Source organism: Echeneis naucrates, chromosome 9, assembly GCF_900963305.1.
Source record: "Echeneis naucrates chromosome 9, fEcheNa1.1, whole genome shotgun sequence".
NCBI lineage: Eukaryota > Metazoa > Chordata > Actinopteri > Carangiformes > Echeneidae > Echeneis > Echeneis naucrates.
The window spans coordinates 3,025,236-3,165,633 of NC_042519.1; the positions used below are offsets into that span (position 1 = coordinate 3,025,236).

The 140,398-nt window shown below is 39.5% G+C and overlaps 11 protein-coding genes across 24 annotated transcripts; 6 read left to right on the top strand and 5 right to left on the bottom strand.

The window, feature by feature from the left end:
* Positions 1–813: 813 nt before the first annotated feature.
* Positions 814–16,629, top strand: top3b (DNA topoisomerase III beta). 2 transcript variants are annotated; one of them, XM_029510648.1, is made up of 18 exons: positions 814–1,012; positions 4,821–4,952; positions 5,165–5,271; positions 5,387–5,461; positions 6,844–7,040; positions 7,508–7,664; positions 7,746–7,859; positions 8,560–8,650; positions 9,338–9,492; positions 9,615–9,724; positions 9,989–10,131; positions 10,428–10,601; positions 11,390–11,518; positions 11,692–11,841; positions 12,904–13,004; positions 14,506–14,707; positions 15,667–15,854; positions 16,274–16,629. In XM_029510648.1, exons 1-18 carry the CDS (start codon positions 943–945, stop codon positions 16,559–16,561), a joined length of 2,583 nt encoding a protein of 860 aa, XP_029366508.1. In that variant the 5' UTR covers positions 814–942; the 3' UTR covers positions 16,562–16,629. The 2 variants fall into 2 exon arrangements, with proteins under 2 accessions (XP_029366508.1, XP_029366507.1); XM_029510647.1 differs by having other exon boundaries at positions 9,615–9,720; positions 9,985–10,131; positions 16,274–16,628.
* A 1,249-nt stretch (positions 16,630–17,878) lies between these two features.
* Positions 17,879–26,712, top strand: ppm1f (protein phosphatase, Mg2+/Mn2+ dependent, 1F). Of its 5 annotated transcripts, none has more exons than XM_029510528.1 (10): positions 17,932–18,114; positions 18,198–18,354; positions 18,601–18,798; positions 19,893–20,124; positions 22,350–22,480; positions 22,960–23,162; positions 23,308–23,496; positions 23,690–23,833; positions 24,096–24,189; positions 24,977–26,712. In XM_029510528.1, exons 4-10 carry the CDS (start codon positions 19,961–19,963, stop codon positions 25,363–25,365), a joined length of 1,314 nt encoding a protein of 437 aa, XP_029366388.1. In that variant the 5' UTR covers positions 17,932–18,114; positions 18,198–18,354; positions 18,601–18,798; positions 19,893–19,960; the 3' UTR covers positions 25,366–26,712. The 5 variants fall into 5 exon arrangements, with proteins under 5 accessions (XP_029366387.1, XP_029366388.1, XP_029366390.1 ...); XM_029510530.1 differs by having other exon boundaries at positions 18,601–18,730; XM_029510531.1 differs by lacking the exon at positions 18,601–18,798.
* Positions 26,713–28,342: 1,630 nt separating this feature from the next.
* On the top strand, positions 28,343–34,009 carry LOC115048272 (phosphatidylinositol 4-phosphate 5-kinase-like protein 1). The gene is made up of 10 exons (XM_029509596.1): positions 28,343–28,621; positions 29,084–29,272; positions 29,356–29,406; positions 29,516–29,670; positions 30,257–30,381; positions 31,814–31,848; positions 31,923–31,978; positions 32,067–32,176; positions 32,317–32,479; positions 33,292–34,009. Exons 2-10 carry the CDS (start codon positions 29,084–29,086, stop codon positions 33,731–33,733), a joined length of 1,326 nt encoding a protein of 441 aa, XP_029365456.1. The 5' UTR covers positions 28,343–28,621; the 3' UTR covers positions 33,734–34,009.
* Positions 33,759–52,733, bottom strand: pnpla7b (patatin-like phospholipase domain containing 7b). 2 transcript variants are annotated; one of them, XM_029509595.1, is made up of 35 exons: positions 52,337–52,733; positions 51,539–51,581; positions 51,114–51,188; positions 50,778–50,865; positions 50,263–50,342; positions 49,997–50,091; positions 49,555–49,695; positions 47,789–47,948; positions 47,588–47,668; positions 46,976–47,104; positions 46,549–46,629; positions 46,058–46,178; positions 45,862–45,939; positions 44,884–44,966; positions 44,432–44,575; positions 44,160–44,237; positions 43,807–44,012; positions 43,600–43,731; positions 43,095–43,218; positions 42,741–42,930; positions 42,336–42,485; positions 41,845–41,908; positions 41,442–41,610; positions 40,633–40,815; positions 40,415–40,533; positions 38,851–39,007; positions 38,600–38,716; positions 38,311–38,380; positions 37,944–38,060; positions 37,255–37,403; positions 36,980–37,132; positions 36,776–36,892; positions 35,775–35,859; positions 35,388–35,516; positions 33,759–35,267 (listed from the first exon to the last, which is right to left on the bottom strand). In XM_029509595.1, exons 2-35 carry the CDS (start codon positions 51,578–51,580, stop codon positions 35,263–35,265), a joined length of 3,912 nt encoding a protein of 1,303 aa, XP_029365455.1. In that variant the 5' UTR covers position 51,581; positions 52,337–52,733; the 3' UTR covers positions 33,759–35,262. The 2 variants fall into 2 exon arrangements, with proteins under 2 accessions (XP_029365455.1, XP_029365454.1); XM_029509594.1 differs by having other exon boundaries at positions 35,392–35,516; positions 52,337–52,731.
* mrpl41 (mitochondrial ribosomal protein L41) lies at positions 52,717–54,671 on the top strand. Its single transcript, XM_029509601.1, has 2 exons — positions 52,717–52,769; positions 53,440–54,671. The coding sequence occupies exon 2, from the start codon at positions 53,460–53,462 to the stop codon at positions 53,865–53,867; it is 408 nt and encodes a 135-aa protein (XP_029365461.1). The 5' UTR covers positions 52,717–52,769; positions 53,440–53,459; the 3' UTR covers positions 53,868–54,671.
* Positions 54,063–61,216, bottom strand: dph7 (diphthamide biosynthesis 7). Of its 3 annotated transcripts, none has more exons than XM_029509598.1 (10): positions 61,155–61,216; positions 60,719–60,874; positions 59,831–59,964; positions 59,672–59,759; positions 59,127–59,221; positions 58,403–58,560; positions 57,721–57,793; positions 57,580–57,645; positions 56,004–56,176; positions 54,063–55,277 (listed from the first exon to the last, which is right to left on the bottom strand). In XM_029509598.1, exons 2-10 carry the CDS (start codon positions 60,848–60,850, stop codon positions 54,871–54,873), a joined length of 1,326 nt encoding a protein of 441 aa, XP_029365458.1. In that variant the 5' UTR covers positions 60,851–60,874; positions 61,155–61,216; the 3' UTR covers positions 54,063–54,870. The 3 variants fall into 3 exon arrangements, with proteins under 3 accessions (XP_029365458.1, XP_029365459.1, XP_029365457.1); XM_029509599.1 differs by having other exon boundaries at positions 61,038–61,182; XM_029509597.1 differs by having other exon boundaries at positions 60,719–61,182.
* A 2,407-nt stretch (positions 61,217–63,623) lies between these two features.
* Positions 63,624–68,075, top strand: LOC115048774 (leukocyte surface antigen CD53-like). Of its 2 annotated transcripts, XM_029510520.1 has the most exons (9): positions 63,734–63,775; positions 64,386–64,533; positions 64,809–64,893; positions 65,187–65,369; positions 66,080–66,154; positions 66,247–66,354; positions 66,446–66,535; positions 66,626–66,709; positions 67,040–68,075. In XM_029510520.1, the coding sequence occupies exons 3-9, from the start codon at positions 64,831–64,833 to the stop codon at positions 67,109–67,111; spliced, it is 675 nt and encodes a 224-aa protein (XP_029366380.1). In that variant the 5' UTR covers positions 63,734–63,775; positions 64,386–64,533; positions 64,809–64,830; the 3' UTR covers positions 67,112–68,075. The 2 variants fall into 2 exon arrangements, with proteins under 2 accessions (XP_029366379.1, XP_029366380.1); XM_029510519.1 differs by lacking the exon at positions 64,386–64,533 and having other exon boundaries at positions 63,624–63,775.
* A 489-nt stretch (positions 68,076–68,564) lies between these two features.
* On the bottom strand, positions 68,565–86,469 carry araf (A-Raf proto-oncogene, serine/threonine kinase). 3 transcript variants are annotated; one of them, XR_003841082.1, is made up of 17 exons: positions 86,446–86,469; positions 84,656–84,878; positions 84,259–84,362; positions 83,093–83,195; positions 82,751–82,905; positions 81,847–81,945; positions 81,585–81,729; positions 80,983–81,007; positions 80,744–80,901; positions 80,442–80,644; positions 80,134–80,310; positions 79,690–79,736; positions 79,272–79,390; positions 78,463–78,594; positions 77,696–77,830; positions 74,101–74,559; positions 68,565–68,995 (listed from the first exon to the last, which is right to left on the bottom strand). XR_003841082.1 is itself a non-coding variant. In XM_029510116.1 (16 exons), exons 2-16 carry the CDS (start codon positions 84,764–84,766, stop codon positions 74,419–74,421), a joined length of 1,827 nt encoding a protein of 608 aa, XP_029365976.1. In that variant the 5' UTR covers positions 84,767–84,878; positions 86,446–86,469; the 3' UTR covers positions 70,015–74,418. The 3 variants fall into 3 exon arrangements, 2 of the variants coding, with proteins under 2 accessions (XP_029365976.1, XP_029365975.1); XM_029510116.1 differs by lacking the exon at positions 68,565–68,995 and having other exon boundaries at positions 70,015–74,559; positions 80,744–80,874; XM_029510115.1 differs by lacking the exon at positions 68,565–68,995 and having other exon boundaries at positions 70,015–74,559.
* A 424-nt stretch (positions 86,470–86,893) lies between these two features.
* Positions 86,894–90,892, bottom strand: imp4 (IMP U3 small nucleolar ribonucleoprotein 4). Its single transcript, XM_029510959.1, has 9 exons — positions 90,833–90,892; positions 89,793–89,901; positions 89,627–89,710; positions 89,418–89,527; positions 88,677–88,809; positions 88,237–88,391; positions 88,051–88,145; positions 87,897–87,970; positions 86,894–87,159 (listed from the first exon to the last, which is right to left on the bottom strand). The coding sequence occupies exons 1-9, from the start codon at positions 90,833–90,835 to the stop codon at positions 87,047–87,049; spliced, it is 876 nt and encodes a 291-aa protein (XP_029366819.1). The 5' UTR covers positions 90,836–90,892; the 3' UTR covers positions 86,894–87,046.
* A 3,274-nt stretch (positions 90,893–94,166) lies between these two features.
* On the bottom strand, positions 94,167–109,563 carry rabl6b (RAB, member RAS oncogene family-like 6b). Of its 3 annotated transcripts, XM_029510593.1 has the most exons (18): positions 109,298–109,563; positions 108,910–109,048; positions 107,909–108,290; positions 107,631–107,765; positions 107,240–107,287; positions 107,057–107,086; positions 106,615–106,667; positions 106,246–106,334; positions 105,344–105,484; positions 103,700–103,805; positions 103,374–103,477; positions 101,705–102,081; positions 100,150–100,303; positions 99,766–99,969; positions 98,317–98,572; positions 97,884–98,070; positions 96,327–96,385; positions 94,167–96,221 (listed from the first exon to the last, which is right to left on the bottom strand). In XM_029510593.1, the coding sequence occupies exons 3-18, from the start codon at positions 108,036–108,038 to the stop codon at positions 96,030–96,032; spliced, it is 2,265 nt and encodes a 754-aa protein (XP_029366453.1). In that variant the 5' UTR covers positions 108,039–108,290; positions 108,910–109,048; positions 109,298–109,563; the 3' UTR covers positions 94,167–96,029. The 3 variants fall into 3 exon arrangements, with proteins under 3 accessions (XP_029366453.1, XP_029366452.1, XP_029366454.1); XM_029510592.1 differs by lacking the exon at positions 108,910–109,048; XM_029510594.1 differs by lacking the exons at positions 107,057–107,086; positions 108,910–109,048.
* A 691-nt stretch (positions 109,564–110,254) lies between these two features.
* On the top strand, positions 110,255–120,254 carry LOC115048983 (TNF receptor-associated factor 2-like). The gene is made up of 11 exons (XM_029510891.1): positions 110,255–110,442; positions 111,822–111,900; positions 112,349–112,447; positions 112,980–113,141; positions 114,389–114,463; positions 114,580–114,654; positions 117,037–117,123; positions 117,325–117,519; positions 117,799–117,976; positions 118,091–118,239; positions 119,359–120,254. The coding sequence occupies exons 1-11, from the start codon at positions 110,255–110,257 to the stop codon at positions 119,575–119,577; spliced, it is 1,506 nt and encodes a 501-aa protein (XP_029366751.1). The 3' UTR covers positions 119,578–120,254.
* The last annotated feature ends 20,144 nt before the right edge of the window (positions 120,255–140,398 follow it).

Below are 140,398 nucleotides of genomic sequence, written 5' to 3' on the forward strand. Positions count from 1 at the left end.
AGTGTTTACAAGCATGTTTATAGTTCAGGTAGTGTTTTGAATATTTGCAGCACATACTTTATCAAATTGATGAGATTGTTTGTATTTTTTTTATTTTCATGTGTTTTATTGTTTTCAGATGGCACCTCTGAGCTCTCAGGGCCACCATAACTCCTGCTCTATAGGCAAAAATAAAAATGCATTGAAAGACAATATTTATTTTTGCAAAGATGCCAACTTAATGTGTAGCCAAGACACAGTATACGTCACTGTTTCTGTTATTCATGCATCCTTATATATATTTGAAAAGCTGATTATTTTAAAGATAATCCACTTTCTGTTATGGCGATGCAGCTGTAACTGACAAATCCATATGTTGCCCTTTGTGTTGGTTTAAACCCTGATAAGAGACAAAAGTGGGGTTGCATTGGGCATTATTGTGAACAATTGTTAACTGGTCACTTTCTCCTATAGAGGGTTAGAGTTAGAGTTACATAGATGCGCTATAATCAAATAGTAAAAGGACATAGAGCAGCCTTTAAGCATGCCTCTGTCCTGCAATGTCAAAGGGAAAAGACCAGTGCCAAAGGCCACAGGATAGATAGAGGGCTGTTGTCAAGTAATTAAAGGGTATAAGCGTATTCTGGTGTTAGATTTAAACCTTAGCTCTAAGTGTAGGAGCTAATCATTTCAGATTTCTTTATTTCCCTTTTAGTGTCACGCAGAGGATGATAACTTGCCACACTACTTTCTTCGTACAGTAGGTGGCGGGGTGCGTGTTTCAAGCTAATTTAGCAACCCGATATTAATCAAAAGAAGAAGAAGAAAGCGGAAACAACTGTCATGGCGGCTTGTGTGCTTCAAAACACAGTCTCTTAGCAAGCAAGTGTTTATTGTTGATAGTGCAAGTTTTCGGCAGCAGGTCAGACACAGGAAATAAAGCTTCACCGACACACTTTGACAATGAGAACCGTTTTGATGGTCGCAGAGAAGCCGTCCCTGGCTCAGTCCATCGCCAAGATCCTGTCTAAAGGTGAGTCCTGCTGGGTGCAGTGTGGCGGAAAGGGACGGACACGTTCACTTCACACACACAAACAACCACAGCTGAAAAGTACAGGCCGGAATAACCCCCCAACCCCAATCTTAAACCTGATCACTTTTCAAAGTTCAGAGGGATCATTACTGGGGATAATCGCATTTCTTCCTTTTACGAATCTCCGTCCAATTACGGTAAAATAACATAATTTTCTAATTATTTATCTGTTTCTATGCACTTAAAATACACAAAAAATTTTATGGCAGTTCTTCTTTTAGACGTTACAGACATGAACTGTGTTTTTATCAGAAGTATTTCACATTTATCTCTTGGCAGGATAAAGGTTATAGAAATACTAATTTCCTCTATAGTGACACAATGTTAATGTAAAATGTCATAAATGTCATGTTCCATGTATTAAATGCTGGGAGCTTTGCTGTCCACTGAGAAGATTTCAGTTAGATAAATGGCTTAATTCTCAGAAACTGCAGTTCATGCTTTGCCTTAACAAATTATAATGCTGGTCGTGATCCCAAAGTTGACCTTAGAGCAGGTGGTCCCATCAGCTGTGCCTGGAGATGGCACATATACAAGCTATGGTGATGAGCTCAAACTCCAGAGAATAGGTGGATGTGGGGAAGCATCTGGGGTTTTTCTTGAGGAACGGCATCCTCAGAGACACAGGGATAGTCTCTAGACTAAAAGTGCTGTCCAGTCCCCTGCAGGAGTGGCTGGTGTGGCAGCTGGCCTCGTGGATGACCTGGGGGATTCGGTTTAGATCAATGTTCTCCCTGGTTAGAGATGACACAGGAAACACGAGAAGCATGCCTTCATTGTGCATTTCAAAGGCATTTTTAATATGTAATAATAAAATAGCCTATGCAACTGGTGACTCTAAATTGTCAGTAGGCCTGAGTGTGAGTGGTTGTTGGTCTCTGTCTGTCTCTGTGTGTTGGCCCTGTGATAGACTGGTGACCTGTCCAGGGTGACCCCGCCCTCACCCAGTGTGAGCTGGGATTGGCTCTAGCTACCCCCCCGCAACCTAGCAACCGATAAGGAGTAGAAGATCAATAAATGAATGGCTTATTAGGCAATTTAACAACATTCAGCCACTTTCTACTTTTTTCTGCTCTATTTCATGATCGGTCTCTTTGGCTGAGGATAAATTCTGCTGTGATACTCACACATATGTCCAAGTTGCAATGCTGCGCTCGTTGATGCGATTGGGCAGGTTGACCAACTGGCTGTAGTAGTCCTGCAGGCTGTACGGGCAAAAGGAATCATCGACGCACTGGCTACCCAGTGGGATGGCCGAATATTGTTGGAGGGCCAGCAGATACAGCAGAAAGACACGCAGAAGCTGAATACAAGATAGATACGATTAATGTGGAATGAAATGACTTCTTACAGAGCAAATTTAAGCCGGTTAAAATAAAGACAATGGGCAAGAGTACATTTTTACCCTTAGTTAAATGAATACTGCTGCACTGTATTCATCTTCTGACAAAACAAGTCCAAATGTCAGCCACATAAAACCCTGAAGATCAAGATGAAGTCCTATGGTTGAAGTCAGCATCATTGTACAGATATGTCTTACCTGGAGCTGTTCCATGCTTGAAGTTTGCGAGGGTGGTGGAGCTCTGGCTTTCTGTCTTGAGGATCTGGATGTACTGCTGTGGGTTTTTTTTTTTTTTTTTTTTTTGGTCTTTTCGTTTCGTGCCCGTTAACTTGCAGTTGATCACCCTTTACTGGATCTGTCTCAGTTTATATAGCCTGTGTGAAATGTGCACATTTCTGGATTGGTGGAGGTATTGATGATTAGGTTGTCCACGTCAAAGAATTTGAAGAGTGCTCGTGTGTGTGCATGTTTCTGGGTGGGTGGTGTTGAGGGGCCACTCAGGTTCCGTCACAGTAGTCTGTCTATGTTCCTTTCATTAGCATTCAGCCTTGAGAAAGCCATTTTATTTGGAACATTCAATCAGTCAAATCCAGGGAGGCTCCTGAGTTCCCGGAAAGGAGGTCTGATGTCAGCACTCTGACCTCTTTTCAAGCTCCACGTCTAATTCATTGCCATTTTGTATGAATTTTTGAGTATATTCAACAAAGTTCAGCAACCACTTACCATTTGTCCTCTCTCTGGGCACACACAGAAGTCTTTACTTTAATTGTGCAAAAAAGAAGATTTAAGTACAAAGCTGTCGGTCCTGTTTAAGTCCTGGAGGTTAAATACTTACCCACTCAGCTTGTCATCTTGTCTTTCTGTGAAACTAGACAACAGGAAGGAGACATAGGACAGAAGAATAAATGGCCCAAGCGTGGCTTTATTAAAAAAAAAAAACAACAACAAAAAAACAAGTGACAACACTGATGTTTGTAATGTTTTAAAAAATGTTAAGCTCTTGTGGAAACACCAAAAACACTGATGCATCTTTCAGTACAATATGGTTTTATATTTCAGGAATGGCATGTGTTTGAGTGCTAATAAATTGTAATAACAGGCAGGAAGACTAGACAACCTGGATTATCATTTGCCATTCATAGGCTAAACTGTGTCTCACTTGGACAGCTCTTTTCATTATTTTCAAACTTACTCATTTTGGCCACAGACTGAGTTGCTTGAGCTGCAATAACTGAACAAGGACAAGAGGCTGCCAATTATTTACAGGCACATCTCGCAAATGTTTTGTTTGGTTAAATGAAAATTCATACTGTATAAATATAATGTATCTCAGTCATAATCTTGGGGAAGACATCTGACATTACTGCTGTCCAAGAGATGTTCATGGACACCCTCTACATGGAGGGATGGCCACTGAACATTGTGGCTGAAAGGTCTGGCTCTTTGCAGGGAGACGTATTTTTTATCATGTTCATGGGGAGTTGGCTGGAAGGGATAAGAGTAGTTGGAAAAGTGCAACAAGAGTACCTGTAGCATAGACAAGGAGTGGACTGAAGTTGCAGCCACAGTATCAAGAGCCACCACACAGACGTCTTCAGGAAATGGACGATAACTGTCATAATGCTGGTACCAAGACACTGCTGAACCAGCCGTTGAAAAAGAGTCTGCCCTGCTCCAAGAAGAAAAACACCTGGGCTGTTGCACGGTGGTCCAAAGTCTCTCCTAAGATAACAGGACATTTTGCATTTGTCTAAATGATGAAGAAGAAGCTCAGAATCCAAGCTGCTTGATGTCCAGAGAGACGTTTCCTCAGTGCGTGATGATTTGGGGTGATATGATCTGCTGGTGTTGGGTCACTGAACTTTATCAAATTCAAAGTCGACGCAGCATTCACAGTACCTGAGATTTTAGAGACTTCAGGCTTCAGCTGCTGACCAGCTTCATGGAGATTCAAATTTCCTGTTCCAGCAGGAACGTACACAGATCTAAACTATTACTAACTGGTTTAACCATGATGTAACTGGTCTCAGCTGAACAGCAGGTCTGACCTGGACCTGAGAAGAGAATCTATTAATCACAACCATTAACAAATGTACTTTTTCAGAATGTGAACATGTCTGTGTTTTAAATGCTTTTTTGATTGATCTTAATATAGATACTGGATTTTTTTGGAGAGCTATAATAATTGTGATTAAAACAAATATATTTTAAGTGTGTGTTTGTTAGGTACATATGTATATTTTTTCTAAGTCTCAGTAATTTCATGAAAGAATACATTAGCTCTTTTCATGAAATCTTTAGCTCAATAAAATGTCTCTATTGGTCTTTTATATTTAAGCCAACATGCTTTATTTAAGCGTGTTACTCACGCACATAAGCTTCATCATCTCTTATCTCTACCCTTAGGAAGTTGTACAAGCCGTAAGGGGCTTAATGGAGCATGCTCAGTGCATGAGTACACTGGCAGTTTCCAGGGCCAAACTGTACGCTTTAAGATGACTTCTGTTTGTGGACACGTGATGAGTCTGGATTTCATTGGTGAGTATCATCCACAAAAAAATCCTATGAACCTAAATTAATTCATATTTTTATCCGAGAATTATTCCCATTGTAATGTTATGCAAGTCGGTGAAATAACACAATGTGTTGATTAAATCCACTCTTTGATAGGAACTAATTTAAGTTCTAACGATTAATTTGGTTGGTTCAGGAAGTATAATTTAATTGGACCTTTTTTTTTCCCCCCCAAGGGAAGTACAACAATTGGGACAAGGTGGACCCTGCAGAACTCTTTAGCAAAGCTCCCACAGAAAAGAAGGAGGCAAACCCCAAACTCAACATGGTCAAGTTCCTCCAGGTTGGTTGTTGAGATTGACGTGGTAGTTCACGTTTGGAATTTTGTATGGCCATCTTAGAGCAGTGCATATGTCTGTGTTCCTACTCCTCATCCCAAGTTATCTGTTTCATGTCAGGTTGAAGGACGTGGCTCTGATTACGTGGTTTTATGGTTGGACTGTGATAAAGAAGGCGAGAACATCTGTTTTGAGGTAATTAAGGCCCCACCGACATCTTGCGCGTGTGCTATCACTTGATATTCATTCATTTATTCATCTATTCATCTGCCACTTATTGGTTTCTGGGTCCTGGTCAATCCCAGCTCACACTGGGTGAGGGTGGGATCACCATGGACAGTTCACCAGTCCACCACAGGGCCAACACACACACACAGACACAGACAGAGACCAACAACCGCTCAAGCTCACACTCAGATCTACGGACACTTTAGAGTCAACAAATAACCCAAACATACATGTCTTTGGACGGGGAGAGGAAACCCGCACAGGGAGAACATGCAAACTCTGCACAGTTGTGTTCTGCATGCATTTTTCACACATATTAACATGTGTGATTCTTAAAATATGCAGGCATATGGGGTACCAGATTTGTTTTGAAACCTGCTGTTGAGAGTTGCCTTTTAATACTTGGGCTTAGCCTTTGTTTTTTGTTTTTTTTTATATATTAATTGGCTCAGCAGGCATAATTTCATATTGTTTTGGTTGCATTTATATTAACCAAGAAAATGGTTGGTAAGTAGGATTGATCTTGTATTTTAGTCCTTGAGTCAAAAAAAAAAATGTATGTTTTGAGAATATCTGGGTTATTCTGACCGTCCATAGGTGTCATAGTAATGGGGAAAACAGAAGAGGTGGAACGGAGAAAAATTTATTTTAATATGACAAGGTTTTTATCTTGCAAAAAATCTGAAACACAGGGGAACAGGAGAAGCAAAAAGGATAGAACTGAAGAAGAGAGGAAGTGACTGAGAGAACAGGGAAGACAGAGACTTAAATACACAAGGAGTCAAAGAAGGGCAGTGTCAGCAAAGAGGGAAACAAGACAGCAATAAAAAAAAAAAAAAAAGATAAAGAACAACAATGGACACAAAAAAATTATAAAATAAACCATGAAATCAAGGAGCAAATATCAAAGTTGCAAATTAAACAGGCCAGTTTTCTCTTTCTAGAATTAAATCTGATGACTAAGCTCTTATCATATGACACATCTTTATTTATAGAGCACTGCTCAAACGCTCTGTTCCAAATGCTTAACAAAAAATTTAAAATTATTTTAAGTGTGTGTGTTTTTTTTTTTTTTTTTGAAGGGACTTAAACAGCATTGCCATTTCTGATCCAGAGCCTGGATCATCTATTCTTCATTCATCTACATCTATTCTCAAATAAACTGGGAGCCAAGGCAACAAGGCTGAAGCATAAGTGTTCTAGTTTGGACTACAAGCCTGGTTCTGTACAATCTGGAGGCCATGGATAGAATTTTAAAATTCTCTTTTCTAAAAGTGGAAGAGGCTGTACTTTTGAAGTGTTTTTAAGATGATTAAAAACACAATTATAGAGGTTTCGTGATTTCCTAGGTATTGGATGCCATCCAGCCAGTGATGAACAAGGGCAGTGTCAGGGAGCGGAGTGTTTATCGTGCCAAATTCAGCTCCATCACTGACACTGACATCTGGAATGCCATGAACAGCCTGGGAGAGCCCAACCGCAATGAAGCACTGTCGGTGGATGCGAGACAGGAGCTGGATCTGCGCATTGGTTGTGCTTTCACTCGGTACGCTGCTTTCTGCAGCCACACACTGGTTCGCACACAAGTAGAAATATGACAAAGAAAATTTGCCTCAAGGACATGACAGATGACAGCAATGGTTAGGTCTCAGGGTCAGTATCATCATGTACATCCAGTTTAGCGCTACTTAGTCCTCCATACATTTAAAGTATAGAACTGTAGAAATTGAAATCAGATGATGTGTTAGATTAGTACAGACATTGTGGTAATAATATCATCAAATTGTGTGCAAATTAATGGTTTGTTTGATAGAACCCATTCTTTAAAGCTGCAAGTTTGTGCAATAAGAAGTTGTTAAATAAATAAAAATAAATAAATTGTTAAATAGAAATAATAATCTCCGGGGTTACATAGGGTTTATTCCCTGTTCAGTGACTTTGATTAGGAATCCTATAAGATAATCGTGGATATAAAAATAAAAGCCTGACATTAGTGGACCAAATGTTTTTCAGCTTCCAGACCAAGTATTTTCAGGGCAAATATGGAAATCTAGACTCCTCCTTAATCTCATTTGGACCATGCCAGACCCCCACACTAGGCTTCTGTGTGGAACGCCATGACAAGATCCAGTCCTTCAAACCAGAGACTTACTGGATCCTCCAGGCAAAGGTAGATTTCCAGCTCTGTCTGAACACCTTATGAACCATCCCTCCCTTCCATGCTGTTAACAGATATTTTCTGCTTTGTCAGGTATTCAAAGGGAAGGACAGCCCATTGACATTGGATTGGAACAGGGTGAGGGTGTTTGATAGAGAGGTTGGTCAGATGTTTGTCAACCTTGCCAAGACTTCAAGGGAGGCCAAGGTAAGATTTAAATGTACATATGGCGATAAAACTCAGCATTCAATTATTTTATTATTATCAGTTTTTTTTTCAGTGTAATTTAGAAAATGAAGACATTGAAGACTTTAGAGTTCCAGACCGAAAACTTATTAGGAAAACATTTACTGAGCTAATAAATCAAGGTAGAATAAGTCATTTTCACATGCACATACGACTTCTAACTTACAATTTTCAGTTTTCTGTCCATTGGACAGAATGCAGGTTTAGGGCTTCAATTTACAGACGTGGGGTCTGTAAAGGATTTAGAGACTTTTTCCCAGATGCGCTGAGCCTAAACTAGTACAGGGTAGCGTAGTGCTACTCTTCTGTCTCTTCTTAAATTCCATCAGATGTATTTATTTATTTAATTCATAGTCAAAACAGCTTACAGATCACAGATCAGTCTTTGTTTTTAACTTATGTGTTTTAGGATTTTGTCAGATGGTATCATGGTTATAAAATTAGGATTTCACCATAGGTTGTTGGATTTTTGTCTTGTCTTGTTTCGTTGTGCTTGTGTTTGACTCCTGTATATCACATCACCACAGATTAAGTAAACAAAATACGAGTGCTGCATATTTCATATTCCACCACCTTGTGGATTCATCCAAGTGACAAACAGAGGTGGAGATGACCTCAAGTAACCTCTTCCATAAACTATATAATACCTTCCTTGTTATAGGTGGAGTCGGTGAGTAAGAAGGAGAAGACCAAGCAGAGACCCCAGGCCTTGAACACAGTGGAGATGCTGAGAGTGGCCAGTTCTGCTTTAGGTAAAGTTATACCAACAAGCAGCACTTCATCATTTGGGAATATTCGGTTATTTAAAAATATATTTAATTGCATGTAATAGTGTGTTAATATGTGGTAAAGGTAATCTGATGCTTTTGTTTATTAATCAGTTAATTTTTTGGTTGATGGAAAGATGAAAGTTTTTCAGGCCAATGGCAATTCATAATCTAGAAATATTCAGTTTATATATAAATATAAATATATATATAATGTATATAAATAATCGGTTTTAAAATGATTTATGGCTGTTTTTAGTGTCAGGTTGTATACCATTTCCTATCATTTTCTTAAATTCCATGGCACAGACAATAATTTTCATGGAATTGTCTACAAGAATCTAGAATTTCAACGGCTTCACTCTTATAAAGAAAAGTGCAGACTTTTAATGTTTGAAAATATACAAGATGCATGTTCAGTACTTTTTCAGTGCAAGACCATGGACGAAGTAGCCAAAAGGTCAGACTAACCCTAACCCTCGTCCTGAGGTTAGAGGAAACCCATTTATGGATCCTAAGAAATCCAGTTCTCTAAGATTAAACTAGTCCAACAATCTAGTTCTGACCAGCCACCACCCTGATTCATTCTGAAACCCAGGAAAATTAAGAGTGAGATTTGCAGCTCCTAGGTTTGTATGAATAAAAAAAGTCAGATATATTTTTGTGTTTTAGGCATGGGTCCCCAGCACACGATGCAGATTGCAGAGCGCCTATACACACAGGGCTACATCAGCTACCCACGTACTGAGACAACCCACTACCCAGAGAACTTTGATCTGAAGGGAACACTGAAGCAGCAGACCAACAACATCATATGGGCGGAGGAGGTGAGGGTCATAAAAGGATTCATGCCCTGATACAAGGCCAGTTATATATGGACACAGGAAAAGACTCATTTTGCTTATGCTAATAGACAATCTGTATTTAATGCCTGAATGTGGATATTCAGGTGAAGGCTCTGCTTTCAACTGGATTAAACCGTCCCAGGAAAGGAGCTGATGCTGGAGACCACCCCCCCATCACTCCCATGCGTGCTGCTACAGAAGCAGAACTGGGTGGGTTATAGAACTCTGTGATAATTAGTAAACAATATCACCCTTAAGAGCAAAAACTATTTCTTTTATTTATGAATATTTATCAGTGTGGATATTTTTAAGTTTTATCTGGCCAGGTTTTTGCGATTTTGGCTGATACACTAATGTCACTGAGATAACCGGAATTAATTTGTTGTGTCCATCCATCTATTTGTCTGTCTATACAGAAGGACCCCTTCATTTTAACCCTCTAACCTATGTTCCTCCTCTCCTGCTCTTCTACAGGCAGTGATGGCTGGCGGTTATATGAATATATCACACGACATTTCATTGCCACTGTCAGCCAGGATTGCAAGTACCTGCAGACCACCATAGAGTTCAGCATTGGCACAGAAGCTTTCTCTTGTAGTGGCAAAACCCTGATATCACCAGGTACAGTCTATTGCTCCCACACTGAGCACCAAGTTGCCAAGTTGGCACTTTTTTTTAAAAACAGCTTGCTCTTCAGTCCCTCTATAGATTACTTTACATTAGATAATTAGATCATTGCAATTTTTTTAACCTACTCTGCCCATATTAAGAGAGCTGAAGAAGGTTTTGTCTCAGAGCAATAAAATTTGACTGGTGACAGATTTCTTTTTTTTTTTTTTTTTTTTTAACTGAGAAAATAAAAATAATGATTAATAAACCCAGCCCCTTGCTACAGTAAGTGTCTGTTCTATTCCCAGGCTACACAGCGGTGATGCCTTGGCAGGGTATCCCTCTGGAGGAGGCCTTACCAGATTGTGAGCGTGGAGACACGTTCACAGTAGATGAAATCAAGCTAGTGGAAAAGCAGACCAGCCCTCCAGACTACCTTACCGAGGCTGAACTCATTACCCTCATGGAGAAACATGGCATTGGTATGCCTCAGCACTGCTTGTTTGATATGATTCCCTCTCATATCTTTTTTGAAAATATGAAAACTGAGTAGAGTTTGCCCCGAGGTGTCAAAGTTTTCTTAGGGCCTCATTTATAAATGTCATGTGTACACAAAACAGGGCGTATATCACTTTCTATGCAAAGGTTGTGATCTATAAAAGACAGACTTGATGGGAGAATGTGCGCACCCCTAAGCAACCTGACGAGCACAATGATCCTAAATGTAAATCCAAAGCAACCAAAGAAGCTTCACAAGTAGAAAAGTCGGAATGACTACATAAATTCATCATTGGTCTGACCCACGGCTTTTGAATGTATGTACACTTTTAAATGATCCTACGCACAGTTTTATAAATGAGGCCCCAAATCAGGGTAAACAGCATCATTATATGAGAAACACAGACACTAGAGATAGATTTTGAAATTAAAACAGTATCGACTGACTCATCTTTATTAGCTTAAAAGCAGGTTCTATCCTCATTGCGGACCAGAGTCAGGAAAAAAAAAACTATTTACATTAGACAATATATACACAATTACATTATTAAACCACAACTGTTCAGAACCTTGCAACAAAATCGTCAACAGTGTTTTATTAATTAGAGTCATCAAAATGTTCCAATGTGTTCTGTTTGGGTTCAAATTTAACAAAAAATTGAAACCAGTCACTTTTTTGCACTTTCTCCTTTGTGTATTTACATAGTAAAAAGTAATAGCTCACTATATTTTAAAGAGGGCACGCAGTCTCACAGTTGTTCACCCCCACCAGGTACTGATGCCAGCATCCCCGTCCACATCAATAACATCTGTCAGAGGAACTACGTCACCATAGAGAATGGACGCAGGTTGAAGCCAACAAACCTGGGCATCGTCCTGGTCCATGGCTACTACAAGATAGGTCATTAACCTTGCATCTTCATAAGTTCTCTTACACAATGTGACCCACATTATGAGCCTAACCCTAACCCTACTCTAACCCTAACCCTATCTTATATGATTGACTTTCTAATTTATGTGTGGCTTTTCCAGCATGGCTTTAAAATAACAATAATTGGCTGTTGTCTTTTGCAGATGCAGAGCTGGTTCTGCCCACGATACGCAGTGCTGTAGAGAAGCAGCTTAACCTTATTGCACTGGGTAAAGCCAACTACCAGCAGGTCTTGCAGCACGCGCTGGACATCTTCAAGAGGAAGTTTCATTACTTTGTGGATTCCATCACCGGTGAGTTCACTGCAGCCAAAAGGAGACAGGGGTACATGGATGTGGATGGATGTGACTGTGTTAAGGGGCTCCCTGCTCCCTGCTCCGTCCCATGTATGAGGTCACACCTTATCCTATCCTTAGCCTCTTCAAAAATTAACTCCAATATTAGAGGTGGGGGACAGTCCACCTGTGGAGATGATAAGAGCTGGATGATGCTTTTATTTCATGCATGCTTCTGAAGCTTGGGGACTTTGTGGTGACCAATGTTCCCTCTAATCTCAATCAACCGGGGTTGCGCTACCGCGTACTCAGCGCACAGAAAATCTATGCAGCGCATAATTTAAACCTGAACGGCATAAAAAACATAACACATAACAATTTATTCTGTACCTTTTTCAGTGCAACTTAGTTAGTGACTGGTGACATTAAGCGGTAACTACAGTAAAACAATGATGAATAATGTCCAGCTAATGATGTGATGGAGTTCACCCGTGTTTACTTACACCACTAAAAATGTCGTTAACTGCATGTTATGAACACTTACTGCTGTTTTGCAGCCTTATAGCTAACGGTGTGGCAGAGTTAACCCCTGAACAAGCAGTAGAGAATGAACAAACAAACATGAATCAAATTTGATTTCTGAAAGGTGTACATAATGTCTAAATTCTTCCAGTGTGCATGTTGGTGCTGCTGATGTTACTCAGGGGGCTTGTGTGTTTGCTCAGACACATGAAAAATTAGGGGAACATTAGTGGTGACTCCAGACAACATGTACATGAATTATTCTGAATAAATGAATTAACATGAAAACAGCAGCAGAATTTCCTATTTTGTAATGAGACAATGAACATTTTTGCAGATGTTACTTCATTTTACCCACATTTAAGATATGCAATAAAACGTGAATAACAGTGATGCATGACACTTCAACCGAGTCTGAAAAGGAAATACCAAGGAGATACAGGAAACGGTTAAAGTAAAAGTAAAGGATATATGCTATTGCTTGGCTCCATCCTATGCAACTCCTGTCTATAGTCTCAATCTGTTTTGTTTTTGTGTCCTTTTTTTTGTTTAATTTAGGCATGGATGAGTTGATGGAGGTCTCCTTTTCTCCCATTGCTGCCACTGGAAAGCCCCTGTCCCGCTGTGGCAAGTGCCACCGCTTCATGAAGTACATACAGGTCAGAAGAATGATCAAGACTGTCCTTATAATTTGAAAAGAGTAAAGCGCATATTTGATTATCAAGCGCTGAGAGTGTTTGGGCATTTTGAAAGCAGCAATGTCAAAAACTTTTATATGTGGTATCCTGCCTTGTGTTGATTTCAAACCAGGAAATATTTAATGGCCCTGACAGTTTATCACTAGTCGCCAACACTAGATGAGACAGCAGAATATCACAAGCAGTCTAAATCATCCAGAACCGTGCCTGGTAGTATATATCAATTACTTGCATTGGCAATTTTAACAACAGGGCACATGCCGCTTTTTTGGGTCATTGAATGTTTACATGAACATGACAATCCTGGCGACGAGGCTTATTTCTATTCTTTTTTCTGTTCTATATTTCTAGTATGATGTTTAAATGGAGCACACACCTTCGTTCATTGGCCTTCGCTCCAGCCTAAGATGCTGATTTTATTTTGGTTTTACTTGACGGTCATTTTCATCATCAAACCTACTAAGGTTTTTTTTTTTTTTACTTTCATTTCACTATCTTGTTTACTTTAAATTATTCTTAGCACTTCGATCACCAACTGCTGTTTTCAAGTTCATGTTCTTGAATGGAGTGTGAGATAGCAAGAAGAGAGGAAGGGTTGGAGGAGTCAAATCATTTGCTTTCAAGTCTCATGCTAGCACTAGATTGATTTCTAATATTTAAATATCGTAGCTTTAAGGTTTTGCTTTTAAATCAAGGCACCATTTAGGTTCCGTTCTGAACCACGTGACGTCTGACTCTTGAGCTCTGGCCTTCAAAGTTCAGTTGATAATGCCTTATTACCATTTCCACCAGAACAAGAAAGACACTTCAATTCATGAATGAATAATTAGATTGCAGATGATGTCACTGGCTATAAATCTATGTGTGTGTGTGTGTGTGTGTGTGTGTGTGTGTGTGTGACTTCTAAATTGAGTGTTCTGGTAGAAATCATAAGGTAACCCTTGATGTTTCTATGAACTTTGTCAGTAACAGTCATGACAAGAGAAATCTTTGTGGTTTTGGAGAGTTTGGGAATGGAGAGACTTTTTTATTTTTTTGCTGTCTCTGGGAAGCTGTAACGTTTTTGCTGCTCTAGGCTTTATACAACACAGGAATTATTGTATCTGAGCAGAGTTTTTAACGAGCAGTGAAATAAAATAGGAAGATGCCCCCACACCAAGGGTCTCAAACATTGACTGTAGAAAAAAAAATGGACGGAGACTCTGGGTCTGTAAAGTGAGGCAAAAGAGACTCAAACATGCATTCTATGTAATAACCTTTAAGTAGAACTGGTGGAAAAAGGTAGTCAGATTGTAATAAAATCTATGGGAATTTTCCCTTTCAAATCTACAATACAACATGATGTTAACCCTAACCCTTTCTAAATTATGGTCCCATTTAGAGGAAAATAGACCAGAAAGCAAGATATTGATATTGAAATAATTTGTGAATAATTCTTACATCAGGTCTAATGTATTTGCAGGCCAAGCCCAGCAGGCTCCACTGCTCCCACTGTGATGAGACCTACAGTCTGCCACAGAATGGAGCCATCAAGCTGTACAAAGAGTTGCGCTGTCCACTGGATGACTTTGAGCTTGTGCTTTGGACATCTGGGGCTCGGGGCAAGAGCTATCCCCTGTGCCCTTACTGCTTCAGCAATCCGCCTTTCAGGGACATGAAAAAAGGTAGGATCTAAACGCTAACCCAGTAATATTGGATAGAGGCCATTTGATAGAGCCTTGTTACCCTGCCAGCATTTATTCATTCATTCATTCATTCATTCATCTTCTACTGTTTATCTGTTCCCGAGTCGCGGACGGGTAATGGGGCCAATCCCAGCTCATATTGGGCAAGAGTTGGGTACACCCTCAAGAACATAAAGAATCTCAACATCATCTGTAATTTAGGGAAACACTAAATTTGACTGTTTTTTGTTTTTTGTTTTTTTAATCTGTTTTTATGAGGATGCATTTACCACATACGCACAGCCAGTATAATGCTGTAGTCTGTGCACTGCATGAAATGTCTTCAGTTTCTGGGAGCATTATGAAATTACTGTATGTAAATAAAAAAAAAAAAAAAAAAGACACAAACAACAGAATAACCTAATATTTCTAACTTGGTCTGTAGTTTGGCAGAAACAGAAAAACCTGACATCAATGAGAAAGGTTTAATTGAACAGATACTGTAGCACAGAGAGAAAGAACAAAAGCTGAAACCAGCTAACATGAAATGCAAACACAACACAATCTCACTTGTCTTCATTTTCTTTTTAAATATTTTCCTATCTTTAACTTCATTAATTTTAAGGAATTCCACCTTGGCTAAAACACAAACATGCTAAAAATAATGAAACAGTAGCGTGACCAGCAGTCAGAATGAAGTGTATTTGACTTTTGTAACAGTAACAGGCTTGAAAGAGTCACAGAATCATTCTTGAAATCTTTTGTTAGTGAATATAGTGCATACCAAATGACACTACTTGAATCTCAAGTTCAGTCTGACTAAACTTCTTTATCAACTACAGCTGGATCAGCAAACCAAGTGCTAATTGCACAAAGTAAATTGCTTCAGATTTATTTGTGTATTTGTTTTTCATCTTTTACATCCCTTTGATCCCTCCCTTTTTTGTCTGTTTTTCCAGGTATGGGATGCAATGAATGCACCCATCCCTCCTGTCAGCATTCTCTCAACTCCCTGGGAATTGGACAGTGTGTAGAATGTGATAGTGGTGTTTTAGTGCTGGATCCCACCTCTGGACCAAAATGGAAGATGGCCTGCAATAAATGCAACGTGGTAGTGCACTTCTTTGAACATGCACACAGAGTGCAGGTAAGAACACGGTCCTTCATCTTTTCAAGATAGTTACATTTATATGGCATAATGTCACAATGTCAAACAGGTCCAGAAAAATCAAACATACAAGTCTGCAAGAGTGTACTATTCTTATCCATCAATACCAATAAAAGACCCAAAGTAATAAAGTGGCCATCTCTTAATATTAAAAGCTCCTGTGGCTGTAATCCCTCGGTACAAAGATGTGCATCTTTAAATTGCTTCCCTAAGCAACTATTCACTGTTGTGTCCTAGATAGTGGGGTACTTTGATTCAGCATATCTAATTTCTGACACCTATCTAAATGTGGAGGTTGAGATGCTTTTGAAGTTCTAGTCTTTATTGCTTACCAGGGTACTCATGTCTTGTTCTCCACAGTTTCCACATGTTTCTAAGGTTCCTCTCTCATCATGTAGGTTGCTCAGGAGACCTGTGATGCCTGTGATGCCTCTTTGGTCGCAGTTGACTTCAACAAAACACGCACCCCTCTTCCTGCCGGTGAGACTCAACACACCGGTTGTGTTTTCTGTGATCCGGTTTTTCAGGATCTTGTGGAGCTTAAACATGCCACCATGAAACACTTCATGCACCGGGGTGGTGGTGCGAGACGAGGTGGACGGGGACGGGGACGAGGGAGGGGACGCCGAGGCAATCCCAAAAAACCGAAAGACAAAATGGCTGCCCTGGCAGCTTACTTCGTATAGCATGTATGTAAGATATTTTTAAATTGAAGTAAAATGTGTACTTGAAAATGTCTTCTGGAAGCCTATTTATTAACAGACAAACAGGTTCTAATGTATGTTCTAAATACAGAGAAAGTATGATGAAATCAGGTTTCTAATGCCGCAATTGTGATTTCAGTCATATGAGCATGAAGCCCAAATCCAAATGTTATTGTTCTGTGTACTGTTTTTAAATGAACAAGACCTGAGCCACACATACCAAAAACAATCTGACCCCCCAATATTCCCACCTGCTTGTTCACAACTCCATTTTATCACAGTGTCATCTTGTATCATTTGACCAGCCAGGTCATATACAAAGGTTTTTGATTCAAAGTAAAGTCCACATTAAGAAGAGAGAAAAGTCAAATCAAATCTTCATTTCATCAGATAGAACAAGAATAAACTAGATTAAATATGAGCAACATGGCAACACTTCATACTCTAACTCATGGACATTGTGTCAGGTCAAAATTGTCAAAATTTGTTAGTTTCAGATTTGAGATCAAGGTTTCTAACCCAGTAAGAAATTATGAGGTGTGTGTGTGCCAAGAGAGCAGTAAACACAATGATCAAATTACTTCCGTCAGGAAGTTGTACACTTGCTAGAACAGTCCCAAAACTGGACACCATATGACATTGTTTATGGGTGATAACCACAGCATCAGAAATTTCTATGGCTAATTCTGGCTGGTCCATGGACATTCTGCAATGAAATAATTTCACATTTTGTTTCCACTTTTGCAATGTGTTTATTAAGTTCTAGTTGTTGTGCTCCCAATCCTGTCATCTTTATTGCACTTTATTGGAGGAAATAATGGTGCCTTTCAGTGGTGTCGTCCAGGCAGTAAAAGAAAAGGTAGGTAGTTCTAGATAGTTCTACTATCTAGAGGGATTTGTTCAGAACTTAAGAAAACAAACATAAAGAGTCAAAATGCCAGTTAATCCAGAATCGGGTAAATTTAGATCTAAAAATAATGACATGCTCAGACGTGTCAAGGTGAGCTTGTATCACAGTATGGTAGAAAAATTGAATGAACTTCCACAAAAATCAATCGCCACATGGTAGTGTATTAATCATTTTTTAGCATTTCCGTGGGTAAATGCTTACTTCATCTGATATTTAGTCTATTTGGACTAGTCATTCATCAAAGTAATTTTCAGTTTATACCTACACTTCATAATTCTTCCTCTTGAAACGTTTCTGAATGATCGCTTTGTTTTGTTTTTTCTTTTTTATGTGTTAAATCTTTTTAAATGAGGCGTGACTTGGCCCTTTAAATCTGGAGTTGACGTAAAACGGAAGTAAAAAAAGACGCACAAGAAAGCTGTTCAATAGGGGGCCGTGCTGAGCGCAGAGCTGTGAACGTTGCTGGTGGTGTCCATGGAGGCGTTGTCACACTCGGCCGTGTCACTGTCAGGTTTGTGGTAGTTACTCAGCCTTTCCTGGCTCGTTGTGTTTCTCACACCTATCTGTCCGGGGTTAACGTAAATGCACCAAGCCAACGGACTGTCCGTAGCCGAGCCGCCCCCAGGTAAGACAGAGAAACGGACAGTTATATTAGCAACACACCCAAAAAGAAACTACTCTAATCTAACGCTGTTGTGTGTCTGTGAGTGTGATAGCGTGTTCACATTTGCACATTCAGCAGTTGCTGTGTAAACTACGGAAGCCTGGGCGTGCACGTTACGAGCCCCAACAGCGCTGTCAGTAATGTCTGAATTTCCTGGATATGTTTGGAAAAGAGAATACAAAACACGGCAAAACTGAGAATGTAAGTAGTTTAGAGATCAGGGTGCATTAGGTAGCATCATAAAAATAAAATAGCACATGGCAACATTTACGCTTCGAATGAACAAGCGAAGTCCTTTTTCTGCGAACCGTTAGCCCAGTTTGCCAAACCTTCTGCTTTCTTCCTGTTAGTGTCTCGCTCCTTGAATCCCATTTGATTATAACATTTTTATTTTTTGAAAATGTGCTGCCCAACAAAGAGACGTAAACGCGGTATGTTTTTCTGTAGAAGACGAGCCAACTCCCAGTTGGCGACATCCGGCCGGATGCAGGTTGCTGTGCGGCCGGTGAAGCGGCCAACTCCCCGAGGCCTGGCCGCCCGAGCCCGGCTGGAGCTCATGAACATGGCGATACTAGAAGTAACAAACCTGAAAAGGAGGAAATTGAAAGGAAATGGATCCTTTATAATAATCTAGTCTTTAAAATGGTTTGTGAACTGTCAAAAACAGTTAACTCAACACTGCAGCACAGTAACAATCTTTAATCAGCAGCTACACTCCCAGATTGTGCTCCATATGAGAGACACTGTAAAAGAAGCAACTTCACTGTCATGCCTCACATGTAATATTCAAATAATCATGCACTCTAGCTGATAATTAAGCCAACTACTCAATGAAGTATGATGATAAATTAAAGTGAAATAACATCCCTTAGTAAACAATATGAAATCATCTTACCTTGCATGTTTTGAAACTGTTAAACATGAGTGTAAGTTGGAAATGTGAGATACACATCAGACTTTTGACATTTCCTGTCAAAATGATGACCCCCTCAAAAAGTTTCATTTAGATGCACTCGTGATTTTGACTTGGAAATATTTGACATCATAAGTCAAAGTCACTTTGCCATGAGCTGGAGCCTTTCAGTTGTGTTTATAGTGTTATGGTATATTTTAACGATATAATTATAATGTGATAATGTAAAAAAAAAAAAAAACAAGCAACAACCAAATAATTTAATTCACAGACAATGATATGATCCAGAAAAAAAAGAGTAATAAAGTTTCCAGTCTGGTCACAGACTAAAGGCCAACATAAAAAAAGAACATGTTTAAACATGAGGGAATTGGGGTTAGAGTTAGAATTAAATTTGTTACCCAGGTCCAGCAGCATACATAATAAGTTATGATAAATGAATTAAACACAGTGTTAAGTTGAGAGACAGCGTCTTGAGAGAATAGTACATTAATATCTAAATGCATTCACAGCAGTAAAAAGTGCTAAGGACAGACTTAAGTCAGAGAGGAGTCTTCTGGTTTTGAGGCTACACCTTTTTTTTTTTTTTCCCCCCCTCCTGGGCGGCTGGGCTCCTCCATGATACATGATGCTCTGCTTCTGCACCTGCTGACATAAATGTCATGTAAGGAAGGGAGGCTGCTGCTGTTGTGTTTTTGTTTTGTTTTTTCCCCCTTTATCAAGGTGTTTTTCACATAGGTGTCACCAGCCAGGAATGTCTAACTGTAACAATTTTTGCATCACATGCTGTCTGAGTGAGAGTTGGAATCTTTTTTTCCTCTTTTAGTCTCCAATTGTGATCTTCAAGCCTTGACCTGGTTTAAGTGAGAGCTCACTTTAACCACAGCCAGCAGGATGGAGGAGGAGGCCAAGGGTTTCCTCAGAAGATTTGTGGAGGAGTTCCCAGTTACTCTAGACGAAGGCAGCCCCTTGCCTGTCAGCCCTCTGAGCCGCAAAGTCTCCCCAGAGGAGCTGCATGGGGAGAGCTTGGAGCTGGGCCTGAGGCTGCTCGCTGCCAGGTATGACTGGGAGGGAGAAGTACACAAAATATATTCTTCATTCCTCATTTTATCATCTGATCGTCATCAGCTTTTAATACACACACAGCACATGCAAATGCCTGTCATAGCAAATGCTCTTGGTCCATTTTGGGCTGCATGATATGCAAAACAGATCAGATTGTGATTATGTTGGCTGCTGCATGTGTTATGAATTCATTTGAAAAGGTCAGTTTTCCCTTTCTTACTGGACAAAAATATAAAAATAATTTAGATTATGCGAAGTGGCTATATTGCATAATCCAATATATTTGATTAATTGTGCAAGTCTAGTTACACCTAGTAAAAACTCTGCAGTGAAGAAGAGCTTAAGGCCCTTTTACACTGTTGAGGGGATCAGCCTATAGAAAAAAAGAGATCCAGACACAAAGCAGAGGAAACAAAAATTAAAAAAAATGAACTATTCAGCGGATTTCTTTTGCCTTTCTCAGCTTCACAGACTGTTATTATATGACACAAAAAGCTGCAAAGTCATTGGTGCTGTTTGCATTCTCTACCCATCTTGTTTTTGTGTGCGCTTGTGGCTATGTGGCTACATTCCGTGCATTCCTGACAACTCTGCTCTTGCCCTCTTCATTCAGTATGCATGGTTGTCAGGGTGGGCAGACTAACAGCTGCTGCCATACTGTGTTAAACTAGAACTGGAACTGGAATCAAAGAATACCTAAGAGGACCACTGAAGGAGACCTGAGCTCTAACAACAGTACTCAAATCCTCTTTTAAAAGTATTTCATCCTCTATCATCATCCTTCTTGTTATAGATGATGAGTAGAGCATCTAAGTCTAAACACAGGAAATACAATATTCTCAGTTTCAGTTACCTAACCTTATCCAGAGTGGGTTACCAAACATCTGAATTAGTTATATTGACGTAAGGCATTTGAGTGAAACACTTTGGAAGAATAAAATTGTGTTATACACCTATGCTGTTATTAGTTCTTACTCCACTTGGGTGGAGATTGGGCTTCTGAAACATAATACATGAGAAACAGTAATACAGTGATCAGGCAGCAGGCATGGGAGAGACAGAGTGATCAGTTCAGGAAAATGCATTTGCAACCACTATATTTTTATTAAATTGATGACCAGTTGAACCATTTTCATTACATTTCCTGGTGATTTGTTCTCAAAAGAAACTTCTAAACAAACTGACATAAACTGTGGTAAACAGCAGCTGGATATTCTGTTAACCATCTGTTTATTCAAGAAAGGTTGACACCCCATTATATGTAGTCCTTTCCTATAGATTGAAATTACAGTCACACACACTCCCCCCCCCCCCCCCCCCCCCCCCCCGCCCCGTTTCTACAAGTCACTTTAACACTGTAACATCATCAATTTCTGCACAAACACACTGTACTGTGAAGCTGTGTTCAATTTGTAATGAAGACTCTCCATTAATATGAATCTTTAAACTATATATATATATATATATATATATATATATATTATATATATATATATATATATATATATATATAATATATATATTTATATATATATATAATATATATTTATATATATATATATATATATATATATAATATATATATATATTATATATATATATTTATATATATATATATATATATTTATATATATATATATATATATATATTTATATATATATATATATATATTTATATATATATATATATATTATTTATATTATATATATATATATATATTTATATATTATATATATATATTATTATATATATATATATTATATATATATATATATATATATTTTTATTTATTATATTATTTATATATATATATATATATTTATTTATATATATTTATTTATATATATATATATATATATATATATATATATATTTATTTATATATATATATATATTTATTTATTTATTTTTTTTGTGCTTGGCTTCAGTGTCAGATTCATTAGCTCGTGTCCTCTTAGGAGAGTCTTCATCCTCTCTGTAGAATACCACTTTTCCTTTTTTTAGAAAGATCAATTTTCTCACTAAGAGAATAGTAATTTCAGTGGTCTCACAAGAGTTGGTCTCACATCTCATTCATTTGTTTTTGTATTGTCTTTTTCTTGTTGTGGATCTGCAGCCACGTGTCATTCAGATAAGAAGTCTGGTGACAATAATGAATTGTGTTAAGATCATGACGAAGTACAGCACATTTAACTTTGCTGGTGTTTGTTGTCGCAGGGGCGCTCCTGCAGTCCTCAGTGCTGTGCTGTGCCAGGAAGCCTTGTCCCAGCTACTGCAGGATGACCTTTCCCCTTTCCATTGCCCACAGGAGGCTGAGGCCAACCGGGAAGAAGAACAGGAAGTTGTCTGTATGTATTTTTTTCTAAGCTCATTTAGATGAGGTATGGATTGTTCTAAAGTATACTGTTTCACTGATGGGGTGGGCTCAATTGTGCTTACCAAACATGTGCTTGTCATTGTAACTGGGGTTCTGTTTTTATCAACTGAAAATAGTCCCACACAGTGGAATTCTGGTGGTGTCCATCTTCTCATGCCTGTACTTCTGAAAATGAGTTACTCTTTACTTGGCTGCTTTTTTTTTTTTTTTGGTATCGATAAATACTCATAGTTGATGAACCAAAGACGATACCAGACTGGCTGTCTAAAGTGTTTACAGTTTGTTTTTCCTCCAACCAACCAAGAATTGTCATTAACCTGTATTTGGTCTACTATTAGCGGGCAACTGTACCATTCCCTATCTGTATATTATGCTGTATTTAAGTATTAAGCATGAAAAAGCTTTGATTTGATGTCTCTCTTGTTTATTTTTGTTTTATCACACCATCAGTGCTTGTGTCAGAGGCAGTGCAGCGTCTCTTCCTCAATAAGCTGATAAATGTAGCGCTGGCATGGCATCAAAACTTCCCCAAACCTCCCTCCCCCCCTTCCCGGTTTGGCTGCTGCTTTGTCCATGCAATCAAAAACACAAGGAGGAAGATGGAGGACAAACATGTGGCCCTAGCTGAGTTCAACCAGCTCTTTGGGATCCAGGTACAGGACTTTCAGTATGACACTGGATATTCTTTTCCACCTATTGGTTTCAAAGTTGTTCAGAAAATAAGAAATAAACAGACCATTATGACTAATAATATATTCACACATATTTGAATGTATGTTCTTGTCTACAATGGTCCAGGATGGAGTTGAGCGGGCCTATTATGCTGTATTTGATGGACACGGAGGGGTGGATGCTGCCACCTATGCTGCCACGCACCTTCATGTTGTGCTAAGTAAACAGGAAACACTGCAGGGAGATGCAGCCACGGCCTTTAAAGCTGCCTTTAAATGCACAGATGACATGTTAAGAGGCAAAGCCAAGAGAGAGGTACTGGGACTGTGCTACAAACGATACACGTGATCTCTTTCATTTCACACTTCAGTTTTCTCTCCCTGTTGTCGTTTTGTGTCTTGATAGAAACTAAACTCCTTTTAATTTGAAGACACATAAGCAGTCTGCATATGTCTTCAAATGAATTGCCTGATAAATAATGTGTTTGTGTGTCTTTTGTTGTCATCAGCGTCTTCGGAGTGGCTCAACGGGTGTGGTGGTTCTCATCCAGGGTCAAGAGCTGACTGTGGCCTGGCTTGGGGACTCGCAGGCAATGTTGGTTAGAAAGGGACAGGCTGTAACTCTCATGGACCCCCACAAACCAGAGAGAGAGGTAAGGATATGACACACACACACACACACACACACACACACACACACACCACCCCAAGGGCAGTTGACTTCAATCTTAAAGTCTGCAGTTACATCTAAACTTTTGAATGTTTGCATGTGAAGATGTATTTATAATGAATCAATTGATCCATAATGAAAAGAGTTGTTAGTTGCAGTCTCATGGCTCATCCTCTGATATAAAATATTTTGGTGAAACAGTGATTCAGAGGTAAATTCTGTCTCTTTTGCCCTCCACTGTTTAGGATGAGAAAGAAAGAATTGAGGCTCTTGGTGGCTGCATCACCTTCATGGGTTGCTGGCGTGTTAATGGCACCTATGCTGTATCCAGAGCCATGGGTAAGTCAGACACTGCAACATAACCTGGGAATTATTGGTGACACATGCATTTTTCAGTTCAGGACTTTGTAAAGACCATTTCAGGTCCTGGACTTTGTCCGTCCCTAGCTGCGTCTTGACATGTTGCTTCATCATGATGCCATCTTATTTTTTTATACAGTGCCCCAGCTGCTCCCGTGCTTCAGGATTGAACTGTTCATTTTTTTCCCATCCAACCAAAGTAAATTTCTTCAGAAAAGTGTTTGTCTCTGTGTGTAAGGAATGAGGCTGAAATCAAAGGTGGACTGTCGTCATGACCACTGGGTCATGGGAATCTAGAAAGAAACAAGTAGAGGTTAAAGTTTAACTCAGACAGTGAAGCAAGGATAATGTTCTCAGAATGGCATTGACCTAATTTAACTAAAGAAAACATCAACTTCTTGTGTGTCAGGTGACCAGGTGAACTTGATCAGATAAAGTGGGACTGGTAATGGTAAAAAAAAAAAAACAATCAATGTTGAGGATGGGAAGTGACGCATGCAAATAAAGTAAGAGTAAAAGAGGTAGAACTTAACTTCATCATGTTCAGTTTTTTTCTGGACTGTAGCAATTGGCCTTGCCCTGACTGAATCTGAATGTAGTAATATAATCACGTGTTAGTTCCCATAATGTTGCAATCTAGATAATAAATTTTTGCATTTTTCACTGTTTATGTAATTATCATGGTGAACATTTAACCTGGCAACTCAGCTGTGGGTCTGACGTCTGATATGCAGCAGCTAACCACGGACTCATGCTGCTCCTTCAGGTGACTTTGACCAGAAGCCCTACGTGTCAGGAGATGCTGACTGCTCAACCATCAAGTTGCAGGGAGATGAGGACTACGTTTTGCTGGCATGTGACGGCTTCTTTGATGCAGTAAAACCTTCAATGGTCCCACAGTTGGTCTTGGATGCACTAAAGCAGATTGGTGAGCCCGAAGGAGGACAAGACACAGCCAAACACTCCGAGGACAAAATTGGTCTGAGAGTGGCTCAGCACTTGGTAAGTTATGCTAAGGAAGCTGGTTCGAGTGATAACATAACAGTAATGCTGGTGTTCCTGTGTCCGGCGGAGCAGCTGCTATCAAAAGATGCCACAACTGGAACTGCACAAGCTACTCAGGACTCCACTCTCCACGGTGCTCCACAGCAGTGAAAGAACGAGGTCTGCTGACTGGACACCAGTTTGCCAAGCTACTGCCTGACTCACTGTGCTTCAATCTAGCCTTTATTGTCCCCGGGTGCTCTTGCCAGGGAAATCCTGTTTGGACTAGCTCACTGAAAAGGTTTAATAGATGATGCAGGGCCCTGTTAACCCTTGAGCTCCTTGTTGCATGGCGGCTGCCCCCACAGTCTCCAACCCACAAAACATCAAGTCTACAGTTTAACAGTGTTAATGTACCAGCCCCCAGTTTGTTGTGTCAGTTTGATTGCTTGATTTAACTCAGATTGTGTGTGTGTGTGCGTGCGTGTGCCCCCCCCCCCCCCCCCCCCCCCCCCCCCGTTGGCCTGGTTCTAAATCACTATTGATTTTCTTTTCTGTAAACGGAGCACTGTGCCTTTGCAGGAGGTTTGCTCTCTGTGCCAATTAGTATCCATTCATATTTGTCTTAATGCTATTAATATTAGCATCTGAAACATTTTAGCTTTGTTATTTATATTTACATTTTTGTATTATTGCATTGGACTCAGATTTAGAAACGCAACCTCACTGGAACGGGACAGTGATGACAATATGAAAACCCAGGTGTTTTTAGCAAAGAAAAGTTGTGATGATTTGAATTTTGCAAACAACTTCATGCCAAATTGTGAATATAATCACTATTTAAGATTTGATCAAAACAGCTGACATGAATGTTGAAATGTTAATATATTTAATATTTTGCTCCATCTGGTTTAATTCAGCTCTCAATACAACTTCAGTCATGTTTATGAATGTAACTTGACTTGTAATTTCATGCTGTTTTATTACAGTGAAGAGTAATTAAACCTGTAAAAAGATGGGGCAGACATTAAGACATGACTAATTTCAGCCTGACTAACCTGCTTGGTTACATTTCGGATAGATAGTTTTCAGTACTGATTCCACAAATGTCTAGATTTGCTTGTAAGTTTTAAATCATCAGATCTTTTCTTTGCTGCAGAATCTTCCTATTTAACTTCAAGTCTGTTACCTTTTTACACTCTCTATACGTACTAAGCTCTCAAGCACAGGTTCTCTCCGCATGACAGTATTAAATACATAGTATGAGCCAATCATACTCTGTGTCTTGCAAGTCACACAAAGAATGCAAAAAATTAATACCTGAAGTTCTGCAATTTGATTGAAGTTACAGCGACATCACCACAGGTTGATTTATTCTGTGCGGTGCTATATAGTTTAATCTCTATTGCCAAGCAGTATAACAATCCCTCAGTATTCTACACCTCAAAGTAAACAAGTCGGTAAATTCTACAAATCCTGACGAACAGACTGTAATGGAAATATCTTTATGAGCTGTTCTGAATAATGTAGTTGAGCTGCATAAACATGGAGCAAAAAGAGGTGTCAATGAAATCAGGGTGTTTGTCTTTAAGGAGCAGGAGGATGTTCATGACTTTATAAGCTTTCCAGGCTCAGGTAGAAGAGCTTTCATAGGGAACATGTTGCCTGATTTACTGAATGACAAAGTGACAGTATTTCTTATATCTTTAAAGTATTTTATACTATGGTTTTTAATGGTGTCCTACTGAGAACATAAATAATAACAGTTGTAATGGTTTTCTACTGATGTATTCACAAAGATTCTGTTTTGCTCTTTTAAGTGATGCGTGTTCTTAACAGCTGAATAAAAAGCACTGTGGATTGAAAAAAAAAAAAACACTGAAGCTATGTGATACATATCTAAAACAACTTCACACATGTAAAAGGTGAAATTATGTGTTTGCACATGTAAAAGTTATTGTTCAACTTAGATTATGTAAAAATTAATTTTTAAGATTTTAGTAAGTTTGATTCTGAGCTCTTTTCTTAAATCTCCATAAATATCAGTGGGAATAAATTTGCTAATAAAAGGTGACTGGCTCCTTCCCACTGATGGCCCAGTTTGCTGGTAGCTGCAAATGTTAGCTGCTGTGCTAACTGATAGGTGGTGTCTCTACCCCATTTTGTTGCTTCTGCACGAGAGTATGAACCTTAGTGTGTGACGATCAAACGGGGAAGTGCAGAAATGCTGTCACCTATCAATGTAGAGCAAGTGAATCAAATCTTCATTTACCCCATTATGATGGCACGTTGGTCTTTAAAAATGATATTGTGGTTTAAAATTGAACTTCCTAAATTCTCTGTGCATTGTCCTTAAACTGGACCAAAAGAATAATTGATTAATCCAAACCAGAGACCTTAGTCCTGTTGATGCTTCCAACAAATGATGCGAGAGGAACGGTAGTGTCTCTTTTTTGTTGCTTTAGGCTAGTTGTGTTTGATAGGGCCAAAAGACCTAGTCAGCATATACTTGGGTTAGTAAATATGTATACAAGTTTTGTTTGGCATTGAGGCTGATAAAAACATCTGCCATTTTCTTCTTTGCAGAGTCGTGAACAACCTGCTGCTGTTTTATTGAATTGAGCTCATTCAAATTGTGTGAATCAGGCTGTGCTCTTTCAGTAGCAGTGTACATTTTCATTATCCATTCCAGTCAAGTGAAGGCTGACACCCCCAACAGTTGGTAGGATCTATAATGCATTCTCTCTGCTATCAAAACAGAGACAGAAATCTGACATGATGAAGACGCTTAAGAGTAACAGCTGAGCCATACAGTAACATTGAACATTACCAAACTCAAAATTGTTAGTATATAGTGTCTTTTCTCTTTTGTTGGTTTACACACCTGCTGTTTCCTGACCAGCTTGTGTGTTTGACCACAGCTGCCCCAAAGCTTCATATCCACAGATAAAATGTCACGTCATCATTCAAAAATGTCTCTGATTAACAAGGACAGTCAAAAGATTTGGTCTCAACCAGAGAGACATAACTGTAATAATCTGATACATTATGAAGGGAAGCGGAAAAACGGTGAGTGTGAATGTGGAAGTTAGAGTGCAGATTTTCAGTCACTGTGTTTGTCTGACTTTTTCTCTTTCATCTTATTTTCTCATGAGTTCAGTGACAGATGAATTGTGGATGTCTGGATTTCCTCTCCCCAGGGCTTCCCTCCTGGTAGCACCCACAGTTAAGAAATTCCAGCTGCACACCTTCCGTTTGGCACACCCTGATGATCTTGCCTAACCTGTTGGGAATGCGGTAGAATTGAATGGGAGGGAACATTACACACAAAGACAAGAGACATTTCAGGCGAGGGCACCTTGTAAGAAGACAAGTTGTATGAAACATTTGCTGAGTTTCTCGGTTTAGTCTATACGAGACAGTCCAGGTAAGAGTTTCCTGTGTGATTCAGCTTTCTAGGATCATTTTAAAAGAATGGAAATCTAACTTCTGAGATTTTACTCATGATGTATTTCACTGTATGTGAAGTGTGTTTGCATATTGTGTGTAAGTAATCTACACAGATGCTCAGAATTAGAATCAGCGTAATTGGTCCAGTATGTATATACATACAGGAAATTTGACTCCATTTATACGTGAAACAAGTGTCATGAAAACATTTGGTTAAAAAGGAGTGCGAAAAATGTACAGAAATACAAATGAAATAATATTAAAACAATAATGGTGAGTTGAAGTATACATCATGATCTCTCCTGCTCTCTATCTTTTTACTATACAAATTGTCCAAATAAATAGATAATTTAAATAATTGTCCCCTTGTGTCCAACGTCCAAACACATACTGTGGTTGAAGACAGAAGTATGTTTTTTTTGGCTGGTTTGTGGAACAGATGGCCCAGAGAAGACCTACAGGTGCCTCTACAACTGCCAGGCGGAGATACTGGTGGCAGCTGAGACGCCGATGGAGGATGCTCGGAGTGTTTGAGATCAATCCTGAGCATGAGTTCTTCCATCTGACATCCGTGATGAAAGAGGGAATGCAGGCTTTAATTCAGGCCACTATGGACACGCCAGAGCAGGTGAACTATTATTTAAGGCTGCAGTGTAAATATGATATGATACAGATATAATTTTATTCCTGTACATCTGAACTTTTTCACAGGACACGCTAACAGCTGAACATTTCAAAGCAGAGGAAACTCACACCCATGAGGCAAGCAGTTGTTCTCACATTTTCAAAGCCTTAAATAGAGACAGTTGGATAATGCCGTCATGTATGATCACCTATTTGATCTTTGACCTGTTCCATCCTCACCCTCCAGGGGTATCAGATGCAGACGTTTGCAGCACCAGTGTTTGCTAAACTGAGGCGTTCACTGGACATCACAGAGGAGGAGTATATGAACTCCCTCTGTCTTGGTGGCTACTACCTTCAGTTTGTAAGCAACTCCAAAAGCAAGGCAGACTTCTTTGTCACGTGAGCATAACCCTCTGTCACACAAACCCTTTTGACTTATCCTAACTGTCCAGCTCCAACAGGTAGAGACAATGCAGGAAACGGTTTTCATGAAATGAGGAGCAAAGTGTGGAAGTAACTCATGAGCTTTGCATGATATTTCACAAAGGTCAGAAGCCACTGACTTTTTTCTGATATGGCAACTGACCTGGTAGCTGTTCCTTCAAGGTACCAAAGAGCTGTTCCAAGAGATTCAGTGCATTTAGTGTAAGACTGGGCCAACTTCAAAAGTAGGAACTCTTCAAATCCCATTTTTAATCAAAACACAAATTCTGTAGGTCCCATTTTGCCATTTTTATGATGTTGTCTCAAACCATTATTTGTCAATTAACAAAGAACTAATATTTTGTTTATGAATTAATGTATTTGACACATCTGTGGGGTTTATATCATTTAGAACTGCTGGAGCAGCTTTGGCTCCAGTTGTTTACATATCTGACACTCTCGACACAGATAAAGCAACTTAACCATAGTTTACACAGCTTCCTCTAACAAGAAGACCAAGATTTATATTATTCTCAGGTGACAAGTTTGTGCTTGGTTTCAGGAATGACAAGAGGTTCTTTTTGAAAACCCAGAGCAGACGTGAGGTCAGGTTTCTCCTGTCCAATCTCCAGGCATATATGGACCACTTGGAAAAATTTCCCCATTCGTTGATGGTGAGATTTCTAGGTAAGAGTGATTATGTTACCATTGCACTGCTCCGCCATAATAAAAGGACATTGCAACAGTCTAAAAAGTGCTTGGCTAATCAACTTGAACTAAATTATATCCTAAATCTGTCTTTCCCAAACTTGATTCCCAAAATATGTTTTAATGTAACCAAGCCCCTCCCAAAATGCATCCACATTAACAATAAAACACATCCGAAATGTTTGCTGTGGTGTAACACAGAAAAATGTACCGTATTTTCCGCACTATAAGGCGCACCTTCAATGAATGACATATTTTAAAACTTTTTCCATATATAAGGCGCACCGCATTATAAGGCGCTACAGTAGAGGCTGGGGTTACGTTACGTTACGCGTTAATGTCCATATTCACAATATGACCAACCTTGTTCAACTGTAAACACACAAAAGAAACACGTAAAGCTCACTTTATCAGTTCATTCCTCATCTACCAATCCCTCGAATTCTTCTTCTTCAGTGTCCGAATTGAACAGCTGGGCGAATGCGGCATCCAACACGCCCGGCTCCGTCTCATCAAAGTCGTCATTAATCGAGTCAGTGTCGCTGTTGTTGTCTGGCAGTTCAGTGACAATTCCTGCCTTCCTGAAAGCTCGGACCACAGTTGAGACTGATATATCAGCCCAGGCATTTACGATCCACTGGCAGATATATATATGGATCAATATCAATATTGATCCATATATAAGGCGCACCGGATTATAAGGCGCATGGTCAGTTTTTGAAAAAATTGAAGGCTCTTAGGTGCGCCTTATAGTGCGGAAAATACGGTAATTAAAGATAAAAAAATATATAGTTTGATATAAATTATAGTATTCAAAGTATTCAAGGACTCTCCAGACATGTTTTAAAGCCTGAAACTACTTTTGTATGATAAATACTTAGTTTAACATGATTTTCCCACATAAAAGTATGAAAAAAACATCATAATGGCATCATCAACAACATCACAAAAAAACCTGGACCAGGTTTTACACCCCAACCACCACCAGGCTGACAGGACAAACAGGAATGAGGAGCCTCAACCACATGTTTGAACCCCAGTCAGAAAGTAGTGAGTAGTCTGAGAGCAGAATCCAAAACTCGCTGACATTTCAGAGTGGTTAAAGTAGATAGCATCGTTAATTTCTTTGTGCAGCTTGATAACTTGGAACTGGCAGCGGCTGACACAGTATCTGTGTCCCAGTTGGGCGTTACATCCTTCAGAGGAAATGGCCTGCTAAGGTGTTTGTAGGCTGCTAAGTAGAGATAAATTAAAGATTCAATTAGTGATATGTAATCAGAGAAGTAATACCACTGTGTGAGAAACATCCTAAAGTTATTCCCTCTTTAAAAATAATAAATCACTTTTTTTACGTCACTAATAGCTGATTAGTGACATGATTAAATAACATGCATCCTTCTCTTCTTTCCAGGCGTCCACAGGATTGTTATTCCGAACCAGATAAAGGTATTTCATCAGTTTAATAATGAGGCCATTATATCTACCTTTTACTATACAAGTGTTGTTTGTGATCTTTCCAGAAGTACTTCATTGTGATGCAGAGTGTGTTTTACCCTGATGAGAGGATCAATATTAGGTGCAGTATATACGTTGTCAGAATGTTTTGTTTTGTGGATTTATTGATATATTTTACGGTTGTTTGAAATAGCAATTTTGTTGTATAGATATGATATTAAAGGAGCTGAAGTGGGCAGGTGGGCCAACCCTGACACAGGGGGAAAACAAATAATAAAAGTGCTGAAGGACAATAACTTCAAAGGATCCATTGCATTAGGTAAGTGTCCTCACCCCTAAACTGACTACTCTATTTATTTCTGTAGTCACACAGTAAATGACGTGTCTGTTTCACCTTAGTCACAAATTGAGACACACACAATGGAAACGTTACTGTGGTTATTAATTTTGTTGCTGCAGGTCCAGAGAAATCCTGGTTCACCAGTCAAGTGAAAGCGGATGCTGCCTTTCTTAAGGAGCTCAATGTGCTGGACTACAGTCTCCTGCTGGCCCAACAACCTTTGCATCGGGATGAGCTGGAAGGAAAACACTCCCTGGCAAATGTTGTTATTCGTACCACAATGTGGGTTTTAACAAAGCTGTTTCCATGGAAGTCAAGGACACATTACACTGGGGTACAACATTAGCACTGACAGACTAGGTGATTCAGGGAGTTCAGACCTTAGGCTGTATAAGACACAGTGTCTTAGTAAGTCAGTGCACTACCTGCAGTAGATTCGATTCTTCATCAAGTCAGCCACCATCTCTTTTTTTTAAAAAGTGGCTAAAACACATTTGTCCACAACAGAACATCAATTATATTGATACTCTCACACCACCATGACACAGAAGCTGAATGATCTCTTTGAGACTGCTGTGTTGTCCTTGAGTCAGTGTATGTTCAGTGTGGTTAAGCTGTGAGAGCTTGGGCAACAACCAAACAAAAGAAAGAGAAGAAGTCAAACCAAATACTACAAACTAAAACTGCCATGCAGATTCTTAATGGTCAACTTTAGTAGAAGCTTACTTTACTCAGCTTTAGGCTAAAGAGACAGAAATTTGCTACTTATATTTAAGTGAATATTCTACACACAAGTAAGAGGTACTTAGTTTATTAATAGAAAATAATAGTAAACCCAGCTAAAAGTTTAATTTCGAGTTGGGTTAAATCCTGAATTAATTGCCTTTAAAGGTCTAGTCTTATTCATTACATGTGCTGCTCAGTAACTGTTAACATTAATTTTTGTCTTCAGGCTTCTATTTCTGTGATCACTATGATGTGTTTTGAATTCAGAATTGGTCTGGGTTTATTAGATTTATGAAAACCTGGTTAATCTTGGTTTTTTTGGACTCATGTAAGAGAAAACCTGTGTGTGACTCTTGTCTGTTGTGTAGGTCTGTGGACTTGGATGCCAGTCCCACAGAATCAGACCCTTCTACTGTTCCGCTCCTGGAGCCCATGGCTGAGGTGGCAGCAGATACTACAGACTGTGGGTCGACCCAAACTCAGGCAGCCGCTGAGGGTACAAGCGAAGTGATCCCCCTCCAGGAGATAACCAGCCCCACACAAGAAACTAGGACTGACTCCATACTGCAGGAATTCCACGAGCATCATCACAGACTACTGCCTAACTGCAAAAATGCCATTCATGTGATTGACGGGCCAGAGCAGCGCTACTTTGTGGGTATTATAGACATTTTTACTGTGTACAACTTGAAGAAAAGACTAGAGAACCTTTGGAAAAGCCTTCGCTACCCAGGCAGAGCTTTTTCCACAGTTAGACCTACCAAGTACTCAGGTCGGTTCAGCCAGTGGATACAAGACCGCACTCAGTGACTCAGAAAGCCATCACCGATAAACATCAGGTACACAGTTTTTATTGTACTGTGTGAAAAATACACATCATGGTTCTAAAAATGTTACAGCTTCTTGCCAGTGATGTATTTCACAAGTTTGTTTTTTTTTTTTGTATATAGTCATTTCTTTTAGTCAGATATGTTCTCTATGAGTGATTAGAATCAATTATCTATATTGTAATCACATGATGCCAGATAAAAATAATGCTCCAAATGCTCACTTGTTTGTACTGTTCCAATTAAAATGAGTTCTTTGACAAAATGCAGTAAATTTGCAGTTTCATCCATCCAGCCTTGCTCAAATCAACTCAAGTCAACTCTCTGTGAGGCCACTTGTTGCTTTGTGAGCTGGCGTCCCTTGGTCGCCTTCTTTTCTGAAACCAAAAGGAAGAGGTAGGGACATCTTCCCATAGATTTCGGAACAATCTGACTTGTATTTATAACCAGGGGATTGGCCCCCTGATGCAGATTAAACTGAATGAAGGTTTAAAGCTCTTTGACTTCCTCACAAAGTTACATCAAGGGATGTTCGCATTACAGTTAGTAAAAAATCTCTGGGGATAACTGCGACGATGCTCCATTTCAATCTGACACTTGAGACTACTACTGCAGATTGAAAGGGAATCAGGGAGGAGACAGTTTTTGCACCATTTCAGGTGAATGTAAAACACCACCACCCCCGTGCTCCCCTACATCTGCTTGCACTGCCACATACATGCCACGCTTTCTCAAAAATCAGGTTCATGTAAGAAACACATACATGAAACATGTTTGGCGTGTGAAAAGTTTAGTCACATTAGTCACATCTACAGCATCCTTTCATCATCCTCATGAAGGTAACACTACTTGAAATACACAGAAATAAATGTACCGCTTAAACTTATACGTAAACATTGTGAAGTGCAGTGTAGAGTTTAATGAATCTGAGCTTATCATGGAAAGAAGCAGCTTTGCAGAAAGTGGCACAGCATAAAATGAAATATGCTGACAGACTGAAGTGCATTTGTGCATGACCTGGTTGTCTAACGTTAAATGTGAGGCTACATTACTATTTATAAATTGTTGTTCAAAACAAGCAAAATATAGTATTACACTTTTTTCCAACAAGTTAGCAAACTACTTTTTCTCTACTGTCCCAGATTTCTCCCAAAGAGGTGATGGGGTTGTCTGATTTTCCTTCTTTAAAAACCCAGATCTCCCAGAGGGTTTGATGAATGAAGACCTGGGTTCTCCTGTTTAGATCATCGAAACTGAAAAACATCTAGGCTCCAAATCAAACTGATACTTTTTTACCTTGCAGTTCTGTGTCCATGTGCAGGTCACTGATCATGCTACCTGGCAGTTACCTGATATTACTATAACTGGCAGTGACATGTCTGCAATGCAAACTCAGTGCGTTTCTTGAATATCATGTTGTACATCGAGGCCAGGAGCCTGACAGGTCTTCGGAACTTTGATGGAAGTCATGAAGAGTTCTTTAGCTGGAGTCAATCTCGGATTTGTATGTCTTCATCCTGTGCAAAAGAGAAAAGTTTATTATTGCTTCTGTTATTTCTTAATAACGTAATTAATAATAATTATTGTAACTAATTATTCCTTTTGTTAACATCAAATGCAATTGCACGGACACATACGTACTGTTTCAGCAGTGTCTGCTGTCTCCTCTTCCTCCGTTTGTTCACTGCCCGGGGTGAACGCCTCAAAGTCAGAAACTGCGCTTTCAATCTCATCATAGTCTGTCTGGTATTCATCAGACAGCTCCTCTGAAAGCACAAAGCAGGAGATGGTGTTACCATCCACTGCACTTCAGGATAGTCACACGTACTACTACAGTAATACTTTGTACTTCTAAGTATTAGTTTTTAATGTTTTAGAGTTTCTGTGATTGAAATTCAACAATGATCTCTGCTCTGAACATCAAAAGCACACTTGTTTGTTTTTTTTTTTTTGAGATTTAAACTATTTTTCTACATATATGTAAAGGAAGACAGAGAGCCATATGTGACATCTTGGTAACTAACCGTCGATTAAGGCATTCTTGACGGGTTCTATTCTTGACACAATCTCTGCCAGGTCAGTGAAGGAGGCATTTGGACAGGTGACCACCTGAAAGATACACATCATCATCCTATTCATTTTTGATTAAATAACGAGAACGGAAATCCATAAAACAGCGCCAACACTTAAAACATTCATGTCCCTATATGTGTACTACCAACTTAATGCACTAATATTTGTGTGGACAAACTTCACTGAAGAGCTACACTTCTAACTCCAGGTGTTGTTCCGCTACACTGTAGAAAACTGTTCTGAGAGACAAAACTTATTCCACTGTTCACCTTCCAATCACACCTGGACCCCTTTCATCTGTTTAGAGTCCAAACTGCACCAGTGAAGGCACCATAACATCTTCACTCTTTACTCACCCCTGCACTCTTAGGAAAGAGCTTCTATTGACTGACTTCAGCTCAGCCTGCAACGCAATATTCCCACAACACTTAACTGAACATTAGCTAACTAGTCCTCTTCAACTGAATCTTGGACTTCTATGGTCAGTCCAGGTCATCAGTGACGCCTTCAACACAAGAATAACACTTCCTGAGGCGAAGGAGACCAGCGTGGTGGAAGACCAACAGCCTTTCCCTAAATCTTCCCTAAATGTGGAGGAGGTCTGACACTCGAGTGAAGGCGACCAGCTCTAGGAATTACTGCGAGCACAGATCACATTTTTAAGACATTTCCTGGACCTCACTCTAAGAAATTATGAGAGTCTCTCTTCTAATGAAGCTGGGCAACCTTGTGCTTGTCCTCACCACATTTTGACAAAGGCATCCTGACCAGCTGCAGACTTTAGACTTTCACCTCTAATCATCTTTGTGTTTACTAAAAAGAGATCATATGGATAACATTATCATTTCTATTTTTTTGTTCGTTTTGTGCTATTCACACTCAACTACTGCTGTAATTTGATGTTGCTGTTATTTAAATGACCAGGTCACTGGTGTATGGATGTTGCCCTGACATGGCCAGCTTTGGTTTTGTGGAACTCCTCCTGATGTCTGTCTTTGAGCATGTTGTCCACCACTCTGCTGCGCTGCCACACATCAAACAGGGTCTTCCCATGGTGGTATCCGACCTCCTGCAGCAACAGTGAAGGAGGCGTCAGGGTGAGAGTCAGGCCATAGGATGATTAGGAATGACATCGAAGAGGAGACATTGAACTCACAGCGATCTCGTCGAACTTTCCAAACTCGAGTGTGCCGTAGTGGTCGATGGGGGGTCGGATGTACTCACAGTATTCACTGTCTTTGACCTCTTCCAGCTGCCGCACACAGCACACGTAAGCCAGCCTTGTTTGAATCTCTGCCATGTTCAAGACCTGGAAGAAAGACAAATAGAGTTCAGCAATGCTGGAATGTTCAGTGCTTAGCGTGGACAAGCGGCACACAGATTTCATTAGCTGAATGGGAAAAGCAGACGAAGGTCACAGTAAGTGCGTACTTTGACTCTCTCAGCCAGCGGGTTGAATCGTTTCCACAGCAGCCACCAGCCGTTCAGGGAGTCACCATAGTTGGTCAGGTTTCTTTCATCACGGCTCCCAACATCAATTGCAATGACAACCTTGGCCCCCATGGAGCGAGCCACATCAGCTAGATAACACAAAGGGACTGATGCATTGAAAGTTTTTTTCACAGAGCAAATACCAAAGACTGGGTGTTTCTATTATTTTGTCAACATAAAGGTGTAACGGAACATGAAAGAAACACCTCACTGTATAATATTCACGGCTCCACACAACACACGCTCCAAAATAATCACAATATCAAATCAAGCCTTTTCTAATATATATATATATATATATATGGCAATCAGAAAACACTAAATATTGGGAAAAATAATTGGCCTGGCTGAAAAGGTTTTGATTTTTCTACTTTGATAATTTAGGTTATGTTGTCTGTTATTCCAGGTAAGTGCTGTGACATAATCCAGCATCAGTCCATTTAAACAGAGGTATGAATGCCACAGCAGAAATACTGGTCTTACACTTCAGGCTGCAGGAAACAAAGTAGCATTAAAATAATGCACTTTCAAATCAAGTTAGGATTGAAGAGGAAGCACATTATCCCGGTCATTATCAGAAGTTATCATAAATTCATAAATATATTTCCAAAACCCAGCCCACTCCTCACCAGGCAGGTTGTTGATGTATCCTCCATCCATGAGTAAATGCCCATCTTTAGGATCACAAAGGGGTGGCAGGTAACCAGATAGGGACATGCTGGCTCTGACATAACGCCACAATGACCCTGAAGAGAGAGGAAGTGAAGTATTAACAGGGTGACAGATGTCTGACTTTAGAAGATATTAAATAAATTCACTTCATGTCTATTTACTATCTTCAGCCGAGGTCATTTCATATATCAAAGACTCGTGTTCAATTTATTGAACTGTATCCAATCAGCATTTCATTTTTGGGCTGGCAACTGCCCAGTCTACCTAGATTCATTAAGGATCGCAATGAAGCTGTCATTTCATGTTTTTTAAAATGAAACCGACCGTCAGTGTGAACTCTCATGGAGGAAGCTGTGATGTCTGTCGTGATGTTGAAATATGGCAACCAAAGGTCCTAGCAGAGGAGAGCCAGAGAAAGTCAGAAAAAGTAACATCAGTGATCATGCGATTATGATTTGTAATAATCAGAAAAAGCATTTGAGAAATCAATCACTTTTGGTGCGTTTGTTAAGTTTATTGGAACAAAACTAGATGTAATTTTTTTCGTGTGGCATTTTAGTTATATTAATCAAAAATAATAGCATACAATAAAGGCTTGGTAAAAAGTACTTACCTCTATCTGTTTGTCCTTGAAGACAGAACTGACACTGGAATTAAAGGAAGCTCCGGAGAACATGGATGTAACTGGGTATGTCAAATCCAGTATCTTCTTAAAGTATGAGGTCATGTCCTAGGAAGGGCATTACAGACGGATGTAAACAAATCTGTTTATTCTTAGTAACAAAAAAATGTGATTTACAGCCATAATATTAGCAGTGAAGATTCAACTTAAAGTTTCAAATGTTTAATAGGATGAGAAATCACCATGGCCCATTCCCGAGCACGGACCCTCGACCGACTGTAACTCTTCTCTTCAGCATATAGCGCCCCCATAAAGGAGCCAATGGAGGTGCCTCCCACCAAGTCGATAGGGATCCCCGCTTCCTTCAGCGCCCGCAGGATGCCGACCTGAGAGCAACCCCTGAGAAGATATCCAGCAAATTACATTATGACTTCTAATGCACATTTTCTTCAAATATTTTTATAATTTTGCCAAGGTCATTGGTGGTAGTTATTTTATTATGTTAGAGATAGTTTTATGATTATGTGAAGACATGCTGCCTCAAATCATTCCAATAAGAATATATCAATTGAAGAAGTTTCAGCTGAACGAGTCAGCTATTAAAATGAGTCAAAGCAGTTTAGAGAGACACAGGAGCACAGATAAAGGGCACTGTCCACACAAACCCATTCAATGAGTGGATGCTATGACTAAAGAAATAGTCTAAACATATGTTCTATCCTTCATTCAGACGGTCATATGTAAAAGCATCCTCTGTGTAACTAGTATCTAGTGTACTCAGGTGACCACCCGTATTCTCGGATCACAGCTGAGAGGAGTACAGTCCCTACCTTGTCAGAGCTCCAGGACAAGCCAGAGCAGTGAGAAAAAGAAACACATTAATCATAATAATAACAAGAGGAACCCACCTGCTCATTGAAAGGTACAAGTAACCTACAACATGCTCACCATGTACTGTATGCGCTAATTTTCTTTTTCTTGTTTTCTGTTTGTACTGTTTTAAGCAGAGGGTTAATAAAATGTTAATGTTGTACTGACAGACTAACACAGGTACCAAGAAATATAACAAAATATATGATAACATTCAATGATAACTACATATGTAAGTTATTCTGAATCTAAAAATCTATAAAAAGGGGTGGAACCATAGGCAGTGAATGAAAATAAACCAGAACGCAGCGGAGGTATTAGGTGGGCTGGGCTACTGTGTGACTGAGAGACTGTACCACACAGTCAGGATAAAGGATGGATCATATCAAATCCAGCCCTCATGCCACCCCAGCTCCATAAACCGAAATGGTGACTTTTCAATTAAAGACAGAAGGCTTCAAAGCAGAAGTTAACAAAGCAGTGAGTGGCATCACTGAAAAATAAAACCAGCCAATGCAACATACATCACTAAGACAGAGTCAGAAATTCACTACAGCGTGAAATAGATTTTGTCCAAAGAGTTTCCAAATGAAAAAAATCTTCAGAAAGGTTTCAAACAAAAATTTTTTTGCACTCCATCACTTTATTTCATACTCTATAATGTATTACAAACCAGCCTGACTGGTAAACCAAAACTGTCGTGGTGTCATTAATGCATCAAGAATACAACATTGTTGTTTAACTCAACCAATGTGGGATCCTAAATGATATCCCCCTTATTTTAACACACATTTAAATACCCATCCTAAGCACGACAAAAACCTGGCAGACCAGTGGATTTGATTCAGACTGGGATTTTTCCTTTGGAACTTTGGATTGTGAAACCTTTGGATTTCACAATGCTACTGTGTTAAATGTGTTACCATATAGATCTACCTGGCACCTCCTCCACCAAGAACAAGGGCGATGCTGTTTCCTGTCAGGATCCTGGCCAGGCGTGAGAAATCAGAGTGGCGATCTGGAGATTTTTCAAACACCCGCTGGTACAGCTCTCTCTGAAAATCACGCACACAGAAAGAAAGAGAGAGAGAGAAATTAAGTATATTAAGTATTTGCAAACTGGACAGGAATTGTCCATTGTTGGAGGTTATTACCAGCTTAGGTAAACTCCTTCTGGAGAATACCCTGCGGGGGCAGGACAGGTGGTGGTGTCTGGAGATCCAGCTCCGCATGTTCAGCCACTCGGCTGTCCCTTTGGGTGGTGGACCGTCCTCCCTGTGCAGTAACACCAGCTGCTTCTGAGCCCGAACTGAGCTGCCCTCCAACATTCGCTCCAACTGTAGGTGGAGGAGAGGAAAAAGAGGCAAAGAGATTCCACTGGGCTCATCAGTGAGATCCACTGCAGAATGGCTGCTGATCCACTCATGAAGCAGTAGATGTCAGTTGTAGTGAATGTAAGAATGACTTGGCTAAAGCACAAGAACTTAACTTTACGTTCCTTTAGATTCCAGCAACAGAGCCTTGTCTATTTCTGGGCACAATCCAAATTTATTCTATAGCTAGACAAAGAAATCCAATATGTTTTCTCAGAAAAAATATCCCTTGCAAAATAGAAATCAATCATTCATTGACAAAAAGGTCTTACTATATAAGTGTGACTGTACTTCTTGTGTAATAGTGGCCCAGATGGCTGAAGTGCAAATTCCAAGTCAGTGTTTGCTCACATATAATTTAACAGGAGACACACAATAGTGAAAGCTGGAACTTTATATATATATATAGAAAGAGAGAGAGAGCAAGAGAAGAAGGAACTTTTTCAATAAACTTCAATATTACTAGTGCAGTCACAGCCTGATGGTCATCAGATAGAAAGCTTAGTTTATGGATCATCAGCATTGGCTTTGCTTTTCAGACCCAGAATCTGTGTCCACCATTTTACGTAATCCATAAGATTAACACTAACCTCCCCCACAGTTGGCTCCTGCTCACCCAGGCCCACGATGATGATGCAGTCAGCTTGGCGGATACAGCGTTGGGTCCAAGGCGTTAGACCAGAGTCTGACTGGTAGAGGACAATGCGATGGATGTCCTCCTGCTGCCCGAGCCAACTGGACAGACGGTACTCATGGACACTTCAGAGGAGAAGTACAAATCTTACTGTTTGTAGATGAATGCAACTAAAACAACTGTTTGTCAATAAGAATTTCATTATTAGATTGTAGTAAATGACTTCAAATCGTATCAATCTCAATTATCTCCCTTGTTTGTTGGAGAAACGACCAGTGTTCCTCATGGAACCTCAGCAAAATTGGAACTTAGTCTCATTTGCTAGGACTGCTCAATTTACAGTTTCATCAAATGTTTACCTGTCAAGAGCAGCAGAGCCTAGTCGCTGTTTGATGATATCACTCGTCAGGAGTTGAGTGGGACCTTCAGAATACAGAAATAGATCAAGTACTTTCAATGAAATGCTTTAAAATCTAAGTAAATCAAAGTGAAGATTTGGAGATCAAAGTGGAGAACCCATTTAAAACAGCATGGATCTGGTTAAAGGGACAAGTCCAGGTTTTACCACCAGAATGGCGGTAAAAGTTTATGTCAAGATGACCTGAACATGAAACATTTGGAAGGTAAAATATCAAGAACAGCCGTCATCCACGTTCTATGCAGTTGGTGTTAACATGGGTTTTACATGATGCCTTCATCATCATGATCATCATGCCAATCGACGGCTTCCTGTCTGCCAATATCCAACCTGTTCCTGCCAAAACGCAACACAATCCACGGAGGGAGTGGTTTCTGCTTGACTCTTCAGGCAGCTGTGTGCGTGCGTGTGTGTGTGTGTGTGTGTGTGTACCGATGCCACTGAGAGCATGCTGCAGCTCCAGAGTAAAGGATGTGAGGGGAACCTCCTCAGACACAGGCAGGATGGCCACTGTGGACAGGTTGGAGGCTGGATTCCCAGCATCCCATTTACTAGTGGGGGTGGTGAGAGCCAGACTCCGAGCTGCAGAGGACAGGAACTTTTTCTCATTGGATGTTTCACACAGTAAACATAAAAGCAATATAATGTTCCATATGCTCTTAATGTCTTTTTTAAAATCAAAGCTCCTGTTGATCTATCTGAACCTGATTTGGAACTTAAGTTACAACTTTTTTTCTTTCTTTTTTTTTTGCCATATTGGCTGATGGATCCTTTTCATGTGTCTGAATCAAAGTGGCCTTGACATGGTACCTATTGATGTAATGAGTGTGTGAGTACCAGCCAGAGGTCCGTTCATCTGCTGCATGTTGCCTAGTATCTTCTGTCCCAGCAAATGAATCAGCCTTGTGACAACCTGAGGATACCTCCTCTTGATGGAGTTCAGTGCTCCTTCTGGCAGCTTAGCCAGCTCAGAATCCCTGACAGCGTGGACCGTGGTGGCTCGGTTCATGTGCGTGACGGCCTCAACCTGATCGTGCCACACAAAAGGGGCACTGTAATTTGTATTTCCTAAAAGATTTCCACCGGAAGTGTGACCTATATTTGTCTTTTCGTTCAAAATAAATTGTTTTCTTCCATTTGTTAACCTTTCGTCTAGTTTTTGTAATAAAAAAAATCATGCCGCCCACTCACCACACCAATTAGGTCTCCGCGACCATACTCTCCAGCCAGCTCCTTCTTCCCATCATCCTTAGCAATAACAGAGCGCAGTCGTCCACTCAGGACGATGAATGTGCTGTCTGACTTGTCTCCTTGTCTAAACACAAATAGCGTTATCGAGAGCCGTCCATTGGAAAGACACCTTGGTGAGGACACATTCACTTCTACAGGCAATTTCCAATTGTCAGTTAACTTAATGTGCACGTTTATAGTCAGTGTGAGGAAGCCAGAGTTGGCAGAGGCAGAGGGAGAACATGGAGGCTTCCCACAAAAATGATAGCACCTTCTTCATGAAATACATAATCAAGAAAGAGCAAAATCAAATACAACTTCACACACGTCATGATTTTAAGAATTCGATATATTCTGATTAGATTAATTATCAGCAGTGAGTAAGCAAACCAGTTACCATGAAATCATTTAATCACTGTTTGCCTTTCTGACATATCCAGTTGTTTTGGGTCTATAGAGGAGATACCTGTAGACGGCACGGCCGGCCTCCACAGCCATCCAGTCCAGGGCAAAGTCAATCTGTCTGACAAATGGTGACACCCTCTTCACCACGGTGTGAGCCACATTCAGCACCACCCGTGGCTCCTCACGCATTATCCTGCAATGTTAAAGACATGGGTGTGTTTTCATGTGTGTACAACCCAAACAAACAAATGGAGGAGTTTGGTCATACTCATAGAAGTGAGCCTTGGAAATGGAGAGGAAGGTGCAATCTCTGTGAGCTCGGATGGTGTAGATGAGGGGCTCCCCTGTGAGCACAGCCAAGTGACCCACCATCTCCCCTGGGTGTGTGACAAACAGAAGGGTCTCTTCTTCACGATCGATCATACGCTGGTAAACGTGGAGCAAACCGGAGATGATAAACGCCACGCTCACATCCTGTATGTGATATGGAGAAGATAGAATATCTCTCACAAATCTCTTTTCTATAGAGTTCAATATATTGCGTGTGTAATTTTAGAAACAAGATTTCACCTTGACAAATAAATTGAAGGTTTCTCTGTGTGTGAATATTCAGCCACTAACCTGGTCTCCTTGATGGGCCACAACAGAGCCTGCTTTGACCTGGCGAAGAATCACCCTTCCCTCCAGTAGACTGTGGTCCTGGTGACATCAAATGAAGTTTAACATAACCATCAGAATTATAAGACATGACATAATCGTACGTACCTACTTAACTGTAATATTTCACTGTTTTTAAACTACACTTCACCAGAGCTCTGAGACTCTAACCTTAACCTCTGTGGGATCGGTACCTTTGTGATGAAGTGCAGTATAGGGCTTGCGTTGTAAGCTACCTGTATTTGGATGACCTGCAGCAGATCCTTTTTGGCAGCTTGGAAAATGGCATTGACTTTATTATGGTGGACACTTCCTTCATCACTATATTGATAAACAGCAGATGGAGTTTGCTGCATTGTCACACTCTTCTTCAGGATAGACTGAGGAAACAAAGAGACAGAAAACATAGTGAGAAAAACAAAAACACAAACTGGATGCTCAATTTCTAACCATACTATAATTCTTCATATACAATACACTAAGATAAGTTACCGAACATATCCACTAAGGCTTCAGAGGAGTGTTTCCCTTTCCATGAGACTGGGCTCTGGTTGAAATGGCAGCATAATTTGCTCTTAATCAGTGCTGATAGGAAAATTGACGTTTCTACCTATAATGAAGCCAACCTCTCTGGATTCTACCCAGAAAACCTCTGATGGTATGTGAAAGACATGTCTTAATCAGAGACCTTCACGGGGCTCTGAGGCACCGTCTCCTCTCTGGCTATTCCAGCCCGTTCATACACTCTGTTGAGGTCTGCTGACATTTCACCTGCATGACACAAAGCAATCAGATAATATATTAATCATTCAAGTCTGGTAACAGTGCACTGATGTGTGTCAAGGATGGAATATTTGCTAAATGTTAGAAACCTGCTGATTTTACTATTGGAGCAACACTCAACATTTTAAGTCATCTTGTGGAAGCCTTTGCCTCAAAGCTTGATTCCAAGTGTGCAAGTATTACTTGAATGGGTTTGAGCATAAAGCTTCCAAAGTGTGCCCTTGTATTAAAAAAGTATGACTCTCTACAGTGCAGATGCATAACAACTAACCCCAACTAAAAACAGTCACCTGATCTGAACAGTAAACACTGAAAGGTTTCACGTAAATCATACCTTCAAAGCAATTGTGGTGGGCTAAAGAGACAAGATTAAAAAAAATAAAGGTTTTACTTAGAGAGAGAGAGAGAGAGAACAGAGCACACAGCTCTACAGTAAAATCAGGTTTTCAATAGCGAAATGTGAAATATGTTCAGTCCATTATCAAACTGGAGCAGAACAGTTGGACAGTGGAAACAGAGGCGACACTTCGATGTGGGCCAGGATTAGTTTTCCCACCGCTGTCTGAGTGATCAGATTTCACTGTTAACACCCCGTCTGAACTGGCCACAGAGGTGGAAAAAGTTTTATATTAGTTATTATTAATGACCTACAAAAGACGCAACATGAAACTGGCAGAAATTTGCATTTCACTTTTTTGACATTAACCTCAGCTCCTAAGAATTAAGGTTTTTAAATGTTTCTTCAGTTGTCATACTGTGTAATCAACTTCTGAAAGCTAATACCATATAGACTTACTGCAAATGACCTACTGACACCCAGGTGCTGAAAATAAAATATAAAAATATGTAAAATATGCAAGTCTAACAGAGCTACTGTGTGTACCTGTAACAGCCTGTGGGGTTGACAGGGGATGAGATTTCTTGTATTTTGATGAGGATGTGTCAGAGGAGCTGGATTTTTCTGTTATTGCATGTATGAAAACAACAACAACAACAACAACAACAGATAAGTAAGATAACACACACATACATTACAGCAGTGACAGTGTGAATGCTGCACGGACGCTGTTGATTCTGACCTGCCTCAGTTTTTTCAGAGCCCTGCTCCTCAGAGTGGGAAGGCTGTCTGCGGACGCCTCTGTACAAATGAGTCTCACCCAGAACATGGGCCACTGACACCAAGGAAATGGCTTGGCTCTCCTGAAACAGACACTTCAATCAATATAAAAAACCCAAAAGACCTAAATGAAAAATAAAATAAAAATGATAATGTCTGTGGTGGAGATGAAAAATAATAATATTTATTTATATATATTCCAAGACTACAAAATCTTACACATGTTCAGATGCTTATTCTACAAGTATATAAATATTGAATTGTATGTCTCCTCCTTTCTTCAATGAACGTGAGCAGATATTAAACATTACTCCTGTTCTCACTTTGACGTAGTGTTGTATATGACTGAACACAATGTGGCAAAACTGCATGGAAATGTGACTGAACCGGTAACATACAAGATAATCATGATCTATCTATGCCAGAGCACACAGTCTGGAACAAGCACAGTACCGGGTTGAAAAGCTCAGTGGTCAAGCCAAGGTAGTTGTGTAATGCAAGGAAGGTGACCCTCTGAAGACGCACCATTATTATCTGTAGAGGAGAGAAAGAAAGACTGATACAGACAGACACACTCAGAGCTACGGACGATTTAGAGACACCAATTATTCCAACCATGATGTCTTTAGACGGAGGGAGGAAACCAGAGTACCAGAGGAAACACAGGCAAGCACAGGGAGAGTATGTGCACTCTGTACGGAATGGCCCCAGGCTGGGGAACCGAACCTATGACCTTCTTGTTGTGGGGCAACAGCACTAACCACTATGTTGCTGTACTGCCCACAAAGACTGGAGAGTCAATGTAAAAATGAAAAGATAAAAGGAAAACAGTAGTTAAGAGAAAGTCATGTGAAAATGTCTTTTGCGGAGATGAATTTACCTGAATAACTCGAACCAGAGTTTCTGGATATTTCTCAAACACTGACTGGAAAGCTGCAGCTGGAAGACGCAAGACAGTGGAAGGAACTGCAGCCCTCGCTGACACCGTCTTGTAAGGTGCTGGATAGCCCTGAAATGTAGCAGTGAAAACTTCCCCTAAATAGATAATTGAAGCAAAATGTGATCATGATGAAATACTGAAATTAAAGACTAAAGCTGTGGTTCCTCGAGGCAACTGATTGGCTGCTACGGAATTCTAAATGGGATGAAAAGTCCTTTGCAAAAAAGTACATTACCAAAAGGATAAATGAATTATAAATTAGAAACAAAAATTACAGAGAGAAGAGATAGATGAGATGATCTTTTCCCTGACTCAGAGATGCATTTCTCCATTTTTCCATCACATCCTACATCCCAAAACTGGACCTAACCACTAATCTAAAGTTTCAACCTGAGAGCAAGGAGGATACTGAAAACCAAAATGACCAAAATCAAAGCTGGTCTGCATGTTTTGAACGATTAGACCACTTTTTTTCTCAGATAAAAAAAACTACTGGATCTGCCTGCATGAAAATGAGAAACAGGAGAGAAAATGGGGGTGACAGACACATACAGTAATGATATCCAGAATACTGAGCAGACTGTGGACGCTGTCTCCTGGTAAAACTTCTTTCACCACCGGATCAGTACCATCCTGTAGGGAAGAAAAACCATGCGGATGTTCACTGCATGTTTGATGGTTTTCCAAACTGATCAACTGAATGAGTGCCGATTCTCTACTTAAAGTCAAACGCCTTCCTGACTCCACTCTTACACTCTCGTGGATGCAGAGCTCCAGGCGGCCATCTTGAACCACATAAATACTGTCGTCTGTGTCACCTGGTCGGAAGAGTCCCTCTCCCTGGTGCAGCTGAATCAGCACCATGTGACGACACAGCTCCAGGAAGAGAGGCTTCTCAAAGTGGCCGAGCACCCTGGTGACAACATGTGTTTGTGTGCTGTGGTTACAGCAGAACAAATGATTTGCACCAAATTTAACACTGCCATCAGTCCAGGGACAGTATTTCTAAGATTAAGATGCCCATGGTTGAATACATCCAGTTCTTGACACCACAATTAGTGAGCTGAAAAATAACATACAAAAATTTATCTGTTCTCATGTAGAAGACTAAAGACTAATGAAACTAACACAGTAATCCCAGACTAGGTGGGTTATGTGAACCCTCTGGGTGTACCAGAACCTACTGGACATGTCAGCAGGCATCCAGCAGGGATCCAGCAGGGATCCTTATTTTTTCTTTCATTCATTCATCTTAAACTGCTTATCCACTTATTCCACGTCGTGGGTGGTGTTGGAGCCAATTCCAGCTCACATTAGGCAATAGCACATCCTGGACAGGTCACCAGGTCATCACACAACACACACAGACAGACAAAGACCAACAACCACTCACTCTCACACTCAGACCTACGGACAATTTAGAGTCACCAACTACCCTATTAGTTTGTACGATAGAAGGAGTACCCCAAAGAAAACCACCCAAGCACAGGGAGAACATGCAAACAGCACAGAGAGGCCCAAGGCCTGGGAACCAAACCTGCAACCTCTTGTCTTGGGGCTTATTACCTTATCCTAAGCCAAAATTTCATCCAGGATTATTACATATCAATAAGCCTGATGAAGGGTTCTCTAGTCTAGCTCTAATAAATTAAGTTGAGAGTAAAGCATAATATTTAAAAGTAAAAATATTAATATTTTTACTTATTGTACTAGAGTTTACTCATGAGCTAATTTACAACTAGACCAACAATGAGTGAGTCTGTGTTTGTTTTTTACATTTACATTCATTCATGTGCCAGACTCTTTCATCCACAGCAGCCTGTAAATGGGAACATCAGTAAAGCTTCCGTGCAGTGGAAGGTCTCGGTGTAAATACTGATGTATTACTTCAGCGTACAAGAACAGATAAGAAACTGCAACAAAAGTGCTTGTCAGCCATGTTAACAGTCTGGACTGACGTTGGCTTGATGGCAGGGACGATGATGCCAAACCACATTTCTTGGAGGAAGGCAGTAGCTGAGAAGGAGCATAAAGATGAATGGCTCTGCTCAGGTTGATGGTGCAGACCCAGTGGTCCCTCTGAGGCAAACATACATACTGCATTTTGAAATACCTGTAAATGTTTCACTGAGCACTGCAGTAATCGAGGCGCGAGATAAGCAAGGCTTAGACCAAGAGCTGGGTGGTGTGGCGAGACAGGAAGGCCTGATTTTCTGTTGTTGCCCAGGTTTCTTGTTGTCTGATAATTTATGGCTATGAAAACTGATTAAGGGACTGTCATCATACATATATAACTCAAACTGATAGTGGGGTTGGAAACCAATCAAACAAAGCCATGTGTACACATAACTTTAAATTTATGACCAATAAAATGCGTGTGTATGTGTCTGGTTTTGAGCTTTAACTTATTTTTAGTCTTCTGGCCCCTGGTCTAGGAAATATTGGAAAACAGCTCATTACAGTTGGACTGTGGGGCTGCACAGAAACATTGTTGCTGCTCATCAGGAAGTCTGACTTACCTGACATTTTTCAACATGTAGAGCACCTCAGAGGGAAGATGGGAGTTCTGGACATCAAACTCAGTCAGATCAGCCTCCAGCAGGCAGGGAGGGGGCTCCTTGGGCTGAAGGGTGGGGGGATCCCTCCGAATACGCAGGATCCTGTCACAATACACACTTCTCTGAACTTCGCAAAGCAATATCACTATTTAGGTGCCAAATAAAAAGCAGTTCACCTTTATGCCACTAGTTATATTATAGACATACATATATTAGATTATATTATTACACTATGTGACACTCTATAAAAAAGCACATTATTTTTCATTCCTCATTTAGATACCACATTTAACAGTGGCTGCTTTGGTAATATACCAGTTCATCCGCTTTGGTAAATGATCTGACACTTGCAGCTGCTGGTTAAAGGTTGAAACAACAAATAAGACGTGGGAAAAGGACTCACTTTCGAGCTATAGACAGGACTTTTGTCCTTTTCCTCAGTCTCTGCCGAGACGCAGAGTTTGAGTTTGTGGGGGGCGGTGAGGACAATGTTTGAACCTGCAACAGCAAGAAAATGAAATATTTGACTTTTTGACATCTTTGCGCTTAAATGATGCTTTACATACCTTGATAATAATGGTTCATTTTATTTATGAGAATACCTCCGTGGTGCAGCAACAGGGAGCCGATAGGATATTGTGCAGTGTGTCTATAGCAGTGTGTACTGACCTTTCTCATGATCTTTCGTCCATAGAACATCACTTTGTCTCTCTTCCTGAAGCGATAATGAGGAACACCAGCCTCTTCCTCTGAAACACACCAAACCTGCTCTGTCAGTCCATCTGTCATCTACAGTATGAATCAGTCTGTGCCTCTCAAGGTCTGAGTCTGGTTTGAATATATCAACATTTTGTTTCAGGGGCTCTTAACTGAAATCATTCCCTCACTCATAGAATTAGTTTCCTGTTAAAACATATGTGGTATAACTGTGAAATTAGTGGTACTGGATACATTTCCAAAACCAATTACTGGTTTACCCCCAACTCATATGTACAGTATATATAAACTAATGTGTGAAACAGATGAATGGTAAAACCATTGGGGTATTGTCATCAGCAATATTGTAACATTACTGAGCCAGTGTATAAAACAGTATTTGGATGTGTTTTACATGACTTGAATGAAACTTTTCTGATACAAATACACTGAAACAGAAATGAGTGCAGAGTGTGAAAGACACTGACTTGAAAGCTTATATCTTCTGTAGAGCAGAAAAACAACAACTCCAACCAATGACGTCACTGCCACGGCTCCAATCAACACAGCCGTCCACTGAAATTGCAAAACCGTTATTTAATGTAATCAAACTATCTGATATCAGATACCTTTTGTTTACTCTGCCCAATTCTCGACACTTTTCTCTGTTACTGTTACCTCAAACACTATATTGCCATTTTTTGCAAAATGAAAAAAATTTTAATCTTAATTACAACATGTACAACACATTAATTACATTCCAAATATCTAAACAAGCACTGTTCGTTCTGTTGACTGTAGTCAGGGATCAGTTGTCAGGTTACCATATTGATTTCTGTCCTTTCTTCTACAAACTGCTGCATCCTGGCCTTAATCTCACTGCTGCATGAAACCAGGTTCTGAAAGATAGATCAGAGGAACAGCTGACACAAGCGGCTCTGCCAAAGATCATGACAGCAGCAGTCGGAGCGGATCAACCAACTGTTTTTCATTTTCCAATGTGTCTTCAGCATTTCAAAGACGAAAAAAAAAAATAAAAAATCTGTGTTGATAGAAGCTTTACAGAATATGTGCAACGCATTTGCCCTGTATTTATTGAGAATTATACATTCGAGTTATGAGAACTGATGTGTTGTCATGAACTTGTGCATAAATATGCTGCTAAGCACGAGGATGATAACATTTTTCAGACAAGAAAACAATATTTTCAGACAATGAAGTCCCATGAATGGTGTTGAGGAAGACATACTGGGTAGATACTGCAGCTCTCCTCTTCATTGTTGTCCTGCATGCTGCAGATTTGTTTGAAATGAAAGAGAGAACACATAATAAAATTAATACACAAAGTCTATAGGAAATGAAACTGCTGGCCAAGTAATAGTTATTTTTAAGCGACATTTCATAGGGAAGGTTTTATTTAAAATCCATTAAAATCATACTCACAACAACAACAACAACAACAATATTATTATTATTACTTTTTCCTTTATATTAATAATCATAATAAAAAGTGTCAAGGAACAGGTCACACAGCAAAAGACTTTGGACCACAAACGTCAGTCAAGAGAAAGAGGTCACAAGCTCAGTGTTTGTAACGTGACGCTCCCTCCTGCACTTTAACACAGCTCTGCTCCCAAACATCCACCAGTCAGCAGGCTCTGACTGAGGGGCTATAGGACACCATGACCAGATTTAACTGGCAGATGCAGATTTGTAAAGGCTTCAGTGACACTAGGGAGGATGGCGGAGGTGTATAATGATAGGAGTCAAAAGCAGTGTGTTGAAGATGAAGCCAAATAACTCTCTGCTATAGTTTGATATTTCCATGTAGACAACACTTAAAGAGTAAGAGCTAAAACTGAATGACTGATATAAAAGTGAATGAATCTGAGCTTTTCACTTTTTTCAGCTGCCTGCACAGACCCCGGTGCTGGGGTCGCAGTCCGCTACACAACAAAAGGGCAAATCAATGCATGCTGAAAAGTCTGAAACATACAAAATAACTTTTGACATATCCTTTTCAAATCAGTGTCAGTTTGGCACGTACCTTTCTCTTTGTGTTTGCTTCACTATAACAGAGTAAAGACCACAAGGCGAGGACAATCTGAATGTCCCGTCAAAGTAAAGCCCTCATCGGAGGACATGCACGCAGAGCCGGCTGTGATGAAGGCAGAGACCGAGCTGATAGGATGTAGGAGGAGAACCGATGGCTGCATCTCGACTATGTCAGCACACTGGACATTGACGCGGAGCTTGGAGGGCTTTCTGATGTACACACGATGCGTTCTGGTCATTTACTTTGAAGGAGCATTCTCCTGTTGTTGTTCTCTCTGCCGTCCGGACTCATTGGCCAATCATTGACAGATGAGCACAAGTATCTCGGATTGTAATTGGTGGAGCTTAGTCTTTTCGGCCAATCACTGAAGATTTCATTCGGTAGTCGGACGCATTGCTGTCATCGGACTGACGGTGTGCTCAAGGTGAGAGGAGCTGTACTTTTTTTCCTGCGAGTTATAAATATATGTTTGATGTAAAATGCTAACATTTTTAACGGTGTCTGCCGTTGCTGGGGAAATGTCTACTTATATTAGCAGCAGAAACGGACAAAGCTAACGATAGATAGCTAGTCAAAGACGGTTAGCATCACAACATCTTCATCACTTATTCACTCCTCACTAGCCAGCAACGTTTAAAAAGAGGAACGCAGAGCTTCTCGGTAAACGTGATCTTGTGTGACCTATAGCCTCCACCGTGTCCAGTAAATAAAGCGGAAAATCACCATGATGCATTGTGGGACATTGAGTCCAGTAAAACCTCTCACTATAAATTCGGAAGAAACAAATATGGGGCATCTCTTTAGCGCCACAATATTAACGGCGTAATGACACGTTTTAGCGAAATAGTAGCTCCTGTGATTTAGATAAAAACAGATGTTCGATTCCATTTCAATTATTTGTGCAGCCGTAATTCTTAATTTTCAATTGGTCTAGTGCTTACAAGCAGGCAGAGGCTCAATGTGTCTCGAAGTTATGTTTGTGATCGCTTTTTAGGACTCATTTGATCCCCTCGTCTTCACACTGATTTTATGGCCTTGTAGAAATGACCGATACTTCACATTGTCTCCATTTTCCTCTCCTCTCTCTGCCCTAGGGAGAAAACACCGCTTCACCATGGGTGTGTTATCGACTCTGATGAGGGGTCTGGTGAGGGGAGCAGACAGAATGGCTGAATTCACCAGCAAGCGTGGATCGAGGAGTCATAACAAAGGCAGGGGCTCAAGGCCCACAGGACTGAGGCTCTCCAGCAGAAAGTTTGTGTCCATAAGGGCCATGATTCCTGAATTTGTGGTGCCCAACTTGGAAGGATTCAAACTCAAACCCTATGTCTCGTACCGTTGTCCGAAAGGAACAGAACCTCCCCTGACAGAACAAACTCTGTTTGCTGAAGTGGTTGCACCGCAGATCCAGAAAGACTTTGAAGAGGGCACCTTCAACAAAGAGCAGCTGGAGAAATATGGGTTTGAGCCCACACAGGAAGGGAAGCTCTTCAAGCTGTATCCCAAGAACTATGTGCGTTAAAGATGACCCTGAAGGACAGACTGCTGATAGACTGGAGAATGACGCCTGCAGACCAACTGACATGAACATTTCAGGGAAAATCAGATAGCTTCAAGATGTTGACTTCTGCTATCTAGTGATCAGACAGAATAATGCTTCAGGAGACACGACCCTTGTGCAGAATTTAGTCGCCATTGTAAAAATCAGTTACATCACATCATTTACATGTCAAAGCCTAATAAAACAAGGGTTTTCCCATTTGTCTCACGGGAGAACTCAGTAAATGAAACTACGACAGATTCTTTTATTTGTGCCTAACTCTGCCACTGTCTATAAGCTATGAAATACAGTCAGATCAGAATTTGTCAATGTAACTTTATTGATCAGAAAGTGTAAAAAAGGAAGCCAGCAATAAAAGTGGCCCATCACATTTTTATGTAGTACTGTAAAGAAGTTCCCCCAGTCAACATCTGTAGATCAAAACTTCAGTTTTCCAGCAGCAGAGTCTGACTTAACTGTAAAAGGAGTTCTCTACAGAGGAACTTGAATATCAGCCTTCACTCAGCTGGTCTGGGCAAAAATGTCATTAACACTTAAATCCACAAACTCCCAAGAAGGGCAGAAATTAATGTGAAAATAGACTTTCACTTTGAGGCTCAGTAAAGTCATCAGAAATTATCACACTTCAAAGGTCTCCAGTTCATGTCTGGTGCTGGCTTTGAAATAAGACATTATGTGAAGAGCATTTATGACTGAAATCACAAAATACTTTGAAAAGCTATAATGTGAATGGTTGTATTCATATACAGCATAATTATGTTTAAATATACATTTACAAAAATCTGTAGTTTTAAAATATAGGGATTTATTTATTGTGATAGGATATTCCAAAGTGAAGGTGAGAAACATGGTATGGTGTGTCCGTCCCATATCATTGTTTGGCTGTATATTCTGCTTTGCTTTGGTTGGATTCATGATTGGATAGAAGATGCTTTTTAGATGCTTATGTGACCCAGCATGGTCATCATTGCTGTGAGCCTTGCTGAATCTCATCTGGAGTCCAATCCCAGCGCCACACATGGAGCATATGGTCATAGAAAGAGCAGCTTGCAAGCAGACAGGTCAATGAGGAGGCATCATGATCAGGGTTGATGACAGGGCCTGCAGCAGGCTTGCTAGAGTGAGCTGAAATGCTCTCTGGGATGTATTGTCCAGCATCATCCTCCAGGGAAGTATCAAAGCTGGCAGTGGGAGATTCATACTGAATTCTCAAGTGTCCTCTGCTTTCAGTGAGGCTTTCCTTTGGTTCTGTAGCATTAGGGGAGCAGGGAGCTGGCTTGTCCAGGGCGAGCCGGGACCAGTCTGCTCCATAAGCCAGTGAGTTGTGGAGGATGTAGGAGGCGACGACAGGACAAGCTCCTTCACTGCCCTCTGAACAAAATCAGGACGACAACAACATGGTTAGAGACTCAAACATGACTGATAAAGCAGAAACATACAGTCAGCACCACAGGCTCTGTGTAACACCACCTTCAATTATCAATTACTACATTGAATGCCTTAACTTTTAATTGGAGTATATTTACATTTGTAACAGTCAAAAAAGACTGTTTTATAATCTGCCTGAAACAACATAAAACCCCCCCAAAACAAATCAATTAATTTGAAATTGATTTTTTGAGGCTCACTATCTTTCATGTTCATTGCTTTACTCCTCATAGGACAGACAACTGCTTAACTCTTAGTTTCTTTGAGCCAGGTGCGAAAAATAGACTACACAAAAAATGGATGTGGGATGTTTCTTTACGATAGAGTACTCAACCCAGATAACCACCAAGTAATCACAGATTCAATGTTCATGAAATTTGAAGTTTGATAAAAACCTGTTGTTAGCAGAAATTAACAAGCTTTTTGAATGGATAAGAGGCAGTTCAGTCTTTAAGGAAAACTTTAACATGAACAGCATAACATGGGCAGGATACAATATCAAATTCCCCTGAAAGTTCATCTTGAATGGAGGACTAATGGATACAGTTTGAACAGGCCAACGTGTTTTCCAACAGTAAAAGACAAAGGTCACCATGCTTTCACTTCAACTTTAAAAGTTCATGTTTAGACCCCAGAGAAAGTGTTTCTTCATTCATGTTTCATACTAACCCAAAGCTTGCTGGCAGTGAAGGATATGGAAGTCATTGTGCATGCAGGCTGCAAGTAGCAGGTGCTGTTGGGTTGGATGCCATTTTAGCCTCCATACTCCACCACCCATGGCACTCTCACTGAGAGGCTGCCGCATGTTCCGGCCATCCCACAGTAAGACCTGCTCGTCATAGCTACAGGAAAAGAAAAAATAAAAGAGGCATTCAGAATGTCACTGATATAAACTGCAATGACCTGCAATTGAGTTGTCTCTCTGTGTGATAACACTGCAGTCTCTTCTTGTCTCAAACAGGCCTCTGTATAAGAGCAATAGTTACTGGCTAAACCAGGCTGGAATGAATATGATGAAGAGCTTAATGCTGTGGCTAGAAGGCCTTCAAAGCTTGGGCTGAGTCATGTGGACATAAAACATGGTCCCTTATGGGCAGGCAGATGCTAATTTTAAAGTTTCATTAAGAAGAACAAAAATACAATGAGGTCAGACTCATTTGTGATGAAAACAATACCCCTGATTTCTGGAAAGAAATCAAAAGCATTAATAATTGCAAAACATATTTGCAAAGGAATACAGATGGTCTAACTGGTTGAGAGGAAGATTACTATGAGCTATTAAATTGTAGTAGTGGGTAAAATGGATAACAATGAAGATATGACTGTCTTGCCACAAGAAGTCTATGATGTAGTCATGCTAAGAGATAACAAGGAATGTGGTATGGATAAGGTATCTGTTGAGCAGATAGCTCTGTCCTCTACTTGCCATTTGTTTCACTGGGTTTTTAGTTAGTTGGATTTTACCTGATTCTATTTTATCTGTTATGCCATTATCAAATAATCAGCAGGGATAATTACCAGCCTACTGCTTCGGCCAGCATTTAAATAAGGTCTTTGAGAGGACTACACTGAACAAGAAGGAACAGTTTGCTCTGACCTCTGATAACAGTGATGATTCATCACTTAAAAAGTTCAAAAGCACACAAAAATGTGTGTTTAAAAAATGTTGAATGTTTTTTTGACTTGAACATATAAATCATGAACAATTATTTTGCAAGTTACACAACAGATGACTTCTGAACTATCAAGTGACATTGCTGACTTTTTCATATACTTTTCAGTTAATGTATATAAAATGCCTGTCTAACTCCATGCAGTGGAACTAGACAGGGAAGCATTTTGTTTCCCCCTGTCTCTTCAAAGTGATATTGATAATTTATCAAAGCTGTTAAACGGCTGTATGACAGGTTGTATGGTTGCTAACACATACATAAAACACTTGATGTAAGCAGATGAACTACTGAATTTTTGCCCATATAGTGCTGGCTTTACTGTAACTGTACTACACTTGTTAGAGCATATTGTATCACTATGTATACTCTCCATTTGTTGCAGCACTGCAAACAGAGCAGTATGCAGAAACTTAGTGTAGCATATAAAAATGGAATGAGGCTGCTGGTTAAATTGCCAAGATGGAGCAATGCAGGCCTTGATAGTGTTGGGATGCCCACAAGTTCTGCTTAGAGTTGCCATCTCATTTGCACATGTGTGCAAGTTATCGTTCATTGTTCATTGGTGAATTTACCTGCCAGTAGCCAAGATATGTTCCCGGTGAGGGCTGCTTTGAATACTACACACACCCATGGAGTGCCTTCAAAAGGACAGAACACAAATGGTCAACATTTTTTCCTAGTCAAACAGTCCCAATGAATGAATCAGTACTCACCTTTTACTGGTGAAAGTGGGGCAGGAAGGCCCTGCTCTGAGATCCCAGCCTTTAAGTTTGCAGTCATCACCCCCTGGTGAAGAAAGATGGACAGAGTTAATATAACTGCAATTATGAAATGCAAACTTAAGCATGCAAACTAGTCACAAAAGATGAATAATCTGATGTTTTTTTTATTACAAGCAAGAAAATGCGAATATACAGAACAGTATTTGGGGTTAAATCAAAATAAAGTATGAAATTATGTTCTATGATGATGAGTTGATGGGGATTATAGGGATAGACAAGAAATTGTATTGTCCACATCAAAGGCACATGATCACATTTAGTTTTTAGCTTTATCTGATAAAGCTTTTTGAGGTGCTTGTAAAATAATCATGTGGGATTGTAATTAACCCTCTTAAAAGAAGTGAGTGAGTGAAAAACTGCTGTTCAGACTGCACTGCTGGATCACATATATTTTACAGATATATGGGGGTTTACCCCTTAGTGCTTAGGCACAAGCAATAATAAAATAATGTTGAAAATAATAAGAATAATTCTTGAAAAAAAATATTTTCTTCAAACATGAATGTAATCTGCTGATCCCTGAACTGATTTGATTCTACACCCAAACCACCAAAAGTTTCTTTTGGTTGATCCCACACTGAGGTGACAGACCATAATATTAATGGGGTGTTACCAGAGTATATGAGCTGTGTGTCCCAGTATGAGAAGGCTGAGATCCAGGCCTCAAAGTCATGGGCCTTCCACTGAGATAGAGTTGTCAGAGTTCCCTCAGCCACAGAGAGCACACTGACACAGCCAGCAGAGTCGCTGCACACCACACGCACATCACTGCTGCTGACACAGACGGAGCAAACGTGACATGATCTCAGCAATGCTTTTCCATTCAAAGTTCCATACAGTTATAATTATATTGCGGAAAAAACAACAGCAGTTAGAAATGGAACAATACAGTTTCTTTGCATATTGTCATACAATAGGCCAATGATCCAAAAAAAAAAATCAATAATGTTGAATTCTTATCATCATGATAATGATTAATCCTCACATGAGCAACATGGAAGTACTGTCAAGTTCACCAACCAAAGACTAGCAGTTTCCACACCTCATTCTCTCTGCCTGTACTGTTGAGACATCCAAAAGTTGACTCTTTGCCTCAAGACTAGCCAGATTTACATTTTGTTAAGAGACACAGGGGAAAAGATTTTTTCTATTTATGGTATTTCAGTGCAAAGTACATGCCTTAAAAAAGAGTTTCAATCTGTTTTAAAGTCATTTTAGGGGTTTAAGGCATTTTTTAATATTATTGCAAAAATATAATGAATAGCAATTATTTTTTGCTCAGTGTATGCCTGCCATGAAATTTTCATGCCATCCCTGGCTAATGCAGAGTGTCTCACCTGTCCATTCTTCCAGTAGACCAGTCTAAGGACAATGCCAGCCGCTCTGCTCCCACTTGCACACTACTCAGAGTCTGCAGGCTGCAGCTGCCTTCCTACTGGATACACACATTCATGAGTGCAGAACTCCAAGACAGAGTGAGTCTGTTACTTTAAGATCCACAGCTAAACCTGACAGACTAACCATTTATTTAACATTTATAACATATTGTACATTTTAAAAGACAAGACAATGAAAGTTCAGTGAATGGTACAAGTTCAATAACAGACAGACAGGATTTAAAAACTTCAACAATGGCATTTTGATAGCTCAATATTTTTACATTGAACCTCAACAGTCTCACATTAAGTGCTGTTTAACAAGGTTACATTTAAATTGGAGCACATTTGGACTTGGTGGAATGAAATGTTGCTTTCAACCAAAATATGTGAGGATGCATTAAACTACCAGGTGTCCCTTCAGAAAATTTACATTCTGCCTCTGTACAACAAACATAACCAAAATACCACTAAGTATGTGATTCTTCTAATATCACATTTCTCACCTGACTGTCTGACAGTGAGTAAAGCTGCAGCTCCCCTGTTGCAGCTGCTATTCCCAGCAGTGCCTTCCCTGATAGTGGCACGTGGCACCTGAGGATGTGTAAAAGATTTGATGTGAAATAAGCAAACAAAGACAACAAAAAGCCAACTTTGTGTCGTACCATTTCAAATCTAAAATGGCTGCAGTATCAAGGCACTGCAGCTCAGTGAGAGGAGGACACAAAGATCCTTCTTGACGAAATTCAAAGAGGTACAAACGACCAGTTCGGCTTGGGGCGACATCTTCAGTTCCTGCCTGCAGGAAAAATGTAGGATAATGAATGACTGTAACTGCATTTTACTTTATTAACTTATTGCTGTATAATGCAAGTCAAAAACCTGAGGTACATAATTAAAAACACGATGTAACATCTGGTTTGGAATGAACAAACAAGATTCCTTACAATTTAAATAATTAGCAATATTAAGCTATTCTTCAAACATTCAACTTAAAAAGCTATATAACCTGACTTGATGCTGCCTTGAGTAATTTGGTGTGCATTTCACAAGTAATTGTGCACTAACATATATTTTGACTACGAGTTGGCTTTGTGGCTCCAATGCAAAGCTATTTATTATTTGTGAAATATTTTGACATGGTGTGCAGGTAAGGTCCTTATTAAATCAGATGACATAGTGCTTTAATGGTGAACTATCACTGTAGGGAGTGAGGTCTAGTGAAAGAAAAAAGCTACAGCTTGCTGGATAAATTTAGTCCCTGGCTGAATGTTTGCAGTACACGGGGTTAAGGGTTACAAATGCGGTGTAGCTGATGCTTTCAGGCCTCTTTGGCAGCTGTCCTCAAATAATCTAGCATCTAATCCTTGATCCTAAAATTAAAGTGAGCGCTTTAGCGTCATGGATGGCCGTTAAGAAGCCTGAGGCCACATACTAGTGAGTCCTGATAACAAAGGCACGAAGCATTCTATAAAATTCTGGTATGTGGATCTGTCCACACGGCAGGTGACGGATGTAACGGAGCATTTGGGGCCGTTTGAACGGACTCTCACCCCTTTGTGGAGCTGATATGTCCCGCAGACCAGGACGTTGTGGTGCGGTGACACAGGACACCACTCCACCGTGTCAGCGCTCTGCTCCGTGTCAAACACCTGTAAACTGCGCGTCCTCGACTTCCAAGGCATGACCGGTTCATATGCATAACATTACTGTGACAAAAAAATAAATAAAATGAAAGTGAATTTAAGGTAATCTCAGTTAAGTCATAGGAGCAGCACGTTCGCCCCTAAGCGATACTGACTGGCTAACTTTCTTAAAGCTAACTGAGCTAACTAGAGCTGTTTCTCGGCTAGCATGCGAGCTATACTTAACCCGCTGCATCCTAGCGATGGTCACTGCAGACAGCTTCTAAAATTCAACGGCTGAGTGAAACCTACGCTAGTTTAATAGTGAACAAACACTCAACTAATCCTTATCTACTAAACTCACATGTATGCCAGCCCGCTAGGGTCCCTACGGTTTGGGACAGGTGACGTCAGATCACATGACCAACGCGCATCGTGCTCGTCCCAGTCAGAGACGCGTGTATGTCTGTGTGCTCGTGACTCGTGATGGCAAAGCCAGGCTTAATGGAGCTCAGCAGCCTGTTGTCTTTCTACGCTGGATAGTTTCTTTGGTATGGCGATTTTATTGTGTTTTTATTTTTTTTATTCAGGGATAATCATTGTTTCTACATTAGATGATCTGAAATGGTTTCCATTTTTTCCCCCAGTTTCTGAGAAGACTTTTTCCCAAGAAACAGAAGAAGCTGCTGTCAGCAGGAACTGTGTGGCCAACTGCTCCAAGTTGGGATACACAGTATTGTGCATCCCTCCTCACCTAAGTTAAATTGACTTTCATTTTAAATGAACTACAATATTATATTGATACAAAGCAGCAGATTTGCGATATGATACCAACACTGACAATACATAAAAACAGATGGAAGGACACAGCATTTCATTTCAACACCAATTAGACAATGTAAAGCATTAAACCAAATACCAAATTTAATTACCACTTTTTCAAAAATTTTCATAACAAAAACCAGTGCTGATTATGAATTCCGGATTAAAATTTCCCGAGGGGAGAGCTACTGCACAATATTTAAGTCCAATCAGCAAGGCATACCTGATGCTGATGGTAAACTGTGATATTCCTCTAACTGTTGATGAGGGACTTTAGTCTATAGGTATAACAAACATAACAAAGCACCAGGGACAGACAAACCGACTGCGAAATAGTATGATGTTTTCAGTTTCCACAAAACACTTTCATTCAGAATTTCACTAAGAAAGAGTCAGAACAGTAGTGCTGTCCATAACCCTTTAGTGGGCATGTTGTCCTCTGTTTTGACAGCTTGTTTTCTGTTGCTGATGTTGTTACAGCTATTATTTTTTGTTCGTTAATAAATTGATATGTTTTCGTTAATAGCCAGTTCCCTTTGTTTATTTGATTTTGTTCACCTTGTATCACTCCCCACTTCCCCTAAAGTACATGTCTTTGTTAAGTTCAAAAAATATGTCTTTCGTTTAGAGCTGAAACGATTCCTCGAATAATTCGAGTACCTCGATTACAAATCATGATCGAGGATTTTTTTTTTGTCTGCCTCGAGGAATCGTTTAATTTTTACAGAGCACACAAAGGAAGAAGAAGGAGGGGCAGACGCATTTGGTTTTAGCAGCGGGAAGCACGCGTCATACTCAAAAAGCCACGCCCACAGAGGGGAAAACACTCAGGCTGTCTGCGTTACTTTGTATTGTGTAACGGTTACTTTTGTAACCAGGTCGATGTGGTTTGATGTGTAATTTTACTGACTGTGTTTGCTGTGTTCCTGCCTGAACCTCCATCAAGCTTTATTTTACCGGTGACATCCCATATTTCTTCTAAAGTCACTGCTTCATATAAAGTTTTCCATCGACAAAATAGTGGGGCGCTTTTATTGCGAAACAGTTACAGGTACATGTTTTAAACAGCAAATTACGTTGGGCTGCTCGATTACCAGAGGACAACAATTATTCAACTATTTATTCATTTTGGATTTGTGACAGTGTAGAGACAGGAAGGGCAGGGGAGAGAGCAGGGACATGCATCAAAGGGTCTGAGGTCGGATTTGAACCCCAGCTACAGTAAATATTTTTTTGTTATTTTCTATTATGTAACAATTTTGCGTAAAATGTAACATAATTAAATTTCAGGGATTTCCCTCCACAATATTAAAATAAAAGTTGACAGCAGCATGTGTGTTGTTATGGTTTGGCAGTTTGATTGTGTTGACCCATGCTACACCATAATGTCTATTAAGATTAGCTGTGGGGTTTTAATTTGGACCCAGTGGCAGCAAAATGTTAAATGAATATTGGTGAATAAATGAAATAACTAGAATATGCTGGGTGTACCACAAGAATGCTCTATTCGGACGACAGACTGTTCAAAGTTTAGAGTACATACACAATCAAATGTATATGTGCTGTGTGCCATTATTATGTTCGACCAGTGATAATTGTGATTAACTGATGTAGTTGTATGAAGGCAAATGGGCGTGCAAAATTTTGTTATGCTTATGTATAATGACAATAAAGGCATTCAATTCAATTCATTTGTGTGGAACCTGCTGACAAACTTGAATTAAGTCAGACTGGGTAAGCTTAAATATCTCTTGTTGATCAGAAGTTATTTTTATCTAGTTGGGTCAGTTCACATTTGTTAATGTAGTACAAGTTCATAAAGTTAAATGACCTTAAAACTTTTGCTTTTAACTAACATAATACACTTTTTCGGAACCTGTTGACAAAATAATTTCAATTAAAGTCTATGTTTCAGTTTTTTGAGGGTGCATGTATTTCCTAGTATAAATAGCCTCTCACAGACATGTCTCAGTCTCTGTTGCATTTATTTTCGTTTGTTCCTCACTGCATTTTCTGTGTTGCTCATATTGAAAGCGGAATTGAAAAGAGCTGCTGAAAGCCCCGCAAATAGTTGCACAGCCCAGAACACGATGAGAAGGGGAAGTGTGAAAAGCAGCAAAGTTCACAAACGAAACATTTGAAACAAGTTGTTCTCTCAAGCAGGTAAGACTTAAACTCTATTTATGGCCCTTTATTTATCTCTTCTTGAATTTTGAATAAGAGCTTCTTGAACGTAGATCACGTTTTACCTCTAGAAGATTTTTTTTAACTGTACATAAATATGACTTACATGTTTTAGTTTTTCTTGCTGTCTAATGTTCTGTGAGGATACAATTACAACACGTGTTATGATTGCGTCGACCACTATATATACATTTATATATATATCTATATATATATATCTCTATATATAGAGATATATATGTCTTGATCGGAGCCCTGACTATATATATATATATATATATATATGGGAGTTTTCTTTTTATATTTTTTGAGAGCTTACAGTATTTGTACAGAGACCTCTATGACATTTTCATCCGAAAAGTCAGAACTGTATTTTTTTCATGTTTAATTTCACGTGTTGAGTTGTTTTCTGTTTTGTTTAGTGTTCCGTGTGCCCCCCTTTTTCTTTTTGCCAGTCTGTCTTTGTTATTCCCCACTTCCTGTCAAGTTTCCCTCCGTTGTGATTACCCTCATGTGTTTCACCTTTTTTTTGTTGTTTCCCTGCCCCTTCGTGTATGTAAGTTGTGCCATCTCTCCCTTCTGTTTTCAGTGAGCGTTCCAGCATTCTTTTCTGTGAGTTTCCCTCATGGTCTGATCCTTTGCTGTGTGTTTTGGATACCCTGAGCAAGTCTAGTGATTCTGTACTTCTGCCTGTGTTTCGGGGATTTGTGGTTTTGACCCTGGACTGTATGAAACAGGTTCGCCCTTAACTCTAGCCTGTCTCTGACTCTGCACTTAAAGTCCTCTGTTTCCTGGAAACACTTGTTACAAAATGGTGTTTGAAACGCTGCCCATCAAAACTGAGAGGAAAGACAGGAAGTTAGATGTGTCAGTAACACCTCCCTGTGGTGTCACCATGACATAGTCAACTTTATCGCTCTCTCTCACACACACAGACACAAAGATGAACAAATTCAATTTGACTGCTTCTATCAATATGAAATATGGTAATTTAATTGTTTGTTTGTTGCAGGTCTGATCAGAGGTGTGTCACGATGGCTCAAACCTGCCTCAAGTGTTTAAAGTACACCATGTGTTTGGCAAACTTCCTTTGCTTTGTACGTATGTCTCATCATCAGTCATCATGAGTGTTGTTTCAATTTGAATCAGTGTTAGTCTTGTAAGTAGAGAGAATGTGACACAAGCCGGGCATAGTCAAAATTATGATGCATGAAAACTACAGAAGTGCCAGTCTCATAATAATTTTCTCCATGATGCATTGTGTAAGAGGCGCTTCATGGTGTTCTAAGCATCTATATTGCCCAGTGCTGCTGCTCAGTGAGGAACCTGTTGAATGACTTTCAGATGATGATGTGTGCAGCTAACAGTGGCATTTGTTTCCTCCTGTCAGATCTGCGGTGTGACAACTCTGGGCCTTGGTGTGTACCTCACTGTGTATTTGAAGATGACCCTCGCTAATTTGGGCAGCATTAACGTGGCCAATATTTTCCTGGTCTGCGGTATTGTCATCACCTGCGTGGCCTTCCTGGGATTCCTGGGCGCTCTGAAAGAGAACCGCTGTCTTCTGCTGACGGTATGACACCCAGCACCCAGGGGTGCTCCGACTAGGGACTTAGACCATAAACTCATTAGGAAAACATTTACTGAGCTTATTCCCATAGACTTCAATATGAATGGAGCATCCTGATGGTCATTATATAGAAAGCCTTGTTAAGGCTCTTCAGCGCTGGCTTTCCTTAACTGTTTACTGTTTTGTAGCATTTGATTTTATCTCACTAATGCAATGCGATGAACTCATTATTTACATATTTTGACTGTTAGGGAGTCATTACTTACTGTGAGGCAGGTCATGTTGCTACAGCAGACTCCAGCAGGAAAACAGGAACAGAAACTGTGATCACCCATTTTGCAGACCAGTAGGCAGTTTAGTCAGAGGACCTCAAGCTTTTTCGTCAAGTGAACACCCAAACATCGCCTACATTTTGCTTTGTGATGAACACAATGTTTTGTCCAGATATTTTTAGTTCCCAGATGATGATCTTGACTTATTGGCCTTTTTTTTTTTTTTCACCACATCCCACTTGTTTGCTGCTGTCACAATGAGCTCACAGAGATAGTGTGTGACAGTAACATGATCATGTGGATTGGTTGAACTAAGATCTCAGTTCACTTAATGAACATTGTTGCAAGAAAGCTGAATTTTCCTTCAGTTTCTGTAAATATGTCGCTATCCTGGTTCCAATGCAACTGAGAGAATAAAAATGTACTGTGTCCTGCTGACAGTTTTTCCTGTTGCTGTTCTTACTGATGTTGGTGGAGCTGACAGGAGCATGCTTGCTGCTTGTATATGAGGATAAGGTACGGTGACACCCACCAGTTCTCACACTGCATGTTGTTCGTCAGACACATACACACTGTGTATAATCCACAAATGTCACCTTGCTTTTCAGATTACTGACAGGCTGAAAAAGAATCTCAATGACAGTTTGGCAATAACCAACAGGGTGGCAACAAATACCACCTCTGAGCCGAATGACTGGGATCCGGTTCGGGAGAATGTGAGTGTGTTTATTACTGGACGCTCTGTGGTCTCTGTTTGACGGTTTAAGATATTCATTTGTTTCTTTGCATAATTTGTTTCAATTTAAGTGCTGTGGATTCTATAATGACACATACTGGGGAGCTATTGTGCCTCAATCTTGCTGCACGGTCAAATGTGAACTTGGATACTGGAAAGAGGTAGACCTGATTTCAACACACCTGAGAGGACTCATATTACTCATATGACTCTTGGTTTCTTCATCTCAAACATGTGCTTTCTGTTTCCAGGATTGTTTTGAAAAATTAAATAACTTTTTTGAGGAAAATTTCCTGATGACTGGAATCGCTGTCATCATCATCTGCATCGTTGAGGTAAACTGATGGTGGTTTTAAAATATGTTTTAAATTCAACTTTCGAGTAAGAAGAATAGCAGTTTACTGCAGTGTTGTCAGTACTAGATTCACTGTAGTTTGTTACCACATGGAGGCTGCATATGCTATGAAATGTATTGTGTGCATTGTCTTTTTCCATCTGAGTCTTCAAATTACAAAGGAATTTCTTTAATTAATTTAAATTTCTTTAATTTATGTGGTCAGTGATTTGAACTTGTGATTTGAATTTGTAAATATGGTGAATCAATTATGTACCTCAGGCAACAAGTTCATTTATAATGTTTCATAGAGTTTTCTCCTTTGTGACAGGTTTTGGCAATGTGTTTCGCCATGACGCTCTTTTGCCACATCAGTAGATCTGGACTTGGCTACAAGTTATAGACAGAGGTACTGGTGGACTGATGTCACAGTATATACAGTGGCAAATCAATTGTCTGTGGGGCAAGAGGTCTTGATCTTACATGTCTGTTTGGTGTCAAATCTAATGTAATAATGATGTAAATAACAGTGTGGTGATTAAAATGAGGGCAGCACGTGGCATAGTAGTTAGCGCTGTCACCCCACAATAAGAAGGTCCCAGCCTGGGGCCTTTCTGTGCATGTTCTCCCTGTGGCTGCATGGGTTTCCTCCCACCATCCAAAGACATCATGTTTGGCTTAACTAGTGACTCTAAACTGTCCGTAGGTCTGAGTGGGAGTGGTTGTTGGTCTCTGTCTCTGTGTTGGCCCTGTGATCGACTGGTGACCCTTTCCAGGGGGTACCACGCCCACTCCTATGTGGGTGGGGTACATATGGGAGGTGCCACTTATCCAAGAAATGGATAAGTGGTAGGAGATGAATGAATTAATCAACCAATCAAATGTATAATATTTGTTTTATAAAAAAGAAGAATTGTAACAGTGGCTCTCTGGCGTCCCAAAAATATCATGGGTGGATAAAGCATCAACTGCATTTTAAGTGTCATAGTGAAACTGTTGGTTAGGGTGGAGTCCATGCTTTTGGACATGCATGCGAGAACATGCAAGAAAGGCCCCAGACCTAGAGTTCAAAACCAAAAATGCCTTGTTCATCTGTGTGTGGATGCTTCCACACAGGGAATCTTAATGTAAATTTCGAAGTCTCCAAATGACAATCTTTCATGAATTAAATGGTCAAAATACTGGCCCATAACCCAGCTGACACTCCCTTTATAGACCATATTTACCCTGAAATAATTTACCTTTTATATTAGTATCTTAGTTTATGATTGTGAAGGTCCCTCAAAAACCTTTGTTATTCTGTAAATGCAAAATTTCACAAGTGCATTGTTTGTGTTTTCAAGCTGAACAAATAAAATGTCATTGAAATAAAATGGTGAGTGTAGTGTGATCAAACTATAATATTACAGTTGAAAGCTGTTTCTTTAGAACTTGCTTGTTGCCTGTATATTTTTAGGTGAGTATGAAAGGCCTAGGTTTTGTGTGAAAACATTACAAATCACAGCAACGTTCTTCCATAAACTTCTAAAAAGCAACTTTTATTAATCCTGTTATATCTCACTAATGCTTTGTTGTCTATCATGTTGTCAGCTGATCATTTCCTGTCTTTAACTTGCTGTGTTACCACTTCCTCTTTTGGTACTGCTCAACCATTAGTTAGTTCCTCTACACACTGAGGTTTCTCTTCATTTTTCCAGTCAGTGAAAATGTTTTAATTTATTCTTTGGTGTACACATTTAGGACTTTAATAGAAGAAATCAACTTGTCTCAGCAGAAATTGACTTCATGAGACAAACAGAAAAAGCTGAACAAATGTGCAACAGAAGAATTTATTTATTTAAAGAATAAATCCTGCATCAATATTTTAAGACAAAAAAAACTAAAAAAATACTAAGATTTCCTTTACACTTTAAAATAATTTTGTTCTTTTTGAAACCAACACACAAAAATACAATTTTTGTAATTAAACAAATTTAACTATACACAGCAGAATATAGCATTTATTGCAAACTGAACAACCCTGACACCTTAAACTATAAACACAAGTACTGTAATTCACCAACAAATGAAAAAACAAACAAAAAAACAAAAACGCCAAATACTCCAATACAGCTCTCTCACCCACTTCTGTTCTGAAACAAAGAACGGCTGTAGCTGAATTAAGACTGGTTTTCCCCTGTGCTGCCTGTCCTTGTGTGGCTGGAGGCAGGGCAGCATCTTGTATGTGTCATGAGCCATTCAGGTCTGTTATGTCAGGGACTGCCAGTAACTGTGGTGCTTGTTCTGCCTTCGAGACACAAGATGAACAATAATCCAAAATTATTAACTTTGAACCGGAAAATACAGTCAACCATTACAGCAAGTTCCTCTTATGTCATTAATTCACACAAAAACCTGATCTGCTATTATGGTGAAGCATTCCTGTCCTTGCTATTTCTCAAAGGTTTTAGAAAACAGCTTGTTTTTAAAAAGATGGATTTGTTCTATCCAGCAGCCTTCAGTCAGTTAGATATGGCAACTCTTAAATATGACAGGACAAGTTTACCACTCAACAAAACAGCAAGGCAGGTTTACAGTATTTTGAAGTGTTGCAATGAAACTCTTTCGTAGTGAAAACTAGTTTGTAATCAAGGAGTTTAAAGGTGCTATATGTTTGTTTTCTCTGCCAACAAATTTGGTGTGTGGCCAGGGTGTGTGTTGCTGCCCTTAGCTTCAGCTGTTACTGTGAGGTCAGATTAAGCCGCCTGGACAGCGCTACTTCTTTCCAAAGACAGGCCAACCTGGGGCTACTTGGAGAGCATGCTAACTTCAATAGTTACAGAAGTGACAGACATAGAAATGGAAACATTTACGTGTATGTTACTTCCCACCCACAAAGTCAACTCTTGATGAGTTAAGTGTGATGCATAACTTTTAGCATGGTAAATCCACAACCGTTGATGCTAACCACTTGCTATGTAGCAGTAACAGTTACATATCGCACCTTGAAAGAATAGCCATTAAAAATACCCCTGCAGTGAATGGTATCAGAATTCAAAGGTACACTGAAGCAAGACAGTACCGTGTCTTAAAGAACATTCTTGTTGGAGAGTCCGTGGGGACAACATGACTGACCAAGAGTAACCTCTCTCTGAACATTTGCTCTACCCTGAAGAACTTCACTTGTCTGTAGAGACTTCATTACATAAGAGACAGACAGTGGCAAAGTCTTTCCCAACCCTGGTTCAGTAATGCCCACCCAACCCCTGCTGAGAAAAAAAAAAAACAAAAGACAAACAGAACAAAACAAGACCCCGCCCCCCCCTCAAAAAAAAAACAAAAAACAAAACACATCAAAAAACAAAATCACGTCCCCTTAAACATAATCCACCAACGTAACTGGAATGAGGAAGAACATTTAGGGTTCCCAGCCCCTAGTTTGACATCAGTACATTTCAAGGTTTAATGACACATTAAAATCTGTTCCACTTCCTGCTAAGCCACGTCACATCTATTCATCAGAAAACAGACGGGTCTAGAATGTCTTAAAAAAAACAACAAAACAAAAAACAAAAAACAAAAAAAAAAACAGTGACCACAATGGTTCCTTTTAAAGCCATGAAAAAGGTCAGAAACACACGAGAGAGAATTAGAACAAATGTGTTCTCTGCTTGAAAATTCTGAGTTGAGGCTACCTAAAAGAAGAAATTGCTATTTCTTCTCTCAGTATTCATTTTCAGCCAACAATCAAACCAAAACAGGCACTGTTAGCTGTGCAACCGCCTTCAATAACATGAATAAAATGTACTTTCACCACCTTACCAAAAGCTGAGATTCATTACAGTCCAAACTTGACAAAAAATATCCACTGCTAACTACTGTTATGAACAAAAACAACCTCTGGTCCTCCTAGTTGCTGCTCTGGAGCTTTTGATCAGACCACACACTCCTCTGCTGGAGAGACTGTGAGCTTCCACCTTCAGGTCAACAGGAATTAGTAAAGTGCTGAGAAAAAAACAGAATGTATAAAAATCGATCCTGCCCAACAGCACAGGAGTGCGACTGCATCTATTGACTGGACCTTTCCTCAGAGCACCATTCCGCTAACGCTACCTATAGCATGACTGAACAAGCATGGCTTACGTTTGTTTTTAACAATCTTGATGACTTTAGACATGCTATGTTAGAAGCAGATTTGAAGAGACAAAGCAGATGATATTCTGGTGATATTCAACTTGAACAGATGCAGCCTTTCCAACTAGTGTCACAGATTAGTGAAGCTGAGAGTTCGCCACAAAGTCCTGTGTCCATGTGCTCCTCTGATGGTTCCTTGCAGGATTATCTTGTTTTTGCAAGGGATTTTTTTTTTATTATTATTCCTTGTCCAATGATGTATTGTGCTCTTGATGGGAGCCCTCATCAAGGTCCTGGTTGAAGGCTTCTCATGGTCAACCTTAACTCATACTGCAACAGACAATGACCAAAAACCATACAAGGTGTAGGCTCCCCATCATTACTGAGAAAAACTTTCATTCAGCTGTAGCATTTATTTTGACCCTGTTATGGTTTTGTAAGGCAGCTTGTTCAATCATTTTAAACTATTCTACATTCGCATGTATTGGAAAGTTATTGCATCATGAAACAGTAAATGCCTGAGCATTATCCAAAGCGTCAAATTGAAACCGGTACCAAAGAAACCCCAGGAAACAAATGGAACTGAGTCTATTAAACACATTAGCCTGAAGACAAAGGCAACTGGTTACAGACCTAAACCGGAGATACCTCTGATTAACAAACCAAAACACTGTTTTGGTGTGGTGATTCAGTTGAGAGCAGGAAGATGTACGGGGCATTGACAGACAAACTTAGCTATGAAACAGGAATGGGAAACGCAGTGTGCAATACAGAAATATTTGATGCCAGTCACTAAAGTTTCTTCAATCTGTTGTTTGAAATATGACGATGTACATAAAAAAAACAAAAAAAAAAAAAACAAAAACAAAAACCACAACCCCTAAATGCTCAATTCCCCAAGTAACATGTGAACCTGAACAGGAGGACCAGCAGCAAATCCAAATCCATAGTTTGTTTATTCAGGCAAAGTGCTCAGTTTTTTTATGTACTGAAAACTTCATTCCCAGCTCTGGAATCGGCTATTACTGGGTCATAAAATCCTGAAACCATGATGACTATCACACTTTCTTTGTGATTGTCTAGTTGAAACCAAGATTTGCGGCCCTGATTTAACATGCATGGTTTTGGGGACAATATTAGTATTCTGTATCATATCTGCTATTGTAAGGTTAAGAACAGCAGTCACTGCTTCAGGCACACAGTTCAAAATGGTTGTACCAAGTAATCATGATACATCTTGGGAGTGTTCTGGGTACAACATGCTATATCACTGACCTTCTCCTGTCAGGTGTGATGCACCTTGGGAACCAAGGCCTGACACACAAACACAATAAATGCCCTGCACAATTGAGCGTAATGTATGCATGTTGTGTGTCTGTCTATGTAGGAGCATATTGCTATTACACGTCCTCTTCAATCAACACTGCACTACTGACGATCAGGTTTTGGTTGGTCAGTTGCCCAGTCGCTTTCACGACAGCAATGCACAAACATTGTCCCTGACCCCACTTCATCATAAGATCCACAGACTCGTGGGCACTCAGATGATGGTGAGTGTTTTTGTTATATAACATAGGTGACAAGATGATGACAACCATGTCAGTCTGAAAGTAGCAAAGACAACTGGATTGTGTTTTGCTCCAAGTGTGCGAAGAGATGGTTGTATTAACAATGAAGAGAGACATAAGGTTCACCATTTCCCTGATATGTACAACTTCTGGAGAGATGAGAGGCAGTGGGTGGCTTGGAGGTGGGATGAGGAAATGTTTCACTCTGTGGCCATTTGAGACTTAGTGTCTACAAATCATTATTTACACATCTCACAATGCATCCAGTCCAAAGCAAACTGTTAACAAGTTAGTCAATGTTAATACACTTCTTAAATTTAAGTGTGCAGACTTAGATGGATGAAGTATAGTAGTTAATCCATGATGCAGGAGTTGAGAGAATGAAGAGCAAATTTTAAAACTGGATTACAAAGACTAGACAAAGACTGTGCCATGGCAACCGAGTCTAGTCGAAGTGCGTTTGTGTAGAAGAAAATGTACTTAAACTTGAAATGAAGCAGCATTACAACAAACCATTCACATAAACTACGGTTGGTCAATTCCTCATGTGGTTGTTTAGGAAACAACCAATGTGAAAGTCAATTAATCTCTATTCGGAACTCTTGACCATGATGACATTCTGACTTCAAACTAGTGATGAAAATGAATCTTCGAAAACTGTCTTAACTGATTTAAGTTTTTCCTGCACTGGCAAAATGAAAACATATGGTGTATGGTACATTGCAGGACAGCTAAGCTTTTCTATTAATAGCATACTGAGATAAAGGATTGTTCTATTTTTTCATTTGTTCAACTGCTTCTGGTACTCCTTCCCACTCAATTAGGTTTTAAGACTAAACAGAGGATAAATCGTTTCTCTCCTACTGTGGTAAAAGACAAACATGGATTAGATTGATAGGCTATTTTACTACATCCTGTTCATCCTACATGTTAAAAGATCTTTTGGTGTTTGATATTTTTATTTCTAAGTCCACTGCAATGTTGATAGGACTTCTGGTTTGTGAAGTAAAAGAGTGGCGTGTCTGGTTGATGACATCTGTTCATGTAACACATTATTCTTACATGTTGGAAGACAAGGTCTGTTTGATTTACAGAGACCAGAGATCTCTGTTCTCAAGCTTTAACTTGTTCATGCTTCATGGTAAGAAGTTCCTTCTCCTTATGCCGGTTTGTTGGTGTGGTTAGATATATTATATCTCCTTAACCATTGTACTTTAACAATAAAATATTTTCAAATACAGTAAATACTGGAGTTTCCCAATGATTGCAGCAAAATATCCTGTCTTTTACAAAGACTGCTTAACAGACACACAGTGCCATGCACTTTCCTGGCATCTGAAAGAGGCACATGACAACTGAGCAATTGAAATATGTCAGCTCGTCAGGTGACCTGAGCCTCAGCCCAAGCATCCTTGTTGGGCTAAACTCATTAACTCATCTTCACACTGCTCTTTTAAAAAAGTTCAGTTAAAAATATTTTACTACTGCAAATGGGTCGCACAATTTTCAGATCGATATATTATTTTTATATTTTTCTACAAATAACTAAACTTTTCCCCTTGGGTGAAAGTTACCTGATGCAAATCAACTTCTTTCATAAATTAGCTCGGTCGGCCTGATAAGAGACAATTGAACACACCTTTGAATACAGTACATGAGGTGACAAGCAAATCATTGTATAATGGAAAAGAATGGCGTGACAGAAACTGACCAGAAAAGAAGACTCTCAGAAGTTCCTGGGGTCTTGTGCTGCGTTGGACACAGGTTACTTCTTGTAAAATTTAGACAATGACAGCATATCCTGGAGTTAATGATGTCCCTCACTTGTAAAGCACTTTGGATAAAAGTATCTGACAAATGAGTAAATGTTGGTTATTTCAGCAGTTTGTTGATGAGTTTTGTGCTAGATGGTGCAGCTCCAGGCCTCTGCAGGGGCAGACAGTGAGTTGGGTTGTGGTCAGTGGCCTCTCTGAGGAACAGGAATGCTGTGGAAAGGCTTACAGCTTCTCTGCCCGGTGCTTCAGGCAGCTTAGAGGGGCATCAACCTGGTGGTGTGGAACAAGAGGGGGTTCAGGTCCTCAGCGTGAACGGCCCGATGAAGCGACGGCTCTGAACGACTTCGCTCAATTTTTGGCAGCAGGTCTTGTACCTGCTCAATGGCCACCAGGATCTGAAGGAAGGAAACAAGGGGAAAAATTCTAATCTGGGCAAGAAAATACACTCTCATATTATAGATACATAAATATTATGGATAGTAATAGATTTTTTTATATTTATTTATTAATTTGGACTGATACAATATAATTCTTATAAAAGTATATAATATTTAAGATAAAATAAAAATAATTGGTACTGGTGAATCTGTATTTGTGAATTTCTATTCAGCCATCATACACATACCCCCCCCCCCCAAAAAAAAAAAAAATAAAATAAAATAAAATAAAATAAAATAAAAATAAATAAATAAATAAATAAATAAAAATAAAAAAAAACAGGCTGGCTATATTATTCTTTTGTAAAAAGCTTATAATAAAAGGGCTTCAGCCAGGATAAAGAATATGAAAAGGGCTCAGAGTTGCATTGGTATAGAGAAAAAAAATATTAACAAAATCAGGCAAAACAATCAGTCAGGTGTTTTTATTAGGAGCTGACTGGCTGAAACTGCTAAGGTGTTTTATCTTCAGTGTAATTTGGACAGATATGATGAGTTACTGCTGCTGGTAAGCTCCTCTCTGTCAGCTTTAGCAGCTTGCTGAAACCTGATGTTTATCTGCTTTTTGATAGCTCAAAGTCTTCCATACCACTGAATTAATCTCTTCTATCTTGTCAACCATTCCATCTGCTTTATTATGATTTGTGGAAGCTTGTTCAGTTCGGTTTGAATTGCAATCAGAGGTAGACTTTTAACAGCTAAAAAATAGCCGAGGCTACTACTGCTGAGCAATGGCTGCGTGCCTGTGGTGTCAAATCAAATCAAATCAGATTTATTTGTATAGCGCCAAATCATAGCAAAGTTACATCAAGGCACTTTACATATAGAGCAGGTCTAGACCAAACTCTTTATAAATTTATTTAAAGAGACCCAACAGATCCCCAACACCCAAGCACTTGGCAACAGTGGCAAGGAAAAACTTCCTTTAAGAGGCAGAAACCTCGAGCAGACCCAGGCTCAGTCACCATGACACATCGGCTTAGCATGTTGTGTTCTGCACTTTTTTTGCTTGAATGCAATAAAATGATGACAGCACCCTGAATTGAACATCAGCCAGGGACAGATGCTGTAATAAATTTATGTTGACATATTGGAAATGTATGTTAAAATCATATTACCGTTATTGAAACATTTTATTTCATGATATCAAATTATTGTCGAGCCCCATCTACAAGCGAGTTTGTTCATCTTCTACCACTTCTGGAGCCAATCCCAGCTTACACCGGGCGAGGGCAGGGTACACCCTGGACACATTGCCAGTCCATCACAGGGCCAACACACAGAGACAGACAGAGACCAACAACCACTGATACTGATACCAATTAACCTACACTTGCATGTTTTTGGTTGATCGGATGAAACCCACCCAAGTATGGGGAGAAGATGCAAATTGTTCACAGAAAGGCCCTTGGCCCGGGAACCAAACCCACAACCTTCTTACTCTGAGGCAACAGTGCTAGCCACTATGCTACCATGATGACAAGGGCCCCCCCACCCGACAAAAAAAAAAAAAAAGTTTGGCTTTTATTCTCTCTTTTGTGACTAGAACAAAATTTCCACTTGGGGATATACACTCACCGGCCACTTTATTAGGTACACCTGTCCAACTGCTCCTTAACACTTAATTTCTCATCAGCCAATCACATGGCGGCAACTCAGTGCATTTAGGCATGTAGACATGGTCAAGACAATCTCCTGCAGTTCAAACTGAGCATCAGTATGGGGAAGAAAGGTGATTTGAGTGACTTTGAACGTGGCATGGTTGTTGGTGCCAGAAGGGCTGGTCTGAGTATTTCAGAAACTGCTGATCTACTGGGATTTTCACGCACAACCATCTCTAGGGTTTACAGAGAATGGTCCGAAAAAGAAAAAATATCCAGTGAGCGGCAGTTCTGTGGGCGGAAATGCCTTGTTGATGCCAGAGGTCAGAAGAGAATGGCCAGACTGGTTCGAGCTGATAGAAAGGCAACAGTGACTCAAATAACCACCCGTTACAACCAAGGTAGGCAGAAGAGCATCTCTGAACGCACAGTTCGTCGAACTTTGAGGCAGATGGGCTACAGCAGCAGAAGACCACACCGGGTGCCACTCCTTTCAGCTAAGAACAGGAAACTGAGGCTACAATTTGCACAGGCTCATCGAAATTGGACAATAGAAGATTGGAAAAACGTTGCCTGGTCTGATGAGTCTCGATTTCTGCTGCTACATTCGGATGGTAGGGTCAGAATTTGGCGGCAACAACATGAAAGCATGGATCCATCCTGCCTTGTATCAACGGTTCAGGCTGGTGGTGGTGGTGTAATGGTGTGGGGAATATTTTCTTGGCACTCTTTGGGCCCCTTGGTACCAATTGAGCATTGCTGCAACGCCACAGCCTACCTGAGTATTGTTGCTGACCATGTCCATCCCTTTATGACCACAATGTACCCAATTTCTGATGGCTACTTTCAGCAGGATAATGCGCCATGTCATAAAGCTGGAATCATCTCAGACTGGTTTCTTGAACATGACAATGAGTTCACTGTACTCAAATGGCCTCCACAGTCACCAGATCTCAATCCAATAGAGCATCTTTGGGATGTGGTGGAACGGGAGATTCGCATCATGGATGTGCAGCCGACAAATCTGCGGCAACTGTGTGATGCCATCATGTCAATAGGGACCAAACTCTCTGAAGAATGCTTCCAGCACCTTGTTGAATCTATGCCACGAAGAATTGAGGCAGTTCTGAAGGCAAAAGGGGGTCCAACCCATTACTAGCATGGTGTACCTAATAAAGTGGCCGGTAAGTGTATTTTATATATATATATATACTTATATATACTTGGTAAAATTAATTTATTGCCAAGCCCCACTTTCAAGTCTGGATCTTCTGGCTAATGATGATCTGTAAAATGGCTATTTATAATAACGACTAACACATTGAAATTTAAAGCATGAAGTTGTTGAAAGCACTGAAATAAGATGGCTCTTTTAAAGATGTACATTTGTATGTAATTAATCATTAATTAAAGCCCAAAGCAGCAGTGGAGACATTATAGATCAATAAGAAAAACAACAACAGTATCACAAGAGTTACCAATACATCACTTACCTGTGGAAACAGGGGCCTCTCGTCACGTTTGAATTTCAGACAGTCAATGATGAGCCTTTTCATTGACTTGGGTGAGGTACTATACAGCTTACTGAGGTCTGGAGACAAGTACCCACGTCCAACCATAAAGATTATCTGATTTTAAAAACAAAACATAAATAATGATTTGTCAGTGCAGCTCATGTAGTGGAAGAAAATCAGTGTCACTAACCTAAGCACAGAAGAGATGTCTGTTTTATATGACAAGGCTGAACATTGTGAGACAACCACCTTGTATTGCGACCTTTCCATCTATTGTTCAGTGAAACACTTAAGGCAAGAATAAAGTGTTCCAACTATGAACTCTTTTCGTTTCCACATGATCAATCACAATGATTTTTATGCTGTCTTGACTTATTACTGGGTCAAACCCAGACCACTCCTGTACACTGTCTGAATAATTAGCTGTCTAAGAGATAACACATAATCACCCTGGAGAAACAGATGTCCTCACAGCACCTACGCCTGGAGAAAGTGTGTTTGTTCCTATATCTGCTGAACGATGATCTCAGTATTTCATTGATTAATACAATAAAAATTAATGCAGCAACATGTTATCATTCTCTGTAGTATTAAGTTGATGAGAGAGTGTGACTAAGGAGGTGCAAACAAATAGGTGTCGCTCATTCTTAAGTCTCAACTCTTTATCTCACTCATATGTTTGTTTGATATATTCATAGGATTAATCAAATATTCTGCATTAGACTGAAAATGGAGTGTGATCTAACCTGGTCTCGGTTGTTGATATTGGAGTAAGGCAAGGTCCCTGACATCAGCTCAAACAGCACCACTCCATAGCCATATACATCAGACTGGAATGTATATGGGTTGCTGTCTTGCATTCGGATTACCTCAGGAGCCTTTTAAAACAACCCCAACCCCCCCAAAAAAAAGAAGAAGAAAAAAAAACAACACAAAACAACAAAAAAACAAGACATTAAAGATTACTGGTTACACCAAGCAGCATGAATGGTTTGTTGCAGAGACGTCCAGGCTGACAAACTGGAGAGCTTGTTGAGGTCATTTGAATTGAAAAAGTATAGCTTTGTCCCATCCACATTACAAATATAAAAATTAGTACAATTCTAAAAAATATACTTCAATTCTTCAATCAAGGGACTGAGGGTGAGAAAAGAATATGACCAGAAACTGAATTTTGGAGTACAGCACATGCCAGTCAACCCGATGAGGAAAGGAAGATTATTGTCAAATATAAATCACAACAATCAGTCAGGCAGTTTCTTGTACTGAAAGCTGCACTGCATAAATTATTTGAAGCCCTATTGAGAGCAGCTTTTTAAGTTAAAATTGAAAAATAATTTCACTTTTTTAGAGTTATGAAAGTTCTTTCATGTAAATAAAATCGAGTGTGTTTAATCTCTGCTCAACCCCGAGTTAACATTATGAATAGTTTTTCTTTGTAAAGTGAAGCATTAAAATCAGGGTTTGACAAAGAGATGCTATTAAACTGTGGTGAAAAAATAACAGGTGTGTGTGGAAACAAGGTCATCATACATACACCAAACAAGATTCTTACCATCCATAGAATAGATCCACTAGGCTGCTCCACCTGCTGAGAACCACTCCACCGAGACTTCACCGTGGCCAAGCCGAAGTCACCTATCTTCACAGTCCAGCCCTCATGGAGAAAAATGTCTAGCAGCAGGGCTCAGGAAACATTACAGATGGTCTATACATTCATGGTGCAAGCAATCAAATGAGAAATTATGAGAAGAGAGAGCTGTAGAAAGGCAGTTACTAACCCACGTTATTAACACATTCAAAACTTTAAGTCAGCAATTAAAAATGAATATCTGACTGTTGTAATATGACGGTTCCATATTTTTCTGCCTATTTAAATGCTAAATATAATTCAGTGCTTTAATTTCTAACAATTACAGCAGTTAACACTTACACAACAAGTTAAAAGCTTATACTGGGACATAAAAGGATACTGTTTGATTTCAGATCTCTGTGGATTATGTTCTTTGCATGAAGATAACTGAAAGAGAAAACATACAAACCATTGAATTTTGGCAATGCACCAAAAATTTCCTCTTATTGCATTCTGACCAATGTTAAAAACTGAGTGCTACGTTATGAGCTCCCTCACAGGCTCCCCAACAGTATTAACAATATTTATTTTCAGTCTGCCTCCTGCTCCCCAGCTGACACTCAAATCCAAAATGTTTCTTTCAGGAGACTTTAGCACATATTATCTTTGGAAAGTTTAGAATTGATGAACATTACCAAAATTATTTGACTCTCTAAACTAACAACTTATATTGCACTGTCTTTGTGTGTGAGCACGCATATTCCTACACTGGGAACACCTGACGTGTCAACTGCTTCAATTTTGAGTATGTAATGATGTAATGGAATAGATCAGTAGGTCTTACTCCATGCCCTGTGCTGTCTGTCTGGCCACATCAATGCGCCGCATAGTGTCAAACTTGGTCTCTGTAACGTGTAGGTGGCGATACAGGCTGCTGCCTTCACACCACTGTGTGATGATGGCAAAGTTCGGTTTTGTCATGTAGCCCATGAACAATAGGATGTTGACATGACGGGTCTTCCTGCAGAGAACAGAAATAGTAATAGTTGGTTAAACCAAGGTGTACCTTAACTAGTAACAGAAAGCAATGGACAAAGAGGGTGAAGACTTGTGAGATGAAGAAAGACCTTAATAAAAACCACAATTACTGACCTTAAGACCTGCATTTCATTTTTGAAGGCCTGTAACTGCTCAGGTGTTGGTTCAGTAACTTTAAGTATCTTGATGGCCACGTCTCCATGCCACTTTCCCTTGAACACAGTTCCAAAGGAGCCAGCACCTATTCTCTTTTGAATAGTGACTTCTCGAGAGTGGACCTCCCAGTAGTAACTTGAGTCTCTGTAACCCCCTCTGTGCTGGGGGGAAAAAAAAATAAAACAAATATCACATACCCTGAACGTTATGATATGTTTTCTGGACATTATCAAAGAAAATCAGCTTTTTGGGTTACCTACCACTTTCTTTTTGTCGTCAGACGAGGAGGGCTTACGCTCCTTGTGCTCTGAAGGGGACTTTGGTGGTCTCCTACCTGGAGAGCCAAGAGAAGAGGGTGGGCTGGTGGATAGCTTTGATGATGGCTCTGGACCTTCAGAATTGAAAGAGCAGTAAAACACTTAATGAAACAAAATGTGTGAATTCTAACGTAATGACAAATGCTGACATTTCAAGAGGAAAAGAGTAATTAAAACCGCACCTATTGTGTGGAACTTTAATGCTTCCTAAAAGGAGGGGAAACAGAGAAACATGATTATTACAGAAACTTAATAAAAAGATGATGTTGTTTAGAATTGATCTGATTTCAATTGAAGAACAGAAAAATGCTTCTGTTAATGCCAAAAATATGGGGTTGCGTATTGGACAGTAAAAAAGTCCATGCAGTGATCCAATACCATCTGTGCCGCACTAAAACTGTAACCAGCAGAGCAAGCTATGCTGTGCAGCCACAGTAACTGTTTTTTTTTTTTTTTTATAGAAGAGAAGAAGAACTGACCTCTGTTAAAGTACATTAAGACAACATAAATTTTCTCTGCCCTCATGCCTTTGGGTAACTTTGTAATCTTACACAGAATGCCACACTTAAGGATTTGACTTTTCGCTGGCTGGAAACTGCAGAACAGCAACATGGAGTATTTTCAACCTATAATCTTTCCAGCAGTTAAGTTGAATCAAGTACTTTTGGCCAACTAGAGGAGCTGATATATAAAAAGTATTTGAAGTACCACTGATTACCTACAACAGATATACTTGGGTCTTCTTGTAAACGTGCAATAAAATCAAACATGCGTGACCACTGACCTCTATAATGCCTGCACCCAAAGGGCCCACAGTGCTGACCATATGTACATTGGGAGTGGAGGTGGAGCGGTGCCTTTGTAGAGATTGGCCATCTCCACTAGGCATGGGGAAGTGAAAGGCTGAGGTTGGGGACAAGAGGTCCAGCCTGTGTGATAAATTTAAATGGTCAACAATTAGAATTTGAATATCAGTTTCAGTATCACAGACTAAGATTGCATGGTCTTTTTAATTTGAATGTAATTTGTTTAGTGTTGCAGCTTACCCAGCAGGCTCTGGGGTTAAGACAAGGTTGCTCTGGGATGGGGAGTTCTCTGGCAATAGTATCTGTGGGTAATCGTCTGTACAAGGATTAGAATCACACCTGTATAAAACAAAAGACAAAAGTAATGGGATGAGACATAATAAACCAGGAGGGCAGATGAAAGACTTCATGTTGGTGAGGCACTGGTTAAGAGAAATTCATGCTTTGTCCCTGATCTGACAAACACAGTAAGTGAGCAATTCTGTAGCTGATGTTGATATTCTCATTAAAACTGAAGATTTTTTTTTTTAATAACCAAGACAATTTCAATGTGACAAAATTCAAATCTACCAACAGAGACTTTTATTTAATCAATTCATTAACACCCTAGAGGAAAAATTGGCAGAACATTTATATCTAATATAAAAGATGCATATTTAAAAAATTATGAGATGTCAACATACAAGACAAATTTTCAGACAATCATGGTCATCTGTGGATCCCTGTTACAGGATCAGTGCTGAAGTTTTCTCCTGATTTCTAATCGCTCTTAACTGTACTACCTGCAGCACCACTTCTCACTGGGCTAGACAAATGCTTTTGCCCTGTGTGGATATTATATCTCTGTTTTTGGACTGTAAACTGTAAACTTTGGACTGTGGTTGTAAACGTTTGACCTCATTAAATCTACAGTACAGTAACATAAACTCTAGTGAAAATTCTCATTTTTGGAATTCCATATTCTATAGCAGGAGCAGTATTGTTTTATTTTGATCAAATATATATATTAGCAAAATTCAAGAGATATCTTTTCCCTTATATCCAACCTATGTCAGGTGTAGGAGAGCAGTTACTCAGACACTGACAAGTTGGAAAATCACTAAAGACATTTTACTTAGTGATTTGAAATACTTCACCAGCTCACCGTTTGCTCACTGTATCCATGTCCACGCACACCGTAGGGACCTTGCTACTACAATGCTGGTGAAATTTGTAGCCACATGTCTGACATCTGAAGCCATTAAAAAGAAACTTGTGGCAAAAATCACAGTAAGCTAGCTTGAAGAAAGTTTTCCGTACCTGTGGAGACAAAGAATATTCATTTTGACAGCAGCAATGTTTAACATGTTAGTATTCATTTTGACATGTTACAATTTAGCCACAATAATTGTCAATTTTTTTATGCTCATTGCGTTTATTCTCTGTTATTATAGAACAATTGAGCAAGCCATAAAAATAAAAATGCGCATGTTTTGAGGCTACTTACAAAGTTGTGCATTGTAAGGGGAATATCATCCAGGACTTCGACTAAAAGCTCTTCTCCAACCAAAGGAGTAATGTCTGTGTCCCAGTCTGTCAGTCTCTTACGACTGGAGAGATAAAATGACAAACAAGAAAAAGAAATTTGATTGTACTGGCCATTTATTAAAAACCTTACATTTCTAGAGGTTTTTTTTTTTTTTTTATCATTTTTTTCCTCCAGTAAGAGAGGCAAAAACAGACAGCTGTCGGGGGTGGGGAAGCAAGAGTGTAGAGTGCCACCTCAGTATTTTATTGATTAAATGTAAAGCTTGCCAAGCATGTTTAGCTATTTTCTCTGCCCTCACTTGGTGTGGAAAAAATTTAATAAAAATAAGCATTATGTGATGTTGTTGCAGCAGAAGAGCAGTGGGTCAGATTCATGTAAATACATCCCCTCAGTAGGTGTTTGTTAAACGTTGATAAAATATTCTATAACATGTCATTTGGTTTTTTTGGTAAGATATTTGCAAACAGGTCATGCCACCCTTTTTACTGGCTATATTTTAGATTTGTGGTGTGGTCTCCCTTTGTATGTCTTGCACGAACGCATGCATGCACACACACTTTGAATGAACCCTTGCTTTATATTATTTGCCTTTTTCCACACAACAATGTAAAGCACTAATTCACTAATATTGCAGTCTTGTTACCGATGCATCTAAAGACTAAGCTAAACTAAAGTCGCTAGAATTACAAAGAACCAAACCCCAATCTCCAGAATGAAAGAAAGAGTGACCCATTCATTAACCACAATAAACTGCTTTGATGTGGACTTTGACTTTTGGCACATACAGACAGCTTCTCTAGCAGGAGTTACTATAGTCAAAACCTTTAAAGCAAACTTCTAATATGCACCAGGAACACCCTTAGATAACCAAATTTCAAGTATTTTTTTAGTTTTTGTTGAACAGTTTATTCCCATTGAGCATTTTCCCACTTACCCTTATACCATCTATGTAAAAGCATTGGACATGGACTGTTAAACAAAAACTGGGATCACAATTTTTTTCTGTAAGTTTTGACCCATAGTGTGCACACACTATGGGCCGCTACATGTTTAACGTAGGTGATAAGAAGTGTAATCTCTTTATAGGGTGACTGGACTTCCACCAGACAAAAGGACAATCTTACCCTTCTAGAAGGCGAAATACAGCACAGCAGTCTTGGCTTAAGCCTCTCACTTTTAGGGCTTTGTCTAGGCTTTCGTGCACTGTTTGTCCTTGACGAACATTCACCTAGGAACAGGAAACCATATTTGAACAAGTGTGACATTCACACAGATAATATGAAATAACACTAAGTACTAATAAGCAATGACAGCCACATGAAGTTCATTTTGAAACAACATGTGACAACACACAAAGCAGAAATTCAAATATATCTATCATCATTTGCCGAACTGTATGTATATGTTGCCCTTTTAATGTAATAGGTCATGTCCCTACTGTCAAGCTTTCTACCTTTGTGATTAATATATAGCATCCCACTATATCATAAACAAGGGGAAGTGTAAAGCCAGTCAGCTCACCACTGTCCTCTGTTTGTTGGGGAGGTAGACTCGAATGGTACCCCCACCTCGGGGTACATCCTCCGGACTAGTCTCCCCCGAGGAGGAATAGGAGGAAGAGGTGGAGGACATGATGAGAGGCAAGATGAACTGGAGGATGTAGCACTTGCACTGCAACACTGCAGCCTCACCACAGCTTCATGCACAGAGTGGGGTCCAGAAGAGTTAGCTCTTTACTTGGAAACTGTAAAAACATTGATGTATTTTAGCTTGAACAAAATATACCTTGTGCAAATATCATGAAACTGATATTGACAAAAAGAACACAGAAGAAATACAAAAGTCCCATGTTAATGTCCTTTTTTCCACATTTAGTGTTATAATCATAGCATAGACAGGTAGCTGTGCACTTCCTTTGTGTATTTTTTATTGCTTTTCAGTTCCTGCAATTTCTGTTGATATTATCATGCCTAACAGCCACATCACAGGACCTGCAATTGTGCATGTGGCTATGATATAGGACACGACCTAAACAACACAAGCAAAGAGACATACACATCTATCAAAGTCAGAATAGGACATTTCAATGGTCGTTGTCTTTAGCCTTAACATTGTATAACATGTAAATAATATACAAATGCTACATAAAGTACATAAAAATTATTATACTTTAAAAGTAAGCAACAAAGATTAGAGAGGGCTCTTTATTGTAAGGATAATTTGACGAAAGCTATTGAATTATAAAGGGGAAAATGGAATGGGATAAAGGGCAATGCATCTTTGCCCTCAGTTTTAGGAAGAGTTAAAAAAAAACAAACAAAGCATCAACAAGAATGACTCGTCTGGTGGAGAGCAGACATGATGATCGCGTTTAAAATCTTGACTTCATAGCATTACGTTTGGTTTCTTGGTGGACACGATATCCACCACAAAACAGATAAAGTTGCGTTGGGATTCTCTCATAGCTAATAACCTTGATCCCTGAAGAGGAATCCATTTAACGCAGTTTTATGCGTTTTAAATGTTTGCCCATACACCAGCGAATGACACGTAACGTTACCGAGTATTGACGTTACATATGTGTAATTTAGCCGCGTTACTTACAGCGCAAATACCTCAGACAACATCACCTTCCCTAGTCTTATCTTCTAAGCCAGGGGGCAAGAGTTAAATTGATTTTAAATGAAGAAGTGACAGTAAAAGCCGCAAAGCAGCAAACTTGCTAACTACTCGCGTGATGCTAATGCTAGCAGATGTTAGCCAGGATTTGCCTGCTAAACATTATGACATTTGGAATTTGGAGAGGCCACGTTTCTCTTGGGGCGCCACTTTAATAACTTTCGCCGGCTCAACTCAAATCAATTGCTTTCAAAGGTGGCAAGAAGGTGATAAGAACGGTATAATGGCGAAGTAATGCTAGCGATGCAAAGTTAACAAAGCTTTTGCAAACTAGAATGGGCTCGGTTTGACGCTAGCTAGCAAACCAGCTAGCTAGATAAATGCTGACGGGTGCGTGAGAGGAGATTATCCGGCTAACTCAGTTGCTAGCTTCCTTTGAACACTCACTGTGCACCGCTTTGGTGCTAACGTTACTCCTAGCCAGCTAACGTTAGCCAAACTTGGGAGGGGAGGGGGTGCCGCAGCGGCAGTTTACTGGCTACTTTCAGTGTGTTCCCGAGATACACAACCATGAGTTTCTTAACCGACACGCTTTAAAAAGTACTACACGTTTGACGCTATACATGCCATAACAAACAAAACCTCTTCCCACCAGTGTTTCCATGCAGTTTGGACACAAGATACACTCATACCTGTGGCAGCCATCTTGAATTCTCTCAATCTGAAGTGGGATCTGTCAAGAAGTTCGGGGAAAACGGAAAACCTCCGAAGCGCTCCGTGTTCATTGGTTCTCTCCTGCAGCTGCTCATTTGACAGCCGCTCTGAGCTGTGCCGGGGAATTCTGAGCTCAGACCGAAAACCTACCTACTTTAGCGAAATACATTGGAAGCATACTAACGTGCCATTCGCGCACTCGACAATCCATTTGTCATATTTTGTGTTTTTCACATACGGACAAAGGTCCGAGTTCCTTTCTCCAATGCGACCAATTAAAGATAGACAATAACGGTTCTTGGAAACCACTTTTATTAGAAAACAGTTACAATAAGATCAGTATAACATGTTTAAAACCTTTGTTTGACATGTTCACAAAGTTTTATTTTAAAAAAAAAAAAAAAAAAAAAAAAAAAAAAGGTCAATAACGATGGATTTTAACATTGGTTTGTTAATGATATTGATATTAAACAACCGAGAGGAACTTGTATGAATATTTATGAACTTATTCTAACCAAACGTCATTTTTGAATGAATAAACATTTCATCTGTCAGATAAATCTTGGTTCTGCTTTGGTCCTATTGCACACTGAGAAACCTCCTCTTCTTGGCTGTGTGCGTGTAAGCATGGTGACGCCACTCCACATCCGCAGTGCTCTCATTCTCCAGGGTGCCCAGTTTGATCATGTACACTAAACAAAAAAAGGACACTTTAACAATCTACACAGACAAAATGCACTTAAAAAAATATATTTATTTACAGAACTCCTATTTTGCTATTTTGATGCATCCATTGTAGTGTTACACCTGATCTTAGTCTTTCTTTCTTTTATTTTTTAAATAAATACACCCCCCCCCCCCAAAAAAAAGAGGGGGTATATCAATACTGATATATTTGTACTAAGTTTGTATGTGGCGATAACACAGCCCTACACCTTGAATATGCATCATCCAGTAATGCAATCCAGCAGTCAAATATGTGCAAAGCACACTGCACAGTAAAAAAATACTTTTTAATGAGAATACCATGATTTTTGTTGGAGTGAAAAAGTGTGAGATTTTTGATGCCATCCTTTAAGATGCAACATCCTGTCTCAGGCTCATTAACTGTTGCGAAGTTTCTCAGGTTGTAAATAGCCTTCAGACATATAGATCTTTTACATTATTTGCCCTTCCAGACAATGCTCTGTGGTTATACTAGTACCTGAAGTACTTTTTACTAAGTGGAAATTAAGTGAGGACACAGAAAAATTGAAAAGACTCTTCATTCACACTAAATTGTAAGTTGTGCAGCAAAGTGGTAACAAATACATGCAAGAGCCAGCTGACTTTTGTTAATGAGTTCAAGTTCCCAAACTGGTTCTCCCTGGTTTTATTACTTAACTTGATGGATGTAGAAGGTGAAAACTCTCCATCTAACCCTACTTACATTTCATTTCAAACCTGGGTCCTACTTCTGTAAGCTCAATGTTCTTGTGGTCGGTTTTCTTGTAGGTGTGATGTCTGTAATAAAACAAGTTTATTACTGTTCAAGTCATAAGAGATATGTAGGGCATTAACATGAAGGGATTATTGTCACTGACCTGAAAGAGATGAAGTCCTCTTGGTTGGCAAATGTGATTACACGTCTACTATCCTCCTTTGGCACTGGAAAGAGATACTTGAGGATATTCGATACCTGCAGAGCCAGAATTAATTAGCGGTATGCACAAACAAGTGGTGAAAGGAAATATCGACAGCATGTGTCCTGTGCATGGTTGAGCACTTACCCTTTTGCCAAGTTGTGAGGTGAAGTTGTGAAAAATTAGGTGGGGGTACGCCTCAGACATGGTACCTATGTCTGGAACATCATGCCTCATTACCACATTGTAAAGTGTGAAATAAGCCGTGGGTCCAAATGGCAAGTGGCACACCACCAGGCCATCTGTTTATTTGCAGGAAAAAGCAGCAGTCGTTTACTTTCACATACACACTGTTAATATTACAAAATAAACAGGTTTCAAAAACAAGGACAACAGATCGATACAGGGGAAACCAACATATTGTCTTGTATTCTTCTTCCTTGTTGCAAGCAAACATCTACACTACCCTGAAATGCAACCTCATTGCTTACAGTTTGGTCAGAAGTTCAGATGAGTTGTGCTTGTAGTGGTTAAACTGATCATGCCCTCTGTCTATGTTGTGTTTAAATGTAGAAAAGGACACATACCAGGCTGCCCTCTTGTTTCATGCACAATGACGAGGTCTGTAACATTGTTGGCTTTGCAGGCTCGAACAAGCGCAGCAATCTCATGGTTTCCTCTGTTCATGCGCTGAGCTCCAGGGAACATCAGCTTTACCTCCTGTAACAAAGTCAATTCTGTACATTAATGCCACCTGTTACTCTTCATTGATTGGGAAAGAAGTGAAGCCCCACAGTTTTCCCTGAAATGCAGTTCAGGTGAATTCATCTTATGATTTATGAGGAAAATATTTTTTTTCTTTTAATAAATCAAGATTAACTGTTGGTGCCTCACAAATCTTTAAAAACTGAGCCATCAACTAGCCCCTGGTGTGTATGTAGGACTTAAACCATGATGTGATGTTTTAGGAATGTTAGAAATTGTACTCTCTGTGTGTATTACTGCTTGCTCCAGACTAGTTTTACATTCTTTCAAATGGATACATTTTGTTTCTATGAAACATCTAACACCATTTTTAACCATCCATGTCCAACCATGAGGCATGTCATCATGGGGATCTGAATGGAGAGCTGTCTGCAGCTTGAATTTCATTGCCCCACCCAGTGGAACTTCTCAACTACTGCAAATACATTATTTTGTCTTGTCCAGAGTCCATGTGCCCATTAATCACCTTTTCAATACCAATTTTCTGTTATTGGCCACCCTTAAACCTCTCCTTCAGTCTGCTTTCCATACTGGCCAACTGACCATAGAGAAGGTGGCTGTACCTTGGCAAACATTTTGAGTCTGGAACTTGGGTCTCTGGATGTAGTGACCATGACTTTAGGATCTTCAACTCCAGCCCATTTATATTCATCATCCATGTGAGAGCTGACACCTACATTTACAAAACAATTCATAGTGATTAAAAATCAGGGATAAATTGCGGAAATTAAGCTGATTTCTGTTGATAACAGCAAGAAATAATAACACCAGCCTTCTCCTCCTTCATCGTCATATTCCACGAGTTTCTGTAGCTGCAGAGCTTCTCTGCGTATTTCAGTTGGAATTAGGCAATTTTCTGCAGAGAGAAAAAAAACGTTTAAGTAAGGATTTGTGGGGGATAATTCTACTGCGAACAAGGTTTCATGCTCACACCCTACCATCAAGCGCTCCTTTCAACTTCTGTTTTTTCTCCTCTATTGTTCGGAGCCTGTCCTCTTGTGCCTTCCTGTACAGGTACTCCCTCCTCAGTCTCACCTCTCGTCGAAGCTGCAAGTCACATCCAGACCGTTAGACCGAAGTATCTCACCTGCAGCTTCATAATACTATCATGCATTTTTTGCAGGAAAATGTGACCTTGGGTCAGAGACATGCTGGGAACACTGAAAACTGTATTATATTGACAACTTTATTTGCTTCACACCGAACCACACTGAAGTTCTGAGATCATTAGATCAACGTTCTTCAGTCATTGAGGGGTGAGCAGGACAGGAAGAGCAGAGTGGTACAAAAGCAAAGCAAAGCAACGGCAGCTGAATGAATCCAAGACAATTGTTGGTGAACTATCTGGGCCACTTGCGCAACTAAGGCAGAGATGTGGAGGTCATCATGAACAGTCTCTTCCGCTTCAGCTTCTTGAACAACTAGGCGAGCCAGAGAGCCGGGGTGTACTTTGCAAGGTTGGGCAGACCTGGCTTTTATTCCTGAGGAGGCTGGGGAAGCTGGCTTTGTGGTAGTGTGGTGCGGACCCAGACCACTGGTACATTGGCCCCTGAGGTTAGTCTAACTGTTGCTTAGTATGTTTCATTAAGTTGTTTACGTTTTTATGTTTCACTGTGTGTTGTATTGAACAAACAGATGCCTTTGTTCCTGCAGCCTGTATTTCCATGTTTATTAACATTTCAAGACTTGACATTAAATCCGAAACCAGGTTCAGGTTAGGTTAAGAGTCATTAACAACTTGGGAAAAAAATTAATTAGACAACAACCAGTTAACAGGACACAAATCTCATGAACAACACGAACAACACTAACACAACGAGCAATATGAACAAGTTGAACTAGACACCATTAACATCAACAGAGCCCGAGATGAAGCCGCGTTCTTGGCACAAACAGGCACAGCGCGTTCCACACAAATACACAAAAAACACACAGCGACAGCTCGAGTTTCGTCATTTAAAATCAATTTTCAACTCACCATGTTCTTCTGTTTAGCATGCAGCTCACAGTCGAGGATCACTCACATGGGCTGGCTGCATACCAACAACAGCTCCTGTGATTCGCTGACGGGAACAAATCAGAGCGCTCCTTACTGCCCGCCTCGTTTCCACTTCTCGCGTAGCTGCTGTCTTCTGCTGCTGTTTGACGGCCTTTCCGCATTACCGTCCGCTTCAGCGCTACGTGGAAACGACTGCCACATTATGCCTTTGATCTTTTCCTTGTTTCCACCTTCTTGAATGCCCCGGATTAGCAAATTTTTCCTCATGGTGTCATAGATTTTATGAAAAGGCTCAAACTACATGTTGCTGATAGTTAAATTACTTATGAAATTTAATAAAGCAATACAGGCCAATCATTGATAATCATCCGTCAGTGTCCTTTGCTATCTGAAATTCATAAAGATTAAAACTGAGCATTTTGGCCCTTCACTGATGTGACTGGTTTCCTCTGGATAGGTCAGACATCTGCAGATGAATTAACATAGATTAAAAGTATGAATGCAAAAATATGATAGATTGTAAATATGATGATAAATATGATTTTCCAACTAAAAACTTTTTTTTTTTTTTTTTAAACAGCAACAATACACTTGGAAATCAGTGCAATAATACAAAAGATTCGATTTTTAAGATTTTAAAGCAGAATTCATACTGATAAATGAAGGAGAGAGCAGAGGACCTATATAATGACAATTGATCCTTAGTATGAGGATAGAGCATTTTTTTGAACTAGAGCAGAGGGAAATAGTATATCATGTTATTTAATTTTGTTCATCAGACTTACCTCACTGTTGGTTTGCAGGCTTGTTGCAATGACATGGTGTGCAAATGTTTCTCAAAAGTACATTTGAGAGTGAAATTCTTTCCAAAAAGTAAAACATGAAATGTGCTTTATGAAGAAATATGTTTGCATTTATTGGACAAACCAAACATAGGCAAACTCACACCAAGTGTAAAGATGGAATGTGTCGTGGGGTGAAAAATAGATGAAGAGTTTTATGCCAACATGTCATACATCCATGTGAATCACATATCTGAAATACATCATCAATGACAACTCTCAGTTGACAGGTCATTAGGAACACTAGGCTGAAACTAAAACAGTCTGATATAAATTTCCCTTTCATGAAAGCTATGTTGTTTGTCCGTTCTTAAAACTTTGTTGAATTGGTCAACTGTTTGTTCATTGTGCAGGATATAACGTTGGTGTTTCAAGAGAAGACAGGAGAACAAAACCGAACCTGCCTACATATCAAGACACAATTTAGTGTTACTTTAAACTGCATCCTCCAAAATCATCACCAGTTTCAACAAAAACAGATTCTACTCTTCAAGAAGGAGGACTTAGTCCAAAAATGTTGCATTAGACTTCATTAGTTTTAGTGAGAGGCACAAGTGCTAATAAGACAGCATGCTTTTGTTTTAATTATTTCCTTAATGGAGCTTTGTTGTCAAATTAACTTTACAGGTTTTTACGTACAGTGTTTCCAAAGGATGTATCTGTCATCTTGGAATAGAGCTCTTCATTATAAAGATTTCTTTATATACTTTGTACATTCTCTTTTAACTGTACATTTAAGGTTTAGGTCTCATGCTTTGCTTGAAACCGCTTTCAGCGTTTAACCTCAATCACATGACAAAAGAAAAAAAAAAACAAAAACAAAAAACAAAACAACAACCCAAAAAACAAAAACAAAACAGTATTCAGGATGATTGTTAGTTTCAACTTTGGAATATCAAACATAATTTCTTTGTTTGCATGGGAGATGGAAAAGATATGAAAACACTTGTCAAAATATGTTTAAAAATACACATGCATCTTCGATGCAAAAATGCTTCAGTTTTCCTAAACATTTTGGTGATATAATTCATGGAAGATACTGTATGTCATGAAGTAATTTCAGCTTCATGATCAGGACATTTGAGGCATTGGACACCGGAAAAGGGGTTTAAAATGTAGTATGTACTTGGGACACCATGTACATTTCCCTAACAGTGGTGGAAAGAAGAAGATATTACAGGAGAGGGTGAAACACAAGATGTCATAAAAAGCTCCATAATGATTGACGGATTGATAGGCGGTTTCAGCACAAATCACAAAAAGACACTTAGAACAAAACAAAACAAGAGCAATAAATAACAAAAATAAATCAACCAGATATTTTTGGAAATGTTGCACTTACAGAAAATTTGAACACAATTCCATCATGTTCTTTTATCATAGAGAAACAAATGGACCAATGTTAAGGACAGATTCTGTTTAACCAATAAAAGGCCAAGAAAACGTTCTTAACCCAAGTGACCTACATAAGTGTTAACATTAAGAACACTTAATTTAGTTCATGAGTAAAGCAACACATTATTCCCTTGTAGTAACCTCCATTAAGGCAACTGAAGCAAACATTAAGAGAATTTGTGAGGAGAGAAATAAAGGCCAGGAAGATGTTCAACTAATGTGGCAGGAAGTAATCAGTATGAGGATGAAATGCTAAAATCAAAAGTGAAGGGTTAATTAACGGGTGACTAAAGCTTACAACTGTGATTTTAGTACAAAGACTACCTCCACTATAAGGCAGCTCTTTGTGAAATGGAGTGAAAACAACATGTACCCACAACAGCTCTCCATCCACACTGATACACCAAGAGACGACCACGTTTGACCACACGCTGGATGTTTTTTGATTTTCAGCTCTTCCTGTGACTTGACCAAGGGACGCAGCAGAGTGTAACACATCATTATCGTACATCAGTAAGGTGTCACAGGCTGACTCCACAGCTGCACCCGACAGCACCAGCAGCCAATGGTAATGTAAACACAGTGTTAGGACCCAAAATCAACCTGGGACAATATGTAGCAAAGTCAGGTTGTGTTTTCCCTCCTAATCCTTTCAAACAAAGCAAGTGAGCGTGCACGATTCACAAAATCTCAACTGAAATAAAATTAAGGATTATTGAGGGTTACCTCCCTTTTTGCAGAATATTTTCTAATATAAGCCTGCTGAGTCAGATGGGCTTCATCCCTTGACTAACCAGCTCCTCGTTGTGGAAGTCTCCTTTAAGTGTATGGTGTAATTACAGGACAATGATTTACTCTCGACTGTGAAGCCAACATCCAGTCTCATCTACAGCAAGAGTTACACTAGCCTGAACTATAAAAACACAAAATACAGAAAGACATGACGCTCAATTATAATACAATATCAAAGGTGGTACTTCATTTTCTGGTTTACTGCTGTGAAAGGGACTTAGGGACAATGTAGTTAAAGCCTATTTGGAACGATACGAGACAAAGTGATTTCATAGATTTCCCCCCCCCCCCTTAAACAGGCCACAAAGCAAAGCCAGAGAGAGATGAAAGATTCTTATATATTCTCAGATATGTGTATTGAATGTATTGCTGACATGGATTTGGATTTATTGTTACCTGGCTGGAGAAAAAATGGACCAATAAAAGGTTCAAAATTCCTGAAAATTTTATTTCAAAGTTGATAGTGACTTTGCTAATGTGTCCTCTCCTCCTTTGTTCAGGTTCAGTGAGGCTAGGAGTCCTGCATGATGGAGGACATGGGGGTGACCAGTATAGGGATTTGACAGCTTCCGAAATAATAACATTTATTGTGAATAATTTCATACACTTGTTTCAGTCTGGCCCAAAGTAAATAAGGGATGCTGAGGTCTACTTGGATGCTGACCTGATCACTATGCATATTCACCTGCAAACACCAGTGTGGGTGAAGCTGACTTTGTACCATCTTCCAGGAAAACAGAATAAAGTAAATGCAGTGGGGACAAAACATTTCACTGCAGTACTGACAGTATTTATCAGAGTAAACAGATGCAAATGTAAGTCAAACATTCAGGACCATGCAGGACCATGAATATTCCAGCAGTGTTACTAGAAAGAATGCTTTTCACCATCATTTTTAGGAATGACAGATAATGAAGCCTAACCAGTAAAATGATCAGCTCTGTAAAACGCTATATGAGGAGTCACAACAACTATAGGTGGATGTGCCTCTCTGCCAGGTGTCTGGAGATTGTTAGCTCCACTGGCGCCATCTTGTAGGATGTTTGTGCTGTCTATCTCAATAAATGTCCTTTTACCCAAAGAGTTGAAATAGAGTGGATGTTTTTAACGCCATCTCTCAGCTTCAAGGTCATTAAAACCACAAACACCACTCACATGTGTGCCAAACATGCTACTAGCCTGTCAAACCAAACACAAACTGTAAGCTGCTGTTGGCAAACGGGCTGCGTCCAGGTCAAATGGAGGCGAGCTATAGAGAGATGGAAGACTTGTTAGCTCCTGCTACGATCTACAGCTCTAGCCAGGATTGTTTCAGTGAGTAGAAGAGACAGTGGACAATTTTTTGTTGGAGGAAAAAGGAATCTGTTTTGCGACCTTTTCTTCCACACAGCCATCTAAAACCATGGTTTTCCCAAAGCTCAGATGTTTTACGATTTCTAAAGACTTTTGGATATAAAGTGCAGACAAAAGACCAAAAGAAAGGAAATTATGCACTTTAAAAATAAGCTATCTTAGTATGGATACAATAAGAGTGAGAAAAACGTTAAGGTAACCCGATTCCGTTGTTGGTGAATGACAAAATTATTAAATCAATAAATCTGGACAAGGATCGGTGTGAATCCATTTCAGATGATGGAAGGGAAAAAATAAAACGCTGCAGAATTTTCCAAGAGTCAGATGTCATTTTGAGCATGCTCTCCATTATTAAACGAACCACACAAACATTCAGACAAAATAATAACCCTATTTACAGGAGCTGATCTGGAGTAGATCACTTACAGACTGTCAACTCAAAGAAAATATCAAACCAATGTATCTCATCAAAGTAAAACGAGCCAATCTGGGGCTACACCAATCGTCACACTCTATGTCATAGCTCACTACAGAAGATGTAGATGTCCCTGCCTTTTCTTACTGTTGGGAGAAGATGTGACAGCAGTGGTGCAGATGGGGAAATCAATCAGAAGGAACAAGCAGGAACCAGAGTTCTTGGTTATTTTTCCTGGGTGTCGTCAGTAGCCTTGTGTATTGCCTATGGCTTGGAGATGCTGCTTTATGCACATACAAGTTAAGGAACCAGGAGTTTTTCAACGCCCACCTGCCTCTTTGTTGTTCATTGGCTCCATCTCCTAATAAAGCAGGAGCTTTTAAAGTTCTTCATAATCACCGTCATCTCTTTTGATCAATCCTGCTCCTCCACCCAGAAAGTCTTCCAGTTCATCCACATCTGTTTTCTTGGTCCGGGATTTCTTTTTCTTTTTCTCTTTGTCATCTCCTGCACCGGTCTCATCTTTTTCCTTTTTCTTGTGTTTGTGTTTCTTCTTGCTTTTGTCGCTCTCCTGAAATCAGGACAAAAGTCATTGTGTTGACATTACCAACCTTTAAACTTATTAGTGATTATAGTATGATATATCATCATCAGCAACAACTATTTCATATACTACCTCTTTGCTTTTCTTCTTCTTCTTCTTCTTTTCTTTAGAGGAGTGTTTGCTGTCCTTCTCTGAAAGAAGATCAGACAAACAGTATCTTTCAATGTCGATCAGTAATTATCACCTCGCTCGCAGCTGTTGAACTATCTTAATGAACTATCTGATTGGAGACAAAATTACCTGTGTCCCCTGTCATTTGAGCCAGGTCTGAAAACTGATTGTTCCCATTGCAGACCTAAAGTTAGCGAGCCTAAGGAAGTTTTTTTTTTTTTTTTTTTAAAGCAGTGGAATAGGGGCCTACTGTTGTTGAACTATTAATTTGGGGTTTTTTATGAATTCAAAAATTCAGTTGGATTTGTTGTTTTGGAATGTTATTTATTTATGAATTTATTTTTATTGGTGTCACAATCCTTATGGTGCAAACAATGCTCAACAATGTTGTGATGCTGTACACGTATCTCAGGCTCATGTCAACTCAGTGAGAAAGACTGGCTAGAAAGAGATTCACCTGTCAGAGGGCGAGAAGTTAGTGTTAGAACTGGTGTGAACTATGACAGTCCTTTTCTTTCATTCTCACTTTTTTTCCGGTCGACCCTCGCGTCTTACCTTGGCTTAGTACAAATTAAGCTGTAAATAAAAATATATTGAGGCTTAAAATAAACAAGTCACGCCCCTTCTGAGTATACAGATGCAGATAATGTCGATGGTTGAATGGATACGGACTATCAGTTTGATGGGTTTCATAATGTCCGCTGAGTTTTGAGACACAACACACACAGAGGTCTTCATCTCCTACCATATTCACAGTGAATCCAAGACTGACATATGCCTCGTCATATGTCATATTTCCTCGTCTTATATTTTGGTAGTGAATCGTCTTTCGCCATGGCTGACAGTGCCTTGATAGTATCACGTTATTCTTTTTGCCCCAGTAACAAACTTGTGAATTCTCAAACCTACACTCTGTCTATCTCACTTATCTAGTCAACGAGAGATCACTATGAGAATGGACTTGTTTATGTTGGACCCCAAAACAAGTTTGGGATACGCCAATGCCAAAACATAAACAAACAGCAGCGATCTCACAGCCGCTCTGGCAAGCGTCCACGCACGCCCTACAGTTTGAGAGTCATTGCATTGGGGTATAACCTCTTTACAGTCTTTTTGAATGCATTTGGTTGTTATCAAGGAAATACAGGCATTTATGATTTTAATATTGCACTTAATCATTAATCATTGAATTTTCATTGTATTTTGATGAATTGCACAGCCCTATGTTTGAATTACTAAAAATTAAACTGCCTATTTTGATAGTACTTTATACACTATCACCTGGAGACCAACATTAGAGAATTAGCCAGCCCCAGTGATGACACTTAAATAGACTGTAATTACCATATACTTCAATCGGTTCTAAGTAAGAAGGAGGACGATAAAAAATTTACAAACTGACTTATTTAAAGAAAATGCTTGTTTCTTCTGGGTGTTTTTAAATGATTCACATCCGTCCACATCATTTGCATTAGTGATAACATTTAGAAAGATGCATTAACATATTTTGTAACTTGCCTTCTTGCTCTTCACTGCTCTCTTTAGTGGCCGGAACCTCTTCTTGGATGCCCAGGCCAAACAGGTCTGTATCATTTTTTTGCTTGAAGGAAATCACAGTGGGCTTCAAAGGTTCTGGCACTTTGGCTAACGGCATGTCATCGTCAGAGAGATCAGACAAAAGTTCGTCCCTAACAGGAAATGTATCCTGAGAAGAAAGGGGCAGCAGAAAATCAATTCATTGGGAGAAAAAACTAAAGATAGAGGAAAGTAAAGGCTGCTTAGCTGGCATAAAATAGAAGTGCAATAAGTAAAATTGTGTTTTTTCAGGTCCCCCCCCCAGTGCTTGACTTGTGTCATGCCGAATGGCCATGACTTTCAGGTGTGAATAATGTTGTGAACTGAATTAATCTAGGAGTAAATTTGTTGTCATGGTGCATTGGTTCTAGGTTACCTTTGTTATTTTTGGTGAGTCTGATGCTTCAGACTCAAAATCTGGGTCGTCCATGACAAAAGAAAGCATCTGCTGGGCAACCGGCGCCTCGGGGTCGGTGTCAGAGTCCTCAGGTTTGGGAATGTTTTGCCTCTTGCCTTGGTGACGGGCCGGTTGCTCTGCTGGAGTTAAAGTGAGGGAGATGGGCTCTATGGTCTGGCCTCTGGGCTCAGGAGCTTTCAATGCCACCTTTGGTTTTGTGATAGGAATCACAGGCCTACAATAGAGTGATAAAGACCTTAAATATTGTGGTAGTTGTTGACAAATATATTTTTTCCATTAACATTCCTCCCTTGTAAATTTCTGGTCCACATTTTCTTTTTTTGTCTCTTTTGGATTTTTTAAAACTCAAGTTTCTAAAAATAACAGGAACCAGGGAAGTCGGCAGCTATCATGGTTACCATTAGCGCAATAGCATGAATTAGAAAATTAGTAGAAAAGTATTTAATTTCATTACCATCTCCTGGTCATCTCCCACTACCCAGTGGCCTTTTTTCATATTACATAAAATATTAACCATTTATGGGGAATTTTGTCACAAATTTAAATTAAAGTTAAGTTTGAGCCTATTGACAGTCAATACAATATTGAAATATTACATCCACAAGACCACCAAAATCTGATCAGCTCATCCTTGACTTCTAGTGAATGTTTGTCCCAAATCTGAAGACCTTCTGTGGAGGAGAACCAGACAGACAGACAGACAACCTGAAAAATATTATGGCAGCTCTGACTGTTGCTGTTGCAGAGGCATGAACAATTAAATGTCCTATATTTCTTATCAGAAATAGCAATTAAAGCTATTTTCAAAAAGCAATTGTTATTTGATTCTAATTGGATACCAAAAGAATGATTCCAAGTTTTCATAATTTTGTTGTTTTTGTTAAAAGGGTACAAAAACAGCAATGACAACACATCTATAACCGTATCAGATTAGAGATCTACCCTTTTCTGACCATGTTGCACCTGTATCTGGGCCATACTGCTTTGCATAATACAACATAACCAGCCCCTAACTGACCCAGTACACCAAGTATCCCTTGGTCAACAGCATTGACCAAGCCTCCCTTCAAACACCCACACTGTCATCCATGACCTCCTCTGCTTCTCTTGTACACTTCTTTACCCGACGTTTCATCTCTGAGAAATGTAGCCTACGTCTTTGCAGCATGTGCATGCAATCGGTTATCAAAAATATCAGCAGAGTTGGAAATTTATTTGGCTAAAATTTAAACACTGGACGCACGGCACACGTTTGCTGCTGGAGCAGCTTGAATGTTGGAATTTTCTGTCTGAATTATATCTGAGAGAATATATCTATAGAACACTATTGTCCATATACGATTTAACACATAACACTGACATATCAGGGCCAAATATTCATCTTTGTTATTTACTGATATGACTTACGATTTTAGCTCAGATTCACTTTCCAAGTCCTGTTCCTGTGTGATGGTGTGAGCTGGTGTGACGCTCTCTTCCTCATCACTGGTTAGAGTGATATCTTTACTGGAGGGCAAGGTCTTGGGCTGCGCGTGGCTGGGCTCAGTGTCATCTGGATCAAGTTCATCCTGGAAGCCAGACACCATTGGGTTTCCACTGTCTTCACCATCACTGAAAGACAAAGAGTAGGAAAACCTTTCCTTTTTACCTTTCTTTATTAACTACTGTAAAAAAATAAGCATTACATTTGATGGGAAAATGCATCTTTCAAAATGCTCACAACTGTCATGACAGAAAAGTTAAAAATATGTGTGTGACAGACAATCGCAAAGATTTTCAGATGCATCTCACCTGTCACTCTCCACAGCTGGAGGTGGTGCTGGTCGAATTGCCTTGTTCTTGGTTGGGTGACTGTCCTCCAGGAAACTCTTGTCTAGTCTTTCATCTGGTACAAAATCATCCACACTCTGAACCTTTGCAGGACACACTGGTGCAGCAAATTCCTCTGAGAACAATGAGCATGATGAATTAGAATAATAATCAAAAAGCTCAAATTAATTGTATGTGCTAACTTCAAAAAAACCTCCATTACAGTACCCTGTATTTTTCCCATAACTTTAAAATTTAACAAACAAAGGTGTGTATGAAAACTTAGACTGTAGATGAGGACATTGACAGATTCAACCGGATGAAGTGTTTCTCCAAAAGATGCAGCCTTACACTGATTCACACCCAGCAAAAAGGCCAGGAGGGGGAGTTAAACAGTGCTCCTGCAATATAGTCTACCCTGCTGGGTAACAAAGACAGCCATAAAGACCCTCTGGTGTCCCGAGTCATCCACTAGTCTAAGAGACCCTCAACATGTGGGAATTTAGAAGCATTTGTCAGATGCAGCATGCAGATGCAGTACTGAAACTTTACTTTGGATACCTCAGACTTCAGGTTCTAGACGCCGACAGACCCTGTACTCAGTGCTGATTAGTTGCTCCACTTCATACACTCCCTGCTATTTTCTCCCATTTCCATTAGTATGTTGCTCTTAAGTACTGTTTACAAAACACTTTTCATTCAGCTTACCATTAAATTTCTTTCTTAAATTCTTAAATTACTTTGTACCATTCCATTTTTGTACGTGCCCATACTGTGACTGCAACTATCATTTATACGTGTCTATAGATATATTCTCCTATTCTCGTGTTTATATATTATTAAAGTTTACTAGTTTCTACTTATTAAAAACTTTTTCTTATTTACCTCCTTAAATTTTACAGATATTCATGAGGGACATCTCAGCCTCTGAGATTTTGGCTGAGGTATATTTTACATTTAACCACACCATTATCAAACCACTATTAACTCTATTAACATTATTAACTGTATAAAAATGAATTATTACTTCGTCATAGCAGTTGGTTTAGGGTTTTCATGTATTGTATTAATCTTTAACAAAAGCAAAAAAATGTCTTTTTTTTTTTTTTGAACAGAAGTCTTCTCAGCCCTGATACGGCTAAGTATCGAACAAACTCATTCTTCATGCGCGTTATCAACAATGTGGAGGGCTCTCTATATGTTTGCGTAGGTTTGCTTTCTTCTTATAAAACCTGTTATATTGCGAGGCTGCAAGAAGTCCTCAAGATCTTAAACCATTGGCCATAAAGCAGCCATTTCAAGAACAGCAGTTTTTCCCACTGGGGATCAGTTAGTTCATATGTTTTAGCACTCATCCCTTTCAATTTCAAATCACGTTCAGGCAACAGCAGAAGATGGCATCATACTACAGTCTGATGATGGTAGAAAGGGAATAATAATTATTCAATTGTCAATCATAGGAATACCAAAAGAGGTTTCCTTTACTGATTTGTTTTGTTACAACAGACTGATGCCTCAATGCTATGAAGCGACAAACCTGGTACAGAAACGGGAGCATCAGCAGCAGGTGAACCAAACCAGCGGGAGATAAAGCTGCGTTTCTGTGGGGCCAGCGGTCCAGAAGCAGCAGATGACTGCTGGTGTTCAGGAGACTGGGCTGGTTGCTTTGGCTCACTAGTAGGGGAAGTTGCCCCGCTAGCTGCTGCCATTGGAGGTGGGTTAGGGGATGTAGACACAGATGGCGACTGCGGAAGAAGCTGGGAAGGGATGGGGGGCTGAGGAGTGCCAGGGCTGGAGCTGCCTGTGGAGGCCCCACTGGGTGGAACGATGGGGGACTGGGAGCCTGAGGAGGAACCATTAGCTGGACCAGGAGAGCCGTAGCTCTTATTGCGAGACTCCAAGTTCTCAAGGAAACTGCAGAAACCAAAACAGGGCTGGTTAATAAAGAAAATAAAAATCCTCTAAGGCTAGTGTACCACAGTGCATTACTTGAAATGGATTTTGGCTAAATTATTTTGCAGGCTCTCTCCATCAACCACCCTTACAGTTGATGTTGTTTTCCCACTGCTGGTCAGCTGAATACCAAAACAATGGAGTTTCACCCTTTTCATTTAGCACCAACGCTTTCTGTTGGGGGACCATTTCAATGTTGGAGGTTTTACTCCATTTTGCTTAGGAAGATAATAAGATGTAAGATATTGATGAAAACTGTTGTGGATCCTACATGGAACTGTATGAGAGGCAGGACAAGAAAGGCATTTTGTCACTTCTGACATTATTTTCATCATTCATTTTATGTGAATGAATGATGAAAATTCAGCCTCTTAAAAGGAAGTTTTTCATTGCCACTGTTGCCAAGTGCTTGCTCATCCGGGGATCTGTTGGGTCTCTTTAAATCATTTTATGTAGAGTTTGTGATAGATTTTAAACCAAACTCTTCTAGTTTGGTCTAGTTTGCTCTATCGGTAAAGTGCCTTGATGTAATTTTGTCATGATTTGGCGCTATACAAATACATCTGATTTGATTTGATTTAAAAACAGAATGTATCCCTTGAGTAGACATGCAGCATGTAAAGGTGTTCACCAGAAAGTAAAATATGAAAACAATTTAGTTTCTGGTGCGGACTGGAAATTTGTGGAAGATAAAGCTTATCTCGGGCAGCACGGTGGCATAATGGTTAGCGCTGTTCAGTTCCTGAGCCTGGGGCCTTTCTGTGGGGAGTTTGCATGTTCTCCCCATGCCTGCGTGGGTTTCCTCCCACCGTGCAAAGACATGCATGTTTGAGTTAATTGGTGACTCTAAATCAGAGGTCTTCGACTCTGGTTCTGGAGAGCTATTGTCCAGCATGTTTTAGATGCATCCAAATAAACGATGAATGCTGTGACAAACCTGATTCAAATGATCAGCTCATCATCAAGCTCTGCTGAGGTCTGATCAGGAGCCACTTATTTGAATCAGGTGTGCAGGAAACATCTAAAACATGCAAGACAGAAGCTCTCCAGGACTGGTGTTGGAGACCTCTGCTCTAAATTCCCTGTAAGTATCAGTGGTTGTTTGTCTCTGTCATGGTGTACCCCACCCGCGTACAGTGTGAGCAGGAATCCGGAAACGGATAAGCGGTTGATGATGAATGAATAAAGAAATCTCATCTCAAGTCATTATAAGGGATCTGTGCATGCAGAAAAAGAATTTTAAAAGATAGTACATGTCATAGTTTTGATCTTCAGTCTCCTGCTGGACAGAGAGCTCCTCGAGGGTGGCGTCCATGTCCAGCTGGTTGGTCTCCAGCTGCCTCAGGAGAGTCTCTCTCTGCACACACAATTAAAGACACATTAAAAACTGAGCATTGAGAATGATTTGAAGCATGTCAAAAAAATATAACCAACACACTATCAGTTTGATCCATTTTCACAATTGAGTCCAGAAGATTATCAAATATTCATAGAAACCCGCATAGCCTATAAAAATTGATGAAAAAGGTAATTGTGAAACAGATGAAAATAACAGAGGAATAAAAATAACAACAGTAACCTGTAGCTGCAAGAAGGGGATGTTGAAGAATCTGTGCAGATATTTCAAGCCAAACCCATTCTTCATTGATGACTCAGCATAATGGATGTAAGAGGCCCCCATTGGTCTGTAAAAAAACATGAAACTTGAGTTAAAGATAAACCACAGCTGAAACATTATAGTGCGACTTCAAAGTTGAACTGGTTAAAGCTGCTTAAATTAACCTTTTGGCCACTTGGTGGCAGAAAATTCATGCTTTGAAAACCACATGTGACTCATTATCACCTTAAATTCATCTGATATATTATCACGTTAAATTCATCTGACATTTTATCACCTTAAATTGGTGTTTCCGCCACATTCTGAGTGAATCATATAGTTTTTCAACTGTTTGTGTCCCACTATGTTCATCAACTAGTAATTAGATTAGTTAACTGCCTGGTGCTGTACATGTTGTCTTGCTGATGTAATTTCTGAGGACAAAAGAAATTACGTTTGCATGTCACAGAAAGATGGACAACCAGACCATGGATCAGATCCTCAGATGGAGAGAGGAGTGACAAAAGCCTGAATGTAGGTCAACAACCAATATCTGTCTTTCAGCTTAGCTTCTTTTATTTGTTCATGTGGGTGCGGCCGACATTGTTTGTGGTTGTGCTAATTCTATCGCTGTCTCTCTGTAAGGACCAGAGACTGTATATTTTAATGGATGTAGATATTGGGTCTGAAAAGAAAAAACAATGCTGAAATGCCTCCACTGGTTGTAAAGTTTGATTGTATTGAAGTCTAGGGGAAAATGTTCCTACTTCTCATTGGATTTATTAAATGAAACATTTTCTAAACTACTTAATTGTCTCAGTCCTACTTTCAAGTCTTCAATGCGGCATTCATTCATCTTGTCATGCTCACACTGGGCAAGGGCGGGGCACACCCTGGACACCCTGGTCAGCAGTCTATTGCAGGGCCAATATACACACAAAGATGAACAACACAACTACAGGTAATTCAGAGTCACCAATTAACCCAAATATGCATGTCTTTGGATGGTGGGAGGAAACTCACGCAAGTATGGGGAGAACATAAATAAGGCCAAGGAGTCGAACCAGAATCTGACATTCTTGCTGTGAGGCAACAGTGCTAACTCCTCTATACAACATGATGTTCATTTTTTAAATGATAGGCCCATTCAGAGGAAAATAGAAAATGGATTAGGAAGCGTGGCTGGTGTCTTATTGGCAAACTATCAAAATGTAAAGGCAATTTCCAGGCATAATAGCCACAGTTCACAGGACTGATTTAGGTTAGGTTAATTTTAATGAGATTCCAACAACTCGACAGAGGAAAAGAAAAGCATTTCAGGTTTTTTCATGCCAAAAACATATCTCTAAATATAAATAATGTTTTTTCTTTTCTGAAATAACATTACTCTCACTCGCCTTGTCTTTTCTTTTGCTTATAGGGATAGCTTTGAAAATGGTGACCACACGCACCTTATCAATTGCTCTACATGATAGATTTTAAATTAATCATTAAATCAGATGCCACGGAGGCAGCGTGTCTGAGAAATGGCCTCCTTGGTTTTTGTTTCAATCTATAACATCTGACCAGTAAGTTGAGTACTTTTTTTTTGTTTTACTATAGTACTATAGTTTATACTATCTCTACCTGTTTAGTCCAGCAATCAGGTCCCTTATATCATCCGGCAGGATGACACGGTGCTCGCCCATGTCCCTGTGGTTCCCCAACACACACACCGGCACATGGGTGGGAACTTTAGGCAGTTCCCTCAGGATGTAGTTAAATGTCCTACAATGGACAAAATCAATACTGTGAATTCTATTCAGCCGCCCACAAATTTTAATAAATCAATTTTTTGTGATTCAGTTGATATTCCCTCCTCATTGCACCTTTTCTATTAAACTCACAGATACAAACATACATCAGAGTTGATCAAAAATGCTGCTACAGGGAGCAATGAACAGGTTTCAAAAAACAAAACAACTTCTAGATTATATTTTGGAATGGAAGCAAAATTTTAAGTACATTTTTTTCTTTTTTTATATTTGCTTTATCTCTTTTCCTTGTCACTGTTTCAAAAATAACTTTGCAGTTTTTTTTTTTCTTTTTAGAACACAATCAGACTGGACTGATATGACTGCTAAGCCTCCAAATCTACCCATAAACTAACAATGAACACATTTTGACTGCATCAAAGAATTGCTTTTACATGAGAGACAGGTATCCACTCAGAACAAATTATACATCAATAAATTACCAAAAAAGATAGAGGACAAATATAATGTATAACAGTGTTAGGGCTGAGGGATATTGGTAAAACATCTAATTGCAATTTTAATGACAAATAATAGTGATGAAACAGTAACCTGATATTCTGTAATCTGTTTAGAAATTAAGATAAATAAATACCAAAATAGCCAAATAAACCACTGGAGGCAAACAGACGCACAGTTATGTGCAGACCGGCTGAAATCTAATCTGTCTATGCATATTCTAGTACTCACTGATGAAACAGTGCTTGGACAGCAGTTTAGACAGAGCACTCTTACCACTGCTTGGTAATGTCAAACATCATGATTACTCCATTGCAGTTCTTGTAAACATCCAGGAACTCCGCATCCAGAGCCACCTCGTCAGACTGTAGAAATATGTATATTCGAATTAAACAACTGAATTCACCACACAACACATGCCATATATATATATATATATATATATATATATATATATATATATATAAAAGAAAAATAACCCTTTTACTAAGACATTACCACGATTTATACATTTTTTTATTATTATTTTCACCCTATAAGACCTCTGTGGTTAATTCCATCTCTGGTCCACATACTCAAGTGAGCATTTTATTGTTCAGCTTTTTTTTTTTTCTTCTTAACACATGACAGTCATGTGATAGTCACCTCTTGGGGCTCATTCTCAAGTTTCAAATTGTCACCACGCCTTTTGCCTTTGCCTGAAAGAGCAAGAAATCACAAATGTTTAGTCAAGATGAACTGGTAAAATTAAAAACCTTACATTGTACAGCTTCATTTATTGTTTTAGGTTATTTTATGAGCAAAATAAGCAGAGCAGCACCCCCCAGATGTTCTTTTCAATAAGGTCAGCACAATGCAATTTAAATTTGATGCACTTTAAGTCATAGCTCACAATGTGCACACACTCAGGCTCTATACATAGCGCAAAAAAGGCTAAAAACAGTCACAAACTGTGATATGTAGCCACACAGCAAACCTGGGAATAGCCAAACCTTGAGAATATTGACATTCAGATAGAGGTGGAACAAGTCAAGGCAAACCCACAGCAAACAACCCAGTTTAATTTCTACACTATAATAGTGCTCACCTACACCTTCAGGAAGAGGATATTTTTGGCCTGAGATGAGTGCAAGAGGGGTGCATAAAAGACAACATCAACATTGAGGACAGGAAACAAACAAGCAATCACGCATCTCTTGATGTCATGAAATACTGCAGAATAAAAACAGCCACTGACTTGACATGTGTGATTGGCATGCGTCTCACTCACCCTTATCTACCACGTCCCAAACCTCTACTTTGACCACATCATCAGTAGCTAAGAGAAACAGAACAAGCATTATAATTATTGACATTTTTGGCCACAGCGTAAAATAATTGAAAGAGGCTGTTAAGAGGAGCTAATATGGATCAAGGAACTAAAAACACTAGAGCATGTAGTAGTGGATGCATGAACACAAATACAGGACCCCTACTCTAAAAATCAGTTAGAAAAAGCTAAATCTAAACACAGACTTTTTTTTTACCTTGATATGGAGCCACTGAAATAAATCACCAAGGCACAAACAGCCAAAGTGAAATACAAGCCAGAATGAAAAAACATAATTGAAGCAGTGGTGACAAGATAATATGACACCAATGTTCGATGTGTTATATCTTACTTTTGTAATTCCAATGGATGCTCGTGGCTTGGATCTCCTGAGTGGGTATGTACTCCTCAACGAACTTCTTGCCCTGCAGGCGATGCCATAAAGTACTCTTTCCAGTGTTCCTATCTCCCCGGATTACTATTTTCACTTGAGTGGGGAAAGAGATTGTACATTAAATTCCATCATGAAATGGTTCAACAACTTCAGTAAAGGCAACATTTGATAGTTACAGAGGGGCCAGATGTATTTGATGCCTGAAGCCAGATCATCCGATCAGCTGAATTGCTTACTATTGTATTGAACGCCTTTGGCGAAACGTCTCTGCAAACTTTGGTTCATCGACTGCATGCCAGCTGGAATATTCTTCTCCCTGAGCTGCCCTGGCTCAGATCCCACCAGCTTCTTCAATGCTGAAAACATCTTGACGGGGCTTCACAAGCTTGTTCAGAAACAACTGGTTGCACAGTGGAACTCCCCTGACAATTTGCCCAAATTGTGAAGAGTAACAGTCTATCCTGGTGCTTTGGAAGTCTAAGGGCCCATACTTAGGTGCAAAAATGATGCTAAATAATAAATACTGATTAGATACTGAAATTGGTGGCTGTTCTCTCAAAACTGACAGAAAGGTGTTGCTCACCCATCAGTGGTGAAGGTGACTTTTTTGACCATCATCTATGGGAAAAAAAAAAAAGAAAAGAGGAATGGAGAAAATATGATTGGTAATTAACAGCCATTCCCTTTAATTATATAGATATCAGGTTTGTCAGTTATATAAATAATCAGCAAGTAATTACAGAATATCCCATACAGTTGTTTCTAACTGTGAAATAGTAGTGAAAATAAATATTAATGAAATAACATTACATTATACAGACTGCAATGAAAGTATGTTATCTAATATGTGTATACGGTGAGAGGTATAACACTATCAAATCATAAATAAATTAAGTGCATCATTTCATATTTGTTTTTGGTTTTTTTTTTATATATATGTATATTTAATGTATCATAAAAAAACACTGAGCAGCTGTCAGAACATAAACTCTTCCAGGTCATTGGATGAGATTTTGAGGCCTGGGGTATCAGGAATGCTGTTTTTGATGTTTACGCTTCTGAGTGGGCAGATTCAGATTCTACTGTGAAACAAACTTTATGGTAATTTCTAGGAGACACAAAATCGGGCAAATTTGATAATGTTGACAGGTGACAGTGTTGCAGTAGATCCATCAACAATGGAACAGGTTCACATATTTAGAGTGAAACGTTAATGATACATGAAGGAAAGTCTTACAGGTCTTACTGCATCACAGCACGTCTCCGTGTCCAAGCACAATGCCTAATGGGGCTGTCAGTGTACCAGGAGGTGTTGCATTATTCAATATTAAGTATTGGCCTCCCCAGTTATCAGAATAGTGTGTGTCTCTGAGGAGCTGGAGAAGAAACCAGCTTAAATACCACGCAGATGTGCGTAACACTGAAATAATACACTGCATTTATGAATGCATTTATCCCTCAACACTACCCAACTAGCATTAGCTGCACGGACTATTAGGGCATTTATATTTGTGCTTTATCTAATTTATGAAGCCATAATGCATTAAAATGTTAAAAGTCAAAACATCTGAATGGCAAGTGAAGGTCAACACGGTCTCCAAACAGTGATGGGGTTTGTTTCTTACCCGGTTTAAGAGGTAACGTTATCCTTTGGCTCTGTCCTAGCTAGCTATCCAGCAGTTATTAGCTTTGCCTCTTCCCCTCTATGCTAAATGACAATAAACGTGACTGGATGTCTTCTTCCGGGTGTCATCAGCTACAGATACTCGCGGTTATTCAATGAGACAACAAACTCTACTTCCAGGACCATTTTCCCGTCAAAATATCTGTCAGACCTCCATTCCAAAAGATAAAGCAGCGACATTCCTTTGGAAAAAAAGAGAAGCTACCAACCGAGCGTCACGGATAACGTCTAACTTCCGGTGAAAGTTTCAAAATAAAGCCTACGTTGAAATTATGTTTTGTCTACATAGACCTGTGTCCCCTTTCCCCCGTATTTCTCTCTCTCCCAGTCAATGGGTAGCACCAAAAATTTTTGACTTGTATTAAAATAAAAAAATGAAAAGAATCGAAATATTTGAAATACTCTTTTAAATATATTTTAAAAATACATCTACAATCACTGTGATAATCGTGTTGATGCTGTGCGCGTATAATAACATTAAATGCAGAGAAATCTACCCACGACAATGCATGTTTATTGCATTAGTAACACAAGAAATAATTATCGGATTATTTAAACCAGTGTTCATCAATTATTAACACTAAAAATTACCTCGCATCATCGCAAGGAAAATCAGGTGGTCGTCTTCGGGCTTGCGGCGCCTGGTGGCAGACGTGGTAACCTACAACCGAGCATGGCATCCTGAGCAGTCACTTTTATCACATCACATGCAAACGTCTGCTGATCCGTGGATGCATATTAACATGAAACATCGTCATGAGTTCTTGACATCAGCAGGACTACTCTATTGAGCCGAGCGATGAAAAGAGCCATGAGTCGTTGCTTAAAGCCACATTCAGCAGTGGTTGCTGTCCTGAACACACCCCACTGAGTACCCCGATATTGTTCAGGGGGAATAATGGCTGCACTGGAACCGTCTCCTCCGTCTTCCCTGGAAGGCAACAAACCGGGTTTCCCAAAGAAAATTCTGGCCAACAACCTCGAAGACAAGCATCTGTGCAATTCATGTCAGAAAATCCTGAGAAGGCCCTTGCAGGCCCAGTGTGGTCACCGCTTTTGTTCGTTCTGTTTCAACAAAATTGTGAGGTGAGTAATGTCATGGTTGCTAGCCAGCTAGCTAGGTGTGTAGTCCACGGGCGCAATCAGTGCTAGTCAACAGCCTTCCTCCACAAACCGCCCAGGGTACTTCTACCCTGCGTATTGTCACAGCTAACCAAATATATGATATTAAACCACAAGTCCACACACATATATGCAATTGTATATATATGCCCAACATCTGTTGCAAAATCGGCTTACAAGTAATTGATCGAGCAGCCCTTTATCTGCATCGCATCTCGACCTGTATGAAGGTTTAGTCTTCTGGTTGGAGACAACTTCCCAAATCCCTGGTGTAACTGACCGGATGCATTTCCACAAGTTAACCAGGACACCGTGTTGTGTATAAGTAAAAAAAAAAAAAAAAAAATTAGAATAAGAAATAAATCATATGTTCATTCGACTAGAGAGCCCGGCAGTCGTCAGTCTGTACAACATATCACACTTGAAAGTTTTACACTCAGTCAATAAGTAAACCAATATTAGATATAAGATTATTTTGATACAAGATGAAGGTGATTCTTACATCCACATGTTAATCAATGAACAGATTTACTGCTTTTTCCTCCTGTGAGAAGATAGTTAAAAAATTCCTAGAGCCCAAATGATGGATTATTCACTAACTGCCCAAAGCCAAGAGATATTCCGGCAAATATTACATAGCAAATAAGTCAAAAGTTAATCTTCTACATTTCAGAAGCTGCAACATTTTGCTTGACAGATAGATTTAGATTTATTTGTCATTCTTATGCATCACAAAAAAAAAAAAAAAAAAAATGCATCACACACATCCACTGTTTGGATTTCACTGGAATAAAAACAATTGATGAGCAGATAAAAGCTCAGTAAATTAATAAAAAAGTTAAAATAATTTCTCTAGAAAATTCAGTAAACAAATGAATAGAAAAACTGTTCAAGTCTGTGCAAAAATGTACTTAATTCTCAATTTATTAGCTCTGTACACCTTTTTCCTCATGAGTTTTTGATCTCAGTCTCTAGCTCAGTTCTTCATTACAACATCATGTTCATTTTTATAAATGGTGGTCTCATTTTAAGGAAATTAGAACATAACGCATGGGATGGATTATGGGATGTGGCTTATGTGTGATGAACAGACCCATTCAGTTGTCAAAAGTATTGATGCTCAAATAATTATCAATACTAATATGATACTCATACTCACTCACAAAAGTATCGATGCTAAAATATAATGAAATAATAATAAAAAAAATATTCCGGTTTCAAAAGTCACAGTCAACAGGACAATAATGACTGTAATATGAAATATTACATGATTTGTATCTTAAAATGGCACTAACAGTAGGATTTCTATTGTGATATCAATATTTGTTTCTCCTCTTTTCAAGTTCTGGACCACAGAAATGCAGTGCATGCATAAAAGAAGACTTATTTGAGGAACCCACATCTATTCTCAAGCAAGGTGGTGTAAGTATATTTTCTCCTTTATTACATGCTTTTCAAAGATTCTCACCGTTATATTAAATGGCGCCTCAGCACACAAACAAGTGCCTTTGTTTGAATTCAGCCAGGTTTGGTATTTTTGGGGTGCAGGTGATGACAGCCAAAGTTTTTGCGCACATAAATAATCAAAAAAAAAATAATCCTGAGAGTCAGCAGTGTTACATCATAGTTATTTCAGGTCCAAATAGTTGTAGTTGATTCTTGGCAGCACAGACAGAAGGTATTGGAAGTACAGCCCTTGTGTCCTTAGGAAAACCATATGTGCTGGAGAAACGAGAGCCAGGACAGAAAAGTGAGCCCCAGGTAGTTTGACCCTCAGGAAACTGATGCAGGGTGTTTGCAACAATACCTCTCAGACTGTAACTCAAGATGCTGACCAGACATTTAGGTTATCCTCTCCTTTTCCATACAGGCTTTCCCAGACAATGCAGCTCGCAGAGAAGTTGAGGCATTGGCAGCTGTCTGTCCCAATGAGGGATGCACGTGGACGGGAACAATCAAAGAATTTGAGGTGCATACTAATGGAAAGAATTCTGACCAACCCCTCCCATCATGAATCATGTCTGTCCCACTGACAGACATGATTCCTGGGAGGCAGGATCAGATGCTTTCCTCCCAGGAAAGCATCTCACTGCTTGAGTTCCACTTTTGAAATATAACAAAGTAAATAGACTATGTTACATTAAAGGTATTACAGGTGTATCAACCAGAAATGCTCCTAGTACTACAAGAATGATTCGCTCCTTAAATGGCAAAGTTAGTACTGTAAAATACTTTAATGTGAAATATGTTAATATTTAAAACTGCATGCTATTAAATTAGGGATTTCTTTTGGATTGTCAAGAAAATGATTTACAAACAAATCAAAAATCCCTTGTCATTTTATGCCCTTTCATTGACTTTTTGAACACACACACATGGCATTTAGCCAAGCTAACTTGGATCAGCAACCAAATTTCTAACCCTAAGTGACGCAAACATACATCCAAGGTCGTCAACCAATAACTGAATGTGATGGGGTTTTTATTGTTGGTCATCTGCAGGCAAACCACGAAGGCAACTGTGACTTCATGATCATCCTGTGTCCTTCCTGTAAAGAGCTGATGAGAGCCAATGAACAGGAACGGCACAACGAGAGAGAATGTCCAGAAAGGACGCTCAATTGCAAATACTGCAAAGAACCCTTCTTACTGAAAAACATCAAGGTCAGATTTCTCTTTATGACTCTGATCAAACACTGTCTCTGTGCAGGCTCTGGTTAGTGCTACCTCATTTGACATAAAGAAGAAATTATTGTGCACAAATCCAAATTAAAACATTGCACTTCCTTTTTACATTTCAAAAATCTCCCCAAGTTATGGGAAATGCTGTATAGTGTGAACTAGATGCAATTGTTACGTTATTAATTAGTACGTTAAGTCATTTTAAAGCCTCCATTTATGTAATTTATTTGATTATCTATATATTAAAATAAAGCATTTTCTCTTTATTTGCAGTCATCTTTATGCAAAAAAAACCACAAAAACTTATGAGAGGATATATTGCTGGAGAACCAAAAGCTGGGTATAAGGAGTATGTAACACTGCTTCTGTTGTTTTTCTAACAGTCTAATAAGACCTGCAACTTCTTCATTTAACAGCCATCTCTTTTGAAATATGATGGTTGAAAATTAGGATAAGATATGTTTTAATTATAATAAGAGGCTCTCTCTCAGTGTCTGAGTTTGATGCAAACTTCCAGTATTGTATCATAGGTGGAAGTTCAAAGTGTTTACAGTGCATTGTCTGTAATTGTACTGTCATGTGTCTGAGCTGCTCAGTAGATCCTTTGTTCACCCAACCACCAGGCAGTTTAACACCTCAGACAAATGCAATTTAGGTTTTAGTTCAAGTCATAAGCCCCTGTCAGAAGTATTTATCTATCCATACCTGTATATACCATTTAAGCAGAATTAGAATACTTTGGCTAACAGATAAACAAATCATTGTAAGACATGTGTTCTATAGCAGTTGTAGCTAGTCATATTGTCTATATGGTGAAAATGTTTGGACTGCAGTTTATGTCCTCACCAGCTGAGCTATGGCAGGTTGAGGACGGTTGTTACTATTCTTCCAAAATTGGAGTCACAGCGCACTCTAGTGGAAAAGATGTGGGACTTTCACAGGAATTATAAAATTTGAACAAAACATGAAGATTTTCATTGTTAAGCTGTCAATATGTTTTTCATATTTCTAAGTCACCTGAAACACTGATATTCTCTCGTAACTACCGTTTCCATTCATAAGTGTACACATGGTGGGGACAATTTGACACCTTAACGTATATTTGGCAACATTTCCCTCATAAAACGCAACTGTCTGCCAAGACGTGAAGGAAGCTGAAAAATAGCACTGCACTGTGATATGATTTTGATTTTCTTATGAACCATCTTGACTGACTGTTTTATTTTTAGGCTCACGATGAAATCTGCCCAAAGTACCCAATGATTTGTGAAGGTTGTGCAAAGAAAAAGATCCCCAGAGAAAAGGTATCTCCGGTATTCGTTTCAAGTGGATTTTCATAATTCTGTCAGATTGATCTCATTAACCATTTAGCTAGGGAGTTTCCTCTAGATCATTAGCTGCTTTCTTTTTTGTTTTGCAGTATGTGGACCATATTAAGTTCTGCAGTAAATTTAAAGCACCATGCAGATTTCATGTTGTTGGCTGCGATACGTCTGTAAGTAGATATTTTTGTCATAATCTGCTATACATGTGACACTGGTTATTATTAAAAACCACAGGACCAAAATCCATATTTTTTTTCTAATATATTATCAACCAAATTCCATTATTAATAAACGAAGAAACATTTACTGCTTTGAACAATGTTAAAAGAACAATGTGTATGACATAATTGAATAGTTAATTCAGAGCTAATTGATCTATAAATGGACTTTATGTTATGGAATATGAAGCCCATGTGAGTTCATATGCAGTGTCTGAAAATATCTGAAATGACTGTGGTTCGGCTTTTTTGATGCTGATGAACAGAAACAATTTTGATCAGTTTGTGGAAGCTTTAGTATAAATATAAAACATAAATGTGACATTTGCCACCTCACCCCAATATTTAGTAGAAGCATATTTATTAGTAACAGTAAATATTGGCCTTATTTGACACTGTCAGACTCTCCATGGATGGCTTAGAAAAAAAAGGATCAATGTGATGCAACAGAACCAAAGATGTATATTTTTTTCAGCTGGTAGTTTTGCTTATGTAGACTTGCCCCCATTTCAGCCAGTTTTATTTTAACAGACTTTTGGGATGATGAAAATATGTCTGCATTAACCTCAAACAACTACAGCTCTTATGTTTAAATACTATTACTGAAATGTTAAGAAGAATGAACCAAATGGTTTGTTAGTGGTCAACTGTGGGTATATATTTGAGAATAGCTATTCAGTCTCGATTTTCTGAGGATTCAGATCCTCCAGGACATTATCTAATTTCCTCCATGTGTTTGGAATTGGTGTATATTAAATTGTCCTAAATGGCAATTCAGCAGGATGTTTGCTAGGATCATGTGACCTCTCGTTATTAAGGCTCTGCTCTCACAATCTAAGTGCACAGTCTAAGGTCTGCGATAGAAATTTAGGATGTGTCCATATCACTTTTGCTATTTTAATAGTGGAACAAATTGTTACAACAAGCAATAAACCAATCATAATAGTTGTAATAATTATAAATCTACCATTATATTTCCCTATATCAAGGAATTACTTACTTCACTGCTGTATTTATTTATTTATTTACTTAAAATGGCATTCCGTAAATAGCTAAGTAACATGGACACCATTACAGCTGTAGCCTCAAAGCACAAAAATATATGATGAATTTATGACGGCTGAATGTGATGAAAATATATCCTGACTAAAATTTATTTAGAACTTGTAAAACTTGAATATGTTAAAAAAAGACACTCATTGAGATTTGATCATATCTGGTGTTCTGCATGAGTAATTTAATCTTCATCCAAGTATACACAATGATATTGAAGACAATATGATAAAGCAAAAACTACAATTTGTTGTCGTTTGAACATTCAATGCTCTACATTTAGCTCTAATGGCAAAAGTAAGTGTACCCTTGATTTGAATAACAAATCTCCTTTGAGAGTGTTAACCACAAAGTTTCATCAGCACACAAAATATTTCCCAGCGAGTCTTGTGGTGCTCTCTGCTAAACATCAACCACACAGTGATGTGGTTTTTGTGGGAAGCAGTGCTGTTAATCAGTCCCAGTAAATCTTTCAACTCTTAAGTTGTCATTTATAATTTACACATCAATGCAGGTTAATCTAAAAGGTTCTCTTCCTGTTTATTCTTACTGTCACCTTGACCAGAAGGTCTGTGGAAGACTAAAATAAACACCCTGATGTCATTTGAGATTGTGTTATTTTATTCAAACTGATTTTTTGGGTAGACCTCAATGTGCAAGAACTACCTCACTGTTTTGTGGCAGTCCTTACTGTTGTCAGAAGAGCATGCAGTACCATCTTGACCTATTCTGCATTCATTTGTAGTCAGGTTTGGTAATCCTGAAATTTTTTGGCCAGAAAAATTAGCTAGTAACAACTCCCCACTCAACAGAAAGAAGAAAAAGAGATACATGATGCTTGTTGTGTCACTGTCATCTACAGGTGAATGTGAGGGGCTCCTGAAGTGGGTTAGACACTCATATGGTTGAAACAGCTTGGCGCTCTCACAATTTGGGAATTTTTGTTACATATTTTAACCTCATGTGCTCCAACACAATAAAGCCATTTAGTCCCATCATTGGCTCTAAATCGGTGTGCCTGAGATGTCCAATGCCAGTTTATATTTGCACATAATTTGTTAACATGAAATCTTTTCAGTATCTTACTCAGTATCATTGCCATTCTGCAATATAAAAATAGTAGGGATAAATACAATTATTTTCTTTTTTTTTTTTTTTTTGTATTTTAGTTCAATTCCACAAAAACCTGTACACACATGGAATATCTGAGTCTGTTCTTTCTGTGTTCTTATAGTATTTCTGCTTTTTTCTGCGTTGCTATTATCTTTCTTTGACTCAAAGGTGGAGAAAGAGAAAATTCATGACCATGAGCGCCAATGTTCCTATGAACACCTCAACCTGCTTCTGCATTTCATCATGGGCATCAAGGTGAGCCTAGAGAGCCTGCAGCCTGAAAGCTTGGAGGTCGCCAGCCACAAGCTGCAGGAACTCCACCAGTCCCTCAGGGACCTGGAGCACAGGATGACCCAGCTGGGTGGGGGGGTTACATCCCCTGTGCAGGGTGCGTGTGCTCCGACCCTGGCCACATCCTTCACCCCTCTACCCAGTGCTGTCGGTGCTGCTCTGGAGTTGCAGCTCCAGAGTGAAAAGACCAAGGTGGCAGAGCTGAGCCGGCGCTGTCAAGAGCTGGAGCTCAAAGTGAGTACGTTTGAGAATATAGTCTGCGTCCTCAACCGAGAGATGGAGCGTTCCTGTGCCACCATGGAGGCCTACAACCGCCAACACCGATTGGACCAGGACAAAATCGAGATCCTCAACAACAAGGTGACAAATGACACATGCAAACTGCTTATTTGATGAAATCAAATCAAGCATGAAACGAAACAGACTTTTGAGTTATATTCTTTAGTATTCACAAAACACTGTTGCAAAGTTAATTTTCTCACATTTATTTTAATCTGCTAAAAGTCTCATGAGATGTTCATCCCATTTATCCATCACATTGCACTGCAGCACTAAAGACTTGTTCTGGGAATGTCAGTCTGATTCAAACTGAAGGCTCAATGAATTGTGTGTCACATGAACTTAACTCCCGTACTGCAGGTTCGCCAGCTGGAGAGGACTGTGAGTCTCAAAGACCTGTCCATTGTCGAGATGGAGGGGAAAATGAGGGAGATGTCTGCTGCCACGTATGACGGCATCTTTGTCTGGAAGATATCCGATTTCACCAAGAAGAGGCAGGATGCCGTGGCTGGCCGTGCCCCTGCCATGTTCTCTCCTGGTAACACCTTCATATGATGGCTAAAATCTGGACTCATAAACCAGACAGTGATGAAGTATCTGTCCGATTGGCAGTGAATAACAGACATGATTACACTTAATTGGTGTTTTCCAGCCTTTTATACCAGTAAATACGGCTACAAGATGTGCCTGCGGATCTACCTGAACGGTGACGGGACAGGACGTGGCACCCACCTGTCTCTGTTCTTTGTGGTGATGAGAGGACACAGCGACGCACTCCTCAAATGGCCTTTTAATCAGAAGGTAATATTCAACAGAGTCAAAAAAAATAACCTTTCTGTATGATCTATTGTTTTGAAATTAAAACATTCAGAAACACTAACATAAATTATTCATAATATAGGCGAATAAATTCAGTATTTTACAACACATTGCAGTATTTCCTGCCAAACCAACAGTTTTTGAAAGTCTATTTGAGATTATATCGTGTACAGCATGTGGAACACAGGATTTAGTGACCACGACCTGGGGTTTTCTGCTCATGTTGGCAGATCACTCTTAAACACCCTCAATGTGAAGCAAATCAGATGAATGTAAGTGTTAAGAGCTGAATAAATTATAAGCAATTGTGGAGGTTTTTTTTTTTTTTTCCACCAAACCCCAATTTAAGCTGCACAGCTAGTTTCTTATCATAATAATTTGCTTTAATTTAATTTGTTCTTACTTAAAAATTTGTGGCGTTGTTCCATATTAACAACATAGTCTCCCAAAATCTACATACAGCACAGGGTGTGTCAATTTTTGATGCCTGTACTATTCTACTATATAGTACAGGCATCAAAATAGTAGTATAGAATAGTGCAGTAGTGTACTATTCTATACAGCATTTCTACTATTTTAATTTAATAAACACAATCATACTATTTCCAACAACTTGTTGATAGCGATGTAGCGTATTTGATTTATTTATGCAGATCCACTTTGCTTTGTCATCCTTTAAGCCCATCTGGTGAATGGATATGCACATGGCATACTTACATATGTTTCAATATATAAGCCCTGTTAGGTAATAAAGGTTTCTGCCTACAGAAACCATTCAGGGCTTTTAATCTGAAATGACAAAAAGCTTCCTACTGAAACCAATAATATTGAAGTAGCAGCAATTAAAAGATAATAAGACCAAGCAAAACTTTTTGAGGAAGTAGCAGTTAGTCCTTAAAACAATGCTGGCTTCTTTTAATGTTTTGTATATCAAGATTTAAGTTTGTGTGGGCAGTTTTTTTTTTAATCAATTTAATCACCCTTTCTCTGATCTACAATTCACATTGTTAATCATATTTTAACTCTTTGAGTGTCACTGGGTCAGCTGCAATTTTCCTGTCAGAGCAGATGTAAGTCGAGACTCGTCACATGTTTACTCAGGTCACCCTAATGCTGCTTGACCAGAACAACAGGGAGCATATAATCGATGCCTTTCGGCCCGACATCTCTTCCTCGTCCTTCCAGAGGCCTGTCAGTGATATGAACATCGCCAGTGGCTGTCCACTCTTCTGCTCTCTCTCCAAACTGGACTCTAAAAACTCCTACATACGAGATGACACCATCTTCATCAAGGCCATCGTAGATCTCACAGGACTCTAAGGAAATGATAAGAGCATAAATCTAACCTTGCCTTTTGTTGCTACTAACCTGTTAAAATCGAAAGACTTCTGTACCGCTGGTACCTGGCATTTCTCTTTGGTGTCTGTCTAGTTGTCGGGGATTGATGGCTGCATTATGTGAGAAATGGGACCATTGGTAATCACAGCTGTTGGTTTTCAAATCCTCAGCTGTTGTCACTGGTTGATCAAGTTTTTATTCAAGAAGCATTGAAGTGACTGGAGGAGTCACTACAGTTCAATACGTACAACCTTATGCTAGTATGTGGTTGGCGACAGGTTTCAGTTTCCCACGTGAACTGAAGCATTCCAAGACCTTGGTAGAATAGTTAAATAACTAGGGAACTATGGCATTGTGTCTAATTGCTTGCGATCATCCTATGGCTTCTTGTACCATAGATTGGGCTCACCATGTTCAGTTTTACACTAAGAAATGGCCAAATTTTTTATGGTTCAAAAACACTGAGGTTTAAGCCAACCAAAAGAATTTGATGTTCATTCTCATTCTAATGTTGTTTCTTGCTGCAAGGAAAGTCAGTTCTCCTATGACAAGTCATTGTATTGCTGCTAGTTGTTTGCCTAAAGTCAGTGGGCTTTAATTAGTAACCAGCAGAACTAATTTATCTTCAGTTGCACAGAATACTCAAAGTTACATGAATATTTGGCCATAGCTAAAGTTTTTTACATTTGACAAATACAATATTATATACAATATAATATGTCTAATATCAAATTCAAATCTAAAGTTTAGATCTGTGCTGGTCTCCTCCAGTTGAGACAAATATGTGTGACTGGTTGTTGAGTGTACAGTGGGTTTATCAGAGCTTGTTCAAGGAGACAAGCAGAAGACTGCTACCTGCTGTTTAATACTCGTCTAATGTGGATGCACCAGCAGAAACTGAGTCAAAACAATTAAATTGTAGGTTGTATAATTTAAGTGGCCAAAAGTTGATTGAAGACGCAAGCAGAATTATAACTCTTTATTTTTAATGCATACCTTAAAATTGGTTATTACCTCTGTTTAGTTATTTCACCTATTTCTAATTTGAGAATGTGAGTGATGCAGCTTTTTAAGAACATCTGACAAACTATAAATTGTGTGTGATGCAAATTGCATTTCGGTTCTCTCGGGTTTTTTTATTTTATTTTTGTATTTTTAAAAGTTGACATTTCAAACACTTCTAGGTTTCTAATTAAAACTGAAAATACTGAGCCATGAAAATACTAGCTTTGTAGATTTAATAGCCTCTGAGTACAGTGAGTTGAGGTGGTTGTGCTCATTGTTGGCAGGTGCTGCCTGACATTTGATTGATTGAGTTCCAGTGTGACGCCCATGTAGCCTTCAGAGTATCATCCAGCTTTGCACACAGTTTGTAGTGCAGTTTGAATTTTGTTTTAAACGTTTGTTGATGGTTTCTTGACATCTATGCCTCCAAATCTGTATCCTCGGTATCATTTGTGGTGGTGACCATTGTTTGAATTCCATGAATTCTGAGTGCAGTATTTCAGCTGTCAATGTTGGTGCGTGCGTGTGTGTGTGTGTGTGTGTGTGTGTGTGTGTGTGTGTGTGTGCACGCGCGCGCGCGCGCGTGTGTGTGAGTGTGTGAGTGTACATTTCTTTGCTGTGATTTTGCAGTTTTAGTGTCATGTTGCATCTGTGAAAGATACACTGTATCTTACAGCAGTTTCTGGATTGTTTGTCCAAGAAACCCTTAACAGTGATGGTGGTTTGCCCTAATGGAAATATTACATATTTTATTACAAATAAAACATGTATTTGCATACAAGTTCAAATAATTTCAATAAATATCTTTTGATATGAAACTTATGAAAATGTGTCAACAAGGAAAGGCAAAGAAAGGCATATGCTAGTAGTGCACTGAGAGCCTTGTTTTTCTTGAGAGAATAGGAAATCAAGAAATATGCACATGGATAGGAATAACTGCACTATAAAGATAGTTATAGAAAAAAAGCTTTCCTCCATGGATTGCCTATTTATAGAGATTTTTCTTTCATCCTAAAAAATCCTCATAAGTCAAAGTCAAGAGTCTTAACATCTGAGCTCATGATTCATTTTCCTGCTTTCTCACTGAGAATACTGCAAGAATCACCCACATACTAAGAAGCTGTAGATCTCATCCTTGTCTGAGGACTAACATCAGTTGGGAATAATGGCTTTGACTCTAAGTCTTTGTGATGTCAGTCCTGTCAACACTCCTGTCAAACACCTCTCCCATCTAATGTCTTCAACACACATCTGTTAAAGATCTCCATGTCCCACTGACAGACTCCCTCCTGTGTTTGTGATTGAAGCTCAGACAGTAAATCACTTACTGTCTGAGCATAAATGGAAATTACATCCACAGCAGTAAAATATTGAATGGTGGTACATCTTTGGATGGCGCTCCTCTCTGCAGTTAAAATAAAAGTAATTCACTGTTGCTGTTGAATCAAAGCCACAGAGCTTAATTTTTACTTTTTAAAAAAAGAAGCTTCATGGGCCTGCTCGTGTTCCTCTCATTCGGTACAGAAACATACCGTAGATTACTCACTACTTTTTTGGGCTTTTAGTAAGTTTGGAGGCTTTGTCAAATCCACAGCTTCAAAGACACATCATCTGAAGACATCAGCACTGTTGGACTCCAGGAAATGACCAATGCCATAGTTAGTTTGTCTTCGGGATGAAAGGAAGATGACCTGCTGCTTCTAGGAATGAGGCCATGGTTGTTTATACAAATGTATTCTCCAGTTCTTCAACTATCCAGTTTACTATGATACCTGAAACAATACAAACTGGAATGAGATTTGAGATGTTGGTTGCAGACACTTATTAAAAGGCAAAGTTTCTTGCTGTGTAGGTCCTGAAAATACAGTCCACATCATAATTATATGGACAGTTTGATTTTGTCTTCCTTCTCCCAGGCTTTATGCTTCAGCACATTTAATTTGAAAATGATAGCATATGACAGTGCCAAGTTTCAGAACTTTAGGAAGGTCAATATTGTGTGGGAGTGAGACTGTGTATCATTTAGTTCTAACTAGCTCCAAATAAATTTGAGTCCTCCTTTTGTCAAGGCATGGCCAAAACATGGTCATGTTCTGCCAAGTCTGCGATAGCTTTAACCATATCCTGTTGTCTTTTGAGCAATGACAATCAACTATTGAATTGGACATACAAAACCATGTAATTACCCCAGTAAGCTGTCACCACCCCATTTCACACCCACAACTGCATGTTTGTCATTGTCACCGTGTTAACAAGCAATGTTGTGTTTTTTTGGGATTATTATTATTTTTTTATTTATTTTTTTAAATAAGCTTCTTATCTGCCTCACCATATTGCATTATGTGACATAATATTTATGGCTTTGTTGATAGATGATGCAGATCAGGAATAAGATTAGGGAAATTAAAGGCTGCAACCTGCACATCCAGGTTAATACGAACTTGTCTTGGATTCTAAAATTAGACTGTACTGCTTACATTCATTACCAGTACACATAAAAAAATATTGATTTCATTTAGTTGTGATCTGGCAGCATGTTTACATGGTGGTTAGCGCTGTTGCTCCACATTAAGAAGGTCGTGGGTTCGGTTCCCAGCCTGCGGCCTGGGAGTTTGCATGTTCTCCCCATGTCTGCCTGGGTCCAGGTACTCCAGTTTCCTCCCACCATCCAAAGACATAATTTTTTGGTTAATTGGTGACTCTAAATTGTCCGTAGGTCTGAGTGTGAATGTGAGTGTGAGTGGTTGTTGGTCTCTGTCTGTCTCTGTGTGTTGGCCCTGTGATGGACTGGTGACCTGTCCAGGGTGACCCCGCCCTCACCCAGTGTGAGCTGGGATTGGCTCCAGCACCCCCTGCAACACAGAAATGGAAAAGTGGTAGAAAATGGATGGAAGGATGGATATTAAAGGTTAAGGCATGTCTGTGGCTTATTGGTCAGTAGGGGGCAGGTTTGGCCTAATTTTCATTGAAGCACTAACAAATATAAGTGATTTAACAAAGTTTGGTCTGTTTTTGTTTTTTTTTTTATCTCATTCTTAAACATGAGCCTGCCTCTAGTAATATGATGCTATGTTCTTCTAAAGTGTTGAAGTTGGGACAAATGAAGAAAATTATGGCCGTCATCTGACACATATTAAATGGTAAATGGGTGGGTGGCCTGAGAAGTCTCCCTGCTGAGCTCATTTATTCTGCAGAGCAGGACGTTGACTTCCCTCCTCACAGGGGGAGAAACTCAGATACTAATTCCCACAAGACTCCCGTCACTGTGGATTTTCCAAATGAATGTTGCTTTTACTTAACTACTGAATGAATTATTTACTGTATTTTGTATTTCACCATTAACAGAGTATACATTTTGAACCATTTGCTATGATTTTGCATTTAAATTAAAAAATCACGTCAGAGAAATCATTTAGATGCTGAAATTTAAATGTGATAATACACAGCGGAGACATTCAGTTATAGAAAATGTCCTTTGCTCTGCAACCCATTCATTTTGTTGGCAGCAAAATAAAAATTTGTGTAAGTAATAAAAAATACACATTTTCCCAATAATGATTTGTTTGATGGTCTTACCTGAACCAGTTAAATGCTATAAAAAACAACAGCAACAACAATATCAACAGAAACAATGGGAGCATTGGTTGCAGGATTTCCAGTACATATTTACCATTTTGTTTAATATAATTTAAAATGAATGTATGAGTGTGTGATTATGTATCAGTTGTGCACGTTGTGAATGTGTGTGTATGTGTTTGTTATTGGATGCTGTGGGTAGCTGACTGTAGCTGACGTGGGGGGCCAGAACATCACACGCCCGGCCGGGGATAGCAGGCAGCTCAGGACCGGGCCACCAGGGCGCCTGGCAACCCCCAGAGCACAGGGAGGGCTGTAAAGATTTTTGACGATTTTAAATCCGATTTCAACCAAATGTTGAAATAAACATAAGCAGAAAGCCTGAATGATTCCTCACTACATGTGTTTTTGCTGAGACTGCTGGAAAATTTTAATCAAACTTTTAGGACCTGTGGCTGGTGTTGCTGTTGAATTGCGTTGTATGATGAGTTATTAATATTCTGTCCACCCAGCTGAAGGTTGATCAAATATGACGCTTCCTGCAGGAGCAGCAACATGTCTGACATTAACATATAGAAAGAGCACGAAATGATCAATAAATATATATATTTATCCCAAGCTTTATACACATACACCTTTAGAAGGTGTGTAAAACCATATGCACTTCAAAGGTGAGCTGTGTGAAATTTGATGAATTCCCTACCGTCAGTGTCTGAAGGCTGCAAGTTCGAAAATGAAAAAAGTGAGAAAGAAGGTATGAACTTGCATGACCTCACCTGTTTGTCTTAATCCAATCCCTGCATGGATAACAAGACACTGGCTCTTGACAAGGAAAAAACAAGGAGACATACTGCTATGGAGCCAGGATAAATTGGTGGTGTATTTTTTTAAGTGTGATATTTTGATACTCTATCCTGAAATTCCTTTCATCTACATTCACATGAAGAAAATCAATGGACCAAGTTTGCAAAGAGAGAGCACAATGGCCTTTTCATTAGAAAGCAACTATCCTGGGACCAACAATAAAAACTGCGAGACCTACCATAAAATACATAACTATAAAAGTTTTATCATAAAGTTTTTTGGCTCAGAATTAATTGTTTTTGAGGCTATATATATTGTTTTACTATCTAATTCCAACTGGTGTCTGTCTTGTTAGAGATATGTTGAACTATACTCAGTCCTTATGCTGCATCAGACAATAACTTCTTGTTGCTTTTATGGGCCCTTGAGAAGAAACACCACACAGTGTGTTTGCTTTGCTGAGTAGAAATCTGCTGGGCTCTCAAAGCTTGCAGCTGGTATGTTTTTCATCATTATGAAGAAAGAAGAGTCACATAATGAGAGACAGGACAGGGAAGGTGGGCTCCAGATTCTCTATTTATTTAGGTTTTCCTCATGTTTCCATGACATCTGTCCCCCCAGGGCCAGGCTCAGTGTGGTACGGCATCAGTCTACCACTGCAGAGTTTCCGGTTTGGGCCACCCTGATGAAAGTGTCTGCGATGCATGCAAAGAAAAGAAAGTGATCACTTCAAGATGGAGATGGGGGTCGAACATATGGTCTAGGGTTAGGTCGTGGTCCTGTTAAAGTTCAACTTCTGTCTGTCTGTCTGTCTGCTGGGGCTTAGTGAATCCCAAGGGAACACAGCCATCGCCTGGCACCTCAGGCCAATTTACTGCACTAATGTGAGAATTATGTGTTTTTCCACGAGTCATTTTTTTCTGTTCCTGCTCGCACCAGGCAATGCAATGGGGTAAAGATTAGTCACAGAGATGGAGGTTGGTGTGAGATGAATATAAGCATCCCATCTTTTGGGACCTGGATGATGAAGCTGCTGTCTGAAGGAGCTTATTAGAAGCGATTTTTCATTTATAACAAGGAACTCTGAGTCAGTGAAAACAGCATGAAACTATGCTGTATGCATTTCGCCAATTTAGGTTTTGACCTTTTATGTCATCAACAATTTTCTTTTCCTATCAGGAAATGTAAACATTTTGATTAAAAGAAGTTCTTAGAGCTTGTCAAAATTGTAATTGGTGTGTGAAAAAGAAAACAAATGTTTATTACTGAAATATAACTGTAAAGGCCCCTTTTCCACTGGTCCAAAAACCCACTAATACTAAAGAGGGTATGCATAAATACTTTGATTTCACTTTTGATTTCACCAATCAAAGGTGTTTTTAAAACTCCATGGCAATGGAACGATAGTTGAACACACAGCTCAACATGCGACGACTTACGGTGGAGGGAGCATTATGATTTACCTGATATAGTCTAATATATTCAGTTGCTGATGGAAGGCTAAGTCCTACTTGAACAAAGAACAATTCAAGAGAGGTATATTCAGTCTCTCATAACAGAAGCTGGCTCGTGAGCTACTGCCTTCACTCACGCCACATCTGTGCTGAATGCCCACAAGGTGGCAGATTTGGCCAGAAAATTTATTTTGATGTGAATATCAATTAGCAAAAAGTGCAATTTTTTTTAAAAAGGTGCAGCAAAAAGAGAGGGTTCACGTGACACAAACGAGGTGATTTCTTATTTTGAGCAGTTTGTGTCAAATAATTCCCACAAAACCTGTTAAAATGTTACATTATAAGGTTTTGATGTAAGTATATCTCTCATGGCAGAGTCAGCACTAACAATTCAACCACCTAATTAGCCTTAATTCAGACTCACCACCCACGTGAACACAAACTGGTTGGTTTGAGGCCAGGAAATTACAGGCACAGACTAAAGGTTTCATAAAAGCTGCCTTCGCTCGTAAAATAGAAACTGCAGTTCTACATATATGTTTTAAAATCTATAGTGTACATTACCTGTGTGTAGCTGCTGAGCTGGCAGTTGATGCCCTTACAAAGACTCTATTCTTTGGATGGTTTTATAATATTTAACCCTTTCAGTTCCTCTGGCAGTTGGCTTTCTAAAGACTGGGTCCGACTGTCTCTAGCTGGTCTGGACTTACTGGAAGAGATATCCTCAGTGGCACTGGGGCCTCTCACTGGGCTTGTGCTTTCCTTGTCAGTGTTTCCCTCTGACATTTATGGAACAAAACAAAAAATCCCACATCTCACCTCACACCTTCTGTAACAGAACCTTCAGTTTACGGGCCTACAGATGTTTTTGTTTGGTGAAATAAGAGCGGTTTTTATTTGAATGTAGAGGGATGTGAATAATATTCAGTGGCTAATGCCAAACCATTGGTCTTCTAACTTTTCCTCAGCAGAGTCAGACCTGATCTGCTCTGTACGCTACCCTGATTGGATAATGTAGTCAAACAAGACACATAACACTAATGCATTCCCTGCATTTTGTGCCAATTCCTTTCCTTTCCACCATTTAAATAAATGTACACGATATATATTGAAGGCATGAAGTGATTAACTGTAAGCTAATAAATGTATTACCTTTACATCCTGGTTTGCGTGATAATTAAAGAAGAAGAAGAGATTAAAGAAGGTACCTGCTGTGCAAGCAGTGCATATAATCACGTACTGGAGATGGAACATTTCCTGCTGCTCATGGGCGGGGCTGTTTGACCTGAATTAAATGATAATGGTAAATGGCCACATTAATCATTCACCCATTCACACTCAGAGGTGTAATTGCCACATGAGATTGGAAGGGGCATGTACCAGCTCTCCTAACATTCAGCTTCTACAGTCCACAGTTACACTAACCAACTGGTTACTGCAGACGGGCGGTACTTGTTAGGCTGTTAGGGTGTTGGAGTTTTTGGAGAAGAGTTGATCTGTCTGGACCGTACCGTTGTCTTTTGTTTTGGGATGTTAATGTGCCGTTTTTGAACTCTATTCCCCGGAAAAGACCAAAGAATGGAACACGAGTCAAAGCACCAACCTGTAACTAGTGGATGACCCCTCCTTGGTAACTGAAGGAACAGTTGCGCCAAAAGAAGAGGTTTGCTGGCAGAGTATGAATCTGACTGTACTCTACACAACTCACCAGCATTAACTAGTGAGCTTTGTTGTAGTTCAATAATGCAGGGGGCTGTGTTACATTCAGACATGTTTTTCTCAAAAAAAAAAAAAAAAAGAAAAAACACATTTTAACAAATTCATTCATTCATTTGTTACGATGTGGGGAGTGAGTGGCCTGTGGAAAAACTGAAAGGTGCCTGACAGGTCTGGAAAAGGAGACCATTGAACTTTGTGTCAGGATTTTTGACATAAGTGCCTGACAAAAGCTTGTAGACAGGTAGCATGCTGGGATACGCACTGGAGGGGAGGTGAATGACAGGGTTAAAAGCTATAAATTTGACAAGGCTGCTTCACTTTCAGGATGCTGCCTCTAAATCACTATCCTGAAACTAACAGCCTCTCTAAAGATGCCTGGATGAGTTGCAGCATTTTAGTTTGCTTTAAGTAGCCACTCATTAGACATGCTACCACTCCTTGGCAAATTTTTTCTTCTCAGTGTCACAGATACTGTTTTTAACAATGCACAGGACCAAATGTTCTGTCTTTTCTGGTGTTACTTGGGATATTAAAGACAGTGTTTGTGCTCTTCCAGCCCTCCATACTGGCTTTGATCATACACGTTCAAAGGCTGGTGCCCTACAAGCACCTGGCTCGTCTTCATGGCTTGTAAGGTGCAACTGTGTGGCAGAAATGATAATAACAGTTATTATTTCCATTTACTGCTGTTTGAAAGGTGGGTGTCATTGTGGAATCTGGTGCATTTTGCATTTTAGGTATCAAAGCAATTTCAGCACAACGCCGAGCTGCTGATGCTACTATTATTACGTATATGCGTGACCTTCTGGTGACAGGTAAAACTCTGCTACCTTTAAGCCTACTATTATTTACACAAACTGTGTGAGTGCATTCATCTTTCTTTTATGCCTAAATCCTGTCTGAAAATTGATTCTGGAGCCAAGTTGCTGAAACACACTGCTGGTACCTCATGCAGTGAAAGCATCAGCAGGACTCTCTAGGCTCTGTCTTTTCAATGGTGAAACATACAAATGGCTGATCACAAACTCAGGGAGTTGACCGAGCTAAAATCTTACCTATGATGATAAGTTCTTTCCTTCCGTTTCTCCACATGACTGAGAGGCAGTTTCATAAGTGAGGCCCATCTGGATTCTCTTTATTGCTCCTGTAAAGTGGTTGCAGCTTTGACTAATGGCATTTCACTTGTGAAACCAGTGCTGAACAACATGTTTAAATCAGGGAAGACAGCATTTCAGTAATTAAAACATATTTGTGCCTGCTCCATCAGCTAAATTAATTTATAGGTGTGAAAGTGTGTGAGAAGAGAAACAGCATACACTGCAGCTACAGCTGAGATGTCTAACAGCAAGACTGCTTTTACAAAACCAAGGCCCTTTAGACCACCAGGAATTAGGCATTGTTAATATGTTGTTCTTGTTAACTGCTGAGGTGAACGGCAGAGTGAGAAAATGAAAACAAAACAAAAAAAACCCAAACCAAAGAAACACTAGCTGAGGTTACCTGCCCAGGTGTGCACTCTGTGGGGTCAGCTGCCAGTAAACAAGCTGTTCAGCTTCTCTAACTTTGATGTCACAAGCTGTGGCTTAACGTCCATCTGGATCTGGATCAACCTTCCGATGTTTTTTTCTCTTTTAAAGTCATCATTTCGTCGCTAAACCACCAGATCCGAGACGGATTGAATGAATGCTGAGGAAGCTATATAATTACATGTGACATAGGTTTACTTATTCTGAACTACTGAAGCATTTTAGTTCAAATTTTACCCTCTCTGTTTAGCGCATCTCAGTTTAACATTTACATTATCGGTTGAGTTCATTTATAGCAGTTTTAATTACAGCTATCTGAATACGCACAAAATTCTAAATTCACTTGTGGTAATGCACTCTGCCCACAGCAGGTACAGATAAATAAAAAGGAATGCTCTTGTTTAACTACGGACCGAAAATGTGAGATATTTACATGTTCAGTCCAATTCTGCTGCTATCAGGTTTGCGATACACAAAAAATCCTCTGAGAAGAGAGAAGTATCTGTATATAAATAATTTAAAGTCAGGTGGAGGTCAGAAGAAGTGATATGGCATATTATTTTCCATAATCATGCAGTGAGTAGTTGTGGGGGTGGACTCACCTCATGTGGAAGCTACATGATTTCCACCATTTCTGTGGCTCACCACAGAATCAGCAGTTCAGCAGTGCGGCTTGAGCACAAAGACTCTCTGTTCGGTGAGATATTCCGTCCTGTGAAGCAGGAATGATCTCTATATGGGACCAGGCTGCTCAGGGATCCTCTTTTTTCAGCTCTGCTTGGGGCCTCTGTATATTATACTTGCAATGAAATGGTATTTGAGACTTCATTTGGTCATTGAACCTTTAAACGACACTACACTGAACAACCTCCCCTTTGAGACAAATCACCTCCCTGACAGAATAGCCGTTTTGAGATCTAGAGGGCAAAACCCAGTGCTGACTGCTACAAATAAAGTGTGGGAGGCAGTCACGACAATAAAATGTCCAAGGAGAGGCATGCAGAGAGACTAACATTTTCTCTCTCCTCGACAACTTGAGTTGCCTGCGTAACTTGACCCTAATGTGATCTGGGGGAGCTGCTCTTTGGTCAATTAGAAGTCTGGTGGAAGTGGAAAGTTGCATTGTGTTTTCAGATGTGAAACATAAAATCTCCAAAATCCTTAATAGCCTTACTGAAATATTGTTGAACTTGGAAACATTTTAGCAGCAGGTTGCACATTAGACGAAAAAACCAAGTCGATTCTCATTACATCATTTTCTTTGATTCTTTGTTTTTCCCCCTGACGTAGTTTTCCTGAGGCTGGTCAACCAGTGTTTTCCTCATACTCATTCCCACAAAGTGGAAACCAAAAACGAAATATGTATGTGTGTTACAACCACGTGTCAACCCACAGTAAAATTACACATCAGTTTAGGAGCTGCTGCTTTCATTCCTCCAGTGTGTAGTTTGTCTTTTGATGGTATCGAATTTTGAAACCAGAAAAAAAAACCACATTTGGAGGAGAAGATGGAGCTGAGGAGGAGTGAGGGATACGTTTGACCTGATCTGGTGGCACAATCTGTCAATCACATCATAGGCACGCCTCCATAATCAATCCCTTGCCTTGTGGTCTAATTTCTTCTAAATGGGACCATCATTTAAAAAACAAACGTCATGTTTTATTAAAGACTTGGAAATAGAAACAGACAGCATAAACTCATTAGGAAAATATTTACTGGGTGAATAAATCAGGGGAGAAGGAGGGCGATTTGGTGAAGTTGCACATCTGTGGTCATGAAATAAAATGCATTTCCACGTTGGCTTCACTTTTCAAAGCCAGCATCTCCATCCACATCTACGGTGCATGGTGTTAACTACCTCGTTCAATCATCCAATTGATCAGCCTGGGAACTGTAAAAAAGTAAAAAAGTCCTTGGTGGCCCAAAAACTCCATTGATTAATATGTCACAAATGTAAAAGAGACATTTGAAAAATGATTTGCTGAGTATCTTTAACTTCATTAAAAGCTCAGCTCTTGGCATTTGTGTTGTGACTATTTTAGCCATGAAAATCTGCTATTTGAAAAAACCATTTCCAAAGCCTAGAAAAGCTATTTTCAAATACATAATGCCAAAGTAAAGTCTACTGATCAAGTAACTGGCTTAAGGCAAGGGAAGGATGCAAACAGGTGGTGGGTGCACAACCTTTGTTAGAATTGAATGGGTTCCATTTTGAAAGTGGGTATCCAGTTCTTATTTTACATCTGAAAGCCATGAGACTTTTCCTCTTTGGATGGATTTTGCGAGAGACATATCTTTTTTACTCCGTTTCCCTGCTTTAGTCTCTGTGATGCCAGAAAATACTGAATGTTAAAACTTGAAACATTAATTGGGTATTTACATGTTTAACCAAATATTTTTAAGCTTACCTTCTTGTTTCAGATATCAAAGGATATAGTTCCTGAAACAGAACTTCTATTGTTTATAAAGCTCAGTACAACATGTACAACGACTACAGGGTCATAAATGCCACTGATTGCTGTCAAAGGGAATAGCGACGTGTTCTGCTACATGACATTATTAAATCAGTCTGTCCTGTGGAGATAACGTTATAGCAGTGTGTCTTTCATGTACACCGACAGCTTCTCTCTCCCCTCTGTCACGGACACAAAGGCATGTTGTGCCCTCACTGTTGCTGCCTTTCACTCCGACCATCCATCTTATCGCTCATTCCTGTGACCTCTCCACAGCTCTCTGTTTTCAGGTTTCAGTAGATCTACTTCCTCCTTTCCGGAGCAGAACGACAGGCAATAAAATGTGTATGTCCAATTATTAAAGGGCAACCAACAGTGTTCAGCCTGGGATTCAGACAGGAGAGAAGAAAAAAAAGGGATCAGTATGTAAATTATTTTTATTTGTCTGTACCTTTTCTTTGTTTCAGTTGCAGTATGATAGGATACATCAAGTGGAAGTAAGGAGAGAAATTATGGAGATATTCATTCATTTGTTCAGCTTCTACCACTTATCCCTTTGCTGGCGTTTTTCATAATCTGTTTTTCCTTTTGTTTGTTTGTATATAGATCAAAAAGCAGTATGCCATTCAGCAACACTGGGGAATATATTGACATCTGGTACCCCACTGTCACTATCTGGATCTGATGAGCTATCCGGTTTCTAGTTGCCCTGGTATTTTCTTGCAACTGCAGACAACAACCTCTGGATCATCAGGTCAATCACTTTCCATACTCAAAACCTCTAGGGAGAGGGAAAGGCCCTCTGGGATCCCTGGATCCACAGAGCAGATGCTCAGACTAAGAGCGGAACAATGTACACCACATCATTCCTTCTTCAGGAGCCAATTCTCAAACACAGGGCTCAGATGATGGGCTTCTCTTTGCCCTTCACCTTGAGCTGGACAAGGAGGTGGAAACCGGCTAACATAAGCATTTGAAACACTGACAATGTAAAACAGAAAAAGGTACAGGCTCGCAAAATAAAAATTCTTTCCGGTTCACCCCCACAGTATACAGTTTTATATACAGCAACCAATTTAGCCTTTACCACACACTATGGAGTTCAGCTGCACCTCTAGGCCCGTTAGTTTTGAACCAATTTCATCTCTGCACATACATGAAGACCAACAAAGCCATAGATTCAGGCTATGACTTTTCTCTGACCTTTCTGTTTTAAATCTCTTTGGACTGCATACTCGCCTGCTCTCAACCATACTTCTGCAACTCTCAGGCTTGAAATTCTGAGGTTTTGTTGTCGTCTGGTCAAACAAAAACCGAAACCTCAAGAAATGGCAACCCAATCAACCCCAATTTCTCTCTGTGTGGGTCTTATCAGCTTCAACAGCCAGTGGGTGAAAGCAACGTGAGTGAAATTACAGGTGACACGGGCAGTGTTGACTTTGTGGCAGCTGTTGATTCATTAGCAACAGCCGCATCTATTCCAGCTTCAAAAAGCACTGCTTACTTCAATGGAATGCCACATGGATGTCAATAGCTGAATTAAAAGTAAACATACTCTCTAAATTTGCCACAAGCAACAACACTCAGAATTTGAGCTGATGTTTAATCTGTGATCCTCTGAACAGTTCTATTGGATTGAAGAGATGCCTTTTGCTTGCAACAGAAAAGAACCATTTTGTGAAGTAGGCTCATTCACTTAATCAAAGGATCCACAAATGAACATAATCTCAATTCTATAATATATTTTAGGATTATGTTACTTGCATTATAATATTTGAAACAGTAGTAGATACTGCATGACTTTAAATAGTGCCTGTGTCTCACAAGAACGCCAGATCAACAAAATAAACTTTAAAGCAATTTTAGTAGTTTATTTCAGTAGTCTGGATCCTCTCAACATCATAGTTGAACTTCAGCTGGTGACCCCGAAGAGGTGTTTCTGGGAGACTAATTTGGTTGGAGCTGAGGTTACGTGATGCATCGTGCTTCCTCTGAGGTCATTCGCTGACCTGTGGTTGGTCCAGAGTTTATGAGGAGGAAATCACATACAGACACAAAAAACCACAAACACAGATTTGTAACTGTGACGCATTCCTCTTAACATTGGAGTATTTTTCCATTTCATCAGGAGCTCCTGGGAGGGGGTTAATCCTCTCTGAAAATTGATAGCAGTCTGGTTTCCTCTGCTTCTTCTGCTTTTCAGTTCAAACTGATTCAGACTTTTTACTGTGGACATTCAGTTTAACACTTTCCCATAATCACTTTTATTGTCAGCTATTAAACAAATTGATTTCTCCTCATCAGCCTTGATTAGGCCAACACTTGGCATTTTTCACCAATTAGAAGCTCCCCCTGGAAAGGTTAATTGGTTGGTATGATGGAATTCTACTTTGCAGTCATTTTATTCAATCTAATTAGGGAAAGGGTCCAGTATCTGCTTTTCCCTCTACTCTCCTAACGAAGATGCTGATTTATTCATTATGGGCCAGTTTTTCAAATCTAATTAATTGCCACAAATCAAAATATAACCTCCCCAGCTGCTGAGCATATTTTTTTGGCTCTTGGTAAGATAGTGATGTAGTAGAAAATGACGTATGCAGCTAGTTGTCTGGAAGTTTTTTTTTTTTTTTTTTACTTTTATCCCTGGTGAAGTACTTATTTTAGAAAATGCCAATGAATCAGATTCTGACTCAACAATCCCCCCACAAAAAAACCAGTTGGGTTTGTGGTTTATAAAAAGTAAAGTAAACATCTTTCAAACGTTTGGACATATAATAGTCCAAGAATCTCGTCATTTGCAAATCCACCATCTGTTAACCTGACGGTGACAACTAAAACATGCAATGCCAACTAACTGACGTTGCATCTATAGAACAGGATCAGTGATGTGTACATGGAAAAATAGCTGCTCAGCAACATCTCTGACCGAAGCACTGAGTCCTCTGAGTCCTTCATTTGTACGAATCCAGTGACTTCCTCCAAGACGAGATGTGTACGTGTGTATGTGTGTGTGTATGTGCCGGTGTAGATGGGTGTGGCCTTCTGAAATCCCTGTTCCCACCAGTTCTCCTCCGCACCTGTTGTTCATCTGGCCCTCAGCTTCCCCTCCTGCTGCCGAACCAAAGACTCGTCCCCCTCGCTGTTCTTCATTCATTTGGCACATTGCTGTGTTAACTGACTACACGCTGATACGAACAGTCAAAATGACTTTTGTGTTTGTCGCATGACTTTTATGTGTGAGCAGAATAGAAGCCACATAATTGGAACCTTTGGGCTCAACAAACTGGTTTTGGATGAGGACCGTTGATGAAAGCTGACATTCTCTCAGACAATCACCTACCTGTGTGGGTTTAGTCATGACAATGTCACGCGCAACAGATGGTTGATAATGTGGTCATCTGAAAGCGGCCCCTTTTTTGTCCTTGTCGTCCCCTCCAGCTATCACCTGCAATTGATCTCTCTCAGTCAGCTTCCCACTGCGGCTTCTATTGTTCTTTAGAGCTTATATCCTGATTAATGAGTTGTTGGTTCTTGGTTGGATACTGGCCCACTGGTCAATATGTTTTGATCAAGCGGTGTTTTAAAATTACAAACAAGCTGCCATGCTGAATTGCAATTGTGGACAAAAGTGAAACTGTGTTTAGAGTATGGAAACATGAGCTGAAGTCTTTCTCTGCGACTCAATAGTCTCATTGTAGTGATATACAGATGAGAGCAACTTTAAAATGTAATGTATTCATTTTTAAATCAGCAAACAGTTTATTATCTTATAAGGCTGTATATAAATACATAAATATAAATATATCAATAAAAGTGAACCATTGTGGTTCATGTGTGGTGAGATAGATCCAAAGAGAGCCATCTGTCACAGGCTGGAGGACTGTAGCCCATTGCTGTGTGTCATACCCTCCATCAGTCACCCAACGTTCTGGTCCATCTCACACATTATGACTGTAATAAAGGGAAAATCCTGAAAAAATAAAAATAAATAATAAAAATAAGAATTTCCCTTGGGATCAAGCAAATCTATCTGCCTGTCTGTCTAAATTCATCTGAAATCACAGCGCAGTCTTTTCTTATTTTCATTTATGTGTTTGGTGATTATGTCGGATGATGTTATGGCTCTCAAATCCGATAATCAGTTGTTGCTTTAGGTTTCGGTCTAAACTCCTGGATACCACCACAATAAGTCTTGGGGTGTACCCGTCACAGAGGCTGCACTGAAAGTAACCATATTTAAGCACAATAATTGCAAAGGTGGTTCTCAATTTATAATTATTGTTTGCGCTGATGTCTCTTATACATCAACATTTAGATGGAGGGTACTTGAGTCAAATAGTCAAGTGTGAGCATCAGGTTTCATTACATGCATCTGCAGGGCTCAATGGGATATCATATCTGTCAATATAAAATGGATGTGGTTGACTACTGACTGAGAAAGAATGAAGGTGGTGGAACTCCCAGGACAGATCATTAGAGTACCTGCTCATTGTGTGTTGGCAACTGCTCCCAGTACTGAGGAAGTAGGATATCAGATTTATTGATTAGACCTCTGCTCACCTTTCTTTGCTGAGGTAATTTAAAATGAGCAGGACTGCTCATCAGCCAGCCTAGGACTTAATCCTCTCCCGATGTATTTAGGAGAGGAATGAACATGTCCAGGGGCAACCTTTTTATAAGCACTCAAATCTGGAGCACACACAACCCTGCAGCTGGCTTAGTTTATTTTATGTCATCTCACCCCAAAACCCCCGAGTATATCTTTATGAAATTGTGCCATCCAGCCTCAATCAGAATGTCTGAAAACGCTCTGTGAAATGTTTTGGCTTTTTCCAGAGAGCAGAGGCAAAGGCAGTCTGCAAATGTAGAGACAGACATCCTGGCTCATGTGGAATGATTGAAAACACAGACGTTTGGATTGGAGCTCTTTCACCTGACTGACTTATAACAGGAAACAATTAATGATACTCTGAAATACTCAACACTGCAGTAAAAATGATTTCCAACCAACATGTTTAAGCAATGTTCCTCTTTACAGTATGCAGTGTGTTCTGTTCTCCTGGACAGGGTGATGAGACAGGTTCATTTGGCTCTTTCACCAAATGATTTCAGTCCTACTTACTCTACGGTTGGGGCTTGAAAAAGTAAAAAACAAAACTAAAAAGACAAAGATTGTGCTATTTGGGAACAAAGTAGGCTGAAACTTTATTCCTATTTGGAATCAAAACGATGTTAAAAGTCCTGATGTAATCATGGATGTAGCTCTTAGGGTCAGAGACCTCTATCTAACCAGGACTTCAACTTATTCAAGCTTTTGTATCCTCCAGAGCACATTATCGTGCTGCTCTCCTCAATTGCTGACCAAATAAAACCATTAAACAGCTGCTATTAACTGAGATGCACACACTTTGGTATTAAACAGTATTAATGTGGAACATAATTACCTTTAACACTGAAGCATAAAATTAGGCAATTTGTGTTAAAAACAAAGAAGCTGAGTCCCATTTGAATGCGGTATCTGTACAGTTTTTTCTCATGAAGCATCAGTAATCTTGAACAAATAAAAGGATGAAATTATATTGAGAACTTTATTAATACAGCGCATATAAAAATATCATGAAATAAAACTATAAAGAAAATGAAATATGAATCAGAGTCGGATGTCAGCAATGAACAATGAAGGAATTTGATTTAGTGCTATTTTATCAAGATGTTGAGATATTTCACTGGTTACGCAAAAACTTGTGGCATGGAGGAAAAGTAAGTGGGATGCATTCGCTGTGCACCATGACGTCGGTCACATTTCATGTCAGAAACAGGTTCCAATGTGGTGATTTGAATTTCATTGGATATATATTATATCCTAAGAGTTTTTCTGTCTTCGTGACTGTTTTTTGAAACGTTCACTGCACACCACCCTCGACTCCTGGGCTATGTAAACTGGATTTGCCTTCAACCATCCAGTCCTGCTTGACGCATATTACAGAAACAAAAACATAAGATGGAAAACACAGCAGTTCTCCGAGAGTTAAGTACAAAGACAGTCTTTGGACTTTCCATTGATGTACATATGAATACTGTCTCTCTTCAAGCTGCATGTATTGAGAGATATAATGATAATAAAGATTTTGGGGGAGTAAATTTTACTCCTTTTCAATGTTTTACAATCTAGCATTTGAACTGAAAGTTTGGCACAAATAACTGAGACAGCTGAATCACAGGGCTCATTCATGGATTATAAATAGAAGGCATCCTTTTTTTGCAGGACCCTTTGTGTTTTCTATCAGCTGGGCGCTGATGTCAGAAGGTTTGGGGAAGCCCCGGGTCTGCCATGGTGTAAGCTAGTGGAACAAAGCCATATCGGTGGGGGCTGGCGGGAAGGCGAGGGGGGTGGAAACCCAGCTGTCTCCCTCACAGTGCCACTATTGTCTCTTTGCCACTGTACCCCGACGACTTTCAACTCCCCACAGCAAGCAAGAAGAAGATGTCTGACTTTGGTCGGTCTCAGTCTTTGGTCTTTCTTTTTCCACTCCCTGCTGTCTGACTCTCCTTCTAAAATGACTCTGGCAAAAATGCTGACTCGCTCGTCGGGTGTAGATTTCTCAGCGCTTCTTAAAGTCAATCTCTGAGAGCATCAATGTACATTGCGCAACTACTCACCCAAAAGCACAAATGTTTGAGATGAAACAGGAGTTGAGATTATTTTGATTAAAATCAGAGAAAACCCCTCATACTTTGCCCACACATATTTGAATGTGTCATTTTGTGAATTACTTATATGCTTACCGAACAATGCCTGGGGATGGAGATCAGTGGTAAAGTGCAGTCAAACCAGTGGTAGGCTTGAGAAATGGGGAGGGCTGCAGCAGGACGCCACTTGCTGTGGTGACCCCAAATAGAGAGCGAGAGAGAGAGAAAAAAAAAAAACAACATCTCAACTTAATTACCTAAAAATGAAAGTCAAAGAGGTGGCAGTTGAAGAGGGGAGGTGAGGAGACCCCTGTAAGCCATCCATTCAAAAACACACATCCCTGCCTCCAACAGTAACTACAGGAAGACTTCGTTTCATCAAATTACCACAAAGCTCTTTGGGTGATGCCAATCTGGTAGATTTGTGTCCTTGGCTGAAGGAACCAGTGAGGTGTCTATGTGTACAGGATCTGACAGGCCATGGAGGTTGACTGGGGATACACACACACACACACACACTCTCTCTCTCTGAAGAACTAAGGCATGAAACTGAAACATTTCAGAGTTTATAGATTTTGCTATTCAGTTGGCCCTAGTTTGACTTTCGCACATATGAACTGACACTTTATCACTGGAAACCATACCTGTATGTATACCTATGCACATCCAGCCCTCTGGCTTTGGTCCTGGTTGAGTGGGATGTTGGCTTTTGTCCTGCCAAGGTTCTGGTCCATTTATTATCCACAAAAAACAGAAAATTTCCCCTTCTCCACCTCCGGAGGCCTGCTCCTCCCACCCAACCTACAGTCCTCCATGTCAGTACTGCTGAAGAGGCAAAAATCAGGACAGGAATTAGGATGCCGGCACTACCAGCTTTTCTGCATGTACAGAATGTATAAGAATGGGACAGCCACATGGAAAGGATATATATACCTGCAGATATAGATCTGGCTGCAGTAAAAATGTTCTGATAGAAGAGTTTGTACCTGGCTGTGATATTTAGCTTTCTGAATTTTATCTCACGCAACAATGGAGTGCATCTCTGTACAGTTTTGTGTAAGTTCAGTCTTTTCACCCATGTTAAAATAAATGACATCAGCCGTAGTATGAATGATGTCTTTAATGAGCTGCTCTGAACTGCTGTCTTTAACCTCATCGTAGCAGCCCCCGATCTGTGTCGCTTTCCAACAACTATAATCACAGGCAGAGTTCTGTTTTTGTAAGCAGCTGCAGACACTACGTTCGTAAACCTGCATGCATGCTATTTAATGACCATCAGGAGGCAGTAAGGCTGTAAGTCAGATTATATTTAGGTTTATGGGAAAATGCCACTCCTTCTCCCCGAAATTATTATCTTAGTAAAAACATTTTCCTAATAAGTTTATTGTCTCATTCTCTAGTTTCAAATCTTTAGTAAATGATGTTCAAAATAGACAAGAAAATGGAAAACTGTTTTTGGAACTTTTGGACCAAGCCAGCCTTCACCTCTTCGGCTCCTGATGATTGTTAGCATATATGAGCAATATGTGATACTGAATATTTAGATATGTCATGCAGCACTGACATATAACAGAG

Coding starts and splice junctions, on each gene's coding strand:
- top3b (XM_029510648.1), top strand. CDS start 943: ATGAGAACCGTTTTGATGGTCGCAGAGAAGCCGTCCCTGGCTCAGTCC. Junction 4,953..5,164: donor GATGAGTCTGGATTTCATTG/GTGAGTATCATC, acceptor TTCCCCCCCAAG/GGAAGTACAACAATTGGGAC. Junction 10,132..10,427: donor CAAAACCCTGATATCACCAG/GTACAGTCTATT, acceptor TTCTATTCCCAG/GCTACACAGCGGTGATGCCT.
- ppm1f (XM_029510527.1), top strand. CDS start 19,961: ATGGAGGAGGAGGCCAAGGGTTTCCTCAGAAGATTTGTGGAGGAGTTC. Junction 22,481..22,959: donor AGAAGAACAGGAAGTTGTCT/GTATGTATTTTT, acceptor TCACACCATCAG/TGCTTGTGTCAGAGGCAGTG. Junction 24,190..24,976: donor TGCTGTATCCAGAGCCATGG/GTAAGTCAGACA, acceptor CTGCTCCTTCAG/GTGACTTTGACCAGAAGCCC.
- LOC115048272 (XM_029509596.1), top strand. CDS start 29,084: ATGGCCCAGAGAAGACCTACAGGTGCCTCTACAACTGCCAGGCGGAGA. Junction 29,671..30,256: donor AAGGCAGACTTCTTTGTCAC/GTGAGCATAACC, acceptor GCTTGGTTTCAG/GAATGACAAGAGGTTCTTTT. Junction 31,849..31,922: donor TTATTCCGAACCAGATAAAG/GTATTTCATCAG, acceptor TGATCTTTCCAG/AAGTACTTCATTGTGATGCA.
- pnpla7b (XM_029509594.1), bottom strand. CDS start 51,580: ATGCAGGACAACAATGAAGAGGAGAGCTGCAGTATCTACCCA. Junction 47,105..47,587: donor GTATTCTGGATATCATTACT/GTATGTGTCTGT, acceptor GCTACATTTCAG/GGCTATCCAGCACCTTACAA. Junction 41,611..41,844: donor GGCTCTGCTGCTCTTGACAG/GTAAACATTTGA, acceptor TCTCCTCTGAAG/TGTCCATGAGTACCGTCTGT.
- mrpl41 (XM_029509601.1), top strand. CDS start 53,460: ATGGGTGTGTTATCGACTCTGATGAGGGGTCTGGTGAGGGGAGCAGAC.
- dph7 (XM_029509598.1), bottom strand. CDS start 60,850: ATGCCTTGGAAGTCGAGGACGCGCAGTTTACAGGTGTTTGACACGGAG. Junction 58,561..59,126: donor TCTACTGGAAGAATGGACAG/GTGAGACACTCT, acceptor CTGTGTCAGCAG/CAGTGATGTGCGTGTGGTGT. Junction 57,646..57,720: donor CCCACTTTCACCAGTAAAAG/GTGAGTACTGAT, acceptor GTCCTTTTGAAG/GCACTCCATGGGTGTGTGTA.
- LOC115048774 (XM_029510519.1), top strand. CDS start 64,831: ATGGCTCAAACCTGCCTCAAGTGTTTAAAGTACACCATGTGTTTGGCA. Junction 66,536..66,625: donor AACTTGGATACTGGAAAGAG/GTAGACCTGATT, acceptor TTCTGTTTCCAG/GATTGTTTTGAAAAATTAAA. Junction 66,710..67,039: donor TCATCATCTGCATCGTTGAG/GTAAACTGATGG, acceptor CCTTTGTGACAG/GTTTTGGCAATGTGTTTCGC.
- araf (XM_029510115.1), bottom strand. CDS start 84,766: ATGTCCTCCACCTCTTCCTCCTATTCCTCCTCGGGGGAGACTAGTCCG. Junction 82,906..83,092: donor CCCTTACAATGCACAACTTT/GTAAGTAGCCTC, acceptor TTGTCTCCACAG/GTACGGAAAACTTTCTTCAA. Junction 80,645..80,743: donor CTGACGACAAAAAGAAAGTG/GTAGGTAACCCA, acceptor TTTTCCCCCCAG/CACAGAGGGGGTTACAGAGA.
- imp4 (XM_029510959.1), bottom strand. Junction 88,146..88,236: donor CCTCACAACTTGGCAAAAGG/GTAAGTGCTCAA, acceptor CTGGCTCTGCAG/GTATCGAATATCCTCAAGTA. Junction 87,160..87,896: donor ACCCAGGTTTGAAATGAAAT/GTAAGTAGGGTT, acceptor TTTTTTGTTTAG/TGTACATGATCAAACTGGGC.
- rabl6b (XM_029510592.1), bottom strand. CDS start 108,038: ATGTTTTCAGCATTGAAGAAGCTGGTGGGATCTGAGCCAGGGCAGCTC. Junction 99,970..100,149: donor CCAGCTGTGGAGAGTGACAG/GTGAGATGCATC, acceptor TTTGTCTTTCAG/TGATGGTGAAGACAGTGGAA. Junction 96,222..96,326: donor AGAAGAAGAAAAGCAAAGAG/GTAGTATATGAA, acceptor TCCTGATTTCAG/GAGAGCGACAAAAGCAAGAA.
- LOC115048983 (XM_029510891.1), top strand. CDS start 110,255: ATGGCTGCACTGGAACCGTCTCCTCCGTCTTCCCTGGAAGGCAACAAA. Junction 114,464..114,579: donor AAAAGATCCCCAGAGAAAAG/GTATCTCCGGTA, acceptor TTTGTTTTGCAG/TATGTGGACCATATTAAGTT. Junction 118,240..119,358: donor AATGGCCTTTTAATCAGAAG/GTAATATTCAAC, acceptor ATGTTTACTCAG/GTCACCCTAATGCTGCTTGA.